Source organism: Thermobia domestica, chromosome 4 (assembly GCF_964235325.1).
Source record: "Thermobia domestica chromosome 4, izTheDome1.hap1.1, whole genome shotgun sequence".
NCBI classification, from domain to species: domain Eukaryota; kingdom Metazoa; phylum Arthropoda; class Insecta; order Zygentoma; family Lepismatidae; genus Thermobia; species Thermobia domestica.
In genome coordinates, this window is record NC_137457.1 from 160,465,489 (window position 1) to 160,609,667 (window position 144,179).

The window sequence follows — 144,179 nt, forward strand, 5'->3', positions numbered from 1 at the left end:
CTGAGCTAACATGACTGCTTTTGGAAAGCTGCTTCTGAATATAACTGAGCTCATACGTAAATGCTTTTTTCAGTATGGAAATCACAATGACGATCGAGAGTGTGAATACATAGTTTCAAAATCTTGTATCATTAAGTATTTCAATCAATGTTCCTTTTTCTACATTTAAGACAACTCAACATGTCTTATTATATTTAACAGAAGGAAAAACATATCTCCACATTTTACCCGATTTCTAAAGTTGGCTTGGAGGTTCGAACCAGCATCTTTAGTTTACTGTTTTCCGAAGTTGGACTCCGAAAGTGTTCGTCTCAAAACAGCTTTCGTCATATCGCTTAATCTGTTTGGAATATTGTATAAGTTTTTACACGTATAAAGTCAGGATAGGAATTTATTCCTTAACAGTTTTTCGCATGAATTAATATTGCTTTAAAAAACTGTTATTATTATTATTATTACGGCGCACCATTTTTAGATTTCTTTCGCGAGTCGTTGACCAAGTCGTTCCTCACAATAGGCGTGTCGCGCACGTAATCAATCACACGTCAGGTACTAGTTTTTACCTATTTCTTCCTGCTGAGAGCTCAGAACATTGGTAACTATGGACAGACGTACAGCAGTAATTACTTTAGGGGAGTTGGAAGGCTATTCTGGAACTGCAGCTAGCAGGCGAGTAGGTGTCCCGGCCTCTACAGGAAGTTGATGGATTCGGAAATATGGTGCTACAGGTCATACTGGTAATTCACGATCTCCTGGTCGTCCTCGTGTGTCAACCGAAACTGAAGATGCCATATTAGTAAACGAAGCCCGTTTAGACCCACTAAGGACGTCTAGACAGCTAATGGAAGCTCCTCTCTTTCCTGGTAGTAAGAAAATAGCTGTGCGAACGCTACGTCATGCTGAGTTACATGGTCGTGTTGCTGCTGTGAAGAAAAACTCTCAGACCACAAAATATACCGTCTCACGTAAGCACAGGCGAATGTGTGTCGCAATTGGGAAAACGTAGTTTTCTCAGATGAATCCATATTCACAACATCAAATGAGGGATGCTGTTTTGTGTATCTTCCGAGAGGCACAAGATATGACCCTGGATATGTGACTGCTTGGAATCGCAGTAGCCATGTATCTATTTCGTGTTGGGGTTGGATTTCCAGTCGCGGAGCAGGATAGCTTCAGAGAATTGAAGGACACTTGGTCAGTGCTCAGTATTTAGACATTATGAGTAATGTCATAGTGCCATTTTTACGAGTATTTCAGCCTGATGCAGTAATTCAGTTTCAGCCAGACCAGTCGCCAATACATACCTCCCGTGTGGTTCAGAAATGGTTCGCGGGACAGCCTGAGATTGATTTAATTGACTGGTCACCTCGTGCAACAGATCTCAATTCCGTGGAAAATATGTGGGCAGAAGTGAAGCGTACTCTAAAGGACAGTTGGCCTGAGACAGATCCACCAAGAACTCGGGACGATATGTGGCATGTTGTTTCCGAAGCATGGCTGGAGTTAGGTGAAGGAGATAGATTTGTCACCCATTTAATAGATCCCATGCCCAGAAGAATCGAGCGTGTAATAAATTCAGAAGGGTCTTGCACACAATATTAATGTCCTCGCCTTAACTTTCGAAAACAGCCCTTTTCAGGGCTAACTAAACGCTTATGAAAATATTTCTAGAAGTAAAGCACTCCTTGTATCCGATTTCTGTGCAATTGTGCTAACAAAAAATGATAATTTGCTGCAGGCTTTCAACTTCAGACCTCATCATTGCCAAGCACGTACTCTATCAATGAGCTAACATGAATACATGAACCCAACCTGAAGAAATAAAACTAAATTGCTGGTATTCGATGACAATGATGCTCATATATTTGGTCTAGGAATTAATTCGTGCGGTTGGTACGCACACATTGAAGCTGTAGTACAAACACAAAATACATAAATACCTTAAGAAAAATATTGTCCATCGCTAGCCACCACTTTCGCCCATCTGTCAGGCAATGTACGGATTCCGTGGCGAAAGAAGTCCTCATCCTTGGAAGCGATCCAGTCAGAGACCCATGTTTCGATATCTTCTGAAGAAGTAAACCGCTGTCCAATCAAATCGTTGTTCATGCAATCGAACAAGTAGTAGTCCGAAGGAGCAACGTCTGGTGAATACGGCGGGTGGGGTAAAACTTCCCATCCGACATTTTCTAAATAGGTTTTGACCGGTTTTGCGACATGTGGGCGAGCGTTATCATGTTGAACAATAAGTTTATCATGTCTGTTCTCCCATTCTGGTCGTGTTCTTGCCAGAGCTTGCTTCAAACGCATTAATTGTCGTCGATAACATTCTCCATTCATAGTTTCACCCGGTTGCAGCAGCTCATAGTACACCACACCTTTCATATCCCATCATGTGCACAGCATAACCTTTGCACAGTGAATATCTCGTTTTGGTTGTGATGGACCTGGTTCACCTGGTTTCACCCAGGCCTTTTTTCGTTTAGGGTTCTCGTAATGGATCCACTTCTCATCACCCGTAATAATTTGGTGCAGAAACCCCTTTTTGCTCTGTCGTTGAAGCAGCAATTCGCAAATGGTTTTTCGTCTTTCAACGTCTCTGTCTTTCAATTCATGTGGAACCCAATGTGACATATTTTAAATCATTCCCATGGCTTTCAAGCGTTTGGAGACTGTTGCTTGATCAACGCCTAATGCTGCTGCAAGTTGTTTCTACGTTTGACACTAATCCTGCTCGAGCAATGCTGTCAATTCTTCGTCTTGAAATTTTTTTGGCTGTCCAGCGCGCTCTTGGTCTGCCAAGCCGAAATCACCACTTCTAAACCGTGCAAACTACTTCTGACACGTTCGCTCAGCTAGTGCATGGTCACCATACACTTCCACCAAAATACGATGACTTTCAGTCGCACTTTTCTGCATGTTAAAGTAATGCAGCAGGACACCCCGCAAAAACACTTTATCAGGCACAAATTGCGCCATGTTCACTTAACTACAAACTGGTGTTGTTGACGCTTTAATCCACTGCCCTATACTACGAACGATACGCGATGACAGGGGTTTGCAACACATGTGTGGATACACGGAACTGTGGGACGCTCCGTTCGTTGCGCCATCTCTTGTCCACCCGCACGAATTAATTCCTAGACCAAATACGTTGCAAATTTTATATACAACTTGGGATACTCCGCAACACACCCACACACATAAACAAAGCGAGAGAGAGAGAGAGAGAGAGAGAGAGAGAGAGAGAGAGAGATGAATATACAAAAGCATATTCAACGTATTAGAATGCGACTCTAAGTAACGATATTCCGTTCTAAAGATAATACGTGTTTCTTCTCGTGACGTTAAGCGAATCGGGAAAGTTATGTGTCTTGAAGCATCATCCGACTTTGGCCACTCTGTATATACACTTTCTATATCTGTAGGAATATACTATATTTCACGAATGTAAATAACATGCTGTAATGAGAGTACTGAGAAGTAACATCTGTATGACAAATAGCAGCAAATAAACTTAATAATTTAAATATAATAATTACTATGTTCTGTAACGATTATTTTATATACATAAAACATGTATTTTAATGTAATTATTTTATATATTTTTTCATGCATTGCGGAATATATAATTTCATAAAAACTGATTGACACAGATGGGAATCGATCTCCCAATCTTAAGATTTGAAATCCAACAGCTTACCAGGGAACTAAAACAAGGACTTCTGGAAACGTGCTTCTAGCGATGTATAACGGTTCTCAAGATAATCATGATATTCATATCCACTACAAACACAGTTTGTGTTCAACTTTGACTTTTATTTTAGTATTTAGGCGATAATTATACTCTATGTCTTAACTTTGATCATTCTTTTACATGTGGAAAGATTCGTTTACGTATCTAAATATTCCATTACGTATGGAGAGCTAAATGGCAAACAAACATGTGGTAACATAATACAAGGTTTCGAAATAATGTGTCATGAAGTATATCAATCAATGTTGCTTTTCTCTACACTTGGTAACAAGCCTTATTAAATTTAAACGAAGAAAATAATCTGCAAACATTTTCCCGATTGCAAAGGCTGGCTTCAAGGTTCGAACCTGGTTTACTTTTTTCCGAAGATACCCGTAGTTGGACTTAGATAACATTTGCTCAAAACACCAATAAATAATGCGCTGAGCCTTTTTGAGACAAGGTGTGCATATTTCTGCTCTGCATAGCTGTGATCTTCCCTCCACTTTCTCTATGTCTTAAGAAGAAAATATGTGCGGCCTACCGCCTAAAAATTGCATATTCAAACGCAAGTATTGTAATTAATGGAAAACGAAGGTGTGAACCCAAATTTAGCTGCAGCTTTAGTGCAGAGTGAACCTGGTGAGTTATTCTCTTGAATGGTGGATAAGATGAAAAAATATGATGGTTTGTCAGACGACTCTAGCCCTATATGCCACTCAGGTGTTAACAAGTATCTGTGATGTAGGAACCTGTTCATGATTACACAATTGGTTACCAACTGACAAAAATGAAATAGGAAACTTTCTAAGTGTAGTTGCATACGTGAGTAAGTGGAAATGCCATCCTTACCAGATTATTGGATCCAGGAAGACATACTTAGAAACAGTTTCAGGAATTCTATCATGTCGAAGAACAGATTCGAAATGTTTCTTTGTAAGATCCAATTTGCTGACAACAACAATGTGTGTCCTCCAGGTAACCAGGTTCGTAAAATTCAGGTCCTGATTGATTTGGTAATTGACAATTTTCAGAAAGCTTACACATTAGATGAAGCAGTTTGTGTGGATAAAAAAAACGCTAAATAATATGTTATATTTTCTATAAATTTCATATGAAAATGATTTTTCCAATATAAGTTTTATATGAAACTTACAGAAAAAGCAACATGTATTGTTGAGTATCAAATTTTGCCTATCAAAATCTATTCAATCAAAAACCATCATCGAACGGCAATATAATGTAACACATGTTATCACATACAGGTCCATGTATACACGTATTGCATCAATTTTATGTGAGCATTATGTAACACAATATTGCATCAAATATATCAATAAAATATCTAAAACAATATTTGTGTATTGAATAATGTATTTAAAATATAAATATCCCGTTCCGGAATTTATTGTCTAACTGAAAGCCAAAATAATAATTGGGGGAAAAGTTTAGTAGTGCATTTTTTCTACAATTCATGGTGTGTACTCAGAACTAAGTTTAAAGTTTGTGGAATAATTCAGTTCCACTCTTGAAATAAATTAAAAACCATTTTTCGTCGATCACCTGTGACTGACGCGACAGAAGGGAATTTTTTAGAACCGGACACACGTGTCCGATGCTGCAGTCAACGTGTTAGCAGTACTAAATATTGCTCTTCCATGCTGTATAACAGGTTACAAAGTCTTAATATATAGTGTAGTATGTTCTAGTAAAAGTGAATTATGAATCGTTCGAACTTTTCATCATATTGGCCAATGTTTGATAATCTTTTTATCTGAGTTTATAATCCGTATTCCATATCCGTATCCGGTGAACGCGCCATCTGAACAAATTTAGTTTGTTTGCGTCATTTATTTGGATACATAATCAAAGGTACGTTGACAATTTCGAAAGCTCAAAATAAATGTAATGTAATTTAGAGCAGAAAGAGTTGTGATGACTATACAATGAGTTACGCCTTAGGTGGATTTGTCACAGTAAATATTTAAACTATTTAAAAAAATACTCGATTTCGCTTCACTCCGATGAATCTCTCATTCGTAGGGATGAGCACGTGCGACTTTCGTCGAAACTCCGTCCTCACAGCGACGATCCGTGGTGGAACCAGATCCATTTTAAAATTTTTACTACAAGCAGCTGAGGCGCATTGAAACGCCAACGAACCACAAAATTACTCTCCAAAAACATGTTAAATTGCCTACATGTGTGATTTGTTTATAAATAGATGAGTCAAAAAGAAACCGGGCGGGATTCTCGTTCCCATCGAAAGGGGTTTGGTTAGGATGAAATCCAAGGACCAAGTTCCCCAATTCATTCAGGAACTTTCGTCGAGACAAAAACTGCCTCAACAGGCGGATGTAAACCACCAGCCTTTGCTGCTCATTTAAGACAACCGCTGTCGCGGAAGCCCAAGAAAACAGTTTCCATTCTCCGGACCCATGGTCACAAGAGGATATCAACAAGAAAGTCAAGCCTTGCGCGAGACCCCTTGCACATGGCCACAGCATCACTACCGAAGTAGCGAAAGGCCGTCGGGTCATCCGAAAAACTTCCACCTCCAGGATAAAGATACCGACTCTTATAGATGGGCAAAATAAATTTGACAAGAATTTTTACGTTATTGCTGGTGTTAATTCTACAGAATGCTTACTCGAAGAGTATCAACGTATAACTGACCTAAACTGTTTTTATTTGAAACCCAAATTTTACTGAAGGGTACTTAAGATACTATGAAAGATAAGAAATAATACTAATAGTTTTAATAATGCACTACATAACCCTATTTACTGGTAGTACCGTCACTTATGGCCCTACACCTGTCAAACTTAAATCTAGATTAATCCGCTTAAATCTTAATATATTTGTGTCTCCTGCATATGGTTTGCTTATCTAAAGCGATCTAATCATTTGAATCCAAATTTCATAAAGTTGTTAGTAGTGTGAATTGGTAATATTTTGGGCCAAAACTTCAGGTCAAACCATTTCGGACATATCTTTGAGCAGCAGAGAAGAATAGCTCAAAGCATTTATAGAAAATCATAAAACTTCCGCCCAAAATTCCAGGCCACACCATTTCAGATATATCTTTGGTCAGCAAATACCGTCGTTTGTACGGGGTTTAACTTTTCAATAGATATATCAGAAGTTTTCGTGTGCATCTGAGTGTTTTGCAGATTATTTCACCCCATCCACTGCCCTTGAACAATATCACACATTATTAAAACTTGATGGCATAATAACCATAAAGAAGTTATAACTAACTAAACTAAACTTATACCTATAGCGCTTCTAACTTATCATGCCCCCTATCGCTCAACATCTTTCTCAAGATTTGGGTCAAATTCGCCTCTGAAAAGTATTTTACAGTGCTAATAACATACTTTACAGTTTATGGTCTATATATGGTCTCTATGGTCAGTTTGTGGTATCTACGCATAGGCTGCCTTATATTAAATACGCCACTGGAAAATTATATAATACAATACAGTGAAACCTCTCTAAAGCGGACAGCCATGGGGAATCAAAAATTGTCCGCTATAGAGAGGTGTCCGCCTTACAGAGGTTTCAATATTTTCTTACGTAAAATAATAAACTAGATAATATGCAATTAGAAAAAAATATTTTTGCATGTACCACGTATTTATGAATATTACCAAAATGTTACTGTACCTGCATTATCTTGCGTCATCCAATTCCCTATGTTCGAGGCACAACATGGAAATAAGATGTTATAGTTCTCTGCACTTTACATTTATAGCTGCTTACTACGTTTTAGGTGTGTTGCTTTAATTTGTGAGTTAATTGCAGTCCAATATTGCGTTTTTTAAAAAGACAATATGCGTACCCGTGGTCAAAAATACCAAACTTTTCTTCTTGGTTAGAGATTCCAGCTTGACAGCAGAATGATGTGTCATCCCAAACAGTGGCCAACTGTCAACCACTTTTGTTTCTGAAACAGGCTGAGTGGGAGTGGAATGCAAGCAAAGGATATAAGGGTGTTGTGAAACAGAGACCCCTCCTCTGGGTTGCTGAACAGACAGTTTAAGGGCAAAATGTTATCACACTCTCATGTTCTTCCTTGGTGACATAGTATGAATTACTAAAACTCTATTTTTACTGTACTTTTCAACTTGTTTTTAGAAAAAGTGTCCGTAATAGGAGGTAAATAATACCTATAAAGCACAAGAAAGACTGTCCGTGTCCGTACTAGAGAGTGTCCGCCTTAGAGAGGTTTGCCAGTATGTTTTTCCCTATTACGGTGTTTGAGGATTACAAAATATGTCCATTATGGGAGGTGTCCGCTTTATAGAGGAGTCCGTTAGTAGAAGGTTCACTGTATTATGATTTTAGGGTAAGTACAGCTCCACAAATGGTAGAAACATGTGGACGACAACCATTATAATGCATCCCCCATCCCCATTCAAAAAAATATGAAAGTAACACCTATGTTAGATCTATATCTTCAGATATATTATCTGGTCTTATTTGCTATAAATTTGTAATTTGAATGCTTATATTATCATATTCTATCTCATATACTCTAAGTTTTTCAGTTTGCTCTAGTATTATTTTTTGAATTTATCTAATATTATCTCTAACTCGTTGTTTCTTAAGTTACAGTTATGCAATTTTCAATTCAATTTGTTCATTGTTATTTTGGTTCGTAAGATAAATTAAAGAAGAGCTAACTCTTGTATCTGTTGCTGTATTCATTTAACCCTAGAATGGCAAGCATGTTAACAGAAGCACTATTGGCAAGTATTTGTAAATATTACGACTATAATATAAAGTCAAATTTGGGTAAGATTATGAAACACTAAATATTTTATACATATTCTGAAAGTATATTCAGTACTCAATAAGATACCTTTGCTATAAAAGAATACATTATACTAATATTGCAATATGAAAAAGTATTCCATAATGATAAAGAGAAATACTAATGAAAATATATTTAAACTAAATATATGTTTAACATGACAAATTATGCGTAAGTCTTAGACATAAAATTGTGATATAACTTGGTACGCAAAGTCTACATTTGAAATTTAACGTTCTTCCGTGCATGTGACACACACCGTACCTCGACGCTCGGCGCAAAACGGCTGTCGGGATGGGTCACAATAGTTTGCAGTCGTAGGTCTTTTCTGATAAGGACAAATTTTGCATATTTTCCTTCTGTTTTCTTGCCAGGGAATGGCAGGCACCTCTTCTGGAAGGCGCAGAACGTTGTTATTATTGTCTTAATGGACTGTTGGATTGTTGCAAGTTCCACCTTCGCTCCAACCAGGAAGTTAGTAGCTGGCTGCAGAGCTCACGGAGAAATCTCTTTCTTGATACTGTTTTTCCTTTCTTTGTTCTCATTTCGAATAACCCAAGAATTTATACCAGCAAAGTTTCGCATGACAAAGAACACACGAAGCGGCCATCGCTTTGTCTTTCTTGAACATGATATTGTGCTGCACACCTGGTCGAGTACATCAACATCTCCTTTTTTCCTTTTTGGCCAAGTGCCTTCAAACTCATCGTCAAATATCAGTTCATCTGAGGACGGTTCGTAATCATCTGACCCAAAATAAGACAAAATATTATCATGTAATTCACTGCCACTTTCCCCGGATTTATCACTAAATGTTATTGGAGACTCATCGCCTAATACCTTGGCTATTTCAGATGAAAAAACGTCATTTCCTGCCTAAAAATATGGGATATTTAAACGTTTTCACTGCACAACCGCCAAAATAAAAAAAAAATAGTTAAGAAAAAGTAACACTACTGGCAAGCATTCGTAATTTTCACGACTACGCCCTCAGATCAGGGGTAAGAAACGGACTCCAGCGGAAGCCGCCAACACACTGACCTTGAGACAGCGCGGGGCGTGGATAGCCGAAACGTCATAGTTGCCAACGCAATAATTAATTAGTACCCGCCAAAAGTTCAACGCGCTTCGTAATATTTACGAATGTTTGCCATTCTACGGTTAAAGACGTTGCCTTATATTCGTTCTTATACATATGCATGCAGCTTAAAGCAAACACAACGAACATAAACGTTACACATTCATTTCTTACATATATAGATATACCATATATATTCAACGTTTCTTGTATATGCATATGATTCACATAAAGCCTAGCACCTTGCACCAGCAACAACATGTTTCTTTCTTTTTTAGCAGCTCTTGGACTTCAGCCAAATATATCTCATGTTTCTCTTCCTGCTCAGCTTGAGAAAGACTTACCCTCGGCACATTTTTCGACGAAATGTCTGTCTGTTTATTTTTGAATCGCGATCGTCAGTTAAGAAAGCTTCTGAAATGACAAGTTTAACTATGCAATTGTCAATTTCAACTGCAAAGAGAAATTGGTTATAGAAACGTTCGCCAGATAACAGCGAAACTCAATCATTTAGAGTAGAAAGAAAATATGTAGGGTTACTGTTGGTTTCAAGGTTGGAAATTCATAAGATTTTAATTATCGTTGTTCGATCTAATAGATAACCATTAATCTATGGTTTAAGAAAGTATATATATTACAACGGGGAAATTTATTTGAAGCTTATACTAGGGAAGCTTAATAAGTACAATTTTGAAAATTTTGAAGAATATATATTTGAACACCATTCCAGAGAATCTATATAGTTATGTATATAAGAGGGTACAATAATAAAATTTTTGATAATTTCTACAAACTCGAAAATCTAGTAAACACAGATATAACAAATTATATGTATTTCAACATCTTTTCACAGGATCTATCCAGTTATGTACATACGAGGGTACGTCAATAAGTAAATGCTTGATAAATTTTAAAAACTCGAAAAACTAGTAATCAAGGATATAACACAATAGATATAAATTTGAAAATCATTTAAGAGCAGCTATCTAACTATGTATAAAAGAGGGTATGTTAATAAATAAATTTTAGATAATTTCTAAAGACTCGAAAAACTAGTAATCACAGACATAACAAAGTGTATATATTTGAATAGCATTTAACAGCATCTACCTAGTGATGTATATAAGTGGGTAGAATAATAAGTACATTTTTGATAATTCTTTAGAACTCAAAAAACTAACCACAGACATAACAAAGTATAAATCACTTAACAGCATCTATCTAGTTATCTATATAAGAGGGTAGGACAATAAGAAAATATTTGATAATTTCTAAAAAAACTCGAAAATCTATTAAACACAGATGTAACAAAGTATATGTATTTGAACATCATTTCACATGATCTATCTAGTTATGTATATACGAGGGTACGTTATTAAAGTAAATTTGTGATAATAATGTGCTTATATATATAAAGATAGATAGCTAGTTATAGGATATATGGAAGTGATATATGCTTCAACAGTACACAATTTTAAAATGTTGAATAAAAATAAATGATTTATTAGAAAATGATGTTTCTAATAGTTTTCCTTCTATTATTCTTTTTTCTGAACACGAAATTGTTTCTGGGTAGTCTGTTATTTTACAGTTGTACACTTTAATTAACATTTTTCCTTTCTTATTGAAATAATCTTGAGAATAGATTGAGCTATAGAGTTTCACCTATTCATGAAAATGGTGCAAGGAGAAAACTGTCTTACACGTCTTTCTTGCACTCATTACACACCAACATTTTCGATGAGCATTTTCCGCATTCAAAATCTTTTACATGATGAGCAGCATGCAGATAACATGTTGGTACATTGTGGAGCGACCTGGCAGTGCTTTCTTTTTGTAGAAACCTTAGTTTGCTATGGAAGATATTGTTTATGCTGTAGATTCCCTTTTCTTTCATTTATGATTTCGTCAGCTAGATCCAAGAGTAACTTTCTTCTGCTTATTCGTCTTCCAGTGACTGCTTTTTAAACTATCCAAGAATTTATGCCTGTCAAGTCCAATATGTTATAAAGAACATGAACTAGCCATCGTCTACTACCAGCTCGAACAGAGTACTTGCGCGCGATTTGGTCCAGAACATCTAGACCTACTTTCGTGTGATTGTAAAAGACAACTGTTTCAGGCTTCTTTTTAACTGTTGTTGGTACTTCTGAACCAGGATGCAGAGTGCTCAAAATTAGCACGTTTTTAGTTTTTCTACAGAGGTAGTCTCTCATCGTGTGGCTATATAGGTTTTTATATATTTTTGTATCATATAGCTCTCGATTTGGTTCCACTTTCTTGACACAGGCTGGTAATTCCCTATGTTGTTTCCGTACTGTGCCAACAATGCTGATAACATATTTCTTCAACTTCTCATCTACCGATACAGAAGTAAAAAGTTGTCGCGTATAAGGTTCAAGCCTGTTTTCTTATATGGTTCCATCAGACGTAAAACTACATATTCGAGAAGAGGCTGATCTGTAGGCATATTTTCATCTTTTCCTATATAAAGAAACCCGTGAAGACAGTATTTGGTATTGACGTCAGCTAACAGCCTGTACTTTATTCCAAATTTTTCGGTTTCCTTTGCAACGTACTGGAAAAATCTGCATCTACACTTTGTGGGATATAGTTGTTTGTCAAATGTAACATTTTCCCCAGGGTTGAAACAATTCAACGAATTTTTCACAAATGTGTCCCATATTGAAGAAGCAAGGGCACATTTGTCAGTTTGTAGCTTGATTCTTCTCTCTGCACGTATATCGAATCGAATGTACTTCATGACTTCAAGAAATCTGTTCCTCGGCATACGTTAAAAATAGATGGAATTTAACATGGGTCAAAATGAACCATTGGGGGCATTTTAGGTATAACTATAAAATTTGCCTTAGTTTGTGTACCCACAATGCTCTGAATTTTAGCATTGCTGCAGCCCAATAGCGTTAACAAATTCATAAAATATTATTCACTTATTATTTCAAATGCATTTAGAGTAGAATATTAAAATATGGTGATGGGTCATATTGACCCGTCCTTCCCTTCTAGTGTTAGTAGGAAAATTTTTGATAAATTTTAAAAGCTTGAAAAACTAGTGATCACAGATATAACAAAGTATATATATTTGAAAAACATTTACATAATCTATCTAGTTATGTATAAGACAAGGTATTCTTGTTAATAGCTTTTTATAATTTTTAGAAACTCAAAAACTATTAATCACATAAATATATATATAAATATATTAAAATAAACATATTAATAATAAATATATTAATCACAGTAACACGATTTAACAGCATACATCCAGTTATGTATATATGAGGATAGGTTATTAAATAAATTATTGATAACATGTAAAAAATTGAAAAACTAGTAATCACAGACATAACAAAGTATAAATTTGAACAGTATTTTAAAAAATCTATCTAGTTACGTATATCTGAGGGTAGGATAATAAGTAAATTTTTGATAATTTCTAAAAAGTCAAATGTCTAGTAACAACAGACGTTACAAAGTAAATATATATTGTTATATGTTGTTTTCTTAGGCTGGCATTATATGTGTACACACTTTCTTTTGTGAAATTGTAATTGAGATCACTCCTTCACTCTCCACCCAGCATGACAAAGTTGGTTCTGAGTCCAACTCCCTTTAAACCTCAGTATTGAAACATCTTTGGCCTACTGGTTCGAAGATGATGAGAAAGTGTAATAATGTCTCAATAGTGGGGGGGAGACTCGTATTTCATTGGTAGAGCTTGTACTGGAAATCGAAACCCAGGTAACATATGAAGACTGTGAGCTGAATCTAGATAGGGAGGGATAGCTTGACTAAATTAAAGAGACCAATCCATTTTACATTTTATTTATATAAATAGAAAAAAAATGAGAATGCAGATGAATTTTACAAATCGGTTACTTTTAATTACAACTTGAAATTCTTACTACATCACGTTTAGGGGCACAACCCCTACATTACCCACTGGGTGCTAGAAGGTTTTTATGCTAAACCGCGATTTATTCAAAGTAGTGAAATTGAAACTTCGTACATCGCAACTTGCATTGGCCCAAAGGGAAAAGTGTTAATTCTCGAAGAGGGAATTTGGTCTCGATTTGAAAATAACTTCATATTTGTAACTAAACTTTCTCAAGGTGCTCATCCCGAGTTGAGAGGGGAACTTAGAAAAAATAATCACATACCTGATTTGACGACGAGCGGCCGTAACAAGGGGAGAGAAACTCTCGTAGACTGCAGGCTGAAGAATCACCCGAGCCGGCGAACAGGCCTCGCTTATATAGGCGCTTCGTCCCACGCATTTCTGTCAGTCTGACGTCGCTCGAAAGCTACGTCACGAGCCTCGACGAGCTTGGAGAAACTTCTTCACGCGCATGCTCAATAGTGGCTAAGACGTCTAGTTTTTCCTATGATTTTTCCCTATCACGCCGGGGTTGAAATTTCTATTTTACATTTACTTGTACATTTTTTTATTTCACGCACAGCTCCAAATACATAATGTTTTCATGTATTTATCGCTTGCGTGGTATTAACTACATTTGCATTCCCGGACCTGGCGCTGTAATCTGAGTAAATCAAAGCCAGGGTCATACCACTATTACATGCGTGTGGGTTGGTGTCAATGAGGCATCAGGTTGCTAATACAATCAGAGCCTCACCTGACTCCGTTCTCCCTTTCTCTCGTTTCCTTGCTGCACACTCAATTTGAAAAGCGCGGGCGTCTCGCACCATAATTTGAGTCCGGCTTAGGACTTCGAGGCATAACTGTGTAACAGTTATCCGCCGACCTCGGTAAAAAAATAAATAAAAAAAAAAACAAAAAATATGGAGAAATACTCCTTCATCTCGTTATAGTTTAAAGGTAAAATGTTTGCTAGGTCTACTAAAAAGAAGGAGAAAGCTTCCCCCTTCAGGCAGTAAGGAAGGTAATTTACTATCTCTAGGGTTGACCATTCGTATATGCTAGCCACTAATTCATATGCTTGCAGGAAAAGTTCCACACACTCCTGTCTATGGCCAGAGAAGAAGGGGATTTCAATATTTGGATAAATCTTAAAGGCTTGTGGTTTAGCACTAATAGTAGAATTTTGATTGTCTCCCTCTGGAGGAGGGTTACTAACTTTGCCTGTTACTACAGTCTCTGTAAATTTAGGTTTCTCAAAACTATATGGAATAGATGGCTCGGTAACCGGACTAGTTTTAATTTCTTGCTCAGGTTTTAAATTTATATGAGGCTTATTCTCAGGATTTAATTTCAAAAAGGACGAAAAATTTGATTTTTGCTTATCAGAGGTCTTATCTTCACTTGATGAATGTGAAACGGGCTCATCTTTCAGATCTACTGACCTGTCTAAAGAAGCCGAGGTGTTGAAATTTTCAGAAACGGACCTATAGTCGGTATCAGTTACGCTTCTATTTTCTAACTCGGAGGTTTGTTCTGAACTATATTCTGATGTATAGGATTTATCTTGTTCGCTCAGTACTGATTTTTCTGTCTTTTCCCCTTCGCTAAACTCTAATTTCTCCACTGGGGTCGTGGGTGTAACTATGCTACTAGGTGGAGAAACAAACACTATCTGTAAGGGATCTAACTTTTCCTCTTGTTGGTACTTTCTCATTTCCTTGGTCGCAGGTGATTCACCAGTTTCATTATAGGAACTAAATTTAGAACTAGCACTAACTGAAGGTTGTAAACCAATACTCTTAACACTATCAGTTTGTTTGTTAGATTCACTTTGGGTTGGGGAGGTTGAGGGATCGTCTCTATTTTCTACTTCATCTAAACAAATTACGGACGCACCAAATTCCGCGTAATCAAAGATTTTACCAATGTTTTCTTTTATTCTACTCTCACACCAGGAATCGTTGTCTTCTTCTTCTTTCTCAATTTGCTTCTGGTGGTCGGAGCAAACTGAGGGAAAAGCATCATCACTTTTCTTCTCTTCGTCTAACCTCCTCTCAACTGGAGCAGGGGCGACGAGGTCAGTTCTCTGGTCAGCATCCTCTGTGGCAGGGTTTTGGTTCGCTGCTCGGGGAGTAGAAACTGTGGGAGGATCCCAATGGTCATATCGGAGTTCTTCTTCGGAGTTCCACAAAGGTTTTGACTCATCCTCCAGGGATGACGCAGGAGGAGACTCCGGGTTGTCGTTTTGTATTTGCGCTATTTCTTCGTTTTGTAATTTCTGTAATTCGTATCCCAACCAATCGTCTTTCAAAGATTCACCATCATCTGAATCTGAACTACTAATATCTCCGTTTGACCACCTAACTTTACTAACTACACTGAGTATGTTATCTATACTGTCCAAATATTGCAGTTTCTCTTGGAGGGTAAGGCTATCTTCAAACATGACAGGGTTGGTTTGAGTCGTGGTTGTCCGAATAACCTTAAGTTCACGATCTGTGTCAATCCGGATCATTTTAGGAAACTTATATTCGGTCTGGACGCTAACATCTTTCTTTTGAAAAACGTCGGTCTGTATTTCCATATCAAAATTTCCAACTACATTTTCCTCAGGTAATAAATCTTCAAAGGGGGCTGAGGGGTCAGCTTGAAATAAAATACCTAATTTCTCTTCGTCGTCACCTTGGCGACGAACAACTGTGACCTGTATTTTCTTGTTTCGTAGCTGTTTAGTTAAAGGTCGAATTAAGTTTCCTACTGCTGGGGACAGTTCCGTTTGTATTGAATGTCTAATCTGGTCTATTAACGCTTCATCGTTAGGTTGTGTCAGAGAGAGCGTTTATTTTCATTATTCTCGTCAGGGCTCTCAATTTTCGTTTCCCTTGGTTCGGTTCCTATGTTTGCATAAATTGGCTCTTTATTCGTTGAAGTCTGGGGTTCGAGACCAATATTTTCATAAATTGGCTCTTTACTCATTGATATACGTGATTCAGTATTTAAGTTAGCATACATAGTTCTAGGACCGATCTCAGCATAAACTGTTTCATCACTACTAAAAGCATAAAAGGATTGAAAGGTCGGTCTTTGCATTTCTAACGGCGTTGTTGGATCTGACAGTTCGTATTTTATAGGAAAATATAGCGCCACTGGGCTATCTGGTTCTTTTGAGACACCAATATCTTTATTCCCTGAACTTAACACTAAGTAACCTAATCTATTTTCCTTATCATCTAACTTATTAATATCTAAGGGACTTTGGTTCGAGGGAACATCAGGTATTACACCTGCTGTTGTGTCTATCTCAATTGTTGCTTGAGGGAATTCCTGACCTGCAGTTATTAGCTCTGCAATTTCTAATTCATCTTTTAAATTTACTTCATTCACTAGAGCTTTTGGATCTACCCCCGGTGGGGTCTCGTCAGTATCGGAATTAACATATATCGTCCTAGGAGCTGGTGTTGGTTTCTCACTCGAACCAGCACTTTGTATTTCTGTATCATTTCTAGTTAGGATGGGACTAGACGCAGCAAGCGGCGTTAGATCGTAACCACTCGCCGAAGCGTCTGGAGTTTGCGGGCTAGCGGTCATTGGTTCAAGACGTCTGGGCTGACTCCACGTATCCAAGTATCTCGGTAATGGATTCTTTTTCCAACGGCCAAATTGTGGAGGAGAATGAACATGAACTTTTATTTTATTGCATTCAATACAATAATAATTATTCCACCGATCCAAAATATAACGGTGCTTGCCCGTGGGCGTCTTAGGACAATCGGATTGCCATAAATCTAATAGCTTTTCTTATATTTTCTGCGCGAAACTCATTTTTGATGAATAAATCTGTTTTTCAAGTCAGTGGCCTCTTAAACCAGGGCAGTGGGTAATCAACCTATCTCCTCTGATATAATAGGAATTTAATCACTGATAGCTACTTCCCTCGGAAATGCTACGTCAACTTTTTACGTATTAAAATACTTATTATTATTTCAATATCTCTATTTAGCTTCCTTTGAACCTGAATAATCTACTTCCCTTTCTCTATAAATTTTGCTTTACTTTTTAGAACGGGAAACGGAAACTGACTAGACAGCTGTTTATAACCGAAAATGTTTATTTGTTCACTTATGATGATTTTACTTTTTACTTCTATTCTTTGAATTAATTTTTTTTAAACTTCATCATTTTTTTAAAAAAACTATATTTTTTTTAATTTACTCAGGGGGATTTCGAACATCCAACCATTGGATCATGTACCTGCATTTTGATTTTTGGTGTTGCATTTGCATAAAGGAGAGTTTTAGGCAGTTATTCCCAGGCAACCGTCGGGCGTGCACCCCTAGTGCAGGGGGGCCCTGTTGAACCAAGAGAATAAGATACATGTGACACCCAAGCTTTGCATGGAAAAAGGATTTTAGACACTTATCGCCAGACAGACCGTCGAACTTTCATCCAGTAAAACGGGCGGTTCTGCTGTCTAGAGATAAACTGCCTGTGATCCTTTCCAAATAAGTGGTAAGGATATTAGCCACTTATCGCCGAACAAACTAGTCGAACTTTCATCCCGTAAAACGGGAGGTTCTGTTGCCCAGAGATAAAAGTGACTGTGATCCTACCAAAGCGAGCAGAAGCGTAAGCAGATTTAGGGTTTTGCAAGTACATGAGACAAAAGCTGAATTCTGCCTTAACACTCGCGTGCCGATTTTACATTTCCATGACTACACAGGAAACGTCGTGAGGTAAACTGAGTATTGCTCCGCGGAACCTAGCAACTATTCCGCTGACTTATAACAACTTAAAGTGAGAGAAGTTAAGAATAGAAATTTTTCGTCACTACTTCACTCCTTGTAAAACGCACTACTTAGCACAGAAAAATTATACCTGTATATCAGAGTCATAAGCTGAACACCGTCCAGGCCAAGTACCCCACTGACTTTACTGACTTTACATATTACTTACACCACTTGACTAGTCAAAAGAAAACCTTCGCGTACACTTTACACTTTTATCTATTGAAAACTCTTCGATAAAAAAAATCACTCGCCATTTGCCCTAAAACGCAACTGAGATTTTTGGTTCCCCTATACAGTGAGTGAGCACCAGAGATTTGTTTAGAGATTCAAGAACACACAGTTCGTTACCCGGCGCCTCCACCATAAAGCTGTTATACGTTGTTTTCTTAGGCTGGCATTATATGTGTGCACACTTTCTTTTGTGAAATTGTAATTGAGATCACTCTCCACCCAGCATGACAAAGTTGGTTCTGAGTCCAACTCCCTTTAAACCTCAGTATTGAAACATCTTTGGCCTACTGGTTCGAAGATGATGAGAAAGTGCACTAATGTCTCAATAGTGGGGGGGAGACTCGTATTTCATTGGTAGAGCTTGTACTGGAAATCGAAACCCAGGTAACATATGAAGACTGTGAGGTGAATCTAGATAGGGAGGGATAGCTTGACTAAATTAAAGAGACCAATCCATTTTACATTTTATTTATAAGAATAGAAAAAAAATAAAAATGAGAATACAGATGAATCTTACAAATCGGTTACTTGGAATTACAACTTAAAATTCTTACTACATCACGTTTAGGAGCACAACCCCTACATTACCCAATGGGTGCTAGAAGGTTTTTATGCTAAGCCGCGATTTATTGAAAATAGTGAAATTGAAATTTCGTACATCGCAACTTGCATTGGCCCAAAGGGAAAGCGTTAATTCTCGAAGAGGGAATTTGGTCTCGATTTGGAAATAACTTCATATTTGTAACTAAATATTCTCAAGGTGCTCATCCCGAGTTGAGGGGGAACTTAGAAAAAATAATCACATACCTGATTTGATGTCGAGCGGCGGTAACAAGGGGAGACACACTCTCGTAGACTGCAGGCTCAAGAATCACCCGAGCCGGCGAACAGGCCTCGCTTATGTAGGCGCTTCGTCCCACGCATTTCTGCAAGTCTGACGTCGCTCGAAAGCTACGTCACGAGCCTCGACGAGCTTGGAGAAACTTCTTCACGCGCATGCTCAATAGTGGCTAAGACGTCTAGTTTTTCCTATGATTTTTCCCTATCACGCCGGGGTTGAAATTTCTATTTTACATTTACTTGTACATTTTTTTTATTTCACGCATAGCTCCAAATACATAATGTTTTCATGTATTTATCGCTTGCGTGGTATTAACTACATTTGCATTCCCGGACCCGGCGCTGTGATCTGAGTAAATCAAAGCCAGGGTCATACCACTATTACATGCGTGTGGGTTGGTGTCAATGAGGCATCAGGTTGCTAATACAATCAGAGCCTCACCTGACTCCGTTCTCCCTTTCTCTCGTTTCCTTGCTGCACACTCAATTTGAAAAGCGCGGGCGTCTCGCCCTATAATTTGAGTCCGGCTTAGGACTTCGAGGCATAACTGTGTAACAGTTATCCGCCGACCTCGTTAAAAAAAATTTAAAAAAAAAATGTTGAAAGTTATCTTCCTGATATTTATATTCAAATACAGAAACGGTTGTCCAAGACAAGTAGCTGTTAGTTAAAGGGTTAATATAGAACGGGCCTGACGTAAGGCGCTAAGAAACTAGAAACAACTTTCTTGAGAAATTTGGAGATCATGAACGGATAAATTGCAAGAGGGCGAGATTGTAAGATTTCATGCATTTTGACTATACTACGTTTAAATGCTACAACAGTTCTTCTAACAAAATAGTAGATAAAAGAACCATGTTTTGTACGAAGCTTTATGATTTGGAATTTGCAGAATGAAACCTTACAGTCATGGTATCCTTCTAGCTTAAAATTTTCAAGAGGTTTCGTGTGAACTCACAATAGTAGAATTTTTCTTACCCAATTCCTAACCCTAGTATTAAGCATGCCTTTGAACCATTTACGAATACGACTTTTAGTATCATAAAGGAAATTAGGATTTTCTGAGTTTACTGATTCGCTAAGTACCATTATATTTACTGTACTGAGTACAATTATAGTCCTACGTGTTAAATGTGATTGTCTCAGGCTACTAATATGATTCAGCTAGGACTTAAAGAAAATCAACATTAAAGACACTCAAAAAAAAATAGCGTGAAGCGCTTTAAAGTTTGACTGAGATGAACGATAAAATTACAGTAGCAGTTTTCCTTGTTTATAGTATAACTAAAGGGAAACACATAATGATATAGAATAGTACACTCGATTGTGTTTGCCTTGATTCTTAAAATATTGCGGGGTTGTGCCTTACAGTTTGTGAACAAAATTCCTTATGTTGTTTCAATATACCATTTATAATTCATAAAGCATAGGCGATACTCTACTTTCCAGAATCAAGTGAATATTGAATATTTATGGCATATAAGAAAAATATAATTTGGAAAGTCTTTGAGTACAACATTACATATCCTGTTATAAATATTTCTTGTAATACAGAAGCGATTGCATACTAAATGCTTAAATCGCGTATGTAAAATAACTTGAATAATTAGCAAATAGCGATTAAAACACAATGCTTAATAAATGTTCAAGTGCGTCTATACACATGTTATATTAAACTTCATTCTAATGTTATCGAAGAATAAATCTCACATTATTAGCTATTGCTCTCTACATTGGTTGCAATAAGTGTAATATATTACAAACTTACTGTATAGCTCTGTTCTATACAAGTGATCACAGTATGTACATGTGTTTTTTTAAACTTCTACTCAGTCTGTTTGCTATGACGACCCCGATTTGGTTTCTCTCATCCTGTGTGGTATGCATTACGCTAGACACATTGACATTTACGTATACTGACAATATACAGACATTACAACCGATTAGCGCATTTTAGCGCACCTAAGGATTACATATAACAACTCTAGATTTCTTTTTCATGAATCCATGAGAGGTTCTGTCAGTAAAGGGGAGACTGAATAGTTGAAGGACTGACCCTATGGTTAGTGTGTTAGTTTATGCCCTAATGGCCTATGGTAATAACAGATACAAATTTTTAATAATTAGGGATGCAGTTACATTTACTATACTAGAGTACATGTTTTTGCAGGGGACTGTATAACGTTTCTTTTATAATTAGGGGGGATGTTTGAGGGGGGTCTATAGGTTAGTATTGTTAGTATTTTTCTTCTTATTATTATTAAAAGTAGTATTGGTATTGGCATTTGTATTTTATGTTTCTTTTTTTTAAATACAAAACGAAATCGTGAGGGATTTCTTTGTGGTTACAAAGGAAATTTACGAAGTAAAGTTACATCATGTTGGTGGTTCTTGTTGTTTTATAAGATAGATTTTAAACACAAAAGTGAACCACAACATAAGCTATGGTTGATATGTTTTTAAACACACCGGAAGTATGTTCCGTTCTTTCTTTTAATTCAACTAACCTTGACTGATAACAGCCATATTTTTCCGTTTGTGGTGAACTTTTCTGTTTTTAAATCTTAACCACATAGTGTAAGTGATTTAGCTATTCGGAGAATAATGCTACATAGAGACGACATACATGGTGACATGTATGTATCCTGTTGTTGGGCAACAGTCGAATGCAGATATGATTAAATTCAATGTGCAATGGATGATTTAATAAAATACTTCCTCGTTCTTTTTCGCTTCGATTTTTGCCAAAAGATAAATATACAGATTTTCCCAAAAATTACGGTCTTTAACATAGTGGAATGAGAATGTGGGAAGTCGATTACCATACTCACATATAGGCTTCTTCAATTGTCTGAAAACAAATCTTGTGCTTTTACTTGACCAAACAATAGGAATTTAATTTCTATATTCTGACAATAATTTTTCATGGCTTTTGGTACATTAGATCGTGATTATTACAATGAAATTGAGTTATTTCATATATTGAAAAAGTTTTAAAGTCTCTTAACGTTTGGTTGTTTGGTTGTTGATACAATCTTCTTATGATTTGTCACAATGCTGATTTGAAAAAGTTTTTATTACAATCTTCTTATGATTTGTTACAACGCTGATTTGAAAGAATTTTTATTCCTTTTACATTGAGTATTATCACTTGTCCAAATTTTCGTGTTTGTCCTGGTACGAGAAGAGTTTTTCACCTGTAAGCAATGAACTGATGTAGGTAAATAGGAGTCTGTTCGTAGATAAACGAGATTTCCTTGTCACTGCAGAAGTTTATAAATTTTGTGGAACAGAGAAAGTTCTGTATCTGGATGGAAGTTCAGATTTTAGATAACTGTTGTCCACTATCAAACAGTGATGGATCGATCAATAACAATAATCGATTTCCATATCGTCCCTCTGGATCAGCCCTGGATGAGGCCGACATGCTGTGATCTGGATCCTTGGGTACCTCCAGACACCAGGACTGTGGGGGGGGCTTACTCTAGACATCACACTGGGAAGGCAATGGATAGAGATCTGCAATCAAAGAGACTATTAGCTTACATTATCATTAATACGTTACATAATAACCTTGGCTTATGCAGAGTACTTGTTTATACAGGAATGGTCCACTGTATCTTTCTTGTAATTGTTCATTAGTATTTTTTTATAACGGGGCTGACCACACATCAGTTTTAGGAAAGGTATAGTGATCGATGGAACCTGCGAATGTTACCAATAATGAGCTATCTGACAGTGAGAATCGAATAAGAAAAAAAAGTTTTTCATTCAACTATCCTGAGTGTGCTGACCACACATCGTCAGAATCTAGGCATAGATACCTGTCTTAAATAATGTATGTGATTGTATTAATATCACTATGAGATATAGAATTAATTTTGTACCATGAACAAATCAGATCAGAGGTCTGGAAATGAGTGTATGAGCGCTGACCACACATTACTAATTAGGATGCCTCTTGTGTTTGAGCGGTGATGATGCGAAGATAAAGATAATATCATGGTAGAACAAGTTCTTCACAAGATGATTGATTTACCAACTTGGTTTGTTTCTTCGTGAGTGGAATAATAATGATGGAGGAAAGTGGATTATTAAAATATACCTTTCATTTACTGCAATGATTAATGGGTGACGAATCATCCGGTGAGTAAATCCAGGGTACTTTATAAGATGGGCAATACCTTGATTGTTATTAAAACTTCGGAATATACATTGCTTTATTGACATACATTTGTCGTATATTTTGTTTTCAGATGTAGTCATGTTGAGGAATAGAGTGTTAAAAGGAAGTTTGAATTTAGCCAGCGTGGCGGAAATGAGCTAATTATACAGCTTGGTATAATGATATGTGGCTTGTAAATTATCAGCTCAGCTGACGACTGTTCGGAGAGAGAGAGAGGAAAAAAAGGGGGTTTTTGCATCGCAACTGAGAGAACACATCTAGTGTACTGTCGCAGTTGCCGGCTTCAGACCAGGGACATCCTAGCATTGTCAGATAAGTATATTTGCATTCTTTTTTTAAAAAAAAATTAAAGGATAGGAGTGGTCAATTGTTTGGATTGCTATGCATGTGTACAAAAAGTGTGTTGAATACGGTATTTTATACCTTGAAATGTTACCATTAATTTACACTTATTTTTTAAATTGAAGATTAACAAAGATAAAACTTAACAAGTTGATGCAATGCTTTTAAATAACTCAGTTAAATAATCATAGAACTATTAAGCAGAGTTTAGATTCAACAAGATTTAATTAGCTTTCTTTATACCTTTGCAAGTATGCTAGTTAGGAGAATTAGTTCCAAAGTATCCTCAAAATTTATGTCAATTAATTGAACTAAAAATTTTAAATTATCGCAAACAGACTGATATAAAATTTGAAACATGTAATATAATTGAAAGTCATTTCTATTTTTACACTTTATTACACCTTGTGTACCAATAGTGTTCAAGATAAGACCTATCCCACAACAGGGCATAACAAGCATTTGGAGAAATTCTCAGTTAACGTTCATGTTTTCCACACTTGTAGGCTGATTCCCTTTTCTTTTATTTCTTCTTTTCTTTTCTTTTTCTTTTTATATATAGTGTCCCACTAGATCCTTGATGATATGTTGTCTCAATTGATACAGATTTCTTGAATCAATATCTTTAGGGTTCTTAGCTTTGTAACGTTAATTATTGACAAATGAGGCCCTCAGAGGTGGCAGTCTTATCTTGGGCACATTATGATTTGTTCATTATATTGCATCCTTTAGTAGGTAGCTTAGTAAGAATAACCAAGGAGAATGTCCAATTCCTTGTTTTGAAGTAAATTGATATTCAGGTGATTAAAAAAATATTAACTTTAACCTATAACAAAACATAAGAAAAGAAAATGAATAGTCAGTTATATCCAAGTAAATTGATAATCAGATGATTAAAAATTAATAACTTTTATCCAAAATATAAAAAAAGGAAAATGAATACTCACAAGTAAACCTTACGTTTGGGTGAATCGAGTTGCTGACTGAAACACATATGAGCAAGTAGTACTAAATGTGGGCAGTATTTCAGTGAAGTTGTAGGTGCGAAGCTCCAGGGGTTTAGGAGATACAGTTACCAGAACATCACATGGAAGTACAGAATAGTCTTCATACAGTTGGAGGTAAAAACCCTGTAAGACCTCTTGTAACGACAAAAGGTGAATAACAAATATATGGGTACATATTAGGACTAGGGGGAAGTCATATAGTAAGGGTATACCTGACGGCGGCCATATTGAAATCCGCCATTTTGAATTAAGAATAAGTTTTTAAAATAGGAATAGGGTCATGTGATACATGATTTAAGGTGCAAATTTAATCAGAAGAACAATGGTGACATTAATTTTGATTTACGCGCAATTGGTAAAAAGTTACAGGGGAATTAAATATTGTTGCAGCATATGTATTAGTCCTTTACCCTACTTTGTAAATTTTGTGTTAATGATAATAATTAAATAAAAAGCAGGTGGATAAATATTAGGCCTATGGTAAGAGTTGCCCTGATGGTGGCCATGTTCAAATCCGCCATTTTGAATCAGACAAAAGTTTTAAACAAAACGCGTAACAGTGACACCTTATTAATAGCAAATTTTACCATAAATCCAACGGTATAACCATTTTTGCTTTATCATTAACCAGCATTTGTTACGCCACCATTGTAATTCTTATTAACTTCTAGCCCGAAGTCATCTATTGCATTATCCTATTCCCATTTAATTTTGTGCTGGTTAATGATAAAGCAGAAATGGTTATACCGGTGGAATTATGGTAAAATTTGCTATTATAAGGTGTCACTGTTATACGTTTTGTTTAAAACTTTTGTCTGATTCAAAACGGCGGATATGAACATGGCCGCCATCAAGGCAACTCTTACCATAGACCTAATATGTATCCACCTGCTTTTTATTTAATTATTATCATTAACACAAAATTTACAAAGTGGGGTAAAGGACTAATACATATGCTGCAACCATATTTAATTCCCCTGTAACTTTTTACCAATTGCGCGTAAATCAAAATTAATGTCACCATTGTTCTTCTGATTAAATTTGCGCCTTAAATCATGTATCGCATGACCCTATTCCTATTTTAAAAACTTAACCTTAATTCAAAATGGCGGATTTTAAGATGGCCGCCGTCAGGTATACCCTTACTATATGACTTCCCCCTAGTCCTAATATGTACCCATATATTTGTTATTCACCTTTTGTCGTTACAAGTGGTCCTACAGGGCTTTTACCTCCAACTGTATGAAGACTATTCTGTACTTCCATATGATGTTCTGGTAGCTATATCTCCTAAACCCCTGGAGCTTCGCACCTACAACTTCACTGAAATACTGCCCACATTTAGTACTACTTGCTCATATGTGTCTCAGTCAGTAACTCGATTCACCCAAATGTAAGGTTTACTTGTCAGTTATTTCCAATGCGCAGGTCCTTTCACTTCTCTCACCTGTTAGGTTTCTGTAAGGAAAAGTCTGAAACGAAAAAATTCTCACACACAAAAATAGTATTATAGATTGGACCCGGGGACTTGAAGTTGTGTGTAGTGTCCCGACTACTTATTAGTCGAACTTTAACGAACTTGGTAGTTAAAACTTTACTGGATTTAAATAATAGTTACATTGTATCTGATTATTAGGTATAGTAACAAAGGAGTTTAAATAAGTTCTTAACTTTGTGGTTCATATTTTTCAGCTTGTTGGAGTATACGTATCATCTTTTGCTCGAAGAACACAAAGGAAGGAGAAGGGAAGACTTACGTCTCCAAAGACAATAAGGGGAGGACTCCTGTTACGGGGTAAGTACTATCTCCCTGAATTGTTAGTGTATTATTCTTGAAGCATACGTTTTCCAATTTCTTCACGTCAAGTTACCAATTCGTTCTACAAGTGAGTTTTAACATAGTTTAGTGCTGAACTCGAGTGCAACAAAATCACAGTTCGTATCCTGGGAGTATCCCATACCGATTTTTATTATTACGGAATTAAGTGAAAGCCACAATGAAAGAGAGTGACCAAAGTTACAGTGTAACAGTGATACAATTGCGTAAATGCCAATAATCACCGGAAATTGAGATCATTTTTACAACGATATTAATTTTGACAGGACTATTCCGGGTCTCGAACTCGGGACCCCTAGTGTAGGTAGGGAATGATATGTGGTAAACTAGATGTATATTGCAAGTATTTGATTCTAACCTACTTTCACATAACCAGTTCGAATATAACTTGAACTCGTGCGGAGCAATAATTTAGATATAGAATAAATGAAATGATCCATCGGGGGATCGAACCAGGAATCGTTAAGAACCAATTGCTCAACTGATACCACGGTGTCTCCCAATCGTGATAATCTGTCTGGTAACATTCATATTATTTGTTTTGTTGCAATTGTGTTCCCCTGTTTTTAATTGTTTCTATATTTTCTTTCATTGTAAATGTTTGTGTATGCTTGTGTTTGTGTAAATGTTTGTGTATGCTACGCGCCACATCCTGAGTTCTTGTTAGCAGCTGGATTCACTTTCGTCACCTGATAAGAGGTGATTTGCTTTAAGTTTTAACGCTGAATGAGAGGCGGGTTTTGAGGAAGTACCCGCGAACAATTTAAAGAAAATTTCATTAAGCCAAACGATATTTGATTATTTTTTTTTTAAGTTTTAAAGAGTACTACTTTTGTTTGACAATTTATTTCACTTTAAAAAAAATTATTTCACTTAAAGTTATAATTACCGTTACGTTAATATATTTATATCCTAAGTTCGTGTGCGCCATGCGCTGTTGTGAAGCAGTGTTTACCACCTATTAACCAGGGCCGCTTATGGAGGGGGCCATCAAATTATGAAATTCTCATGACTTGTAGTTTTAAATCTTGTGACGGGTATAATCATAAGTTTTATTCTGAATAGAATTAAGTTAGTTTATACCAGATTTGTTTAAAACAAGTTGTCAGAGCTAGAGTATCCTTAATATGTGTCACGTAAAGTATGAAGGATTATCTTACTCGAGTATTGATTTTCATTACGACCTGCTGTACAAGTAATGATTCTCCTTCAGTGTTTTACTATTATTAGTATTATTATTATTATTAATATTATTATTTTTGAATCGTGAACAATAATAGGCTTGATCGGTACAGCGCAATCAAGAGAGAAAAAAATTTGTCTGAAACGTGCAGTGCCTACCCAAGTTTTACTTGCTCGTAATTTAACTGCCAAAGGAGTGATGAATATCGCTACCAAAGTTGCTAGTCAAATGATCTGTAAAATCGGTGGAGCTCCTTGGCCGGAGAGATCCCTTTAGGGGGTCTGACGGTGGTTGGATTAGACGTGTACCATGTTACCTCATCTAAAGAGAGATCGTATGGTGCCCTTGTTGCTTCGTTAGATAAGACATGTAGTCGTTACGTCTCTGCCGTATCTCCTCACACCAATGGAGAAGAATTATCGAACCAAGTGCCGGTTAATTCATTGAAGGCCGTGCGCAAGTACCATGAAGTGAATAGATCACTACCTCAAGGATCAGATTAGATGCGTGCTTGATCATGAGGTTAAAATGTTGAAGCAAAGCCTGGCCCAGAGCCATAGTTGAGACGGCGATGTAAGAATACCGTCTATTATTGTGTCAAAAAAAAATAAAAATAAATGGGGAAAAACTCACCACCCGGAACTGTTGCAGATGATTGCATAACGCTACCAGTCAGGTATGATTTTTAGGTGGTATCCCAAAGTGTCAGACAGGGTACAGTAAGCCCAACGTCCTACAACATGGCGTGTGAGTGCTGTACAAATTGACGCTGTCATAAAACACAGCCCAACACAACCCAAGATAAAAAATGTATACAAGGATTTGTGAATCAAGCCAAAGTGTGAAGAGAAGGCAGAAAACAGAAGTACTCCAGTTTCCTTGGATGAGAGCAGAAACACTACTCAAATTTCATTTGAGGAAATCGGAAGCACTATTCGAGGTACTCTGGAGGAGAGCATCCTCACCCAGAGGTGGTACTCACAATAGCACAGTCGCAGTTTCCAACGGAAGAACAGTGATGGCCAAAAAGTGGTGATAAGTCTGCTTTGAGTTCGTAGTTTTTTTTTACAATGGTGAAAATCCACCATCAGGAACTGTTGCACATAATGAAGTGAGGGTTGATTTGCTTGCATGCCTACGTAACAAGACCTATAGCTAAACTTAAGACTTTGTTCATATATGGTTGATCCCGCATGGTGATAAGTCTGTTTTGTGCATTTAGTTTTTTTTATTGTATATGCGCATCGCTGTTTTTTTTACATTTTGTTTTCTTAGGGAGGCCTTGAACTACGCCCAATATCCTTACGAGATACATATAGCAACCTTAACGCTAAGTATACTATCATTAATGATTTTACTAGCAATAGATCGGCAACATATTTAATTATTTACCATCCTTGATAAACTCAACTAGAATGTCAGAAATGAGATCGAGAGGTCGTCATACTAAAGTTTGAGCTTGAGACAATGAACAAGAAATAGTGGTACAATATGATACTACCAATTAATTCGATAAATAACTGATCTCTCTTATAATATATAATTCTTCCTTTGTTTGCTCTTAAAATTGAAAACATTATACTAAAATGAGTAACACTGTTAATACTTGACCATAATTCAACATGAACTTAACAAAACTAAAGGTAATGTAATCTTACTACTAAAGGTAGCGAAGTATAGTACACAGGTAGCTATTTACATTCTTTAAAAAAATGATCGATACACATATAATTGTAAATGCATTATGTACAATATGCGCAGTATGCTAGTACATTGCCGTAGTTTGCCAATAGATTGGTCCTTGCTAAGAGATTGGCCATTTTTACAGCAGCATAAGGTCACTTGTGATCACCCAGAGGGGTCGCAGAAAAAATGCGATTCATATATATATGGATACGAAATCCACAGCAGCAGCAAGCATAACAAAGATGAAGGCGTATTTCTCCATATTTTTTGTTTTTGTTTTTATTTTATTTTTTTAATTTTTTTATTTTATTTATTTTTTAATTTAACCAATACTCTTCCCGCCCAAACTACGCGAAAAAAATAAAATAAAGATAGAGATAATTGCGAACGAAGCTCGAAAGCAAACAAACGGGGCAGGCACGTGTGGAGTACTCAAGGCAGAGGAGTGCAGAACCACTCCAAAAAGGGGAGAGGAAACATAAGCTCATGACAGGAGAGAGAGAGATGAGTTCCTCTGGCAAAGCGGAGAGCAGTTATATAAAAAAATAATGAGGCAGGAGGATAGAGGGAAAAAAACAGAAATGGGGGTGGGGAAAGGGCAGAAGGAGGCTGGCCATCCCCATCGGAGTACCAGTTGGGTACGACAACCCCACCACGGACAAGATTCCGGGATCATATCCTGCGTCCATGGTTTACAGTATCTTTGGGTCATGTATCCATTGACGTCCAAGGCGGTCGCAAGGTTGCCCTGACCCAAGGGGCTGCCTAGCAAAGGGGGCTGCAATGGCGCCCCGCCTCCAACCCGTTATCAAACAGTGGGGTCGTACCTAGCATCTCCACCATAAAACTGTTATATGTTGTTTTCTTAGGCTGGCATTATATGTGTGCACACTTTCTTTTGTGAAATTGTAATTGAGATCACTCCTTCACTCTCCACCCAACATGACAAAGTTGGTTCTGAGTCCAACTCCCTTTAAACCTCAGTATTGAAACATCTTTGGCCTACTGGTTCGAAGATGATAAGAAAGTGCACTAATGTCTCAATAGTGGGGGGGAGACTCGTCTTTCAGTGGTAGAGCTTGTACTGGAAATCGAAACCCAGGTAACATATGAAGATTGTGAGCTGAATCTAGATAGGGAGGGATAACTTGACTAAATTAAAGAGACCAATCCATTTTACATTTTATTTATAAGAATAGAAAAAAAATAAAAATGAGAATACACATGAATCTTACAAATCGGTTACTTGGAATTACAACTTAAAATTCTTACTACATCACGTTTAGGAGCACAACCCCTACATTACCCAATGGGTGCTAGAAGGTTTTTATGCTAAGCCGCGATTTATTGAAAATAGTGAAATTGAAACTTCGTACTTCGCAACTTGCATTGGCCCAAAGAAAAAAGTGTTAATTCTCGAAGAGGGAATTTGGTCTCGATTTGGAAATAGCTTCATATTTGTAACTAAATATTCTCAAGGTGCTCATCCCGAGTTGAGGGGGAACTTAGAAAAAATAATCACATACCTGATTTGATGTCGAGCGGCGGTAACAAGGGGAGACACACTCTCGTAGACTGCAGGCTGAAGAATCACCCGAGCCGGCGAACAGGCCTCGCTTATATAGGCGCTTCGTCCCACGCATTTCTGCCAGTCTGACGTCGCTCGAAAGCTACGTCACGAGCCTCGACGAGCTTGGAGAAACTTCTTCACGCGCATGCTCAATAGTGGCTAAGACGTCTAGTTTTTCCTATGATTTTTCCCTATCACGCCGGGGTTGAAATTTCTATTTTACATTTACTTGTACATTTTTTTATTTCACGCATAGCTCCAAATACATAATGTTTTCATGTATTTATCGCTTGCGTGGTATTAACTACATTTGCATTCCCGGACCCTGCGCTGTAATCTGAGTAAATCAAAGCTAGGGTCATACCACTATTACATGCGTGTGGGTTGGTGTCAATGAGGCATCAGGTTGCTAATACAATCAGAGCCTCACCTGACTCCCTTCTCCCTTTCTCTTGTTTCCTTGCTGCACACTCAATTTGAAAAGCGCGGGCGTCTCGCCCCATAATTTGAGTCCGGCTTAGGACTTCGAAGCATAACTGTGTAACAATATATATATATATATATATATATATATATATATATATATATATATATATATATATATGCACATTTACTAGCATCTATCTAGATATCTATATAAGAGGGTACGATATGTAAATTTTTGATAATTTTTAAAAACTCAAAAAAATATTAGTGACAGACATAAGGTATATGAATTTGAAAATCATTTAACAGTATCTATCTAGTTTTATATATATATATATATATATATATATATATATATATATAGTTATATATATATATATTAGAATGTAGGTTAATAAATAAATATTTGATATTATTAAAAACCCGAAATACTAGTGATCACAGACATAACAAAGTGCATATATATATATATATATATATATATATATATTTGAAAAACATTAAGCATAATCTATCTAGTTATGTATATAAGAAAGTAGGCTAATTAGTATTTTGTTTTAATTTTTAAAAACTCGAAATCTATTAATCATAGGCCTAACAAAGTTTATATATTTGAACATCATTTAACAGCAACTATCCAGTTATTTATGTAAGGGTTTAGGTTAATGGGCAAGTTTTTGATAATTCTTAAAAATTATAAAAATAATAATCACATACATAACTATATATATATTTGAACTTTTAAGACCATATAACCAGTTATGTATATAAGAGGGTAGGATAATAATTAAATTTTCGATAATTATTAAAAACTCGAAAAACTAGTAATGACAGCCATAACAGAGTGTATATATTTGAACATTTACTGCCATCTATCTACATATCTCTATAAGAGGGTATGATAATAAGTAGATTTTTTGATAATTTTCAAACACCCGTAAAACTATTAATCACAGACATAAGGTATATATTCGAAAATTATTTAACAGCAACTATCTAGTTATGTTTATAACAGGTAGGTTGATAATTAAATATTTTATATTTTTTTTTAGAAAAAACGAAAAACTATTGATCACAGAAATAACAAAATATATATGTTTGAACAACTTTTAGCATAGTATATGTAGTTATGTATATAAAAATGTTCGATAATTAGTATTTTTTTAAATAATTTTTAAAACCTCGAAAACTATTAACCACAGATATAACAAAGTATTCATATTTGAACATAATTTAACAGCATTTATCTACTTATATATACATGAGGGTAGATTAAAAATATTTTTTTGATAAATTTAACCCTTAAGTACTATGGAAGAAAATAATCACTTTACTATGGAGCAGTGTGTCAGACCGCAGTGCTGTTTCACATTTTCTGGAAAGTAGTTTTACTATATAGTTTTAAAAATGCTACCCTACAGATTTTAGTTGCTTAAATAAAAACAAAACAGTAATTGTATTATGCAGAAAATGTTTGACATTTTTAAAACAATGAGAAAGAAAACACAGCCAAAAGCTGCAACAATCCTTTCACTGGTATTCTAAAATTTTAATTGCTGGAATATTCAGTTTATTTTTCTGTTTTTATATAATAACAATAACACTAATCCAAAATATATTGTTGCTGTAGATGCACTGTGAATAAAAATACAGTAAAAATGGAAAAAAGAACATGGAATAGTAGCTTTTTCAAATCTACAGGGAAGTATTTTTTATATTTTTGTTTAGTGAAAAGATAATGAAAAAACTAAGTTTTCATGATTATATAATGGCGAAAGTGAAGAAAATGCGTTTTACCGGTAGAGAAAGCACTGTACTAACTTATCTGACTTCATGCACTTTCTTCGGGTACGCACTTGGACCTTCTTTGTTCGTTGCATTGAAAGCACATCTACACCCCACACCGCTGACATGAATATCTTTGCTTTCCGCTTCGGAAGCAGTTGACAGAAGGCCACGATTTCCTCTTCTCAAATTCCTCATTCGTGCGGGATGGTGGAAAGCTCACTTTCAATCTGCAGTATATTATTGACTGAAATATTGAGCCTTTGTGACAGATGTGCGATGAACAAACTACGTTTCATATGATGCTTAAGAAATCCTTTTGCCAACATTTTCATGAAATCGTCTTGTCATCACTGCGGACTTAGCATAGGCTTGATGCAAAACATACGCATTGACCCCGTACGCAACATCCAGCATACGCAGCATAAAGAAAGTTGTGAATGGCCATCGTCTTTTTCGACGGCTTGAGGTGTAATTTGCACATTTTTAGTATAGAGTATCCACTCCACTTTTAGTCATGTTATAAGACATGTTTATTTCAGGTGTTCCTGTCTCTGGCAAAGACTGCTAAACCTTAAAATACTCACGTAACTACTATAGTACGTCTGTAGGACCGCGCGATCCCTCCAGCGCCGCGCACTGGATATGAACTATAACAATATTCACAATATGTAACTATTTACTAGTCAGGAAGGTAGACGAGAAGTTCCACTTGTAGTGTTAGGGGTTTAGAAAATATAATAATAAAGAAGTCGCAGCGATTTGAGAGACGGGTCAATAGTACTTACGGGTTAATAATTCGAAAAGGTAGTATCCACATACATAACAAATATATATATTTAACATCATTGAACATCATCTCGAATTGACATTTAGACAAGAACTGTTACTCTGTAGAAACATCATGAGTATGCTGCTAAGGCGTGCTCTATAACTCTACCTTCTCTAATGAAAAGTAGTTATAGAGGACTCTTCAGCGGGATACTTATTATGTGGTAGCAGAGAAACAGTTTTCGTCTAAATGTCAATTCGTTTCTTATTTTGAACAGAGTATAATTATGTATATAACACTGTAGGTTAATAAGTAAATTTCTAATATGTTTTAAAGAACTTTAAACACACATATAATAAAGTATATATATATTTGAACGTAGTTTAAAACATTTATCTAGTTATGTACGGTATATAAAAGGGTGGGTTAGTATGTAAATTTTTGATATATTTTAAAATCTCGAAAAACCAGTAACCACAGACATAACAAAGTATATATATTTTAACAGCATTTAACAGTATCTATCCAATTATGTATATAAGAAATAGGTAATAAATAAATTTTTGATAAATTTTAAAAACTCGAGAAACGTAATCACAGGCATAATATAGTAAATATATTTGAACAGAGTTTATCACCTTATTTCTAGTTATCTATATAAGGGAGTAGGTTAAAAGACAAATTTTTGATAATTACTAAAACTTCCAAAAAACTATTAATCACAGCCATAACAACGTATATATATATGAACAGTACTTAACAACATCTATCTATTTTAGTATATAAGAAGGTAGGATAATTAGTATTTGTTTATAATTTCTGAAAACTCGAAAAACTAGTAATTACCGATTTAAGAAAGTACTGTCACCGTCCTACAGCTCATTTTTGCGATTTAAAAGAAATATTGAAAAAGGATAGGTTTATTTTGAACTTTATTAACCAACCCTCGTATAAACCCAAGTGTTCTAGAAACTCTTTGTCAACGCTTTGGAATGTTTGTTCATCTGTGTTAGTAGACTTCCGTTCGATTTCATCACCATGTATGGACATACGACGCAGAAACAACAACCCTCTTTGTGAACGCTTTCAGTCCCGAAAGAAACGGGAAAGTCGCAAAAAACACTTTACTTCTTGGTGGTGCTCAACGCTGATTTGATTATTTAAAATGGCCGCACTTCTTCGGCCAAGGAGTGTGAACTTGGTAGTATACGTCATCATCGGGGCGTTCGAGCACCTAGAACTTATACACAATAGTTGACTGGACAAAAGGGGCAGTTGCTCTGCACCTGGTAGACGAGACAATCGTCGACGTTCGTTCCAACGCACTTCGGAGAGCAGCAGTTAGGCTGCCTATACTCACTTTTACTAATAGTCAATGATGTGCACGTAAACGTTTTATAGTAAAACTCAAAGTGACAAAGTTTTTTATCCATATGTGGAAGTGATAGTTTGTTGTTCTTCACGTCGAAATTTTTATATAAGTGTACTCGTCTAATAATACGGCGACAACTTGGAATTCTCATCGAGGAAGTAGCAGTTAACATTTCAACGTTGGACTTCAACTTCAACAACTACGCATATATTTGAATACAGGTCAGAGGGGATGCAGCGTCAACAGGCAAGCCGAAGAAACACGTGAGTTATTTATCATATTAAGCCACCATATTATCCGCTATTCAAGCCACCACACCGTTGTATTACTGACATTGAGTTGTTAACAGTAGATGCATTTAAAACATACATGCTTGTAATATTTGTGCTTACATAGTAACATTACACTCGTTTTACCAAAAGGTTATTTTGTCATTTGTTGTAATATCATATGTGTAACTTAACCAATATTTTATTTACGTTGCTTGCATTTTCATCTACCATATTCCCAGTTATCGTAGGTGAAACTGTAAGCATGGGCAAGTGATCGTATACGTCATGGTGTAACTGGGAATCACAATTAAGAAAAGGGGATATATGAGAAATAAAAGTTGTTCCGAACCACGACGTAAAATGACGATTACACCCAAAATGGCGAAACCGTGACAGACCCTACTTTAATCTTCGGATAGAACTGCATTTAATTATTTCAGCGTTCATCTATTAAAATACGAAAATAGTAAACATTTGAATCACGTAGTTGCAAGCAGGCAACTGGGCATAGAATCATGCGTAGATTGTTTTAACTCGTGAAAAGAAAAGAGCAAGAGGAAAAAAATAATAAATAGGGTTTGAAAAAGAAAAGAAAACAGAAAGTAAATTTAATTACCACGGAAATATAATTAGTACAATTTGTTTTGTAAGAAATTAAAACATTTTTGTTTGTTCGCGAATTTTTCTTCCGCTAACTTTTCATAGTACGAAAGCACTGAACAGCTGATCATAGCCACACACACACACACACACACACTCATGCGCCTCCGTAAAATAATGAATGAATAACAGTGTGTTTGTTTATGTTGATTGTCTATCGAAACATTTTTACAAAATGAAAATTTGAAATAAAATAAAAACTTTGTGCAACTGAAATAATGAAATAGTTTGAGAAAAGTGTTTGTTTATATTGTTACTCACTTCAAGTGTTTGTTTTTGCATGTTTTGTATTGTGATTTGGTTTGTTTTAAGTTAAGTAAATATGGAAGCGAATATTTTAGAACAATTTCAGGCAATGTTAACAGAACAATTAGAGAAACAGTCTGAGAAATTAGAGCAAAGTTTAGAGAAACTAGAAAATAACAGTAAACGCTTAGAGCATAAAATTGATACTAATAACGAGCGAATAGAGGAATTGGCAAATGAGTGCGCGAACAATAAGTCAGAACTAGGAAATAAGTTTGATTGCAAATTCGACCAATTAAGTACCGGTATTACAACTACCAATAATTCCATTATCGAAGTACATTCTGGACTAATTGATGTGACCAATCAAGTTGAGGCAGGAACTGTTGAGTTTAAAAATAGTGTAGCAAAATGTAAGGAAAGTCTCGTTGAGTTTCATGAATGCATGCAGACGGCACGACTTGAACGCAAAAAAGTGCAAGGCGAAAGTGAAATCGTAAATACTCTTGAATTCGCGCAGTCCCCCATTGGTGAAGATAGATGCCTCATAAGTCAGAGAGTTAGTTATAGTCAGGAAAAGGAAATACGTAGTGTGGAAGTAGTAGTAAGCAAAAGCTTGTTATGTGTATCCGTAGACAATTGTGATTCTAGTATACTTAGCGTTATTGATTTACCGGCTAGGGATGCCGATGACTCACACACAACGAATGGTAGCGTTGGGAATACGCGTACCCACCCTCGCCAAGAAGCCAGGAAAGGCTTGCGAGTTGAATTGTTGTTTTTGTGTGAAGATGTAGTTACAGTGTTGTCGTTTTTACGTCGCAGGCAAGTGGTGTTGCGCGACTTAACAGATTCAAATTTGTCTTTGGTACCATACACGGCCAACGTGAATTGCATTTTTATACTGCAGATCCATTCCGACTTTACTAACTTCGAATACGGTAGTAAGAAACAGCTCCAGATTGATAATTTGAAGTGTAGGCCTATCCAGCGAATTGTGTTTTACGCGATAAGCGCGTTATTTGTGGATAACTTGTCAGAAACGTTTACGGTAACTGAGCCTAAAAGTAACATTCTCATTCAAGTGCATGCAGATAAAGGGAAATTGTCACCAGTGAAAAAGTTAAAATGTAATACCGAGGTCAAGAATAACAGTGAGATAGTCCACGATAACCAGTTGAATTTTGCTAATTTGGTAGTTTATCTGAATTCGGTCTCAATGCGCACCAATAATAAACATGCTGTAGAAAGGCGTAAATTAGATTCTAGTATGGTCACCTTTTATCAAGCTAGTACGTCATCATTGCAAAATTGTCGAAAACGAAGGTTCAAATGTAAATCTACTCGAAAACAGCTGATCGTTCGTGATTATGTTCAAGCTCGTCAACTTCAATGTAAAATGTACTCACAGCGCGCACAACTATGTAGTAGGTATGCAGCGAAGAGCAGGGCAAAAGTAAAACAAAAGCGTTCCCAAAAACGAAAGTTAGCACAAAGTAATCGTGGGAGAAAGAAATTTAAGCGTAGATCGAAGTTAGTGGCATATCAACAAACTCGTGAGAAAGCCAAGACGCGAAAAGGGTGTATGTCGACTCCGAAGAATGCTAAAAGGCGCAAGTGTAAATACGTACGAGTCTCGTGCAGCAAGTTACATGGTAAATACAATAGTAGTAAGTGTAAACTTAAAAGAAAAGTTGTGCATGATCCTAAATTTAAGCGCCGTAAACGAAAACGCGTTACTATGTGGAAGTTCAGTAGGTGCGCTGCAAAAAGGAGAAAAGTCCCGCGAATTATAAAAGGTAATTGGAAAAGTACTCGTAAGCGTATGAAATTGCAGGCGTACAAGTGTAATCGGCATCGGTGGAAAATGAAAGTTGTAGCGTAACCAAAGCTCGAACTTTGCCCGAATTTGGACTGAACTCCCGGAAGAGACGAAAAATTAAACACCGAATAAAACTTTAAGCTTTTATAGAGAATGAAAATAAAGACTATTACTCTTTTACTTCAATTATTCCCCACCGAATCTCGAAAGTTAAGAATTTGTTTTTCAGCTTCAAGTGTGTGCACATCGTCACCGACGCGCCCAGCCAGAGGAACCACCAGTATCCATTCATAATCAGGTACGTTCATTTAAATAGCATGTTTTATTCTTTCTTTACAGTTTTTGGAGATGAGAGATGAATGTGAAAAGCAGAGGAAGGACAGCATTGGAAATTTTAAATAGGTAATCAACTTAGATCGCGATTTCGGACTTTGAAAGTTTAAAATACCCCTCCACTTTTGGAAACTTTGATTATCCCGCTTTGGATACCGAATTTCTGTATTGAATTTTGTTAGGATGTTTATGTTTTGTATGTTTTATTTCTTTTCAGGTATCTCCAGTCTTGGGAACCAAATGTCATTAATAAAATTTTACTATTTTATTTTCTTTGAGTTTTTATTCATTTACCTTGTACGATTATATGAACATTTAGCTGTCCCCATACCATTAGGCATTTAGAGAAATGTTAGGCAATTAGAGATACTTAAAATTCAATTAGAGAAACACTAATGAATGTTACAATTAATTATGAAATTTGGATTTTGAAAAAAAAACAGTGTGTTCCTTGGTTAATGAATCTTTTCATCTGACTTTGTCATTAAGTATGTGTAAGAGTATATTGAATTTGTAATATAAGACTGGTTAGGCGTCGAAATATTGAAAATTAAAAAGTACTTAGCATAGTTTTGTAAGTCATTGAAAATAATGTTGAATTTAATAAATTTGCTTATGAATCCATTCACATATAATGTTCGTTGTGTAAAGTCAGTGGGTATTTGTTACGACACTAATGAAGTTTTGAACTTAATTCTATTCAATTACAAAAACTGTTCTACAAGTTAAGAAGAGGCAAAAGGTTGAAAAATATGATTCAACCCTTAGAGGCGTCACTACTTTCTTTCTAAATTACAGTGACGAAATCGGCGTAGCGTCCGATTGGGCCTCAGCTAGTGTGTGAATTTGGCCTTTAGACACACACACTTCTAAATTCCATTTCGGCTTGTGACATTCTAAATCTATTTATTTAAGAATAAGACATTTAATTTGACGCTTAAAATTTTACATTTTATTAGATATTCATTTTAAATTGACGAAAAAGAGATCATAAATTGCGTTTATTTGGGATTCTGGTAAATAACTTTTTCTCTTCTTTTTTCCTGTAGTACGATTTTCACGCAATGTTACGTATATTTGTAATAACATTACGTGAGAATTGTACTACCAATAACTACCGACACAATTTGGTATCGATATAGAAAGTGTTTGTTTTAATTAGGTAACAATTATTTATAATAAAATTGGCTCATAAAAAATGGGAAAGATGTATAATATCAATTGGTTGCAAAATATTATGGAAATCAGATAATCACAACTGTTATCAGCCTTGAATTCATTGATGTTGGTGAGTCTAAAAAAAAAGGCTTGATAAATATTGTTTAAATTTTGAAATAAGCGTATTTTGGAAATAGAAAATGTGAATAATAAAGCAAATCACGAATATGACATTTCAATTTTAAAAGATGTTTGTTAACTGCAACGATTAATTCAGGATGTGAAAATTTTCCAATTTTAGTTCTTTTAACTTCTCTTGTATGAAAAGAGTCTGTCGGTTCCTAAGTGAACATTGTATAATTTTCAATCCACTGATTATCATGGTCGGACTCGTAGTATTGACCTTATTGTCTTGTTTCGTTAAGGTCATTACAACTCTGTTATTTATTTTTCATTACTCATATGAAAGAAAAGATAAGCATGACATGTTTGTGCTGGATGCCGATTAGCGTTCCCTTACGCACTCATAATTCTGTCAATCTGCTGGAAAATTGTCATCTTGGATTATAGATAATCATAATCTCAAGTGTGTAAGCTAGTATTCTCGATTGTGACTTTAATCTCGGCTATGACTTACTCCCGGATGTGACTATTCCTAAATATGACTGTAATACCGATAATGATAAGTGCAATTTGCTAGTAAAGCCGCACAATTCTGTTGTATCGGCTAGCGCTCTTTTAGTGGATGCAATTGTAAACCTACTAATTTTTGTAGGTATGAGCGGGCCAAAAAATATTAATAATTAATAAATGGTTAATGATGTTGAGATGCAGGGCTGTAGTATCGAATTTCCCTTCCCCAGGGTATTCTTATTGTCCTTTTCATACGTTTATTTTCTTGAAACACCTTCTTTAGGTCTAGATACTGACAGTCCACGTGGGGTTGGAACAATTTACCCGGCTATGACATAGCTACGATGCGTAAAGCATCTAGCTGGGAGGGACAAAGGATTTCGTGCAGGAGCGATTTATCCAAATCGTCGGGGAGCTCGACGGCCCCGCACACTCCAGTTATGGGAAATAGTAAGTCGGTGCCTTTTGGTCTTCGGGACCAATTCATTAACCTATATTTTTGTTTAATTAACGACTTACAACCTGTGCTGTCAACCAATGACACTCAGGATGGCACTATGTAAGGCCTAACCGCCGTTTAACTTATGTATATATTAAAATGTTTTAAAGTTCACTAGTTAGGTTATGTAATGCAAATATATAGGTTGATATTTTAACTATTTTACATATTATGATAATCCGTAAAAATGTTAGCGTATAGGCAGGTCTTGTTTAGTTTTGAACTTTACTAGTTTATGAATAGATTTTGCATATTTAGTGAGAAACTGTAATCAGAATTTGAATTTCATTTGCATATTGTATTACTTTCATATATTACGTTCGTATATTCGAATCATTATTTTGGAAAATAAATATTTAGAAATGAAGAAGTAATGTTAATGTGGAAAACATATTTAAAAAAAAAAAAGTTTGCTTTTATAATTTTCACAAGTTTATCTATTGCTCAACGACTCACACAAAGGAGAGAATACCTAATTATGTTCCGTTTGTTTTAAATAATTCATACAGGTGAAAAACATTTCATTTAATTCACTTTATTAGAGTTTCATTCATTTCAATATGAGAAAAGTATTAGTTGAAACTTTCGCTACATGGTTCATTTGAATAAAACGATTGTGATTAACGAAGTATTTTGTTGTTTATCCGATTATTTTTGTGTTCGAAAGTTTAAAAGGAGAGAATATAGTTTCGAATCAGCACTTGTCAATAAACTCACACGGTTGTAATGGAAATTTAGATTGAATTTGAGGATTTTGAGAGTTGAAAATTTGAAAAAATAAATAAATAATGGAAAGAAATTGGTTCATTGTACAATTTAACAGTAATTGATAGATTCCATTGCTTATAGTAAGTTGAGGCAATCAGATAAAGCTATTTGGCACGTCGATATTGATAATAGTCATCGAGCGAACAAAATGATTGTGTGCAAAGTATTTTGAGCTGTACACGTTTGAGTTCAACTGAATGACAATTGAGCATTACAAATAAGTTAGGGCTATTTTGAGATGCCATAGGCTGTATAGAGCGGCATTCTTATATGAATTTATTGTTACTATGTACGTGTATTTTAACGTGATGTCAAAGGCCATTAAAGGGCGACTCACGTTTGGAGATGGATACTCCTTATTATTTCCCGAATACCTAACTAGTTCCTAGACGAGTAGGGAATGTCTTTTCCAAGTGTTTAATGTGTTTAGAGGTGGATTGTAAATCCCTCTTATTATGTGATATGCGTTTGTGATTAATGCCCGTAGAATTGAGTTGTAGTTTGCCTTTGCCAATACGATGTTTGTTGAAAATGAGATTCAGAAATGATTGTATCAGCCAAAAGTTGTATGTTCGCCAATGTTATACAAGTTCCGTGCACTAGTATTGACGCCCGCATACTTGCTGCAATTGATGAACAAGTAAAATAAAAGTTTACGTTTGCTGTGAGCAATGCTGATAAAAAAAAAAAGTAAGCTGGCATGTGATTCTAAATCTATTTGAAACAATTTGATGAATCTCTTGTTTGTTGTTTGAGCAATACGATTACTGAAACTTAATAGTATATTTGATTTAGATTCCTTTAGTATTTTGATGTTTAATAAGTTAAAATATAGTATTCCGAATAATTAGTATGTGAATTATGGTATACTTATTTTACAAATTTCTGTTTTGAAAACTCTTTTGGATTATTAATACTTTATATGTATGGATATATATTAGTTGATATAATCATTTGATGTTATATTAGATTTTTATGTTTGATAATCGAATGTTATGAAAATTTAAGAATAAAAAAATTTAAGTATCAATCTTGTTGTAAGAAGGTGCATATACACACATTACACTACACAAGCTACATATTAGGAATTTCAATATTACCGCTCGTTACGTTGTGAGGCTACACTTCCGAAATCGCTATACACATTCTACTATTGTTTAGTAGTTAAGTATTTTCTATATTAATGTTCATTTGTACATTTATTTGGTTTAACATGTTTAAGTATATCGTGTGTTTTGCAAAAGATAATTGAAAAGTGAATTAAAATATTTTTTATTATGGTGAGAAACCAGTATTTGAAAAATAAATAAATAAATAAATAAATAAAAGAGACTATAAACTGAAAAAATGAACAATCTATTAATGGTGGCATAAAGGCGGCTTTGTTTAAACAAAAGGTGGCTTCATATAAGTAAAAGGTGGCTTTAAAGAACGTAATAGGTGGCTTTAACAAAGGTGGCTTGTTGTCATACAGGGTGAATAACCACACAGTTACTTAGTGAAGTGCAATATATAGTGCAGTCCCAATACGTCGAATTTTCATAGTGAATCCCTAACCATCTTCGATTCACATACAGTGTTCCCCAATATAGTGATTTTCTAATAACACTTCAGTACACTAGTGGAGTGAATTATATACAGTGTAGTCACGATATACTGAATCTTCATGGTGAACTCTCAGTGACGGTTGATTTATATACAGGGCGTTCCCAAAATACAATGATCATTAAGTGACATTCCAGTATGGACTATTAACCCCTCAACGGCCAGGGTTCTCTTCACAAATTGAAGCAATTTGCTCGGACACTGCTCGGGCCCCAATAGGATGTCACCGTCCTACAGCTCATTTTTGCGATTTAAAAGAAATATTGAAAAAGGATAGATTTATTTTGAACTTTATTAACCAACCCTCGTATAAACCCAAGTGTTCTAGAAACTCTTTGTCAACGCTTTGGAATGTTTGTTCATCTGTGTTAGTAGACTTCCGTTCGATTTCATCACCATGTATGGACATACGACGCAGAAACAACAACCCTCTTTGTGAACGCTTTCAGTCCCGAAAGAAACGGGAAAGTCGCAAAAAACACTTTACTTCTTGGTGGTGCTCAACGCTGATTTGATTATTTAAAATGGCCGCACTTCTTCGGCCAAGGAGTGTGAACTTGGTAGTATACGTCATCATCGGGGCGTTCGAGCACCTAGAACTTATACACAATAGTTGACTGGACAAAAGGGGCAGTTGCTCTGCACCTGGTAGACGAGACAATCGTCGACGTTCGTTCCAACGCACTTCGGAGAGCAGCAGTTAGGCTGCCTATACTCACTTTTACTAATAGTCAATGATGTGCACGTAAACGTTTTATAGTAAAACTCAAAGTGACAAAGATTTTTTACCCATATGTGGAAGTGATAGTTTGTTGTTCTTCACGTCGAAATTTTTATATAAGTGTACTCGTCTAATAATACGGCGATAACTTGGAATTCTCATCGAGGAAGTAGCAGTTAACATTTCAACGTTGGACTTCAACTTCAACAACTACGCATATATTTGAATACAGGTCAGAGGGGATGCAGCGTCAACAGGCTAGCCGAAGAAACACGTGAGTTATTTATCATATTAAGCCACCATATTATCCGCTATTCAAGCCACCACACCGTTGTATTACTGACATTGAGTTGTTAACAGTAGATGCATTTGAAACATACATGCTTGTAATATTTGTGCTTACATAGTAACATTACACTCGTTTTACCAAAAGGTTATTTTGTCATTTGTTGTAATATCATATGTGTAACTTAACCAATATTTTATTTACGTTGCTTGCATTTTCATCTACCATATTCCTAGTTATCGTAGGTGAAACTGTAAGCATGGGCAAGTGATCGTATACGTCATGGTGTAACTGGGAATCACAATTAAGAAAAGGGGATATATGAGAAATAAAAGTTGTTCCGAACCACGACGTAAATCACGATTACAGTACATATATGCTAACATCCTTTAACAGCGTCTATCTAATTATGCATATAACGGTGTACATTAATAATTAATTTTTTGATAATTATTAACGCTCGATTAACCTGTAATCACAGACATAATAAAGAATAAATATTTGAAAAGCATTTAAAATCATCTACCTTGTTATGTATATAAAAGGATAGGTTAATCAGTAAATTTTTGGTAATTTTTAAAAAATCGAAAAGATAGTAATCATAGATAAAACAAAGTATATACATGTGAGCAACATTTAAAAACATCTATCTAGTTAGACATATCAAAGTAAATACATTTCATATGTATAAGAGGAGAGGTTAGCAAGAATTTTTTTGAATATTTTTCAAAAGTCGAAAAAATAGTAATCACAGACATTACAAGTTTATAAATTAAACAGCAATAAACAGTATCTATTTGGTTACGTGTATAAGAAGGTAGGTTAATAACTAAAACTTTGATAATTCTTAAAAATTCGAAAGCTAGTAATCACACATATAAGAAAATATACATATTTGAACAGCATTTAAGAGCATCTATCCAGTTATGTATTAAGAAATTATTTAAAAAATATGATTGAGATTGATTGCCATAGGCAGGTAGTATAGAGCAAGTGGCTATACATTAAATGCATGATATGAAGAAAACTTATTTATTTTAAGTGCATATAGATTTTAACCATCACCAAGGCGTCTATGAAATCAATAATAGTATCATGATTATGATGGGGTTCACATTATCGCTTTCATGTTAATACTCTCTTGTGTGAATTTCACTATTGTTACCAACAGAGGTCTTGTGAGCATACTTACAATATTGTGGTGTCAATTGCAAACAGAATCTGCACAGCACTTTCCGAAGTCACTTATCTCCGCCTCGAGTAAGCACGAGTAGTCACTTAGAGGCGTATAGTTGATAGATATTTGAAGGATTTAACTAAATTGTGTAAGGTTTATATTGTAGTTTCCTTGCACTTTCATTTTTACTATTCGCTGAACTGAAGGTTGAAACTAGGATTGTTTATAAAATGATTTTCGATTTCACTTTCCTAAAACCTTCCGCGTTTACAAACAAAACATGTCACATCTATTTTAAAATGGTTTCAATCTCCTATATTTTCTTTCATACTTGGAGCTGATCTGTTTACTATATACTTTTAGTTTTTTTTTAAATCTTAAAATGGGGGATGTCTTAATCCTCGGCTCACAAAAATGTCAGTCATCTCTTCTTATGAACCAGTGACTTTAGAAACTCAAAATAAAGCACTAATTTGTCTTGTCACATGGGAAAACACTGATATACGAAGAAAGTCCATGTAAAAGTTCAGAAGGCTGCAAGCTGGAATGCCGTGGAGTAGCGCTGGTTGCATAATAAACTGGAGCACTGGAAGCAGGACTGGCTGCATCTCTTTGGATTCTCTAGGAACTGGAAGTTCTGGAAGCATGGCAGGCTGCATCTCTTTGGATTCTCCAGGAACTGAAAGAGTTGGAGGCAGGGCTAGCTGCATCTCTTTGGATTCTTCAGGAAATGGAAGGCGCTGGAAGCATGGATGCATTAATTTCTCCGGATTCTCCAGGAACTGGAAATCGCTGTCCAGGGCGAGTGAAGCAAGGGTCCAGGAAGTATGACGTAAATGAAAGGAACGAAAAGAAATGTAAAAGTACGCTTGTGCATGAGTAACTGTGTCAGATTCTAGGCAAGGCTGTTCCTTATTTTCATATCGCATTATAGGAGGAGGAAAGAAAAAGAACATGGAGAGAGAAGTAAAAAAAAGAAATAATGATACATGTTTGATACCATGTATGCACCACAAAATTGCTGTTCAGAAAGTTCACGGGTAAAAAAAATGTAATCGATAGCAGAGAGAAAATAGTGCAATTTGTTTGTAACAGGCAATAATTACTGCAAGTAAAATTAAAGGAGAAAGCCATGATTGAAATTAATCGGGAGTCGAAGGCAGGATCTCGTAGAACGAGGGACAACACAGTTAAATGCAAGGAGGAAAAAGGGATGGAAGTAGGAGTGGGGAAGTAAATCACCTGTGCGGAAGTATATTCTCGGAGATTAAACCGTAACTGTGCACGAGTAGAAGGAAGGTTCAAGGGTGGAAGTTTAGTGTTTGAGTGAGTTGTGTGTGAACGAGATGTTATTATAAGAGTCCAGAAGAAAAAAACTGGTAAGTATTACCAAGAAATTCTTTTTTGTTGTTGTTGGTGGTGGTGGTGTGGAAATAAAGTAAACACCTAAATTTAAAGATAAACAGTATGGTTACACTGAATTAGTGAGAAATTTTGAGGTATTGAAGGCAAAGGGGTCGTAGGAGAGAAACGGACATAGTGCTGGAGTTATTATTTCATTGGGGTGGGTCACGACGTAACCGTATACTTGAATCAGAATTTAGTCACTTTGTATTAAGATGCTATGGCAAAGATGAAAATGGTAAAGAGTGGGTATGTCTTTTCTTATGTAAACGATGTCTATTGAGCGTGAGTTGTATGAAGTATTCAACAGATTTCGCTCATGTATCCTTAGAGCGCTCAAGTGTTTGAACAGAACCAGATGTTCAAGATTAAGATACAGGAAGGAAATAAGTGAATGCGGATGAGAGGATGTTTTCGTGCATCTGTAAGAGCGGGTAGGTTGAGAAAATTCTGTGTCGCTATTATTAAGTGGAGTTTACGTACGTGAAGGAGGAAAGAGAGGGGTAAGTTACGGGAGGTTGAGGTGGTATGTCGGGAAGTGAACCAGTGCCTCAATATGAAATCAGGATTCGGTAGGTGAGATGTGAGCGCATTGTACGGGCAGAAATTATTGCACGGGAGAAAGAGTGTTTGTGAAGTGTGGTGCCTACCTAACAGATGATTTTAAAATAAAGTTTCTTTAGAAATATGAATGCATGGCAGAACGAGAGACAAAGTCGTTAGTTTTGCCAGCTTAAAACCTTAATTAGACGATTTCAAAAAAAGCTTAAATTTCATTTCGAACTCCGAATGAGGAGTTGTTGGTGGTACGTAATGCTTCAAATGAGTTTTTCTTATAAGTTATGTTCTATGTCAACTAGGACTTCGTTTGGAGAAACGGTTGAAATGAGCCTATAAGGTCCTTTATAAATTCTGGACAGTGGTTTTCAAGTAGCAGGATGGGAGGATATGTCCAAAATCATAACTTCAGAGTCCGGTAGAAACTCTGTGGTTGGTTTGCTTGATTTGACTTATTTCTTGAAGTCAAGAAATGCTTGATGCTTCCTCTATTCAATTAAATCACGCATTTCTTTTAGTGACTAAAGGCGGTTCATTAAATCTAGATGTTTTTTCTGAACATGCAGCAAGTTATCAATTGTTAGGCGAGGAGGTACTCCATATAACAACTCATGAGATGAGACACCTAAAGATGTTAATGGAGTCTTGTTCAGTGCGGAAGTGGCGTGATGCAAATATTTTGGCCAGAGTTTTTGGTTAGATTGACAGAGAAATTTAAGACTGGTCTGCAATGTACCCAGACGTTTTCAACTTTGCCCAAAGTGAAATGCTGATATGGTAGTCCATACTTAACTGTAATGTTTAGTGATTTGAGAAAGCTCAGGGATAAAGTGGAAGTGTGGCTTGACGGACGGTCATTTTAAATACAGGAAGAAACGCCAAAGGGAATAATTATATGGTTAGTCATGAAGGAGATAACATTTTCAGTATTTGGGGTAGTACTGGGTTATGTAATGGTAAAGCATGTGCAATGTTCAGTTGCGCATAGAAACATTCGTATTTCTCTGGGTAACTAGCTATGAATTTTCCTGCTAAGTCCAAGCTATCAACCGAAAATAGGGGACTTCGGGAAAACGTTGTATGTTGGGGTTTTGGGGCAAATAATTGCGTTCGAAAATTGCACACTGTTTAAAAGATTTGAGTTCACTCGCTACCCAAGATTTCAAGCGTGGAACGTATTACTTATAACGTATCATCCAGTAAAGTTTGTTAAAGCCTACATGAGTAAGTTCGCCATGATATTTCTGAAATAGAGCAGGTTTTATAGCGTCCGGAATACATACAAGCAAAACGAGTTTGCGAGGCACGATACATTTTTCTGTATAAGATGTTGTTCTTAAGAACGTACAGTTTTGTGAGACGTTGAAAGGCCGGATCTGATTCATTTTTAGTGTTTAAAGTCGTAATAATTTAGCCAAAAAACGGTCTTTAAGCTGGAGATTTGGTAGGTCAGTGTTGTCACCTATTGTAGTTAAAACAGCGGGAGGAGTGTCCTCCAAGGATAGGTGGGTCTGGCCAGTATCGGTCGTATTGGTAAAGAGGACGGCATCGGGAGTGTCATCTTGTTCTAAGGCAATAGCGTCTGGTGAGACGTCCAGAGGAAAATGGCTAAGTAGATCAGCGACTGCGTTAGACTGACTTTTCACGTGTTTGATTGTAGAAGTGAAAGTGTTGATATAAGTGATGCACCGGAGAACTTTTGAGTTAGGGACAACAGTTTTCCTAATAGCGAGGAGGGAAATGTTGTCAGTGATCAAAGTAAAATGTTTTCCTAGAAGGTACTTTTCTAATTTCTTAAGCGAAGAGAAAATTGCATATAATTCCTGACGAAAAATCGGGAGTCGGTTGAGAGTTTTTGGACGTCTGAAAGACAGATAACAGACGGGCTGAATGACATTAGAGCTAAGGTCTTGTTGTAACAATACGGCGCCAACGCCTAGGGCTGAGGAATCCCAAACTTAAATACATTCTGTGTTCTTTGTTGAGTACAAAGCAAGAACTGGTGGGGAAGTGAGGAGGTGCTTCGTCTGGTCAAAGGCTTGGTCCTGTTCATGTGTCCATATCAATTTGCGATTTCCATTGGATAGAGATTCATAAAGAGGGGCTAATATGACGGAAATATGATGGAAGAACTTCCTAAAGCAATTAGCCGAAGCTAACCTACTCTTTAACCCTTTTATGGTGGTTGGTTTTGGTGCATTGGCTAGGGCAGCGGTTTTCTCGGGATTAGGTTTGACTGTATGATTTTCCACATCATGACCTATGATTGACAGGGATTGATTGACAGGGATTTTCTACTGTATGACCTAAGCATTTAATCCGTCTAGCGCCAAATACTGATTTGTTGATATTGAAGAGCAAGGAATGTTTTGCAGCTGTATGAGAAAATGCGCGTAAAACTGTCATCATGTGGTCAAAAGAATCAGCATGGATATACATGTCATGTACGAACGAAGTGATGTTATTGGTATATAATTCCCGAAAGATAGTTTCAGTACCTGTTGTAAGAAAATAGATGAATTTTTGTAACCCTGTGGTATAGATGTGAGTTGCATATGATTGAAAGGCAAAGAGAGGCCCTTTAAAGTAAAGGCTGTTGCAGGTCGATCATCGGGTTGAAGGGAAAATTGATAAAAAGAGGAATGAAGATCAAAACTCGTAAAAAAGAGTGGTATCACTAAGCGAGTCTATCACGTCCTGTATGTCCTCTAATGGAGATGCTAAAGGCCGGCGTTTACTATTTAGAACCCGCAAATCAAATACGGCCCGAAGAGATGCCGACTTTGGTTTTAAAACAAAGAGGATGTTTTTTAGGGAGAGACCGATTTTTTAAATATCCCTTGGTACAAAAGTTGTATAACTAATTCTCTCGCTTTGGGTCTTAACTTGTGCTGAATGACAAAACAGTTGCACTAAAATGGAGTTTTGTCTTCTAAATCTAATGTTGCTACGAAAGAATCTATCTTGTTGAAATGGTCACTTGCCCACTGAAATAAAAAGGCGTATTCGGAAAGTAATTCCCGCATTTGAGTTTGTTGTCCCTCATTCATATCTGGAGACAGCTGATATTTATTATTATCTATGTGGTGACCAAATTCTTTAAGACGTTTTTCTTTGTTGCGTGCCGCATCTTCGTCTGTGTGAAAATATATTTGCGTAACAGTCAGGATATTGTGGTCATTGTCTTGTTGGGAAAGGAGAGAACCTATAACTACCGGATTATGTGCCTGAATCGTTTGCTTTTTGATTGTTAGATTAGCTAACGGTAGAAAAAGGTTTTGCGTGGAAACTACAGTATGTGCCCTATAACATTTACTTAAATTCCGAGAAATCGGTGTATGTAGAAGAAACTGTGCATCAGGGAAGTAACCATTAGTAGCAAGTTATACGAGTCTAACAGAATGAGGGGGAATAACAGTAGTGCGCCGCGCAAAAATATAACGTGAGGTTTGGAGTGTTTTTGAAAGAAATGCGAGATGTTAATACTAACTGCGTTTTTATTTTTACAGTATGTGGCATTTTTTCAAAATGTTTCAAGGACAAAGAACGTTGTGAATAATCCAAAACGGATTGCTGATCTTGCGTAAGTACCTCGTGTATAGGGCGAATTGCCCTTAAACTGCAATGGAAGGGTATGGTAACCTAGGGTGGGCATTGTGGGAGAGAAAGGGGAAGGTGGGGTGGAAGATTGGGTGGTGTACGCGCGGTTAGGTGAGTTCGCTAGTTTTGGCCGTTTTTTATTTTTTAGAATTATTTTGTGTGGTTCCTGGGACAGAAGGAGAGAACGGAGGTGGATGGTACTGGAGAAAAGGATGATAAAAGGGGTAGTGAGGAATAGGCCTTGGGGTAGATTGGGTGGAAAAACATTCTGTGATGGTGGTTGATGATTATGACTGGAGCGCCACTGTTTCTTAGGGTTCTTTCGGTTAGTACTGTTTGTAGATGGAATGTTTGCAGGATTATGTGAAGGAGAGCAAGAGGAAGTATTGTGGCAGCAATGATGTTGCTGTGGGTTACAGTTAGTAGAGGATGTTGTACTGAGGTTGGTGGAATGGGAATGTGGGAGGAAAGTAGAGTGCAGAGTGCGGGGTGCACATGAAGTGAGGGCAGGAGCAGTGGAATGAAAATGAGGGGAAGGAGGGGTCTGGGAAATGCAATGTTGATAGGAGGTTGTGAGAGATTTGGTGGGATGGGAATGTAGGAGGAAGGAAGAAGGTGATGGAGCCTGGTTCCGGGAACAGGTCGGGATGGATTGAGGGAAGAGAAACGATTATGAAGACTTGGGGAACGAGAACGGGAAGATACAAAATGGACAGATACAGGTTGGCAATTAGAAAGTGTATTGACGTGGAGACGGAGTTGAGATACTTGATCGGATAAGTCAGAAACAGCCTGTACTGTAGGATCAGTGGCGGGAGTGTAGAGTGTTTTTGTCTCAGCGTCCCGTTTGTTAATAAGGTGATTGGTTCGTTCAAGCAAGCTTACTTCATCTGGGAGGGTGGGATAATCTGAAATTGTGCGCGTTCCAAACCAACGAATATATTCTGGCAACATATTAGAAACATATTGTAACAAAAATTTCTGAAATCAAGTTTGGTATAAAACTAACCTGCCAAGTGCTTTTTGAAAAGACATAGTAAGATGGAGGTTCGCTGGGGAGCTGAACGCGTGAACGGTATTGGCGAATCCGGAAACGGTGTACCTGATCTTGACCAAACTGGCGTAAGAATTTGGACTGGATATTTGTCCAAGGTTGGGCTGAAGGTTTCTGGGTGCAAAACAAGAAATGAGCGGGTCCAGCTAAGAATTTTTCAAAAATATACACACATTTCGAGTATGGCCAATTATTAACTAAGGCGATCTTGAGAAAATTCTTTAAAAATAAAAAAGAGGGTGGGTGCGTACTTGGATCATATATGTCGGGAATGATAGAAACTGTACCAGAAGTAGTGTTGGTATTGTTGTCTGAAGTGGAATTGATTTTGAGAGTATCAACAAAGATGCTTGTCTACGAGTTGTAGACATATCATAACAGAAAATATAAGTATTATGAAATATGCAAATAAAAGTCTTGCCTCACGAGTATATGAAATGTACACAAGAAATGTTAACAACGAGAGTTTGAATTCCTCAGGGGGAGCCATAAGAAATTATTAAAAAAATATTATTCAGATTGATTGCAATGGGCAGGTAGTATAGAGCTAGTGACTAGACATTAAAGGCATGATATAAAGAAATAAATAATTTATTGGGATTATGCATAACAAACTGAATATAAATTTTAACCAGTGTAAACCATATAGTTATTGGTCACTTAAGCATTTTTTTTATTTTGCAATTATGTCAAAGTTTAACTATTTGGCATAAAAGAAAATAATATACCTTTCTGGAAACTGTGTTTAATTCTTAATGCAATAGGCTATAAACGCACTAGGAAGGTGCATTAATGGTGTACAAAAACTAAAATTAAATGAACATTTTCGAAAAGTTACAGTTATTGGACACTCTTTAAAGTAATTGGTCACTATCAAGATAGTTATTGGTCACGTGCCAATTGGGACCTAAAATTAATTACTCCTTCTATATTCATAAAATACGTTTACTATAAGACTACTATGAAGTACAACTATAAGGACAATTGTTAGTACGATGTTCTGAAGCAAAAATAATATTCGTAACTAGAACCTTTTCTATTTGACTTTATGTGTAACTACAATGTGTAGAAATATAATAAAATCATATAGTTCACTGATATTTAGAAAAGGCAGCCGACTTGTAGGCCTATCCTACATGCAATTATTCTTGTTTGAATTTGAAACAATGTTTACAAGATATTCCAAATCGGTAGAAGCTTCATCAGTCAATTGATGGGAACGACTTGTGTCGTCTGGATGGAAACAATTCTGACAAAGAAACCCGTCGTCATCACTTGGACCCGGAATGTGAATTGAGTGAGCTTTCGGAATGCAAGTTACGTGGAACAAATTTCGAAACTGATCACACTTAATCACTTCTTTATCGTGTACACTACGTTTGCATATAAAGCAATTTTCTTCAACTTTACTCTTGCCACTACTTTGAAACATACCTTTCTTAACCTTTTTCTGTAGTATTTAATCAGTTTACACTTTCCTTTCGCTTCGTTGCGTTTTCTTTTCTTTTCATCTTTATCTTCTTTCTTCTTTTTAGACAACCGCTTATTTTCAAGTATTTTCTGATATTGTTTTGATGTTATAGCGTAAGAAAACCGTTCTGTGTTTATTTGCCTTTTCTTTTGGGAGTTTCTGGTCATAGAAGGAAACTACCTAAACCAGAAGTTGATGTAGGCCTGTTAACAGAACCCGATGGAGCAGGAGACTGTCTTCGTTCACCACTTACTGTTATCATATCTTCATCCAAGTCGTGTGGGCTATTACAATTGCAAGTTTCATCCTGCCTAGGGCTCGTTTCATTCAAATCAGTTTCTGCTTCTTTCTGTACACATGTGGAAGGATGATGAGCTTCCATGTTTTGATCTGTTTTGTTGAAATAAAGCCACAAACGAAACAAAGCAAACAATTCGGATCCATAATCACCTTGGTAACCATCTTTGTCCATTCTTTCAAATTCATTCATTCTGTCTTCTCCAACGATATCTGAGAACGATGAATAAGATAACGTGGGCTTATCTTCATCTTTCCAGCTTTGTGGTTGCGCGAGCATTTTTTCGGTCGATTTACTAAGACATTTGGAGTAGTCTATAGCGTCTGGGTCGAAGGGATAAAGGCCACACTCTAAAGCCATTCTTTAAGTTCTCTGGTTTTAGCGAAGAATCGATTACATCTTGTAAGACAGATGCAAATGACACTTTTGGTGAGTGCTTTATGGGGATGATTAGTTTTCCAGTTCCGTACTGACTTACGCCACGCTATCTTGATGGGCCGAAACACTCTTACATCAGCTGGTTGCAAAATTCTGGTGGCGTTCGGCTACAGTGCTATGACCTCTATATATAGTTGGTTGCATAATACGATCAGTTGATAAGTTAGGTGAGCCTTGTGCCCACCCAGGAAAAGAATTACTGGAAATGTTACTTTTTGTTGGACGAGAAATGAATGGAGAACATTGCCTATATATTCATAGAACACTTGTGTTGTCATCCACCCGTTGTCACTTCGTCCTACACCCCAAGTAGATGGAACTGATGTAGTAATCTTTTCAGGAATTCTTTTGTAAGGATAAACAACTAGAGGAGGACAGGAAGATCCATCAGCAGCAAACGTGTGAAGAACAGTGATTAGTTCTTTTGGCGAGCCTTGTTCTACATTGTATACATTTTTAGCACCTTTCTCAGCAAGGACTTTACCTGCTTTTGGACATATTTGGAAACTTCTTTCATCACCATTTAAAACTCTTGAGGGATCTTTCAGGACATCTTCTAAATTTTTCTCATGGAAATATTCGGAAATGTCTTTGAACCACTCTCTTATAATATCTTCACTTACACATGAACTTGGTAGTGTGACTCCCTCGCTCGCTTGTTCTGTTATTTCTGTGTGGGGTTTTAGGAAACTCTGCAACGAAATTTATAGATCACGAGAAAAGTATTCTTAATAATAAAACTCTTAATACTCTTACTACTAAACAGTTATGCGTTTTCTACAATTACAGTGATCGTATGGCATATTTTAAGATGACCTAGACCCAAAAGTAAGCCTCCCGAAAGTGTATTATTCCTTCAAAACTTTTCTGTAAGCGGCATAATATGTGTAACATTAATATACTTTCAGTATGTTGTCGAGTACAGTTGCCAATATGTTATTTATATATTTTTTTGCATCATAAATAGGTTCTTGTAACAATAGCACAACCTAACAGGAAGTCACTTGCTGTTTTAGTGTTCTGCTTAAAGTAAAGGGTTCTCCCATGCTATGAGAAAAATAATGCAATTAAAGTTTTAATATATTAAAGCGTTATTTCAGGAAGATAAGAACACGGAGTTTTAACAAGTGATCCCACACTGATAAATAAGACACCTTAACCATTATGCAAGTGACTCACCTGGTTGAATGAAATATAGCGAGTACGAATCAGCACAGGCACATTTTTTCTGACTGGCCTACGAAAATGGATTCTGCACTTTTTGTCATATATTCGCTGCAGTAGTAAATATATATATTACAGAGAAATACTGAGCTCATAAAAACTGATTGATATGATATTTTCAATTTTATTTGCACATTAGCCTATTCCTTTAGCCTTGAGATTTAAGTATCTTAGCCCCTCTGAATAAATAACCATGAATGTTACTGTTTAACTCAATACAAGTGTCCTTACCTTCATACATCTACTGGCAGGGCGATTGTTTGTAAAGGAATTAGGTCTTGGGTTCTTTTCCAAATAAAGCTGGACACTGTCTTGAATATCTTCCTTCTTCCTCGGAAAGCCTTTCCGAGCCAGCTCCTGTATCCACCTATGAAAGATAGATAGCAAAGATAGACGTTACAGAACTATTCGCAAATTTCATTTCCGCATCATGGCTGATAAATTATATAAGCCTATATTTGAATTTAGTAAGGGCAGTCTATATTATAAATGGAACAAATAACGTTAGATGAATTTAGGTTCTTGTGTTTTACGTTATATGAAGTTAGGTTAGGCTTTTTGCGTTTTAGAATTTGTTATCTTTGATGCTAAAAATGTTATGTAGTATCCTACTAACATTTTACTCTTAGAGGTCCTACTTGAAAGAAATATTAAAATTTGGTCATGGGAGTAACTATATTTTCAGTCCCAAATACGAGTACCAGCATGATAAGGCGTTTTCAAAATCGTTATTACCTTTCAGTAATCTTCTTGTTTTATCTCTCTTACCCAAAAAGATTTAACGGTTGGACATAAAATAATTTACTTAATTTCAACTATTTAATTAGCCAAACCTTTTAAAATAATTAGATACGCCGAGCAATTTTTGTAAAATATTGCACGATCATTACACAAACATTCTATACCTGAGGCTGCATAAAAATAAAAACAGTTAGTATAGACTTACTTACTTCACTAATATAGCTTGTTCTTCAGAAGTAAGCACCGGCGATGGGACAAAAGATTATTCGTTGCCAGGGTTTGTCTATTTAAATTGTAATGTAGCGCGTGGCACATCATAATTCTTTGCTGCAATTCTGATCGAACTGAATCCATCCATAACATCTCTAATTGCATTACTTAATGCTTGTGGTGAATATGATGGTCGTTTTGGCATTGTGTAATCTGCGAAATAAAATAAAACTATCGGTTAGTTGGCTCAAATACAATATGTTATTCAAAAAAGGGAGGGCGATAGTTATTAGCCATGCAGAAGGAAGTTATTAGCCACCCCGGCTATTAACTGTAACCGAACATCGTAGGAACGTAAAATTTTTACAGATGAAAAGTTTAAATATAACGACTTTGTTAGAATTCAATACATAGAAAATGTTGTTATTGACCAGGGTGGCTAATTACGGTCAAAGAAAAAAATTTAATGGGTGAGTAATTAGCCACCCCATTGTTGACGTTGTGGCAATCAAAGTGTCAGCTATTTTTAAATAATTTTCTCAAGTTATATGTTTACAATCTCAAAAATGCCAAACTAATACATTATTAGGCTCAATGCATAAGCTAGGATCTTAAGAAACTAGAAATATTTCCTTAAAAATCTATAAGAATTACCTGTCGAAAACAAGACGTCTACATGCAAGCAGCCATATATTCTCACGTGACCAACTCAGTTCACCAACACAAACCCAACACACAAGAAAAGGATTGCTCTCTCCTTTGCTATAATGGTGATGCAGAAAAAACAGGTGTGCTTGATACACGATTTAGTTCGTGAAATGGCCAATAACTGTCACCCGGCCAATAACTGTATGGTTTACTCCATCACCAACGCGCCTATGAAATTAATAAAATTATCATGATTCTGATGAGGTTCACATTATCGCTTTCATGTTAATACTCTCTTGTGTGAATTTCACTAGGATTACCAACAGAGCTCTTGTGAGAGTACTTACAATATTATGGTGTCATTTGCTAACAGAATCTGCACAGCACTTTCCGAAGTCACTTATCTCCGCCTCGAGTAAGCACGAGTAGTCACTAAGAGGCGTATAGTTGATAGATATTTGAAGGATTTAACTAAATTGTGTAAGGTTTATATTCTAGTTTCCTTGCACTTTCATTTCCACTATTCGTGGAACTGAAAGTTGAAACTAGGATTGTTTATGAAATGATTTTCGATTTCACTTTCCTAAAACCTTCCGCGTTTACAAACAAAACATGTTGTCACTTCTATTTTAAAATGATATCACTCTCCTATATTGTCTTTGAAATTCGGAGTTGGATGTGGTTAATATATACTTTTAGTTTTTTTTTAATCTCAAAATGAGGAAAGTGTTAGTATATAAGGAGGTAGGTTAATACCTAATTTTTTATAACCTTTAAAAAATCGAAAAACTAGAAGTCACAGACATAACAAAGTATATACATTTGAATAATTACTAGCATCTACCCAGATATGTATAGAAGGATAATAAGTAAATCTTTGATATTTTTTTGAAAAACAACAAAAAATATTGATCAGACATAAGGTGTATATATTTGAAAATCATTTAAGAGCATATATCTAGTTATGTATATAAGAGGGAATGTTAATAAATAAATAACACCCAAAAAGAAAATACAGACATAACAATGTAAATATATTTGAACTTCATTTAACAGCAACTATGTAATTATGTATACAAGTGTTAAGGTTAGTAAGTAAATTTTTGTTATATTTAAAACATTAAAAACTAGTGATCACAGACATAAAAATATATATTTGAACAGCCTTTAAAAGCTTCTATCGGGTGATGTATATAAGAGGGTAAGTTAATAATTAAATTTTTGATAAATTTCAAAACCTCGAAAAACTACTAATCTTAGATAGATATATAAAGTATATATATTTGAAAATTATTTTGTAGCGTCTACCTCGTTATGTACATACATTGTAGGTTAATAAGCAATTTTTTGATAAATTTCCAAAACCTCTAAAAACTGGTAATCACAGACATAACGAAGAATAAATATTTGAATAGAATTTTACAGCATCTATCTAGTTAAGTATATAAGGAAGTAGGCTAATTAGATTTTTTTGTTATTTTTAAATACTCGAAAAACTAGTAATCACAAATATAATAAAGTATAAATATTTGAACAGCATTTAAAATCATCTATCCAGTTATGTATATAAGAGAGTAGATTAATCAGTAAATATTTGATAGCTTTTATAAAATCGAAAAAGTAATCACTGATAAAACAAATTATATATATTTGAACAGCATTTAACAGGTAGGTTAATTGAGGGTAGGTTAATAAGAATTTTTTTTAATAAATTTTAATAACCCGTAAAACTAGTAATCACAGATAGACAAGTGCATATATTTGAACAGGATTTAACAACATCTATCTAGTTGTGTATATATAAGGGGTACGTTAGCAATATTTTTTTTATTATTTTATACAGTCCAATAACTAGTAATCGTAGTCATGAAGAATATACATTTCAACAGTACTTAACAGCATCTATCTCGGTATGTATATAAAAAAGAAGGTTAATAAGAAAATTTTTGATAAATTTTAAAATATTGAAAGGCTATTGATCACAGACATAACAAAGTATATACATTTAACATAATTTAACAGCATCTATGTAATTATGTATGTACGCGTTTTGGTAATAAAGGTAGGCTATAAAAAGGTAGGCTTAGTTTATAAAATGGTAGGCTAATTAGTATTTTTTTAAATTTTTATAAACTCGAAAACTAGTAAACAGACATAATATATATATATATATATATATATATATATATATATATATATATATATTAACATCATATAACAGCATATTTTTAGTTATATATATAAGAGAGTAGTTAATAAGTAAATATTTGATAATGTTTAATAACTCGAAAAATTATTATTCACAAATGTAATAATTTATTTACATTTGAACATTATTTAACAGCATCTATCTAGTTATATGTATAAGAGCGTAGGTTATCAAGTAAAGTTTTGAATATTTTTAAAAAGTAGTAAAAATAGTAATCACAGATAAAGTATATACATTCGACCAGCATTTTACAGTATCTATCTAGTTTTGTATAAAAGATGGTAGGATAATCAGTAAAACTTTTACAATTTTTACACAGACATAATATACTATATATATTTGAACAAAATTAAGCAGGATCTATCTAATTATGTTTATAACAGGGTAGGTTAACAAGTAAATTTTTGATAATTTTTAAAAACTCAAAAAAACTAGTAATCACAGACATAATATACTATATATATTTGAACAGCATTAACAGCATCTATCTAGGTGTGTATATAGAAGGCTGGGTTAGAAAGTAATTTTTTATATATTTTAAAGACCTGAAAAACTGTTAAGCAAAGACAAAACAAAGTATATATATTCGAACAACATTTAAGATTGTCTATCCAATTATATATATAAGAAGATACGCTAACAAAATTTTTTTGATTATTTTTTAAAAGTCGAATAAATAATAATCACAGCCAAAAGTATATACATTTGAACATCAGTTAACAACATCTATCTAATTATATCTATCTATCTATCTATCTATATCTATATCTATCTATCTATCTATCTATCTATATATATATATATATATATATATATATATATTGTTAGCCTGGTCTACTCTTGTACGAAATGAATGTGGGGATAGTAGCAAGAATGAGAAGACCAAACTAAACTAAGAGAAATATCTGGAATTTCTCTCCTCAACATGCCAGTAAAAGTTAGGCAAATGTGTAACATGAGATTTAAGACTAATTTAGTTGTGATCAATGGAAGTGTTATTTAACTCAGAGAAAGACATATTGTTTGATTTGTAACAGTTTATTGGACAATGAATTTGGTGTTCTGAGATTGACTTGATTAAATATCTGAAAGATTATGAGGAAAGAAATTAGGGAAATCTGGCCTTAAGAATGTCATACCAGGGTGACTACTGGTCCTATGTTGTCAGGTAATCCCATCTGCAGTTCAGCTCCAAACTTTATAAATCGTCCATGGAAAAAAAAGCTTATCACTCGATATTGTACGCGAATAAAATTTATAAACAATATTTCCGAAACTTAGATTAAAGTAACTATCTCGGCTTGTCGCAAATAGATCTCTTAATAACTTCTCATTATCTGAGGTCTTATTAACTCGATTCTTGTTGACTGATTCTTATTCACTGCTTCTTATTAACTCTACTCTCTTTTAACTAACTCCCCTCTCTTTCCAAGGAAACGGTTTTATATAATCAAGAAATGAGGTTGCAGATATTGAAGATATTCATGACAACAACAGGTTCCAGATAGCACGTGGAATTCTTGAGAAACTCAATTGGGACAGGACATTCTGCTGACCAGAAATCTCTAGAATCTCCAGACACAATCTCTCGGATGATTTAAATTTTGTCAATCTAAGAATTTTTTAAAAACAAAAAGATACATAATTCTTACAATAACATAAACATTCTGTTCTCAATTTTGAAAATGAAAACGCTGATCCAATTGTAATTGTCTGACAAACGTAATAACTACATTATATAAATTCTCTCGTTAACATAATGTAACTATTTTGCTTTATTTGCTTTTTAGTAATGAAATAATAAAGCGTCAGCGAACTAAATGATTTTCATGACATAATGTTATTCCTAATATTTGTGTGACATGATTTAATGAATAAAATGATGATGTGAATAAACTTAAATCTCAATGACATAAAATATTGTAACTTTACTAAAATTGACATCTAAAACCATAATATCTGATAATATTCCATAAATATCCTAAAGTATAATATGACATCTCCTTACATCCTATAACATCCCTCGGCGAGTAAAACTTCGACACATTCGTGCTGTCGAAAATGAAAATAAAATTATAATTTACATGAAAAATAAAAATATAAATATATATACATTCTTAATATGATATTAATAAAAGAGATAAAATAAAGGTTAATCTTGATATGAGAATATTGCTATTAAATTGCACTGGCAATATTCAAAATGTTAAAATAATAATATAAAATTTTGCAGATTAACTACTGTCCATTTATATATATATATATATATATATATATATATATATATATATATAAATCGCAATATATATATATATATATATATATATATATATATATATATTGCGATTTTTTTTTGCAATATTAGAGTTTGTAGTTTTTATTTAGTTCACTAGGGTGCATAACTATAAAATGTATATAATGAATTGTCCCAGCATGAGCTGCCATCTGTCGACAGAAAAACAAAACATCAGAAAGACACTGTAGTGAATCACAGATAGCGAGGGTTACACCTACTAGCAATGAATGAAAGCTTATGATTTGTGTCTTATCGGCGTGATGAGATGTGATTCGCTTCTACAATTAATAAGAAACCTTTGCACTTACGCTAACCAGCGTGTCATGAAACTCGATGTGCTGAAACAGTTGTTTCCACATAAGTGTTTGCATCTTCAATAGAGATGATTAAAAGAACAAAAATAAATGTTTCTTCTTGTTGTTAACTTCACTGCATTTTGCACTTAAACACAAAGAACACAAATCTCCACTGTTTGATGTCTGTAAAACTTTCCACTGAAAACACTATTTTTAATAAAATATTTATCATTACTTCTCACTATTTTAATTAGGTGTAATTATTTGTGGTGTAGAAACACATAATAGGGATTGCAAACTGTAATGTGTTGAGTTGGAATTAGTTACGATTTTCCAGGAGAAACTTGGGATATCACAGTCTTTTTCTGCAATGGTTGCGAGTGGAAATCCGTGTTGAACGTCTTCCAAAATTTTTAGAAATTTTCCTGGTGAGTGTCTCTGTGTGGATTGGTGATAAAATTTCACAGAATTGGAGACTTCACTGATGATAAAATGCATTCATATCGTGATAAAATTTTATCGTCTTTGATCATTTAAGTTCACTGGGTGCATCCTCTGTTGATGGAGGTGATATTCTTCTTGTTCGTGGTGTGGCCAGAAATTTTGGAAGGGTTGTTGTAGGGATTAGGGATTCAGATAAAATAAATCTCAGAAAAAGAAAAGTTGTGTTAAAATAGATATTGTTTATTATGTGAGAGCATGACCGTGATGAGCCTTGGCCTTGTGTATAAGAATGTAGGTCAGTGTTTGAGTTGTGCAAAAATGCGTTTGAAAAGGAAACACCTAGATCTTATATCTTTAAACGTGCACCATGCTCTGAGGCGTGCATGTAAAAGGGTTTTGCCTATTATATTGAGGCTTATTAATTTCTACAAAAAGGTGAGTACTATATATATGTTCCTACTATACTAAGAATAATCTTACAACTATATGAAAGTGCTTATATCTATGATTAAATAATATGAATAATAAAATTATAACTAACAAAATATATACAATATCGATATTGAGTTGTCTTATCCAATGGCTGATATAAATGAGACATTTTCAGCTCATGTATGAATACTAAAAGATTTTAATTCTATAATCGAGGATATGTTTCTCAAAGTTGATAGTTAGTTATTTAAAATCCAGTATGCATTTGCAGTATGCAATCAAGATCAACGTCATGATCGTGAACGTAAATGTGTCAAATTCTTGAAAATTAGCGTACATCCTTAGTGTTTGCAGGCCTTTAAACTACAGAGAACTTAGCTCTAGTCTAAAATTGTGTTAAGTCAAAAATATATAATGACTTCTTATGTCTATTCGGGAGGAAAAAAATATTGTCTTAGCCTTAGAATATTTATTTTTTTTATTTATTATAAAACTTATGGACAACTAAGTCTGATCTTTGAAAAGACTTCTAAAATCCACTTCTATTTTTCTTTAACCTAAGTTTTGTACGATATCCAAAGTCTACACTTTGTGTTGACTATAAATCGTAACCTTATTTAAAACATCTCTTAGGGAAATTCTTGAGTAGCGCTTTGCGCTGCCTATTTTACCCTATAGAATATCAACTACTATGACATATTTCCTTGTCATTTCTACTTTTAGTACGTCAATCGCGGTACTATAATAATTATTATTATTTGTTTTTTCATTAAATTACTATAAAAATCCGTTAATCTATATATATATTTGTCAAAATATGTAAAAAAAATAAAAATGTCTAAATCTAGATATTATTTCGTCTAGTGTCTTTATTTCTATATATCGTTGTTCATTCGCCTATATATTCTTAATATTTAGAGTAATAATAGCAAGTTTTAATTTTCGAAAAATTTTGAAATATTCGTCAGACATAACTGGTCATTGACGTTATAACGAAGAGCTTGTTATGCATTTCTTTTTTTCTTTTTTTTTTTTTTTTGCATTCCCAAGACGTTTTTCTAAGTAAGTAGGATTTTACATTTAAAAAAATCACTGCTTTACAAACGAACAACCGAGGGTATTTTCCCTACTTTTCCTTTAGCTGCATTTGGCTACTTTTTCTTGTGTTGTCGCCGAAGACTAATGTGATTATAATAAAAAAAAATTCTCAATGAAGCTAGGTCCTGTGCCATTTTTACTTATTGAGAAGTTGATTTCCTGCCTGCCTAGGGACTTAATCTTAGGAAAATTTGTTCTAAATTTAATTGTTAAATAAACCAATGTTTCTAAATTTTAACTAAATCGACAATTAACTTATAATAATCAACTAATTTCCGGAATTTTGCGATACGATTTTCAAAAGAAAATGGGTCGGTTTTTTAATCCGTCCCAGATGGTGCTTTGGTTGAGAACGAGCGGCCCTACTAGCTCGCTAAATCGACTCGCAAAACTACGGTCATAAACTCTAAAAAAAAACTTATTGTTAGGCACATATTTATATATTATTTAGATATTAAATTATTAATCCATTATTTCGACTCCTATTATTTATATTTGAGACACTATCTATTCTTAATTATTAGTCGTGATTTATTTCCATTTAAATCGCATATGTCATGCCCTGAAGACATGCTATGTTGATGTTATTGTACGTTATTCTTAGTAACCTACATATCATATTTTCTCAATGATGTAATCTTTCGTGTTATTTTTATTTACATGCCGTAAAGACATGAGCTGTCATTTTCTTTTTTTTACATAACAAAACTCGGTTTGTTTAATATGCTTCTTTATCATTACTATTCTTTCTATATATGTATATTCAAAATATTAGTGTAAAACTATATTACTAAGCCTAAATATTAAATATCGTACCTTAATTTAAATAAATATCTTCCCTTAACCTACAATAACTATTGTAACTATAATAATATATTTACATACTATATGCTAGATCTGTTTAATTGAAAAGCCATGCATTACGCTGTATGAACAGCTCGCCAAACGCAGCTAAATCCAAATGTGTTTGGTCGCTAGATATAACTATTTTTGCTTGTTTGTCAAATCGAGCAAAAGTATGTACTAAACTAGCTATTTCAATAGCTGGAGAGCATTTGAAATTATTTCTAAATTTCTCTAACCACGTGTCTACTTTTAGTTGGTTTACAACAGCCCTAAAAATAGCACATATGGTGTAGTTTGGTTCTGTCGATTTGAGTGCAAAAAATGTTGCATTACGCAATGTCAAAGAGGTTTCAACTACTCCTGAAATTGTAGACAAAAAATGTCTTCTAAAACCCAATTCGATCAATTCCTCTAAATCGAAATTCCTTCTAGAGAATTGAATCAAAAACCACATCTTATATCTTAGTGACAAAATATTGTCTCTGAAAACTCCTTCTTCCTTGTTGCTAAAAGTTGGAGAATACTCTTTAAAATTACGTAATACCCCTAAATCCAGGTAGTAATATTTCGATGACGAAAACATCGTGGCTGGTTTTCCGTCATCTTTTACCACCGGGTAATGAATTCTGTGATTGTTTCTTAAAGATAACATTTTTCCTTTAGCAAACGTAGTACTGAACACTAAATATTTCTAAATGGGTGGCGGGCGGGTTTAATATGTTGACTAAAACGTTACTCAAGAAATTCTTATTGCTACTTTTACCTTATTAACTACACATATAATAATTATTGTCACCAAATGGAAAAATTAGTCACATTTTTATTCTTCTTTATCTTTATCGGTGTTTCAAACACTTCGCGAGGATGGGTGGGTGGGTTTAGCAACTATCGAGTAATTACTTAAAGTAATATGGTAACTCTTACTATCTTCGACCATGTCGATTAGCTACATGTAAATATTTTAAAATTTGGAATCTTAATAAACGCGTAAGCCTCTGAATATTTTTCTACCATATTATACTCTCTGCCTTAATGAGTTAGTGTAAATGTTTAGAAGTATGGGACTTTTAGCATATCCAGCATGCCGGTTGGTTAATTTAAATAGTGGGATCCTTCAGCATCATCCACCATGCCTAGTCGACTAATATACAAAATGATTAGGAATTTAGGATCGTTTAGCATCTACAACTATGTTAAGGTCTGTATTGCACTGAGATTGTTACAAAAAGGCATTAGCCTCACAGCATCTCCATCATGTTAGCCTGGTCTACTCTTGTACGAAATGAATGTGGGGATAGTAGCAAGATTGAGAAGACCAAACTAAACTAAGAGAAATATCTGGAATTTCTCTCTCTCAACATGCCCCTAAAAGTTAGGCAAATGTGTAACATGAGATTTAAGACTAATTTAGTTGTGATCAATGGAAGTGTTATTTAACTCAGAGAAAGACATATTGTTCGATTTGTAACAGTTTATTGGACAATGAATTTGGTGTTCTGAGATTGACTTGATTAAATATCTGAAAGATTATGAGGAAAGAAATTAGGGAAATCTGGCCTTAAGAATATCATACCTGGGTGACTACTGGTCCTATGTTGTCAGGTAATCCCATCTGCAGTTCAGCTCCAAACTTTATAAATCGTCCATGGAAAAAAAAGCTTATCACTCGATATTGTACGCGAATAAAATTTATAAACAATCCTTCCGAAACTTAGATTAAAGTAACTATCTCGGCTTGTCGCAAATAGATCTCTTAATAACTTCTCATTATCTGAGGTCTTATTAACTCGATTCTTGTTGACTGATTCTTATTTACTGCTTCTTATTAACTCTACTCTCTTTTAACTAACTCCCCTCTCTTTCCAAGGAAACGGTTTTATATAATCAAGAAATGAGGTTGCAGATATTGAAGATATTCATGACAACAACAGGTTCCAGATAGCACGTGGAATTCTTGAGAAACTCAATTGGGACAGGACATTCTGCTGACCAGAAATCTCTAGAATCTCCAGACACAATCTCTCGGATGATTTAAATTTTGTCAATCTAAGATTTTTTTAAAAACAAAAAGATACATAATTCTTACAATAACATAAACATTCTGTTCTCAATTTTGAAAGTGAAAACGCTGATCCAATTGTAATTGTCTGACAAACGTAATAACTACATTATATAAATTCTCTCGTTAACATAATGTAACTATTTTGCTTTATTTGCTTTTTAGTAATGAAATAATAAAGCGTCAGCGAACTAAATGATTTTCATGACATAATGTTATTCCTAATATTTGTGTGACATGATTTAATGAATAAAATGATGATGTGAATAAACTTAAATCTCAACGACATAAAATATTGTAACTTTACTAAAATTGAAATCTAAAACCATAATATCTGATAATATTCCATAAATATCCTAAAGTATAATATGACATCTCCTTACATCCTATAACAATATATATATAGTATACATATAACAAAGTATGTTAAGAAGTAACTTTTTGATAAATTTTAAGAACTTGAAAAATTAGTACTCACAGACACAAAGTATACATATTTGATCAGCATTTAACAGCATTTATCTATCCTATGTGTATAAGAGACTATATTAATTAAATTAATGAAAAATTTCTAAAAACTCAAAAAACTAGTAATCACAAATATAACAAAGTATATATATTCTAACAGCATTTAACAGTATCTATGTAGTTATGTATATAAGAAACAGATTAATATGTAAATTTTTGACAAATTTTATAAATATAGAAAACTAATAATCACAGAAATAACAAAGTATATACATTTGAACTCCATTAAACAGAATCTGTCTTGTTATTGTATGTAAGAGTGTAAGTTAATAAGTAAATTTTTGATAATTTTTAAACACTCGAAAAACTGTTAAACACAGACATAAGATATATATATTTGAAAATCTTTTAACACCACCTATCTACTTATGTATATAAGAGGGTAGGTTAATTAATAAGTATTTGATATTTCTAAAAACACGAAAAACAAGTTCTGACATAACAATGCATATATATTTGAACAGCATTTAACAGTATAAACCTAGTTATGTATATAAGAAGGTAGGACAATAAGTAAATTTGTGATAATTTTTAAAAACGCGAAAAACTAGTAATCACAGACAATAATGTATGTATATTTAAACATCATATTAGAGCGTGTATTTAGTTATGTACATAGGGAAGAAGGTTAGTAAGTAAATTTTGTTAATTATTAAAATCTCGAAAAACAGGTTATCACAGTCATAACAAAGAATATATATTTCAACATTTACTAGCATCGATCTAGTTATGTATCTAAGAGGGTGGGACAATATGAAAGTTTTTGATAATTTTTAAACACTCGAAAAACTGTTAATCAATTACATAAGGTATATATATGTTTGAAAATAATTTAAAAGCATCAATCTAGTTACGTATAAGCGAGGCTGGACTAATAAAAAATATTTGATATATTTTGAAAACTTGAAAATGAAGTAAAGACATACCAAAAAATATATTTGAACAGTATTGAACATCATCTGTCTAGTTACGTATGTAATAGGGTTGGTTAATAAATAAATATTTGATATTTTTAAAATACGAAAAATTGGTTATCACAGACATAACAAAGTATATATATTTGATCAACATTTTTCAGCATCTATCTAGCCATGTATATAAAAGATAGGGTAATTAGGAATTTTTTGTAATTTTAAAAAAAACTCGAAAATGTTAAGCCCAAACAAACCAAACTATATATATTTTAGCATTATTTAACATCTATCCAGTTCTGTATATAAAAGGGTAGGTTAATGGGTAAATTTTGAATATTTTTTATAACTCGAAAAACTAGTAATCACAGACATTACAAAGTATATATATTTAACATTTACTAGTATCTTCCTAATTATGTATATAAGAGGGTACTATAGTAAGTAATTTTGATATTTTTAAAAAAATAGAAAAACCATTGATCTCGGACATAAAGTATATATATTTGAAGATCGTTTAACAGCATCTTTCTAATTATTTATATAAGGGAAAACGTTAATAAGTAAATTTTTGATAATTTTTAAAGACTTTAAAAACTAGTATCACAGACATAACAATAAATATATATTTGAATAACCTTTAAAAGCATCTATCTAGTAATGTATATAAGAACGTTACTTAATAATAAAGTTTTATAATTGTAAAAAAACTCGAAAAACTAGTAATCACAGACATAACAAAGAATATATATGCAAACAGCATTAAACAGCGTGTATCTTGTTATGTGTGTATTTAATAAGTACATTTATTAAGTATATTTAATAAGTGGGTAGGTTAATAATTATTTTTCTATATTTTTAAAATCCCGAAGGACTAGTAACCATAGACATAAGAAAGTATACAAATTTGAACAACATTTAGCATAGTCTATCTTGTTATGTGTATAAGAAGTTAGGCTAATTAGTATTTTTTTTATAGTTTTGAAAATCTTGAAATCTCTTCATCATTGACATAACAAAGTGTATACATTTGAACATCGTTTAACAGCCAGATATGTATCCAGTTATGTATAGAAGAGGGTAGGTTAATAGATACATTTTTCATTATTCTTATAAATTCCAAAAATTATTAATCACTGACATAACAAAATATATATTTGGACATTTACTAGCATCTATCTACTTATTTATATAAGATGGTATGATAATAAATATATTATTCATAATTTTAAAAACGCGAAAATATATTAATCACTGACATAAAGAATATATATTTGAAAATCATTTAACAGCATGTATGTAGTTAAATATATAAGAAAGCAGGTTAACAATTTAATATTTGAGATTTTTTAAAAACCCGAAAAACTAGTGATCACAGACATAAAAAGCATATATATTTGAACAACATCTAGCATAATCTATCTAGTTATGTAGATAAGAAGGTAGGCTAATTAGTACCTTTTATAATTTTTAAAAATTCAAAAACTATTAATCACAGACATAACAAAGTACGTATATTTGAACATCATTTAACAGCATCTATATATTTATATATAACAGTATGTTGATAAGTAATTTATTGATAAATTTAAAACTTGTATAAGCAGTAATCACATACATAACAAGTTAGATATATTTGAACATAATTTAACCGCATCTATCTAATAATGTATATAACAGGGTAGAGTCATAGGTACACTTTTGATAATTTTTAAAAACTTGAAAAACTAGCAATCACAGACATAATAGTTGAATCTACAGGTGATCTTTTTCGAAGAGGACTTCGTTGACTAGATTTTCGATATCAATGTTTTGCCTTTTTTGCTTTCATAGCTAAAAATGCCAAAGGGCTCAAGTTCTGCACAACTGTGCAATGCTTATATGTTTTAGTGGTTTAATTTATTGAACTTTCGCTTAGATCTTGCTCTCGTCACAGGAAAAGTTAGTTACAATTATAAAAGAAAAATGAAATGAAATATTTAAGTTTTACCTCTTACGTTTATACCCGTTACACTAATCGAGACATTGATGCTGAGAAATGAATGAAATCGTGGAATGAAGAAGTTGGAGGAAACGAGAGAAATACGAAAAACTCATGCCCACGGTCGTGGTCCGTAATAAAGATAATCCGGCGTGAGCAGGGAATGAACGAAGGACCCCATGCACCATAGGTAAAGTTATAAGAGAATAGTCGGCTAAAAAAATACTGGAACACGATTATCAATGATAGCTATACAAAATTAGATCTTTAATTATTTCATTCTATGTTAAATTTTCATTTAAACTTGTTCTGCAATTCTGATCGAAAACTTAAAGTTGTTGCTGCAAGGACGTCGTAATTCTTTTCGGTAGACTTCGCAGTCTATAGCTTCTTCACAACTTCTCTTTCATCTAAGGCAAAAGTAGTTGCATTTTAGACATTTAAGAAACGGTGCGACATTAAATAAAAACCTCCAAAGTGGATTTACGATACTTCATTGGGCCTTTTTCGCTCTAGGGCCCCCTAACACACTTCCGTTAGTGCATGATATAGTTTCGCCCGTTTAGGAATATATTGTAGGTCAGGGCGATTTTTTTGCTGTGTGAATTAAGTTGTATTTGCTAGTACCTTCTTTTAAAGCAGACGGAAAATCATATACTCATACATAAATCACGTATTTCAAAGCTCTAATGGAAAACGAAACGAATAATGGTATACATATTACGTTTTTGAAAAGAAAAAGAGTAAAACATTGATTTCACAAACGTATAATACTATCATTTGCATTCAAATGTATAACTTATAAAAAGTGTTGCCTTGATAGATGAGGGGTTAGTGAACGAGTTTTTTGTTGGTGGTCATATGTTCAGATCTCGTCCGTTCTTGTTGAGTTTTTCTTTTAGCTGCTCCGAGTTTGTGCATTCCAGATCTTCAACCTTGAATTAAATCTAATACCGGTTAGTGATTTAAAAGTAGCTGACGTTATTTACAATTACGAAAAGTTATTACATGATTTTTATAAGCTAACAGTATCAACTTTGATATCAACTCTTCCATAATTCAGTTAATTCATTTCTTGACGTGCTTTTTTACAAGTTTCTTGAATCGTGATGAAAAATTGATTTACCAGTTAATTTCGACTGCTTCGAAAGCAAGTGCAAAGTATTAGAATTAAATTTGTCATATCTGTAATTTCGTGTGGAGAAGAAACAAACTTGTGAACCAAGGGCTTAAAGACAACTCAATTTTGCCGAAGATTATTCACTTATATCATCATAAAAGAAATACGAAAGACGTTCTGAAACGAAGAAATATAACATACAACTTTGCAAGAAACCTAACGTAACAAGACTGAAAGCAAGTCTTTTAAGGCGTAGTGATTGTGGTTGAGAGGCCAAGGTGATCCGCTAGTAATCTGGATGTTCGTGGTTCGAATGAGCGTCGGGGATTATTCCTAATTAGGATTTTTGATGGCGATTGATCGACGATGACACACCTTTTATTATATTCAGCATACACAAGTGAACTATAATGGACAAATTGGTGGTATGAGAAGGTGAGAGTGTCCCGAGAAAACCCACGAGCACGATGTTGTCCGTCTTAAGCTTACTTGCCTTGGGATCGGACCTGGCACCCCACCCATCAGATAGTTCAGTAAGGTGGGTCTCATATTTGATTCCCGTTGGGAGAGCTTTTGAAATAATAAATGTTCTCGATGGATCTGTGTTCGTGTCCCTCTCGTTCAAGGTTACGAGAAATAAATGTAAAACGAGAAAAACCGAATATAACAGACATAAGTTACGGAGATACTTTTGATCTTTTTAAAATTTAAACTTGAATTCTCTGGACTGTAATATTTTATCATGACCGAAATCAGTGCTTCATCGTTAATAAACGTTTGCAACTTGTTACATATACGAGTGTTTCTTGACTCTTACTTAGAAGAACAGTCTTAGGTTAGTGGCTTTAACAGTCGTTTCGTGAGTCAGGGTTCCGCGGTTCGAGTCCCTCCGACGAAATTCAGAAATATTTTAAAATTTACAAAGTCGATATTACTGATATATAATAACATTAAACGTAGTCAATTTCTCTCGTTCTTACAAGTTAGAGTCAAAACGACTTCCTTCACAAGGGGAAACTAACATGACGTCACAGTCTACACTCTCGATTCCTACTGTCTGAAAACTTTGCGTGTTTCGCAAACAATTCTTGAATACAAAACGGTCATTCTTAAGGTCTACTATGAGTCATAAAATTAAATGAATAGGCTTTGTGGAATTGTTTCTAAGTTCTTCCACTCTTAATAAAACTAATAACAATATTTCCCTTATAAACTATTCTTTTTCAACTAAAATTTATATATATATATATATATATATATATATATAGTTAAAATATCAATATCACGCAAACATAATACATTGTATTTTACCCAAAGATAGGGCGTTACTTTGTATCGTGATGAGGACAAATCCTACTTATTTTCTGTTAAGGCAATTGAAGGTTCGATTTTCATATTGTCAGTTAGCTGACACCTTCTTTCCCCTTTTGGTTCCAAAATTATCACTTATAAGGCAACTCATCCTTCCAGACGGTCCAAAAAATTCTTTTGTTTTCTTCTTAACTTCAGTATGCTTATTTTCATTGGAATAGGACGTAATATTTATGTCTCAAATATTAAGTAATAATAATAATAATGATATGGAAGACAAATTCTGTATGAGGACATATTATATTAAAATCTGTAAAATCGCCCCTAACGTTAGGCAAAAGTTATAAAATAGTCGGGATTAAAAACTATTGTCAGGACCATCAGGACATAGCCTCTGCATACGTCACTACAACTAGCTAAATATTAAACGTAAAGTTTCAAGGTCAATTTCATGTAGAAATTAGGGATACTGAACTCACAAGAGCCATACGAAAATTTGCTTTTAAGTACTGGTTATGCCGGCCAAGCTACAGAAGAAATCGATGATGAGAATAAAATAAATACTGAAATAAAGAAACTGGGAGGGGCAAGCGGAATCCAGAAAAAACTAAACACATGGTGTTTATTCAGCACACTGCCCAGTAGGCGGAAGCTGGAGGAACAGGGCGAACCATTAAATTAACAAAACTTCACTAATAATAATAATAATAATAATGGTATTAAAAGTTTTAAAGTTGCCCTATAATTTAGAGAAACTTACTTAAATGTAGGGATTTCAGAGAATGGGTTCCGTACCTTCAAGATACACCTCTGCAACTACCCACATTTTAAACAAAAGCTTTCCACTAATGTTCCATGTAGAAAGTGTTCTAATGTATGTTTTAAGAAAAATAACTTCAATAAAAATAATTGAATTTCACTCAACAGTAAGGCGGGATACGGACAAAATCTCGCGGCCGAAACATCGCCGCCCAAAATCTCGCCGGCCAAAACCTCGCGGGACAAAATCTCGCCGGGCCAAAACCTCGCGTGGCCAAAACCTCGCCGCCCAAAACCTCGCGGGCCAAAATCTCGCCAGGCCAAAGCCTCGCGTTGCCAAAACCTCGCCGCCCAAAATCTCGCCGGGCCAAAACCTCCCCACCCAAAACTCGCGTGGCCAAAACCTCGCCGCGAATGAAACTTTTCTTTATAATTTACCCAATGAGTTTCTTAATATGCAATTCCACATTACAAATAATAATAATAATAAGAAGAAGAAGAAGAAGAAGATACAAAAAACATCGTGTGCGTGGGCTTTCTCGGGTTATTCCAGTTTCCTCTCACTCTCTTTATTCAATCATTTCCTTCATCCTGGTCATCTACGTCTCCTTTAACCTACAGGACATAATCAAGGGACGTCGTAAAAACTCATATATTATTTCATACCTTCATTAATATTATTATATTTTTGTTGAAATTTTAAGTTTTTGGATGCTCCAAAGTTCACGAAACTAACCCAGTTAGTTGTCATTACTTTCCTTATGCAGACTGTCTTTCCCTATAACCAGTTTAAAAACATCCTGTCGCCCTATCTTCACATTGAAATCCTCTAATACAGAAATAGAATTTTCATATGGTATCGCGGGACTTGGTTTAATACCCGTGATACTTTTTCTGAAACAGCGTCTTTTATACCGTCATCCTTATCATCTGTTGGAACATTTACATTTTGGTCAGGCGAGGTTTTGGGTATGGCGATATTTTGGGGTGCGAGGTTTTGGCAAGGCGAGGTTTTGTCTCGCGAGGTTTTGGCCAGGCGAGGTTTTGGCCCCACGAGATTTTGGCCCGCGACGATTTGGGCGGCGAGGTTTTGGCCAGGCGGGGTTTTGACCCGGCGAGATTTGGTCCCGCGAGGTTTTGGACGGCGAGGTTTTGGCCAGGCGAAGTTTCGCCCGGCGAGATTTTGGGCCGCGAGGTTTTGGGAGGCGAGGTTTTGGCCAGGCGAGGTTCTGGTCCGCGAAGTTGTCGCCGCGAGGTTCTGGCCGCGAGGTTTTGTAACCAAACCCTGTAAGGCATATAATAAAATAGGCTATGCAGAGGTAATTATAAAATGTTTACTTAAAAAGTATCTACACAGACCATAATTCAATAAGCTGTAAAATACAAAGTAACATAAAGCCTATAAGATTCAATTTACAGAGCAATTATTACTTAAAGAACGGACATCTACAATTTCGAGAATCGTTACAAGATGAGAAATGTTTACGATACTTTTCGTCTCGTATTGATTCTCATTTCCAAAGCGACATGATAATGTGAGTTACCCTTGTCCTGCCTCGAATGTAAAATGCTAATTCTCATGTTAGTTTGTTTGTTTTAGAAACAAGATGAGAAAGTTCTCTTCTCGTGGGCAACATTAAACATAAGCGAAGTATTCTCGCCAAGTGTCACGTTTCCGTTTGTAACGGTATGACCGGAGCGATAATTAGCTCGTAGCTTTTAATCTTCTACGAGATAATAATAATTATTATTATTCATATTATTATTCCTGTAGATTTGATAGTTCAAGTATTAAAACATCCGCGTATTCAAATATCTGAATATAATAAAACGAGTGTCATCGTCGATCAATCGCCATCAAAAATCCTAAATTAGGAAAAATGCCCGACGCGGATTCGAGACACGAACCTCCAGATTACTAGTGGAGAGCCTTGACCACTCAACCACGATCACTACGCCGCAAATGATTCGTCTTTAGTTTTGTTAGGTTTCTTTAGGTTTCTTTGACTCCGCTTGCAAAGTTCTATGTTATATTTCTTCGTTTCAGAACGTCTTTCGTATTTTTTTATGATGATAAAAGTGAATAATCTTCGCAAAGTTTATATTAATAACTTGAGTTGTTCTTAAACCTTTGGTTCTCAAGTTTGTTTCCTCTCCACACGAAATTACAGATATGACAAATTTAACTCTCATGCTTTGCACTTGCTTTCGAAGCATCGCCATTAACTGGTAAAGCATTTTTTCCGTCACCATTCATGAAACTTGTAACAAAAAACGTCAAGAAATAAGTCAAATGAATCATCTAATAGTTGATATCAACGTTGAGTACTGTAAGCTAAAGAATAGAATGTAATAACTTTTCGTATTTGAAGATAATGTCAGCTACTTTTAATTCACTAACTGGTATTAGATTAGGTTCAAGGTTGAAGATCTGGAATGCACATACTCAGAGGAGCTAAAAGAAAAACTCAACAAGAATGGACGAGATTCGAAGGTATGACCACTAACAGAAAACTCGTTCACTAACCGCTCATCTATCAAGCCAACACCTTTAATAAATTATACATTTGCATGCAAATGATACCATTATACGTTTGAGAAATCAATGTTTTGCTCGTTTTCTCTTCAAAAACGTAACATGTATACGACGATTCGTTTCGTTTTCCACTAGAGCTTTGAAAGACATGATTTGTATTTGAGTATTGGATCTTTCGTCTCCTTTAAAATAATTTCTAGTCCATACAACTCGATTCACACAACATATTATGTGCTGGATGTCCTCAAGGATCGATCTTAGGACCATTGTTGTGGGATTTGGAATTCCAGCCGTGTTTAGAAAGACTAAACCAATTAGAGGAAATGAACGAGTAATTGCTTTTGCTGATGATTTAGCTGTAATAATCTCAGCAAACTCTAGAATAGAATTGGAAAAAAAATCAGCACGAATTATAAACGAATTACTTAACTGGGTGGAAAGTCTAAACTAAAAATCTCTGAGAGGAAAACGAAATACATGATTTTTGGAAGTAAATGATTAAGAGACTCAATAATTTAAATAGGTAACAGTAAGATCGAGAGGGTATCAGTATTTAAAGATTTAGGGATTATGATAGACGATAAACTGAATTTTGGAGAGCATATTAATTATGTTACTCAAAAGGGTCGTAAAGTAACTAATAAACTCATTTCATTGTATCAAACAAATTATACGCTACCAAGAAAATTAATTAGGAGGTAATCCTAGGCGCCTCGATGAACTATGTTTAAAGCGTATGGGCACATCGATTATTAGAGAACAACTCCTTAAAAGCAAAAATAAATCGCCCACAAAGAAACATTTTAATTCAGCTCGGTGGCACGTTCAGCACGACACCGCACAGCGCACTGCGCAGTAATCCAGAGAGCGGCAACGTATTGGTATAAAAAAGGAAATTTAAATAAGACGAAATAACTTTTAGGGACCAAAACAAAAAAAACTGGATGAAGTAGAAAGATAAATTCAACAAAAATGGATACAGGACTGGTTAGTAGATAAAACATCAAGAAGATTATTCACGTTTATTCCAGACGTTGGGACGCGACTCAAATGGAATTACTTCAATCCGAACAAAGGACTAATTCATTTCCTAAAAGGACATGGTTCCTACCCTACCCATCTTTATAGAATCAACAAGAAAGAACATGATAGCTGTGAATGTGGAGAACGAGGGACAACTGAACACAGTGTTCTGTGGTGCCCGTTCCTGGAGGAGCCCTTGCAAATTCGTAACCAAATTAGACAGAAAGATATTAAAGCTATCTTGGAAGATGAAGAGGATTACAGAATCCTGGCACATGTAGCAGAGGAATACTCAGAACTATGCAGAAAAGCATTTTACAGATAAAACACAAACTAAATAGACATATAATATGGAAAATAGAATGAATGAGGATTCCTCCCTCTTGGACCGAAGGAAACTTCTGGAAGCGTTGGATCTCCGCGCCCCCAGGAAGGAGGTTGATTGATGGTGTCTGAGTGCCTGGAGCATTCTCAGTCTTTTGACTGGTAAGGAACTCCGGATGCTCTAGGAGCGTGTGTGTGATGTGATGGTGATGGAATGAGTGTTAAATCTGAAGCCGTGAGAATAAATATACACTAATATGTAACAGAAACAATAATATAAAATAATACCCCAAAGTGTGACATGAAGACTCGGAAATAGAGCACCATCTCGAAGCCTCTCCGCGTTTCGGTTACGATAGCGTGCGATTTTCCGTGTGTACATGGCGGCGGGACACAACTGACGAGGGCCTGCACTAAGTGCCCCGAGTGGTTCCTGGGCCTCATGTCGATATTCACGGTCCCATTCTGACGTGCAGGATGAACTGAGATCAATGAATGAAACAGTTACATTAACAAATACACCCAAAATCATAATTTAAAAAAATCATAGAACCAACTTTGTCGGTGTGACACTTAAGTCCATTATAGGAAAGTGGTGTGTTTAGGGAGTGATGTGTGTGCAGTGTTTAATGAAGTAATGTGCATATAGTGATTATTAACCACACAGGGGAAACCATGACACAGGAGAGGAACACACACACAGGTGAAAATCATTTAGGTGAGAAACCAAGATTAGGAAGAGAACAGCAGTAAGCAGACACCGAAATTATCTGACTGGAGATCAGAGCATAACAGGAAAGTTTTTTCGTGTTATTTTAATGAACTCTAAAATCAATAAGACGAAACTAGAAATTGTAGGTTTTGGAAACATTAAAGAATTATCAATATAATATACATGACGATTTAGACAGTAGCTAGATAGCAATCGAATTTTGTTAATTAATATGATAATGAAATTAGGTAGGAATTAAATTCTTGTTAGTTAGCAATATTGTTTAGATAGCTCAAGTCCTTTTTGTTTTTTCTTTTCGTTTTTCTTTTTGTTTTTGAAAATTTGTTTTGTTTTGTTTATTGTTCAAATTTGTTTGATGTTGAGTGTTGTGGTCTCGTCCTTCCCACCCTTTCCCTTTTCCCTTTCTTCCCTCCAATTATCGCAAATAAAGGATGATGAAAAAGGCTAAAGAAAAATAAAATGCGATGATGATATCCCGTTTCGGTTAAAGTCTTCAGCTGCCGAAACTGAAGAGGCGGATCTCAGCATTAAATAAAAAAAAGTTTCTTTAATGTCTAAAATGCAACTTTTTTAACCTTAGACGAAAGAGAAGTTGTGAAGGAGCTATAGGCTGTGAAGTCTACTGAAAAGAATTATCACATCCTTGCAGCAACAACTAAGTTTTCGAACAGTAATGAACAACAAAATTGATTGAAAGTTTAACTTAGAATGAAATAACTCTAAGATCTAATCTTATATAACTCTCATTTATAGTAGTGTTCCGTATTTGATTAAACGCCCATTCTTTTATAACTTTACCTATAGTACATTGGATCATTAGTTCCTTCCCCGCTCCTGCCGAATGAACTTTATTACGGACAAACAGTGTTTGCATGTTTTTTCCGGTTTCTCCCGTTTCCTCCCACTTCTTCATTGCACTATTTCATTCATTTTTCAGCATCAATGTCTCCATTAGCGTAATCGGTATAAACGTGGGACGTAAGACTTAAATGTTTCATTTCATTTTCTTTTATAACTGTATCTCTCTTTTCCTGTGACGAGAGTAACATCTAAGCGAGCATTCAGTGAATTAAACCACTAAAATCTATATTCATGGCACAATTGTGCAGATGAAGTTGAGCCCTTTGGCAATTTTTAGCATGGAAAGCAAAAAAAAAAAGGCAATATATTGATACCGAAAATGTAGCTAACAATTTCCGCTCCGAAAAACAACACCTGTACAGTTATTTTTGAAATGGTAATTTATAATGATACTTACGTTGGTTCAAATTGCTGCATAGTTAAGGGGGCGAGACACTGAAACCAGCCCTACCAAGAGGTGAAGATGACATGTAAGTAACTTCAAATACCAACGATATTATTGTCGATTTCATGTGCAAAGATGAATAGTGACACTGTGAATGCTGCGTAAGTCCAAATTAAGACTTGGTTGGCATGCAGTTGACAATGGGAAAGTGACCGGCAAAAGTAATCAAAAATATCCTATATTTGTGTCGAATCTTAGTTTCCGGGCCCACTGACATGAAAGGTGATATTTCAGATGTGGATATGTCCAAGGTTGGCCCTATTGGCATTAGCTCATATCACACTCGGAATTATCGGATATATATCTACTGAGGAAACATTATTAACTCCTCACTCTCTAAAATTTTCACTACTTTGCAGGGGCGTAGACAAGTATTTTTGAGGGCATGTTTAATAAATTCTTATCATCATCTCTAAAATTAGATATAGTTTACTGAAAAGTAGTGATTTCGTGGAGCAGGATCCATGGATTCCCAAGGCCTGCATTATGTGTACCGTATGTCCATGCTCCTCTGAATTGTTATAAGCTCCTATTCAAATGTAAGACGTAAAATGTAAACAAAAAACGTATGACATAGAATATAATATATATAGAAAATATGTTATTATAAATAAATAATACAGTAGAAAATAATTATAAAACATTACATTGAAGGACAATTTTTTTTCAAACAATTAATACTTCAATATAAACCATACTTTTAAAACAACTTTCCATTTATGAAAGGCTACAAACGAGTGAGGAGTGCCATCTGGTAGCCACTATTCATCTCTTCGAACCAGAAAACTCTGAATTTGACAGCAATATTTTTCGTATTCTATTACCTTTTACTTGTGATCCCTTTTCCTACCTTGAATGGTGTTAGTGTCTTAGTTTCTACAGTAGATTGTTGAGATGGTAATTTATACGTATAGTAAATTCGTTTGAAATTCCTCCAATAGTCAATGTTGCTCTGTACGCTTTTTTCTAAGTCAAACTTTCTAAATATATATATATATATTACAGTAAGAACTGAATTTTGTATTAACGATTGACTGTCGTCGTTGTGCAAACATTCATGATGATATGCCGTAGGGAAATGAGTTACATCAAGTTTGAAACTTCGCAAGTTAAAGAGACGCATTTATCATATTTGAAAAGAAAATTCGAATTAAAGTAGTTGTGACTACATTACTTCAAAATTGAACTTGTGGAATCCATAGTATGAGCGTAGCTCAAAGAAAATAATCATTTAGAGTGGTCTTGATTCAAACTTTGGACCATACACGTAGGAGAAACATACATTAATCATTCAACTAACAGACAATGACGCACAGGTTTGGCACTACTTTATCAGATGGTTCTATCAAATGTTAGCTAATCAACACAATAGTAACAAATTTTACTGCCCTGAAAGTGTTCTGAACAAGGAAACGTTCATTATGCACATTGTAACTAAGTTACAAGAGGTTTATATCCTATCAGAACGGCGCATCCACCAAGTCAATTTTTGGAATATCCCAAGTTACTTTTCAACGTAGCTAAAGGGAACGTATATGAATAAGTACAGAGTCCTCCGTAGCAAAATACAAAAAGTCATGGTTCAATAACTACAAAGTTCGTGGTTCGAAACCCGTCTCAGAAGCTGCATATTTTTTTAAATTTTTAATTCCTCAGTTCTCAAGATCTTTCTCTCCATTCGTAATCATCTGATGCTCTAAAAAGTGTTCTCCACCTTAATTCGACAAATGCCTAATGTGATAGTCGCAGTTCGAAACCTTCCCTTCTTCTGTTTCACAAAATCACAATTTTTGTCATAATACGAATGCTGTCCGATCATTTTCCCAGCTCTAAATCTGTGTATATAAAACATTCCTCTCTGTCTCTATATTTCAATCTCTCTATCTGTCTTTCTCACTGTCGCCCACGAACTCATATGGTTTGATATCAAACCTTCGACTCTTGAAACCAAATGTAAGTTCTCTACCAATGTGCTATCGTAACTCTATAGGTTTGTTGCTAAAAGCAGGGTCGTTTTAGATTTTATCCGGGGGAGGTGGAGTCTCCGCCGACAAAAAACACTTTTTTTATTAGTGTATTACTATACGTTTGATCAAACAATATGTATTTATGAAGCTCAAGAGAGGGAAACTACACCCTGCTGTCCTACCCAAATAACTCTCTTGGAATATTTGCTTGCAATTAATGAAAAGAAATGAAATGAATCATTAAATAGCACATATTTCTGTCAGTAGATATTCTCGAGCTCTGTGCGTGAATTACAGACTTTAGGAAAGTTACTGCCGTTATTGACAATTTCTATAGATTTCTTATGGAGCATCTTACTAGCTTGCAGTCTTTAAAGAAGGAAAAAGTATGAAGGTATTAATGAAGCTATGGGAAGATTGTGCGCTTTCTTTTAAATTTAGGCTGTTAAAAGATATTTCAGAACAAACTAATGAAAAAGACTGTTTGAGTTATAACATTGTAAACATTCCTGTTCTTTTTCGTCTGAATGGAGAGAGTGTACTACGTCACACACACTGCTTTACATAAGGAGAGGTGGAGGAGACGAGGGGATAGAGTTGGATCGTACTAGAAGCAACTAATCGATTGAGACATGTATTTCTGCATGCATACGAAAACGGTAAAAGAGTTTGTTATTAATTTGGACTTAGAATTTATGTACCAATTTCTATGCCGCGAATTGTACAAGTATACGGAATCCTCTTGCTCACTACAGAAATCAATGCGGAGCATACGTTATCCGTATGCTACATAAGCACTTCCCTTAGATGTTTCATGATGCCGTTGCAGGGTGTCTGATATCTAACAGTCTTATTATAATGCATACATATACCTGTCAATTCATGCAAAGTGATCGAGTTAAAAGAAAATTGCAGTTCGACGTTTTCAAAAAAAAATCTAATTTCTTCATGAACTTTTAACCTATCAATTAATTATTATTTTACTTCAAAAAACAATTATTTATTATTTTCAACATCCCATGGCGACACAGCGGCAACCGACATTTTGCGTTTTTCTTTTTCGATTTTATGCATTTACATTGTTTTGAATATCTCAGCATGTACTCGTCGTACCAATTTGAAAATTGCTGGACGTCTCCAATTCCTGATCAGCTAAAACTTTGATCTCTTAGCATTTTTGCCTCAAAACCACTTGAAGGGGGTCAAATCAGGGCTTACATTACCAACATTTTTGGACATTGAAGACATGCTTGGGAACATTAAAGAACTGACGTAGAGATCTGAATTTGCCTGTGCGTGTAATAGGAGTCATAAGTTAATACACAAAAATTTACAGACCTGTAGCTGCTCCCAAAGGCCTAGAAAAAATCGTAAAGTTGGGAAACTATGAAAATTCGACATATATTTCTCTGTCCAATATTTCCAATGGGGCTGTAATGGAAAACTCTGAAATTTTGGGAATAGTTAGTCCTTTAGTATACCATAATACACAACAAAACGCGTTTTGTGTATTTAAGCAGAAAGGGTCAAAGTATTAAGGAATGACGTCATAGTCTAGGAGGCGCTTGATTCATAAATTCAACTGGGAATTTGTTGTTGTGAAGTAAAATAAAGTAGGAATGATGGTTAGTCCAGTCAAGGCTCTCAAGATCATTTCTTTCCTCTAGTTGTAACACTGTCTTATCACATCTACAGCAGAACTGGTGAAAAATGCCGCTATAAGCAGAAGGTGAGGAAAGTCAAAATGCATATTTGACTACAACAACAACAAAAAAGAAAGTAGTACTCCTTGCCTTTGCTGCTTGCTACCTCAATGATATTTATTCTTGTTTCAACTCATGGAGGATACTAATTTCCTATCGTTTAATGTTCATTTCGAGGTCAGTGAACACTTACGCGCTGTAAACAATGCCTGTGAGGGCAGGGGAGAGGGATTTATAAAAATCACTGAAAATGACCGATATCTATGAGCGCTTTAGTAAAAACGGAACATATTACTATTTTTTCCTTAATTTAACCCAGCGAAATTGGGGTGCGTCTTAGATTCGAGGACGTCTTAAATCCGAGAAACTATCGAGAAATTCTAAATTAAATATATTATTAACGTGTTATTAAAACTACTTTGCTAACCATAAGTATTCAATGATCTTAAAAAAGTTCGTTACTGAATTCTCTATGTCTATGTGTCTATCCGTCTGTCTGTTATTTGATATTTTTTTAAAAATTTTGAACCCTACATTCAATAGAGCATCAAAAACTATTGGTGAAAGTGATTACATTTTTCGCGCCACACTTACCGTTACCGAAATATCGAAGAAAAATGGCCGAATTTCAGATATTTAAGGGGCCATATCTCGGGAACCGTAAGTCATGGACAGATTATATTGGCGTTGATCAATATCTAAAATAATGGTAAATATCTTGGCACCAAACAGAAACTAGCGTCCACTGTCCAACTGGCCACTGGTTTGGCCAATGGCCAGTTAGCTACTGGCCACCAATTAATATCCATATCAAAATGTTTACTATACTCTAAGATATTGATTAACACTAAGATTATCTCTCCATGACTTACCGTTCTCGTGACATTCGACGAAATTGCCAATATCTAGATATTTAAGAAGCCATAGCTCGGGATCCGTAAGTTGTAGAGAGATTATGTTGATGTTGATCAATATCTAAAAGGATGGTAAATATCTTCCAATCAAATAGTAACCGGTAGCCACTGTTCAACTGGCCACTAGTTTGGTCAGTGACCAGTTGGATAGTGGTCATCAACTAATGTAAATGTTTAGCATTCTATTAGGGATTGATTAACATGAATATCATCTCTCTATGACTTACCGTTCCGATATTGGCCACAAGATAGTTCCGATTTCAGAAGATTTAATGAGCTAAATCTTGGGAACCGTAAGTCACACATATGTCATATTAGGGTTGATCAATATCTAAGACGATGTTGAACATTTTGGTACCAAATAGTAATATCTGGCAACCGATTAACCGTCTAGTGCCCAATTGGCCACCATTCCCCAAAATTTCGAAATTTTAGAAATTTTAGCATCCATGTCTCGAGAACTGTAAGTCATAGAGAAATGATATTTTGCTAATTTTTGCGAAAAAAGTGCGGAAAAAGAGATTTACTTTTGATCAAGGTACAATCACAGTTATCCTTCCCGCTTCATCTCTCCATTTTTAGCGATTTGTTGCTGTTGGATAACATTGTTTTTTTAGTTTTTATGAATGATTTTTCTCCTCCCTCTAGCATAAAATGTCAATGACCCACATGGGGGCACGGTGGATCAGTGAAAGAGCGCTTACCTCTGGTTCGCGAGATTCATTGTTCCTAGCTCCGTCAAGAAAGTTGGTTGTAAACAATATCGTGTCCGTGATATTTCTACAGATACTCCCGTTTTCTTCCTCAATTTCATTCCACCAATTCTTCAATCAGTGTACACTTCCTTTAACCGTCCTCCCCCTTAGCCTAAAGGGCATAATTGTGTTACTATACATGTGGGCTACTTGGATCCAATTTTGCAGTAAATTCGTTCTTTCGGTCTGTATTCATCCAAGAAAACCTGAAAGTTAATGTCATAACTAATGTCCGGATTTATATATTTTATAATTAAATATTTTCCTTCATATTAGTCAAATCATTAAATGTATGTGATTCACAACTGTAGGATGCTTCAACTCAAGTTTAATATTACATATGTTTACATATTCTGACGAATATTACATATTTCTACAATTTCTACATTCTTTACATAAAACTGTCTTAAAATTTTGCGTTTACTGAAATTTTAATTTAAAATAATAAAAAAATAAACTCTCCAAGTAGGGTATGTATGTAGGTTCTAGGTCACTTTTTCCCTCCAACCCCTAACTGCCAAAAAATTACAAATCCACCACTGACCATCGAACTTTAACAAAGAAGAATAGTCCAAAGTGAGATTGAATATGCTTTTATGACATTTAAAATCATAAAAAAACTTACATCTAAAATTACACTACACTACACTACACTACACTACACTGCACTGCACTACACTACACTACACTACACTACACTATACATAATTACACTTTTACTCTATCCCATAATGACCCCAAGCTAATGTATTTACACCATCTCGCATAATATATCTTTTATCGTCCGAGGAATCTAGTGCCAGCTTATGAACGGTTATGCTATATATATCGTGCTTATAACTTCTAATGAGGTTTATGTCTTTATACGTTTTAACATTTTTAAATAAGCTTTCTTTATAATCATTAAACTGCAACTCCTTTGATACTACAGCTTTAGTTACTCCTTTAGGTTTTTCTCTTCTTTAGTTTCTACTTTATAAGCATACATCTTTGATCGCAATCCAATAAACTAAGTCATTATCTTACCTTTATTCTCATCTTTCATCTTACCTATTACTTTTTTGTTTATTAGTGGTAGTCCATATATATTATTTTCCCCGTATTCACTCGTATCAAACTGGTCAACTATTTCTGCTATATCGTTATAAAAGTCATCAGTTTCAATCTCTTATATAAAGCTATCAGTATCCATTTAACATAAATCTATATTGTTTCCATATTTCGGCTTCATCGTGTTATAGTGAAAATCATACGTTAATAGCTTCGATAGTTCTAACACACTCATACCAAAATATATTGGTTTATTAAATGTCAATTGCTCTTTTTTCATATGTATAGCACATACATTCTCCGTAAATATTGTTCTGTAATCAAAATTAGGTTTTGCAATTAATTTTTCTACTCTTTCAGGATCACATTCTAATTGTATGGGCTGCCTCTTTCTAATTTTTTCCATTGTTTTTCCAAATACCGAGTTATTCATGAGCTTATAAAAATCTTCTTCAAACTTGTTTTTAGCTCGCGTTCTCATATTTGTATTTAAATCAATGTATTTCTTTAGCCAGTCTGATTGTTTGAATTCTAATATTCTATGCACTTTCTTTAATCTCGTTCCAACTGACATATATAGTTTTAAGTTCCTATAGTGAATTACATATCTCTCCTTATTAAAAGTGTCGTTAGTAGTTTTGATTGTTTAGATTCTGGTTGACACATGTTTTCTGGAGCTAATGGTAAATCAGAATGTTTGTTGTGTAAATACTTTGGATATTCTAAATCTACTTCTAATATGTATCCAGTTTCTGAATCATCTGGAATGTTCATTATATCTATGTAAGGTTTAATCCATTTAGAGTCTTTATAAGGCATGTATTGACTAATTGCCCATCCATATAAGTTGTTTGCGTCTAAATATGCTAGGTATGTTGAACACTCATCCTTATTATAATCTTGCATATATTTGTTGTTAGCTTTTACACATCTTTTACTACATTGTGAGATTCCTCCTCGTATACCCTTTTCTAACATTAGTATTTTATCACAATCAGTTAACATTTCTAAGTTAATTTTAGTCATCTTTAACATTGCATCCCACGATAGGCCCGGTGCTGTGAAATACCAAGCAGGACCTTATCCATATGCCTTTAAACACACATCTCTAAAGTTTTCAAATATATCTGTTAATTGGAGGACATATGTTTTGTTATGATGTTCAGTTAAGTCCCTCACTAACTTCAGATCGAATTCTTTACAAACTCGTACATGAAGCTTATGACGTTCAGGACTCATCTTTTCTCCTGTTAATCTGTTTGTAAATTTGTCTATAGATAGTGGAACAGATTCTTCTAATTTTTCAAATGAATCAACATAATCAAATGGATAATCACCTTTAGTATTAACTAGATCAAGTTTATCGATCGGGAAAAACTTTAATGTTTCTCGAAATTGTTCTGGTTTTAAATTACTAGTTAACTCTGCTAAACTCTTTGGCATAAATCTAAATGAATCAACAAATCTTAAATTTATTCCATCTTTTTCTGGTTCTGCTTTTACATATTTTTCATATGTTATATATCTTTCTTCATTGTTTGCAATCAGTTTAATTTTCTGTGTATCATAAGCTAACTCCTTAATAAACAAATGCGTATCATAGCCAGTTAAGTTGTGAAGAAATACAGGAACAAAGTTAGGATTTTTATAGTTTAAATTACAATAACTGTGAGCTGCACCTCTAAACTTTCCAGTTAAATGATCATGATCTCTTACTTTTGCTTTATTTTTATTTATCTTATACAAACACTTCTTTTAAGTCATGCTTTCATTCTTCTATTTTTTCACTCATATCATCTTTATCCTTGTAGAACTATATTTTCTTTAATATATTTATTTTTTTCTCAACAGCTGGTGGTAAGTCATTCAAGTTTTTCTCAAATAAATGACAAGTATCCGAACTGTTATAAGCTTCTATTTCCTGCTTACTAAGCGGGGTCATATCAGCTACCCTGTTATATATTTCCTTAATTTCTATTGCTTCCTTTTGTAACAGTTCAATGAATACTTTTGCAGCATCTGGACCTATATAACTAACAGCGGCTTTATAGTCCCCATTTGAATATTTAACATACTAACAAAAACTCATTGGTTCATGCTTTTGATATTTTACTGCTTTACTACAATTATGCTCTATTTTTAACTTACATAAGATGCATTCAAGGTCGGCAATTATCACAAATGGAACTCTTAATGATCGATTATAGTTTTGAAACTTTATTTGAGTGTCGTATGGTTTTGGAAGTTCTATTCTAACAGCCTCATGCTCTTTACAATATAGCTCATGGTTTTGCAACTGCTTCTCATTTCGAAAGTGCCTCGTTAAACATCTGTCGCAGAAGTATAGTTTTTCCTCATGTTTTGTCACTTGACTTCTTATTAATCGTGATAGGTCTTTTATCCAACAAAAGTGATTGTTTTTTCATCTTTTACATATAATAAATTGATATGAGTTTCCTGCTTATTTTTTGTGATTTGAAGTGGATATACATTATAGTTCTTGTCATAGCTGTAAACATTGATGAAGATATTACTTCTTGTTTCAAATTTTGGAATATCTTTTAATTGTACAGGAAATTCAATATTATCACAATACTTCTTTTGCAACTCATTAACAGGCTGTTTATAATGTGAAGGTCTCTCAGGATGTATTTCAACAGATTTTAAGCAACTTGCAATAGAATACAAGTAACATTTATTGTCTTTATTTTTAACATTAATCACCGCCTTCTTATCTTTAATTGGTTTAGGAAGTTCAATATAGGAAGAAGCTCTTAATGGTACATATTTGTTTAATCTGATTTGTAAGTATTTAATTTGGTGTAATGTCCATCCTGATCCTCTACCTTCAAACTCTTCCATTTCGCTACGAAGTGTTTGTTTTGCATAATGTATATATTCACTTAAGTCAGTTGATTCTAATATTCTCTCTTTTGATGTTTTAAAATTTCGCTCTTGTATTTCTTTATCTTTAATATAGTCACAAATGAAAACGAGATTTACTTTAACAGAGTGAAATTTTAATTCCTCTTTGATTTTGTTAATAGCAACTCTTCCACTTGTATATAAAATTTTTTGGGTCTTTATATCCTCCTGTGTTTTCAACTTTAATGGTTTGTAAACGCTTCTTTAATGCTGTTTCTTCTAATTCTACATTTATAGGTATACGTGTTGGTTTCGGTTCTTCAATTACTTCTTGTTTAAATGGGAATATATATCGCTAATCTGTCTTCTGCTTTGTTCATCATCATATTGTTTAAGAAGGTCCATCAGTTCTGCTTTTCTTAATCGGGAATATCTTCTGATCCCCTCTCTTTACATTGTCGCCTTAACTCCACTACAGTAAATTTATTATAATTATTCATCCTATTTATTATATAGAAAATAATCACTCTTCAATCTTCATCTTCATGAAAATTTTGAATTCATTTTTGTTAACTAATACAACAGCTAATATTTATGTGACCTGGGAAATCTCGATGTCTATTAGCATATTGTATTAGAACACGGCTTTCATGGGAATAACCCATCAAAGTCACATATACACATAACTAACTAATTAACTCTTTAGCCTATGAAACCCGGAGGTCTACATATACATATATATATATTAAATCATTTTTGTAAACTTACTCATCATCATCATCATAATCATCACTACCATATTAATATTCATCATCACTACTCAAATCAGATGTTTTTTGTTGCATTATTAATAATTCTTTTTCCTTTAACAGTATTTGCTTCTCTAGTAGTGCTGCTAAATGTTTAAGATCATGATGAATTAGTCTAAGTCTATCATGTAATAAATCAAAATATTTCTCCATATTTATTATATAGAAAGCCAACAAAAATGAGATAAATTTAAAAAATCTAAGAATAAAAACGAACATGACTAGTGCTAAGGAAATATTATCTTACAAACCTATATTTGATTGTGTATGTAAACATTTAGATATTGGCGGTTATAATGATGAAGACAAAATAAATTTTAGCATCTCCATAGGTATGTTAGATCATTTGTTCAAGAAAGCCACTAAAGAAAAAAACTCATTTCTCATACAAAACATTCTCTATGCAAGCGTTATGAATTTGTCTGATGAGATATTAGATTCAATGACTGATGAACAATGGTTATCTATAGGTTATGATGATTATGAGGGGGAATATAACTATGATCACATTACAGAAGATTTCATACGCAAATATCAGGAGAAAGTTAATTTGAGCGAAATATGTTTATGGAAAAAGTTATCAGAAGAGTTTATAAGAGAATTTGCAGATAGAGTTGATTGGGAGATTATTTCAGGAAGCCAAGACTTATCAGAAGACTTTATAAGAGAATTTTCAGATAGAGTTGATTGGAAAGAAGTATCGTATAATCAAAACCTATCTGAAGAATTTATTAATGAGTTTATAGATAAAGTTGATTTTGATGCTATATCTTATGGAAACAAACTCTCTGAAGCCTTTATACGAGAACATACAGATAAAGTTTCTTGGAGGTGCTTATCTGGAACTCAACAATTATCAGAAAACCTTATAAGAGATTACGCTGACAAAGTAGATTGGGAAGCAATTTCAATATTTCAAAATTTAACAGAAGGATTTATTGAAGAGTTCAAAGACAGAGTTCATTGGCATAACATCTCAATTTATCAACACCTCTCTGTAGAGTTTATATATTCATTTAGACATTACGTAGATTGGAGAGTTATAATAAAAAAATATCATAATAATCCCGATTTAGGTAGTATATTGAATTTAGCATTCGATGTTATAACAGATGGTTTGTTTAATGTTTAACTAATTAACTTTTATGACTATTATATCATAAAAGTTGTAATAAGAATGAATAGAGACCGGACTCGTTGATGAAAATTGTATGAGGTTGTATGTTTGAAAGGGGTCCAGTGCTGGTGGACCCCAGTTGTAACTTTAATTATCTAATATTAACCTATCATACAAGCAATCAATTTATTTAACCAAATCTTCTAATTATAAGGACGTCCGAAACTCATTATCCTTAACTTTACGAATCTCTTATACTTAAAAAAATCAATAACAAACTCATCATCTTCTCCATCAACATTCTTTAGATCTACATGGCAACCATGTGAAATTATACAATCATACTTTTCTTTTACTTTATTTAGAAGGTTGATTGAGTATGAGTCTTTGGTTTTAGATAATACAGTCATATGGGGGTATTTTTCTTGAAGGAATTGTAATCTTGTCTTTATACTACACTCTTGAATTCTTCCAATCCAATATCTGTAACTCTCATAGATCTTTACTTGCTCTCTTTTGTCTGTATCATAGTTTTCTAATATCTTTTGTATTTGAGTAGGAGATTCTTTTTAATGATAATAATTTTATGTACTTTTTGTGGATCTTCTGTATGTTCTGCTGCTATTGTTTTAAGATGTCGATTTTCTTTTTCTAGCTTCTCATTGTTTAAACGTAATTGATTCATTTGTGGTTCTATCTCTTGCACTCTTGCTTCTAATCGTTTGCTCTTATCCTTATATTGTTTAAAGTCTTTAGAGAAGTAGTCTTCAATAATATCGTAACACCTATCATAGAAATCATCAGACAACCAAGTTGCAATATCTAAAAAAATCTTTTTGTAAACATATGTACCTGATATTTCATTATTGGCTTCTGTACCACCACGTCTAATCTCATATAATGGCTGATGATGGACACCGGTTTTCGGAATCCATGCTTTTTCTCATAATATTCAACTCGTCTCTTAGATCGTTTATTTTCTAACCAATGATCAAACCTCTTTCCTTCATCTTGACACAGTTTAGTAGCATTGAAGTAACCAGTCTTCTTATCAATAATTAGTTTAAAGTCGCCAAACAAACCGTACCAATAATCATCTTTAATTTGCCCGTAATATATATCGTTTAAACTAAGAGAATTATCCATAGTACTCATATTTATTATATAGAAAATGTTTATTTAATCATTTTTGAAATCGTGGATAAGGGGGAGTTTTACACCACCTTACAGAACGTTCATCTTCAAACAGTTTTTTTTTAAAACGAGTAACGGTTCTCAGCCTTTTATGGAATAATAGCCATAAAAGACAACATTTATATTTACACTACAACATTACTCTTATCTACCCAACTATTATGTGAATCATCAAAACCTAACCATTTAACATACTTTATCACCTTTACTTCTTAACACCTTTTCCACCAAGTATTCATCTTTATGTTTCGTCTTTAATAGTTCTGGTTCGTAAAATGTAAATTGTACATCCTCTTCTTCTAAATCTTTAATTCTATAGGTAGGCGGATTAGATGGGATAACTTCGCTAATAACAAATACTTCTGTTGACCAATTAGGTGTATATCCTTTCTCAAATAACCCTTTTGACTTACTTATACGAACATAATTTGTATTTGGGCTTAACACGCTTATATTCTTTTTGATACACTTTCTCCAATATTGTTCGCTCATTCTTCTTATAAACTTCTATAGGTTTTAAACCAATTGTTCTATGAATTTGATGATTATACTCACTAACCAATGTTGGTAATATCTCTATCCATTTACAATTTCCTTGTGTTGTGAACCTTTTCCACATGTTTTGTTTAAGTGTTCTATTGAATCTCTCAACAACAGAAGCTTTCTTACCACTAAAGGTTGAGTAATGATTAATCTTTTTTTCATCCATTAACTTCTTAAACTCTTTATTGTAAAACTCTTTACCTTGATCAGTTTGTAAGTTACTAGGTTTTCTCGTTCTTAATATGGATTCGAATGCTTCTGTAACATTCTTCCCACTCTTATCTTTAACAAGAACAGCAAACGCATATTTTGAAAACACATCTATAATCGTTAGCAGATACTTATAACCTTTATTTAATTTGAAAACACCTTTTAATACTCCACTATCCACTTCTACAAGATCAGCTTGCTAAAGATCATCGATACCTTTTATAACCACACTTAATCTGTCAAAGTTTTTTCTAGATGGTTTGTGAATTTCTTCTATAATGTCTTCTCTAACACCTTTACAATCATATAGTCAATCATTCTTTTAACGAATTGAGTTTTAGTAACACCACATACAGAACAAATACCTTTCTTTAGATATCTTCAATTCTTTGTTTGTTCAATTCTAATAGTATCTTTCCTCGTATATGTCGATTTCTTACACTTAACACAATACATCCTGTTTATTATATAGAAAATCAATAACTATCGCTGTTTAATATTAGGATCGTTATTAGGATCGTAATATTAGGTTTAATAATAGAATCGCTATCAACATTTTCATCATCATCATCACTATTTTCATCTTCTCTTTCTACATGCATAATAAGCAATAATAATTTACCATGTTTCAGATCAGAATCTTTAGATGGTCTAACTGCTAATTGATCATTTATATTAAAGTATAATGGAAAAGTTTCAATTAGAGAACCATTTAATATATATCTGTAAAATACGTATTATAAGATGATTCTATATACATTATCCTACCATTATAAAGAAATTTGTATGCGGTAGATAGATTATGTATTAAAAGGAATTGATTTTCAACATTTTCTGATAACAATCGACCTGGAAGCTCTATAACATAACTCCGTTTGATGAAGTTAAGCTCTTCTTTTAACATGGCAATATCTTTTCTCACAACTGTATTATCTAACTCTGATATCATTTTAACATTACCAAAGATATCCATATTTATTGTATAGCAAATGTTTTTATGAAAGCTCTCTTACTATGTACATTACAACAAACAATAATTGTCCTTCCTCTATACCAGAATTTTTATTTGGTTTAATCGTAATTATATCGTTCTTCTTATAGTCAAAAGGTATCTCTTTAATCAAAGTATCACCCAAATATATATCTAGAAAGTATTTATCCAAACTTAATTCCATGTGCATTGTTTTCCCATTATAGAGAAATTTGTAACCATTAGAGAGATTAAATATTCTAAAGATTGGGTCTTTAACATTCTTAGTTCTCTTGAGCTTCTTCATGGCTAAGCGGTTAGCGTACGCGCCTTTGGCGTGGGAGACCCGGGTTCGATTCCCGGCGGGAGCTCATGTGGTTCGGATTCCACGTTAATCAGTAGGTCCACGTCTCATATAGCCTCGCTCCTGAATGGGACGTTAAACCCAAAATCAACTCAACTCAATTCTTAGTTCTCAATCGATATAGTAGAGGTACAGTTTCTTTTTGCATAATCAATTTAGTAGTATCCATCCTAACCTTTTCAAAATCTTCTTTCTTGATGTGTGTGTCTTGTAATGTTTATAATGCATCTTCAAATCGTTTTCTATCGTTCTCTAATTGGGCTTCTATTGACCTAAGTTGACTTACGCTAACAACATCATTTAAATTCTCCAACAATTTTATTTTTTCTTCACTAATATTAACATCACCTTTTCTATCTTTAACATTACCAAATATATCCATACTCATTTATTATAGAGAAAATGTCCATCCTAATTTTTCAAAACATTTCTTTAACATCTCTATTTGCTTAGATGAGTGTTTAAAATCAATATCAACATGTACATCATGCTTTTTCAACAGATGGTACAATACACATTTTAAGTTAATAAACAATACTCTTTTCGGATACAGTTCTTTAAAGGTCTCGTGTAAGTTTTCGAACTCATTTATAAGTGTTTCCTCCATATGACGTAAGTTTAATGTTTTTTGATCGGTAAGGTGATAGTGTATTAAATAGACATCATCATAATATTTTGTGTATTTGTTTTTCTCTAGAACATCTTTTGTTGATATTAAATCTCTTGGTATATCTCTAAATTCATCATTGAACACCTTGAACATCTCTTCAGGAATAATTTTATTCTGTAAAGCTTGTAAACGAGATAACTGCAACTTAAATCTTTTTGTAGTATCATACCATGGTTTTCTTACACAATCAGCTTTCATTTCTTCCTTAGTACTGTAAACACAACCACTCTCTACAGAACAATCATCACAAATGTACCTACTCATACCTTTTGTTAAAGATTTACTAGCACAATTACTGCATTCTAATGGTCTAGAACTATAATTTGACAACAACTCCTTTAAGGTAATTATTGGACGTAACTTTTTCAACTCTTCCGTATACAAAAATTTAGGTATTAACATTTTCCATAAATCAATAACATTATGTACGTTGTTTTTATCTTTTACGTCTATCTCACTAACTTGTTCAAAATACTGATAAAAATTAAATCTAACTAGTGCATCGAGTTCATCCTGATGCTTCTCAAAATAATCTAAAAATCTATTATGTATAGCTTCCATATTTATCTTAAACAAAAGTTTTATGGATACAAACCATAAAAGCACTTAATCATTTTTAATCATATACATAACATCAGTAAAAGAATACCCTTGATTTAAAAGATTTAAAACCTTAACACAAAGATGACCACAGATAACTGAATTAAAGTCTTGTATTCGTTCGTCATTGTAAAATAAGTTTTCAATACCAAGATATTGTACTGGCTGTTTAGGAGGAACACCAAAATAAGAATCGAACACGTACTTTATGTTGTTATCTTTCCAATAGCATATCCAATGAGTACCAATGTTTTCTGATTTATCGAAATTAACTACACCCCACTCATTTACATAGGGTTTTTGTTGAAGTTCATCACTCATAAATACACCTCTAAATCGTTTTATCTTTAATTCTTTAACCAACCTCTCTATATCGAAGTTGGTCAATGGTTTTAGTTTTTTGACTTCTTTGGTTTACCTGCTCACTGCTTTCCTTCCATAGCCATATTGTGTCTTTTTTGTTCTCCAAGTTCTTGTTTATTCTTCTTAGCATCCAGTACAGTTTTAGTAATCGCTGCTGCACCACCTGCTAATGAGCCAACTGCTCCTAAAGCTGCTAAAATGGCTGGAATTGTAAAAATAAAACCACCCATATGCTCTTTCTTAATCTTTTTCATTTGTGCAGTAACTAAAGTTAAATCCATTCCTTTACCTTCTTTAATTTTCTTAGATTTATCACTAAGTTGTTTCTTTGTTAATACGTGATCAATATTTAAATCCTTTAGTTCGCTGTAAGGAACGCTAAACATACAACCTTTAATAGAACACATCTTCCTATTTATTTAAGAGAAAATCTTAGTTTGAAAAGTACAGTTGTTGTATCTCTACCAAAATCAATTAAGGAATCATTCTCATCTGTTATCGTTATCTGTTAAATTGTCAACCTTGTCTTTGGATATAGGGAAAAGTAATGGATAAGTAGGCTCATAAATAATACTATGTTTAAACTCAGCAACTGTTTTAAATGACGCTATAATTCCTGTTTCTCTACGTGTGTATTCTGTATCTGTAACAAACATACCATCTACTATATTACAGTGAACATTAATTGTATCGAATGGGTGAAACTTTGGTGTTTTATCTCCAACATGTTCTATGTTTTTGGTCAAGTTTTTCTCACTAAAACCTAATACAGTGTTAATGGTGTCTAAGGTTATATCGCAATGCTTGCTAAATATTTTAACTCTATTTTTCTCTCTGCCCTCAGTAAATTTAAAATTTTTAAAAGCATCACCAGTGTATGGAAGATTTGATTTAATGTATTCCTCTAATTCTTTTAAATTATATTGACTACGTTGAACTATGAGTTGTTTTGTAAGATTAAGATGAAGGTTACTACAAAATGTTAATTTATTCTTTTTTTCTGTAATGTTTGGGGTTAGATATGTACTGTAAAATCCAACTAGTTCTATACTTAAATAGTTGCTACTGTTGTCTAATTCGTAATGGAGTTTCTTCTTTAAAACAGAAGTATCACTCGTTAACTTAAATACCTTTGCCATTTATTATATATTAAATGAATGAGTTTGATTTACCTAGAGATATTCGCAGAGAGAAAGTAATCAAGTTAATAGAAGATATTCAAAAGTTATAATACAGTTTAAAGAAGAAAAAAACTACGAATTGTTAAATATGCATACTACACTTTAATTACGTTGTCGGTTATACTTTCTGCAACAACTGGATTTATTAATATTTTTATACCTGTAACAATTTACTCAATATTAACAACGTCTCTTGCAACTGGAAGTGCTACAATAACAGGTTTGTCTTCTAAGTTAAACATAAGCAAAAGAAAAGATTAATACAAAGCCATTGTCACTTGTATTAACTCATTTAAAGAACAGTTAGAGATGATAATAACATTAAATGGTGAAATGGATAACGAATATATAAAAGATACGTTGCTTAAGATCAGAGAACAACTTAAAGATATAAGATCATAAAAGAGACGATTTTCTCTATAATAAATGAGTAAGAAAACTATTAATTGTGATATAAAAGAGATGATAAAAGAAACAACAGCTAAAAAAGAAATGGAGAAATTATACCTGATGATATTCGATGTCTTATAGTGGGTCCATCTGGATGTGGTCAGACGTTTTTGCTATTTAATTTTTTATTACAACCAGGTAAACAATAATTACTTCTATATATATTCTAAAAGCATGAATCAGCCAAAGTATGAGCAGCTAAAAGATCGATTTGAAAAGACAGAACTAAAGTTTAAGAAGCAAATAGCAACGTTCTTAAGCGGTGATGATTCTATTGTACCTATTGATGAACGTGAAAAATACTCTGTCGTTGTGTTTGATGATTACATTTTAGAGAATCAAGATACTGTTAGAAATTACTTTGCAAGAGGTAGGCATAGACATTTAGACGGTTTCTATCTTGCGCAAACATATTCGAAAGTACCTAAACAGCTTATAAGAGATAACGTTAACTTCCTATGCATATTCAAACAAGATGATACTAATCTTAAACATGTGTATAATGAGTTTGTTTCAGGAGATATGTCTTATGATAAATTTAAAGAGATATGTTCAAAATGTTGGCAAGAAGATTATGGTTTTATAGTAATTGATATGACAAGGAAGGTAAACAATGGTAAGTATAGGAACAAGATAAAACATTTTATAAACGTTTGATGTTTTTTCACGTTTGTTCGTTTTAACGTTTGACGCTTATTGACGTTTATTGACGTTTCTTCACGTTTATTGACGTTTATTGACGTTTGTTCGTTTTCTATATAATAAACGGATGAGAAAGAAATTAGGAGTTCTTGATAAAGGGCTTCAAATCTTGGAAGAAAGAAAGAGCATGTATATATGATAAATTTAAGACACAAGAACAACCTGTAATTGATGCTTTTCAAAACTTGGGAAGTAATATCAAAGAAGTAGCAGACCAAAATAAAAATCTAATAACTGAACTTGTTCCAGTTGTACATAAGACGGCTTCAATAGATCCTAGTCTACTAGAAACACCTAAAAAGATAACTTATGATAGTTCTCCAAGTAGTAGTGATACACCTATAACGGGAGAAATAAAACAAATGAGAAAACAAATTAAAGACAGAGTGGAAGGAGTAGAGCCTTTAACAACAGCGCAATCATTTGGTAAGATTGCAACGAAATATTATAGTAAAAGAAATGATAGTATATTTGGAATAAGAACTGTAGAAGAAAGATGGAAAAATAATAAATAAGGTAGAAAATTTTGAAGTTAAAGTGAATGGTGATGATTTGATAATTAATGGTAAAACTTATAAAGGAAGAGAAGGTCTGTGGGAATTGTTAACGATGAATACTAATAAAACCTTTGAAGGTTATGATGATGAACAGTACAAGGAAATAATAATAGAATCAGATGCTGCCTTCCAAAAATATAATCGAGATAAAAAAGTAGCTTCTAGTATAGGTTCTAAGTACATTAATATTATCAAGCCTATTTGGGATAATTATATTAAACCATCTTTACCTCCAACTCCTAAAAAGAACACGACCCCTAAAAGGACTGGTGAAGGAATTAAACAATATACAGAGATACCTAAAGAGTATGTATGGATGGATGATGTGAGAAAGCTTATAGATAGGTTAATAGTTATAGATGGGGAGGAAAAGGTTGGTAATAATAACTTTTATAACGAGAAAGTAGGTATAGTGAGTAGGATTAATAATAAGCTTTCACAAATTATTCCTAATGATCCAAAAGGTATAGGTTATTTGATTAAGACCTTAAATACATTACCACCACGATTCTGGAATGATGAGAATCTTGGAAAAGGATTAGTAAATGATTTGATTAATAAACTTCCAGTTGAATTCAATATTCCAGGTTTTAGATTTTGCGGGCCTGGGACTGAGCTTCAAGAAAGCTTAGAGAGAGGAGATGAAAGTATTAACCCATTAGATGAGGCTTGTAAAGAACACGATATATACTACAGAGACAATGAAGATACAGAGTCAAGACATATTGCAGATAAGGAACTAGAAACTAAAGCATGGAAAAGAGCATTTAGTAGTGATGCGTCAATTGGTGAACGATTCGCTGCTTTTGGGGTTGGTACTGCTATGAATGGTAACGTTAAGTTAGGATGGGGGTTATAAGTTTTTAAATGTTATTATGTATGATTCTTTTATGGATATATCCCATAAAAGCGTTGTTTCAAGATTTTCTTTATAATAAATGGATAGTGTTGAGAGTTACGAGTTACAAAGTTTTAAAGCTAACACAAGAACATTTAATAATTTGAATGAAGCTAACAAAGATATTGAGTTTGACTTTGATGTGAGGGATGGCTTCATACATCCACACAAAGCAGATTGTCATATGACATTTTAAGTTGTTGGTGCATCAGTTGGAGGAACATTTGGTGCAAATGATACTATAAAACTTGTAGATAACTTCTTACCATTCTTCTTTTCTCAAATTGATGTTAGAAAGCATGGAGTTGTTATAGATAAGATTGAACTACCAGGAATAACATCTACAGCTATCGGAACATTAAAGATTTTCAAACCAGAAGTTGAATATCTAAAACAAGCAGGATTTGAAACAGATGATAAACTTCGTCTAAGAAAGGACTTTAGCGTTTTGTACCCATAAAGATTAATTCCAGGCTTTTTAAGTGATTATATAGAGGTTATGTGGAAATGCGTATTGAGAATAACATTAGATTAGCTAACTACAATAACGATGTCTTGTACAAATGGACTGGATCAGGAGCAGGTGCAGCAGCTCCTCATGATGGAAAATAACAATAAAAAGTATGGAGATAAGAATGCCTATTGTTGAATACGAATCTAATTATGAAAACAAGATAAAGTTGAATATTCTTAAAGCACCTAAAATCATGTTTTCATTCCATACTTATCAATGTGTTCAGAAGACTGTTGCAGGTTCTTTCTTGAATACTTACGTTACTACTCAATTTAATTCTAGACAATTTGATATGCCTGATGTCGTAGTTGTAATGTTCCAAACTGATAGAAGTGGCAAACAAACAGCAGATGCAAGTAAGTTTGATCATTGTAAGGTAAAGAGTATCTATCTTAAGAATGGAAGGATTGAAGTATTTCCAAAAGAATGAAGAAACTTAGATATTGCTAACAGGGAATTTTTTAAGATGTATTAAGATTATACTGCATTTAAGAGAATAACATGTGGCAATACCGAAATGTACTATGACCCTAAAGAGTTTATAGATAACAGACCAATGTATGTGACTAATTGTAGTAAGATGAAGAATATATCGGCAAATGAGAGAACAAACATAAAGATTGTAGTAGACTTTGCAGAAGCTGTGGCTGCTGATACTATATGTTATGCGACTTTAATTTGACAAAAGAAGTTTACATATGATCCCAAGAATGAGAAAGTAGTAGAAGAGTTTTAGATAGTTAAATATATGTTTGTATTGTTTTATGGAAGTTTTTCCATAAAACGAAATTGATAAAAAAAATGATGAAGATTGTATGTGGTTGTGGATTAACGCGAGGCATTGATTCAATGCCCCTAACTTCTGAAAAAATTTTCTTATCAGAGTACAGGCCCGGTCCGTTGATGAAGGTTGCGTGAGGGTGCACGGTCGATAATAATGTGTCAGTATTTTTGGACACTCATAGTTTCCAGGTCTTCAAATCTACTCTGTAACTTTGGTCTTACGTTATCTACGTGTTTTTCAATGGCCTTTGCAGTCTTCGAATGATTAAATATTTTTTGTGAAGATAAAAATTGAAGAGTGTTCATTGATTTTCTTTATAATAAATATGATGTCGAGTCATATTAAGCTTTTAAATAAACTTGGAGGTCTTGAACAAAAACAAGTTGTTGGATTAAGAGAATTAGAATTAAATACTGAATATAAGATTGTGAAAATGGAAAATATTAAAACTAAGTTTGGAAAGAGCATTTTAGTTGAATGTGAAGAGTTTAAGGTATTTCTTCCACCTAGATTTACAAAACGCTTAACAGATAAAATGATTGATGAGATCGTTAAAGATGGAATAAAAATCAAATACACTGGTTTAAAAGATAATTATCCAACTGTTGAGTTCTGTATGTGAATTTCAAATGATGATCGGTTTTGTGAATCCAAAGAAGAATAAAAATGATCAAAAATATGTCGTCAGAAGTAAAAAATGGAGTGAATAGAATGGATCCTCAAAAAAATTTATACTTACTAATAATTTCAATGTAATTGTGAAAAATGTGCAGACCGAAGTTCAAGTTGTTTTTGATATTAACGGCTGTTTATTCAGCTTGAATTATGATCGGTGGACAGAGTTTAAGAAGTCATTGTTTCCTATTAAGAACGAGGTTAGCAGAAGATTCCATTCTCAATATCCGAAGTTGTAATTTTAGTTTTGAATATATTATATAAATGCAACTTGTAATTTTAAGTATGTTTTAAGTGTATAAGTGTTTTTATAGTATCAAGACTATAAAAACTAAGACCTTTGGATATACAGAACATAATGTCATTTAAATTTTAAAGATACATGTATAAATAAGAGATTTATTTGATTTTTTTTGTAATTATATCCTTAGAGTTATGCAACCTACAAAACATTCGATAGATATTAAATTTATTTGCCTACTGATTGTCGTTTGAATTTCGAAAATCGGTTGATATTTTATGAAGCTATAGTAAATTCGAAATTCCGGAATTTTTTACGAGTTTATTTTTGAGTTTTCGGGAAAATGTTATTCTTTAAAAAAGTATAACATTTTCCCGAAAACTCAAAAATAAACCCGTAAAAAATTCCCGAATTTCGAAAAATACTACCATAATCACAATAAAATTCTATTCTTTAAAAAAGTCTTAGAATTTTATTGTGATTATGGTAGTATTTTTTTGTTTTTTCGATTTGATGAAAATTAGTGAGATATTGAAAAAGGGAAATATATCCTGAGGGTTATGCAACCATTTATGCATTTTATAAAATTGGGTATGTTAGTATTGCTTTGTCGTTTGATTTTTTGAAATCGGTTAATTAGGGACCGAGCTATTGAATTTTAACGTTATTTGGGGGTAAGACTGCCAGTGTTGCCAACTCACTTTTAACAATTATCATATTTATTAGTAATGGGGTGAATTCATCCCTATATGTTTTAAAGCGATATCTTGAAAAATTAAAATCCTCGAACGTTCCGAAAAAATATTGAGTTGGATACACTGACTTTTTCTTTTTTGTCTTGCAACTTAGGATTTAGTTCTGATATTCTGGTATCGCTGAGTGTTGATGGGAAGGATAGAGAGAAAGAGACTCGAGGGAAATTTCGTCACGGATTCAATGACGTCATGTATGATGTATTCTCCTTCGAGAAGACTACGTCACATAGAACGCCCTCTTACAGTTGCTAGCTAAAAGTTCTGTTAATGGAAGAGAGGCTAATGTGTATATATGTATGTTGATGGGATGAGAAGGAAAGAGAATTGGATTGGAAGGTCGTGTGCTGGTACTGGAATCGTTCAAAATGAATCAGTGACAGATCACCTGTTCCGGAGTTGTATGTATTCCTTCTCTTTTGAGTTTTTAAAGCTAATTATTAACGGATTTTCATGATTCAAGTGTCAAATGAAAGCTTATAAACTGGAGATTAAGATGCAGTAAATTTGTGTGGGATTCCATTGTAATATTTTAGATGTAGGAGTTTTTGATGTTAAATATCATAAAACAGATGTATAATTAGCTTTACTTCCAATTTGAATAAGACATCATCCTTACCCTCCATTTTAAAAATGCATTTATATAATAAATCCACTCCTTATTATTAATATGATTGATAAAGATATGATGGTTCTTAAAACTGAAATGGCAGTCTAAATTCTTATAGGGTAATGCATTATTCCACAGCTCATGTATTTTATTAACATGATATTAGGCTCTTTCATCAAGTTGAGCTTTTCCATTCTTATAGTCGATCTAAAATTCTAAAAACATTAGTTTGATATCATTCAATTCGTTTTGTAAGTCCCTAAATTCATTTTCAGATAATTGTTCAGGATTTACAACATGATAAGCAAACGCGTTCAGTTTTTCTGTTTCATCATTTTGTTTGCTTATTTTATTCCGGCATGCTTTACACTCATCTCGTCTTGTATTTCCATTTCGAGCAAATTCTTGATATTGTTTTAATTCTCCACAAATTACACACTTTTTCATGATTTATTAAATATACAATATTCAAAATACTTAGTTCATTTTGTTTGATTTTTAAATGTCATACATACCTATATGCAGTGCAATTACCCAATCTACTTTGGGCTATTCTTCTTTGTTAAAGTTCGATGGTCAGTGCTGGATTTGTAATATTTTGGCAGTTAGGGGTTGGAGGGAAAAAGTGTCCTAGAACCTACATACATACCCTACTTCTCCAACTGTGCAAGGCTTGCATGTAGATTCCATTTTGTCATGTCTATCTTTTCGTTTCTTTACCAAAAGATAAATCTCTCTTTTACATTTCTCAAACCATGTTTTGCAGATTTCTAACCCTTAACAAAAGAAATATAAGAAGAAACAAGTAAAAATTCCCCCTCCCGGGTACATTAGCAGCGCCCTTTATTTTCAACTCTGGAAGAAAACAGATCAGGTGCCTCAGAGGCGACTGGCCAGGAAATTCCGAAAATGAAGTCGTTTTGATTGTTATCGGAGGCCGGACGAGAAAAAAGATGAAAGCAAATCCTCGAGTTCAACTTAAAGTTGTATGCTAGTTTGCTGCCTGGAATTTACTGCAAGAGTTCGTACCAAGAACCTGTCGACAATGGCAATATCATAGAATGCAACCTAACCTTTCAAAGAACTTCGCTTCTTTAACTGATTGACAGGAGGACAGTACATTAGTATTGACAACTTCAGCTGGTAAACGCACGTGTTCTGTATTGACTGTCGAAATTAGAAATGGCTCCTGTTGCCCCCACATTATCCGCGAAATTGCTGTCGTGGATAACTAACGAAAATAGTAGAAAAAGGCGGCTTCTGCGCCACTGACCGTCTACCCACTTTTTCAGTCCCGCCTGAAGCAGGCAACGAATATCCCAGTGACGCCTGACACACTATGCCGGACGACACAGGGACGATACGAGAAATCGAGCACCATTAACCATTCACCCACGGTCTTTTACGACCTCCATTTTAGGGGAGTATTCATTCCCTTTTATGAGCACTTTTATGAGGTGTATTCGTTCCCTTTTATGACCATCTTTAGGGGTGAACTCGTTCTCTTTTAAGAGCATATTTTTCAACGCTTTAGCATAAGACTATGTAACATAGCAGAGCTAATACAAGAGTATGGCTTATTTTCCAATCCCTAGTTTAACATAGCAGAGAATACATAATATTCATTCTCTTTTATGATCACTTTTTCAACCCCTATTTGAACATACCAGATAACACATTAGACTACGTAACATAGCAGAGCTAATACAAGAGTATGGCTTATTTTCCAACCCCTATTTCACCATAGCAGAGAATACATGGAGACTACGAACACATAGCAGAGCATAATAAGACTACGTAACATAGCAGGGGTGTACTCGTTCCCTTTTATGAACATGTTTTCCACCCCAAATTGATCATAGCATAGAAGACTACGTTTCAACTCTTATTTTAACATTGCAGTTGGCCTATTTTTCCATCCCTATTTGTACTCGTTCCCTTTTTCAACCCTAAACTACTCCAACCCTTATTTTAGCACATAAGAGCAGAAATTACATAAGACTATGTAACATAGCCGGGGTGTACTCATTCCAACCCCTATTTTAACATAACAGACATAGCAGACAAGGAGCAAAGATTACAATCAAACACCCACGGTCTACAGATAGTCATTTAAGAGGGTGTATTCATTCTCCTTGATGACCATTTTTCCACCCCTAATTGAAATTACATAGCAGAGCAGATAATACATAAGACTACGTAACATAGCAGGGATGTATTCGTTTCCTTTTATGAGCACTTTTAGGGGTGTATTGGTTCTCTTTTATGATTACTTTTTCAACCTTATTTGAACATTTTAACATAGCAGAAACTTATAAACACATTCTCCAGCCCTATTTTAACATAGCACTGATTTCGTTCCCAATCCCTAATTTAACATAGCAGAAATGACACAAGTATATCCTCAAACTACTGACCATCGTGAACAAAGGTCAAACTCAAAAACGAAACAACATATCGAGGTGTTGTTTCCACATTTAGCAAATGGTCATCAAGTAGTACATGTTTCCGAACTACCGACCATCGGGGTCAAAGGTCAAACTCGGAAACAGAGCCACATATTGAGGCGGTGTTTCCACATTTAGTAATTGGTCACCAACTACTGCAAGTTCCAAAAATAATAACCATCGAGGTCAAAGGTCAAAATAATTAAAACCTAATAACTCGGAAACGGACCCACATATTGAGATGGTGTTTCCACATTTAATAATTGCTCATCAACTAGTACAAGTTCAAAAATAATGACCATCGAAGTCAAAGGTCAAACTCGGAAACGAAGCAACGTATTGAGGCGCTGTTTCCAGATCTAGTAATGGGTCACCAACTACTACAAGTTCAAAAAATAATGACCATCAAGATCAAAGGTCAAAATACTTAAAATTTAATAACTCGGAAACGGAGCCACAAATTGAGATGGTGTTTCCACATTTAGTAATTGGTCATCAACTAGTACAAGTCCAATAAATAATGACCACCGAGGTCAAACTCTTAAACGGAGCAACGTATTGAGGTGTTGTTTCCAAATGAAGTAATAGGTCATTAACTAGTACATGTAAAAAAAAGTACTGAACATCGAGGACAAATGTCAAATATATAAACCCTAATAACTCTTAAACGGAGCAACTTATTGAGGTGCTGTTTCCAAATCTAGTAATAGGTCATCAACTACTATAAGTTTCAAAAATAATGGTCATCGAGGTAAAAGGTCAATTTCGTAAACGAAGCCACATATTGAGACGACGTTTCCTCATTTAGTAAATTTGTGTGATCTATCCAATTTTGCACCAAGCAGGAAAAAAGTAAATAAGGAATAAATTTGAGTAGCTTATTTACTTTTGTATTAATGAGAAATAAATCAAAGAAACACAATTTTAACTAGCGCAGAATTTCTGTACCTTTTTCGGCTATTCAAATAAACGCAAACATTAATTTGGATGGAGTATTTATTTTTCGACCAACAAGAAAGGAAACAAAGATAAGCTATATTAACTAGCTGAGAATTTTATATCATCTTGTACTATTTAAACAAACGAAGGGATAAATATAAGTGATCTATTCCATTTTGTGCCAAGGAGAAATGCCCTTTTAACTAGCTCACCATTTATAAAAAAGGAAACAAGGTCCATTTTAACTATTTAAATAAACGAAGGAATATATTTAATGGTCTATTCAATTTTATACCAATGAGAAATGTCATTTTTATCTAGATCAGAATTTCTAGTGCATGTCGCATTATTTAAACAAACCTAAGGCCCAAATTTGAGAAAGCGAACATGGACCACTTTAACTAACTCAGAATTTTATATCATTTTGAAATACTCAAATTTGGATGGAGTAATTAGCTAGTTCAATATTTCTGTACAATTTTGTACTACCCAAATAAACGAAATTTTATTTTTGTACCAATCAGAAGAAAATCAAAGAAGGGTCATTTTAACTAGCCAAGCAGAAGAAGGTAAAGAATTAACACTTTGTACTACTCAAGAAACAAAGGTATAAATTTGTAGTGACCAGAAAAGGAGAAGAAGGATCAGCATTCTATACTTTTTGTGCCATTTATTGGGGTGTCCTATTTCCTTTTGTAGCAACGAGAACCATTTTCAACAGCCTTAAAATTTTATACCTTTTTGTAATATTTGTATTAAACAAAAAAGGAAGGAAATACCATTTTTGTGCTAACCAGAGAAAGCGAAGAAATGCCTTTTTATCTAGCTCAGAATTTCTTGACCATGTTGTACTATTTAAAGAAGCGAAGGGATAACTTCAATTTTTCACCAACGAGAAATACCATTTTATCTAGCTCAGAATGGCTATACCTTTTTGTACTATTGAAACAAACAAAGGAATAAATATGTACTAACCAGAATAGCGAAAATGGACTAAGAATTTATGTATAACCTTTGTACTGCTCAAATAAACGAACGAATAAATTTGGGTGTTCTGCTTTTGTACCATTTTGAAATTTTTAATAAACAAAGGAATATACTTGTACTAACCAGAAAAAGCAAAAAAAGAACTTTTGTACCACCCCAATTAACGAAAGAATAAATTTAGGTGTTCTACGTTTTATATCCACGAGAAAAAATTTAACATCCATTTTATTTAAATAAGCAAAAGAAAAAATTAGTAGTAACCTGAAAAAGCGAAAAAGACCATTTTAAGTAACTCATAAGTTCTATACCATTTTGTACTATGTACGAAGGGATAACTTTTGAATGAGCATTTTAACTAACTCAGAATTTTATTACATTTTATAATACTCAAATAAACGAAGAAATAAATTTGGATGGAGTATTTAGTTTTGTACCAAGGAGAAAAAGGATGAATTAGTATTTTGTGCTAATCAAAGAAACAAAGGAATCCAGAAAAGGCGAAGAAGGATCATTTTAATTTTTATGCTATTCAAATAATCGAAGGAATAAATTTGAGTGGTGTTTTTTATTTTTGTACCAATCAGAAGAAAAACAAAGAAGATTCAATATCTTATACTTTTTGTGCCATTTAAGAAATTTGGAGTACCAACGAGAAAAAAGCAAGATATGCCATTTTTAACTGGCTTAGAAGTTTATACCTTTTGTAACATTTATACCAAAGAGAAAAAGCTACACAAATAAACAAAGGAATAAAAGACGAAGAAAGACCATTTCAAATAGCTCAGCATGTTATACGTTTTCGTACTACTCAAACAAACGAAGCAATAAATTTGATTGACTTATTTACTTTTGTACCAACGAGAAATGACATTTTAACTAACTAAGAATTTTATACCTTTTGTATTATGCAATTAAAAGAAGGAATAAATTTATACCAACCAGAAAAAAGTGAAGAAGAACTATTTTAACTAGCTTAATATTTCTGTACCACTTTGTACTCCTCAAATAAAGGAAATAATAAATTTGAGTGACCTATTCAACTTGGTACCAACGAGAAATGCCTTTTCAACTAACTCAGTATTTTATACCTTTTTGTGCTATTTAAATAAACGAAGAAAGTGAAGGAGGACCATTTCTAAATGGCTTATAATTTATGTCATTTTGTAGTACTCAAATAAACGAAGGAATAAATTTGCGTTACCTATTCAGTTTTGTTGCAAGCAGAAGAAAAACATACAAGTTCCATTTTAATTAGCTCTGCATTCCTAATGAAGTTACACTAAAAAGTAATGTTAATAGCCGTTTCCCTTCCACACTAGTAAGGTGCTCAATGGACTGTACCTTAGGACCCTCACTACACTAACAATACAAATGTTAAGTAACGCATTCGTAACATTGCTAAAATATCTGTTGCAACTAAAAAAATAATTCAGCACTTTTTATAGATGGTGGGCAACATGGAACTTTGAAAACTTTTCTCTTCCTTGATGAGTTGATTTTTACTTTGATATGATCTCTTCTGCCTTTTCCTCTATCAGCGTGGTGACCCAAAATGGCCGAGCATGCTGTTCCTTTTTTCCCCTTAGTACGTCTTAATTCCCTTAATAACGCTAATTACTATGGAGTCTGCTCTACAGAATTAAGTTAGAATTCAATGTATGACGCTAATCTTCTCTGTAACCAATGGGAGCTCTTACTTCCCAATATGTAGTTAATGAGCGGAAAACTTTGGACTTCAGTGTCGACGTTAGTATTTAGTCAACCGATACTAAATGTGAGACTTAATTCGGTAAACGTACGTCTATTAACCATATGAGCCTTACCTAGTGACGGGAGAGGCAATGCTATTTTCAAGTGGCTCTTTCTCTGGTGACACAAAATATACATAATCTAGCATCATAAATAAATAGACCACTCAAACTTATTCTTTTGTTTATTTGAAACCCAACAAAAAAGGTATAAAATGCTGAGCTGGAGCACATGTCCCAAAAGTGTTGACCATCGAGGTCAAAGGTCAGAACTCGGAAACAGAGCCTTATTTAGTAATTGGTCACCAACAACTACAAGTTACAAAAATACTGACCACCGAGGTCAAAGGTCAAAAACTCGAAAACGGATCGACGTATTTAGTTGGTGTTTCCATATTTAGTAATTGGTCATCAACTACTACATATATCAAAAATACTGAGCATTGAGGTCAAAGGAGTTTCAGTACGAGGCAGAGGATGAAACTATTAAAGATCCACAAACAAGATATAGGTTAGATTTGTATTACGAAATTCTAGACATAGGCCTAATTGTTTTAATTTTAAGAGAAAGGTTTCAGCAACTTAAACATCACAGCAAGTATTTCGATTTTCTTTCGTAATTAATCTTAAAGATATGCTACCTGGATTTGTCTGAACTTGCCAAAACTAAAATGGCCACCCAAATTTATTCCTTCGTTTATTTGAGTAGTACAAAAAGTACATAAAAACTGAGTTAGTTGAAATGGCATTTCTCGTTGATACAAAATTGAATAGGTCACTCAAATTTATTCTTTTGTTTATTTGAGGAGTACAAAATGGTACAGAAATATTGAGGAAGTTAAAATAGTTCTTCTTCACTTTTTTCTGGTTGGTATAAATTTATTCCTTCCTTTAATTGCATAATACAAAAGGTATAAAATTCTCAGTTAGTTAAAATGTCATTTGTCTTTGGTACAAAAGTAAGTAAGTCACTCAAATTTATTGTTTGAGTAGTATGAAAACGTATAACATGCTGAGCTATTTAAAATGGTCTTTCTTCGCTTTTTATTCCTTTGTTTATTTGTGTAGTTTTTTGTGTTTCGTACAAATGTTAAAAAAGTATAAAAATTTAAGCCAGTTAAAAATTGTATATTTTGCTTTTTTCTCGTTGATACTCCAAATTTCTTAAATGGCACAGAAAGTATAAGATATTGAACCTTCTTTGATTTTCTTCTGATTGGTACAAAAAATAAAATAGACCACTCAAATTTATTCGTTCGATTATTTCAATAGCATAAAAAGATAAAATGATCCTTCTTTGTCTTTTCTGGATTCCTTTGTTTGTTTGTTTTTTCTTCTTGGTACAATACTAAATACTCCATCCAAATTTATTTCTTCGTTTATTTGAGTATTATAAATGTTATAAGTTTCTGAGTTAGTTAAAATGCTCATTCAAAAGTTATCCCTTCGTACATAGTACAAAATGGTATAGAACTTCTGAGTCACTTAAAATGGTCCTTTTTCGTTTTTTCAGGTTACTACAAATTTATTCTTTTGTTTATTTAAATAATATGGGTGTTAATTTTTTCTCGTGGATATAAAACGTAGAACACCTAAATTTATCCTTTCGTTAATTGGGGTGGTACAAAAATTCTTTTTTTGATTTTTCTGGTTAGTACAAGTATATTCCTTTGTTTATTAAAAATTTCAAAATGGTATAAAAGTAGAACACCCAAATTTATTCATTCGTTTATTTGAACAGTACAAAGGTTATACATAATTTCTGAGTCCATTTTCGCCTTTCTGGTTAGTACAAATTTATTCCTTTGTTTGACTAAATAGTACAAAAAGGTATAGACATCCTGAGCTAGTTCAAATGGTATTTCCCATTGGTGAAAAATTGAAATTATCAATTCGCTTCTTTAAATAGTCAACAAATGGTCAACATGGTCAACAAATTCTGAGCTAGTTAAAAAGGCATTTCTTCGCTTTTTTGGTTAGCAGAAAAATGGTATTTCCTTCCTTTTTTGTTTATTACAAATATTACAAAAAGGTATAAAATTCTAAGCCTATTAACAATGGTTCTCGTTGGTACAAAAGGAAATAGAACACCCCAATAAATGGTACAATAAGTATAGAATGCTGATCCTCCTTCTCCTTTTCTGTTTACTACAAATTTATACCTTTGTTTCTTGTGTAGTACAAAGTGTTAATTATTTCCTTTTTTCTGCTTGGCTAGTTAAAATGACCTTTCTTTGATTTTCTTCTGATTGGTACAAAAATAAAATTTCGTTTATTTGGGCAGTACAAAATTGTACAGAAATATTGAACTAGCTAAATACTCCATCAAATTTGAGTATTACAAAATGATATAAAATTATGAGTTACTTAAAATGGTCTATGTTCGCTTTCTCAAATTTAGCCCTTCGTTTTGTTTAAATAATACAACATGCAACTAAAAATTCTGAGCTACATAAAAATGACATATATCATTGGTATAAAATTGAATAGACCACTAAAATATTTTCCTTCGTTTATTCAAATAGTTAAAATGCACCTTGTCCGCTTTTTTATAAATGGTGAGCTAGTTAATAGGGCATTTCTCTTTGGTACAAAATGGAATAGATCACTTAAGTTTTTCCCTTCGTTTGTTTAAATAATACAAGATGATATAAAATTCTCAGCTAGTTAATATGGCATATCTTTGCTTTCTTCCTTGTTGGTCGAAAAATAAATACTTCATCCAAATTAATGTTTGCGAAAAATTCTCAGCTAGTTGCTTTCTTTCTTGTTAGTCGAAAAATAAATACTCCATCCAAATTAATGTTTGCGTTTATTTGAATAGCCCTTAAGGTACAGAAATTCTGCGCTAGTTAAAATTGTGTTTCTTTGATTTCTTTCTCATTAATACAAAAGTAAATAAGCTACTCAAATTTATTCCTCCTTCAATTTTTTTCCTGCTTGGTGCAAAATTGAATAGATCACACAAATTTACTAAATGAGGAAACGTTATCTCAATATGTGGCTTCTTTTACGAGATTGATCTTTGACCTCGATGAACATTATTTTTGAAACTTGTAGTAGTTGATGACCTATTACTAGATTAGGAAACAGCACCTAAATACGTTGCTCCGTTTAAGAGTTATTCGGGTTTAAATATTTGACCCTTGACCTCGAAGATCAGTACTTTTTAACATGTTCTAGTTAATGACCTATTACTAGATTTGGAAACAGCAACTATAACGACTCTATAGAAAAGCGTCGTCAACCTGGTCCGTCTTGTAATATATAAGTTACGAAGCGATAATTACTTTTCTTTATGCAAAAATCAACTCAGATATTCAAAGATTATTAGTCTCACCTTTATTTTGCTTGATATGTCTTAAATATTCTTTTTAAGACCGTAAAATACATAAATTCACTTGACTAGGTCAACACATAACATGTATATAGTCACAACTATCCCATAATAATCTCTTACATATCTTAAAAACATTCTTCTTTTTTGTTAATTTAAAATGAACATTCTACTAAGTATATTACATATTTATGAGCACTTTTTGCCCACGGTACAGGTAAATATTATACAAACTAAAGTATTTCGTTATAGAAAATGTCGCCCGATAAAGGGACTGAATATAAAAGTCATGAGTAGGCTTGGCTTTTATATTCAAGAACCACTGGTCTGATTAGATTAATGTTCGTACATTACATATGTTCTTTATATTTTGATCACAACTCGTATATATCTTCATTACTTTTTGGTTAACCCTCATATATATATAAAATATTAGTTATTATCATTCACATAAATACATTTACAATAAATCTTTGATTTCATTAATATTTCTCTTTTATTACATTATTATTTATTCTTTATCATTAAAAACATCGTCGCTTAGAAATATAATTAACGAGGGTGAAACACAAATTATCAAGATTACTAGTTTCGATCATTATTACAAACGATGATGTGACAAATAATATTTGTTCTTTTCGGGCGCATTGTATAACAAATAAGTTAGATGTTGCAATTGTAATGTATACATAGTAGCACTAAGATGTCCAAAATAAAGAAGAATTTCACTCAAGGTAGTCATTGAATAATTGATTTTATAGAATGGATCTTATTCTTAACATAATCTTTGATAATTAAACACAAATCAATCTGATATAAAATAATTTTTGCCTTTAACTAATTATAAATTGAATTATGATTCTTCACATTAATAAGAAAGAATAAAAATTAAACATAACCTACGTTTGAATAATCAAATGGAAGTAAATAAATTTATTTTACAGAAACAAAAGACACCTTTTTGTTATTAAATAAACACATTTTTCATTATTATTGTTATTTTTCATTCTTATTTATTTGATCAAGAATGTTGGGTGCTACTAACTCTTTAACTAGATGCATTTCAAATATTTATAAACATCGTTTTCATTATTAATATTAACACAAACTTTAAAACGAAAATTCACAAGAATCTATAACCAACATGGGTTTAACCTAATTTCGTTAACGGTAATCATGTTACATTCGCACTGGCATATGAATCTAATAAAGTGCATTGTACCGCACAATCGTGGTTAGGTTCTACATTAGGTTGTACATGTCTTTCATCGTGATTTGAATTTGGATACGAAGTACCATCTCGTGAACAATGATTATGTCTATACATAGGATTGGTAGCATCTCTAGGATTTCGACATGTATTTCTATTATTTTTGTGTCTACTTCGGTTGATTAGGTTAGGCGGATTCCCTACATTACCTTGTCTATTTTGTTCATTTTGATTGCTAGAGTATACTCGTCTTAGGTTCGGTTCATTATTATTCACACTTCGGATATTCAAATTCCGAACAGGGACCAAATGATCTGAATTACTCTTATTTTTACCCATTCCTGATTGTGTTAGATTCATAGCATGGTATTGAGTTTCGTAGCATTGTACAAGCATTAATAAATGACTGAAACTCATACACTGTGTGGAAAATAAGATCTGCTGTAATTTAAATGGAAGCAAATTGCGAATCGATGCAATTATTCTTGATTCCGATTGCAAGGGATTAACAACCTTTAATTCATTATAGACATTTACAACAAACTCTACAATAGATTTGTGCAATCGAGGATTGAAATGTTGATTTCTAAGAGTGGCATCTCTGTTTGCCAGCAAAAAGTCATTTTCGTAATTCGCGATCAATGCCGCTTTAAATTCCTCATATGTACTAATGTGATCACGTATTGCCTTAAACCATAAGGAACAAGGTGGGAGTAATACATGGGGTATTAATTTCATGTATTGTGATCGGTCGATAGACATTATATTACATTCGTCTTGGAATTTCTCTAAGAAAGAACTAGCATTTTCATTGCACTTACCACTAAATTTACTCATGGCTTTGATTTCGCTCATCTTGACACTTAACTTTACCTTTCTTTTCTCACTCCTTGTTCTTGTGGTGTGATTGTTCAGGTCCGTAGCGTGCTGTGTCATGATACCATTTATATTTCGTTCATCAGTGATCTTCGGACAATTTTCCTCTAATATAATATCCTCCTCAGATTCCGGCGAAGGCGTATTTATATCCGGTGATTGGGGAAACTCGAAGCGATCACTGCCCAGATTATTGCGATAAATGTTATCTCTAGCCTGTAACGTTTTAATTTCTTCCTGCATAGTAGCCAACTGGATCTTTTGATGTTTAACGGAAGATTCTATTAACGTTAAATCCTTTTTTACAGCACAGATTTCATGATTTTGATGATCGTGCTTTTCTTGACACTCATCGGCTAACCTTTTTAACTTCTCTTCAAACTGCGAGGATATGTCGTTCATCACCTGGACGATTGTTTGTTTCGTATCGTCTGATTTCAGTTCTATCCGTTCTATTCGTTTACTTAATTCTTCATACTGCTTGCTAGCTTCGTTAAATTTCAGTTCTATCTTCTTTTCCATGGTCTGGTTAGCTTCATAGAACTTCAGTTCTATCTTCTGTTCCATGGTCTGGTTAGCTTCATAGAACTTCTGCTCCATGGTCTGGTTAGCTTCATAGAACTTCTGTTCCATGTTTGTGTTAGATTCATTGAGCTTCTGTTCCATGGTTTGTTTTATCTCAGTCGTCATTTGCATAATTTGTCGCTGCACAGCTAACAAAAGTCGATCCTCAGATGACAAACTTGGTGTTGCACTAATTTCACCTGGATTACTGGTATTAGATTCCTGTTGCACTATTTCACTATCCATTTTTCTTTTGATGACCTTACCGCTTCGTAATACGGTTAAGTTCGTATTCATAAATGGTAATATCCAAGTAAATTCAGCCCTACTTTCCTTCTTCGGGAACTGAATTTTCAAAATTCCCGGGTTTGGTAAACCAAAAATTTTATAACGACTCTATAGAAAAGCGTCGTCAACCTGGTCCGTCTTGTAATATATAAGTTACGAAGCGATAATTACTTTTCTTTATGCAAAAATCAACTCAGATATTCAATGATTATTAGTCTCACCTTTATTTTGCTTGATATGTCTTAAATATTCTTTTTAAGACCGTAAAATACATAAATTCACTTGACTAGGTCAACACATAACATGTATATAGTCACAACTATCCCATAATAATCTCTTACATATCTTAAAAACATTCTTCTTTTTTGTTAATTTAAAATGAACATTCTACTAAGTATATTACATATTTATGAGCACTTTTTGCCCACGGTACAGGTAAATATTATACAAACTAAAGTATTTCGTTATACACCTCAATACGTTGCATCGTTTCCGAGTTATTAGGTTTCAAGTATTTTCACTTTTGACCTTAATGGTCATTATTTTTTGAACTTGTAGTAGTCGATGACGTATTACTAGATCTGGAAACAGCACATCAATACGTTGCTTCCTCTCCGTGTTTGACGTTTGATCTCGATGGTCATTATTTTTGGAACTTGCAGTAGTTGATAACCAATTACTAAATGTGAAAACACCACCTCAATATGTGGCTCCGTTTCCGAGTTTGACTTTTGACCTCGATGGTCAGTAGTTCGGGGACATGTATTAGTTGATGACCAATAGCTATATGTTGAAACAACACCTCGATATGTTGTCTCGTTTATCAGTTTGACCTTTGTTCACGATGGTCAGTAGTTAGAGGACATACTTGTGTCATTTCTGCTATGTTAAATTAGGGATTGGGAACGAAATCAGTGCTATGTTAAAATAGGGCTGGAGAATGTGTTCATAAGTTTCTGCTATGTTAAAATGTTCAAATAAGGTTGAAAAAGTAATCATAAAAGAGAACCAATACACCCTTAAAAGTGCTCGTAAAAGGAAACGAATACATCGCTGCTATGTTACGTAGTCTTATGTATTATCTGCTCTGCCATGTAATTTCAATTAGGGGTGGAAAAATGGTCATCAAAGAGAATGAATACAACCAATCTGTAGACCGTGGGTGTTTGGTTGTAATCTTTGCTCATTGAGTGCAATTTCTGTTATGTTAAAATAGGGGTTGGAATGAGTACACACCTGCTATGTTACATAGTCTTATGCAATTTCTGCTCTTATGTTTTAAAATAAGGATTGGAGTAGTTTTGGGTTGAAAAAGAGAACGAGTATAAATAGGGAGGGAAAAATAGAGAAACTGCTATGTTAAAATAAGGTTTGAAACGTAGTCTTATGTAATCTATACTATGTTCAATTAGGGGTGGAAAACATGTTCATAAAAGGGAACGAGTACACCCCTGCTATGTTACGTAGTCTTATGCTTTGCTATGTTTTCGTAGTCCCCATGTATTCTCTGCTATGGTAAAATAGGGGTTGGAAAATAAGCCATACTCTTGTATTAGCTCTGCTATGTTACGTAGTCTTATGTATTATCTGCTATATTCAAATGGGGGTTGAAAAAGTGATCATAAAAGAGAATGAATATTATGTGTTCTCTGCTATGTTAAAATAAGGGTTGGAAAATAAGCCATAATCTTGTATTAGCTCATGTTGCATAGTATTATGTAATATCTGCTATGTTCAAATAGGGGTTGAAAAAGTGATCATAAACAGAACGAATATTATGCATTCTCTGCTATGTAAAAATAGGGGTTGGAAAATAAGCCATACTCTTGTATTAGCTCTGCTATGGTACGTAGTCTTATGTATTATAAGCTATGTTCAAATAGGGGTTGAAAAAGTGGTCATGAATGGGAATGAATATTATGTATTCTCTGCTATGTTAAAATAGGGATTGGAAAATAAGCCATAATCTTGTATTAGCTCTGCTATGTTGCATAGTATTATGTAATATCTGCTATGTTCAAATAGGGGTTGAAAAAGTGATCATAAAAAGAACGAATATTATGTATCCTCTGCTGTGTTAAAATAGGGGTTCGAAAATAAGCCGTACTCTTGTATTAGCTCTGCTATGTTACATAGTCTTTTGCTAATGGTTGAAAAACTTGCTCATAAAAGAGCTCGAGTTCACCCCTAAAAATGGTAATAAAAGGGAAAGAGTAAACCCCATAAAAGTGCTCATAAAAGGGAATGAATACACCCCTAAAATGGAGGTCGTAAAAGACCATGGGTGAATGGTTCATGGTGCTCGATTTCTCGTATCGTCCCTGTGTCGTCCGGCATAGTGTGTCATGCGGCACTGGGAAATTCGTTGTCTGCTTCAGGCGGGACTGAAAAAGTGGGTAGAGGGTCAGTGGCGCAGAAGCCGCCTTTTTCTACTAGTATCGGTGATGCTATTACTACGGACGGTAAAGTGGGGTTGTGCCAAGTGTGTTATAAAAAAAATGATGTTCAAAGAATTCTCAGTTAGAACAATATGTGCGAATTCACTCCGTACAAGAAATAAAAATTTGCGAACTGCAAAAAACAAGTACTCTTGACGCAAATGCATCAAGATACTTCAGTGAGTGAGTGTTTCAAAGATTTGTGCCAATCAATGATAGCAACCAACATTTTTTGGAACAAAGTTCAATTGCCAAAATTCCGTGCTTTTAAAGAGAAGTACTGCGGGCGTTTTATTTATGACGACTCCACTCTTCGAAAGAGTTATCTCCAAGTTAGTTACAAGAAAGCTATAAATTCTATTAGGGCAGAAATAGGTACTTCACATATTTGGATTCCTGTGGACTTAACAACAGACGTTTTAAGACGTTATGTAGCAAATTAAGTGATTGGAAAGTTACGTGGAGATGTTCCATCTAAATCCTATCTTATTGAGGGTAAATTGCTGGAACGCACGAATCATTCCACGATTGCTCGCTCTGTAAACGATTGTCTTAAAGTGGTGTTCTAGGAGTTCAGGAAGAAAAAGTCCTTGTTCTCTATACAGACAGTGCAGCGTAATGTTAAAAGCGGCTAGAGCATTTATAGTTTTTTACCCTTACTTAATTCATTTCACCTGTATGTCCACGCTCTTCCTGATAAAAATATTTATTATGGCGCCACAACGTGTTCATGTCTACATAGATCAACTGCCAGACGTGTCATTTCCTCTGGAGGCTGTGCTAACGAGATGAGGCACTTATATACAGGTAGTACATTTCTACAATGGACATTTTCAAAAAGTTAAACCTGTTAATCATTCATTTCCATCGAATTTGCAATTGTTCATTCATTTGGATCGGAGTTTGGTGTGTCAGTTGGCATTGCTCAGAAACTGTTTAATGACTCAAAAGTAGCATGTGATATCGCATACATAGACAGCAATTTTGGTTTGCTTCTTACAAGATTTAAAAAGCTAGAGACGGTATGGCGGCCTCTTCTGGAATCCATGGAAATCATAGAGGATGCAAAGAGACTGCTCCAAGGTGTGTGTGGAGATTTAGGAGAAAACGTTCGAGAGAACCTAAAAGCAATACTGGAAAGAAACCCGGGTTACGACCGCCTATTCGCAGTGTTTGAGATGCTCAGTGGTGAATCTAGAACCGGCCTGAAGATATTTCCTCCAACTACATCCCCATGTTGAAATGTCCTCCTGTTACCTCATGTGATGTGCAGAGATCATTCTCTGCATACAAGAATATTTTATACGATCGCTTACAAAACTTTACTCCTGATCATTAGGAAAACTACCTTGTAACCCATTGTGAAACAATACACAGTTGAATTGCAGCCACATCTTTTGTAAGTACTTTATTTCAAATTAGAAATGTTCATTAGTGGAAGTATTCTTCAATTTTAGTTCAGGTGGTATTGTTTAAAACATATAGGACTGCTTTTCCCTGCGTGAAATAAATATATAAAACAATACATTTTGTCTTATGTTACTTCTAGTATTTAAATTTGCATATTGTGTATAATTCATTCCAAGATTGGCCCGTGGTGACGGATGGGCATATCGTGTATATATATGTATATGTGTTTTTCTAATGTTAGAACTCAGTCCCATTATCACGTTAAATACACTTTATAACTTGTTCTCTCGAGTGCCTTTATATCTAAATGAAGACATAACATACTGTTTATTGCTTCAAAAATAGTCATGGACCTTACTATGCTTAGTAATATATTAATATTTTGCTTACCTATTTTAATAAAATAGTCCCGTAATCACACTTATTCACAGCTATAGATAACCAGCGAAACAAGATAAAACAAATAGACTCACACTATTACAAACGAAATACGATGTACTGAACACAACTTCACTCTGTTAAATTTCACTTACAATTATTCTTTTCTTCATATTACACACACTACTCAGGTGATTGCCTTCGACCAAACATGTCATAACAAGATCAGATACCTCTTCAATAATTGGGGTCTCATACTAGTCATCGAATACATATATCATCACGGTTTCAATGCAGACATCACATAACACCTTTCACATGAAGACTTGGGAAAGTCGTGTTTCATTTTGTTTATACAGGCATCTCTATAGGAATGTGTTTCAATACTAAATTTCGATGATGCAGTTCTTTATGCTATGGGAATACTTTTCAAAGCAATATCTCATCACGTGCAACACAAGCACCTGGGGGGTTGAGTATACAAAGTTTCATCCTTCGTTGTCAAAACTTTATGGGGTGCTATGAGAAGCTTCCGTTATTAAATCATGCTCAATCAATGGAATCCAACATGTTTTATAACAATCATGAACTAAGATATTCATCTTAGCAAACCAGCGCCCTGGGAACGTTTCCAGGGTGATATTTTTCCCACGAGGGGTCATAACCTACAGGCGTTTCGTGGGAATAAGACCAGGGCTAAATCCTCACGCTCTTCGCAGAAGAGTTGGGGGCTGCGGGGGTCCATATAGCTTCCCAATGTGATAAGAAGCTTCCGTTCTTAGCTCCACAGGAGGCACAGGGAGTGGGGGTTCAAAATAGCTACCCAACACTATGAGAAGCTTCCGTTCTTAGCTTCGCAGGAAGAGCGGAGGTTCAAAATAGCTATAACATAATATACGAGAAGACGAGTAAGAGGAAAAGGCATGTCTCATATTGTTTCCATAGCTCTCCGTAGGCGTCCAACAGTATACGTCCTTATTCTAGGTTAGCAACTTACTAGTTTAGGCCGTTTTACGACTCCCTGGGAACTTTCCCACGCCAGGCCTAAAGGACAACGGTCAAATCAATCCCAAGTACATTATTCACTACAGTGCTCACCTGCGGTTTTTGAAGAACAGTTACAACGTTTTTTTATTCTAATTTTTTCAACAAATTCAATAGATTAGTTGTTATCAATCTAATGCATAGAAGGCCAGCAAGGGGCACAAGCTTGCTTGTCTAAGGACAATATTTCGCTCATAAAAATTCCTATATCACATGCCTCACATTCCAGATTTTTCCATACTCAAGTCATTATAAGTTACCTTTATGCAGACTTTCACGTCTCTATCTCATTCGGAGGTACCTAATCAATTTGATGAGAGAGTTAATTAACCGATCTCTTCCTTAGCTAAGGACATTTCGGAATTTTTCCTAACATTTAGGACTTTATCTATACTCAAGTCACTATAAAATAACTTTATGCAAACTTTCAATTCTCTATCTCTTGGAAAGAATCTTATCAATTTGATGAATGAGTGAGTGAGCCAAATTCTTGCTTGGCTAAACACAATTTTTCGCCCTTAAAAAATTACTAAACACATTCCTCACATAGAGGAATGTTCCCATACTCAAGTCATTACAAGGTACTTTTTGTAAAGATTCACGTATCTATCTCATTCGGAAGTACTTAATCAATTTGATGAGTGAGTGAATAAACAGTTTTCTTGTTTGTTAAGGACACTTTTTCCCAATAGAATATTTCCCATAACACATTCCTCATATTTCTGTCCTTCTCCATACTGATATCGTTATGAGGTACTTTTATGCAGAGTTTCACTTCACTATGTCATTGAGAAGTACCTAATCAATGTGATTAGTGAGTGGATATACATATTTCTTCCTCAGCTAAGGACACTTTTTGCTTATACAAAATTTCGCAAAACTCATTCCTCACATCAAGGAATTTTCCCATTCTCAAGTCACTATATTGTAACTTTATGTAGAGTTCCACGTCTCTTTCTTATTTGGGAGTACCTAATCAATGTGATAAATAAGTAAATGGATGTATTTCTTGCTTGGCTAAAGATACTTTTTCGCCCACAAAAAATTCTCACAACACATTCCTCACATTAACGAACTTTCTTCTTCTTTTACTTCTTTTTCTTTACTCTTTTGGGCTTTTCGTTTATTTTGGAATCTCACCACTTTGTTTTTTCCTATTGCTAAGTTATTTCTCTTTTATTCTTATAATTCCTTTTTATTCTTTTTTACATCAGCTACCGTTTTGGCAATAGCAGCAGCTTTGGTAGCAGAAGAACCAAGAGCATCTATTAAAGCTAAAATAGTTGGAATAATAATACAAAACCTCCATAATGAACATTTATTGATTTGTCTTCATGTGTTTGTTTATTTTCCTAACTTGTAATATACAAAGGGTTAAAGACATACATTGCACTTTACTTACTTTCGTTTCTTTCTGTTTGATTTGTTTTTTGTTAAAATGTGACCAATATTTAATTCCTTAAGATCGTCGTTAGGAATGGTAAAAGTAAAACTACTCAAAATCATACTTATATTTATTGTAAAAGTAAAACAAAATATTTCCATAAAAATTAAACAGAATACATAGAAACTAAACCTTAACACGCTACATACTTATAAACCTAAAAAATTTATTTTGTATTCATCGCTAATGCAGTACCCAAAGCTTGTAACCGTTCTGTTATCAAATTGGATTCCTTTGCGAAAGCTCTTTCCCTTGCTTTATTTTCTAATTCTTTGCGTGCAATATGTCTAGAAGCTGTATTTCTATTATCGCTATATCATGTTCTGTACAAGCTTCATCTAATGGGTTATTACCTTTATCTCATCTTAATTACCTTTCTTGTAGCTTAGTACCCGGACCACAATAACTACATCCAGGAATATGTAATTCAATTGGAAGTGTATTAATCAAATGGATCAGTAATCCTTTACCATATTTTTCACTGTTCCAAAACTTTTGTTTCAACGTATTCAATATCTTTATCAAGTAATCCACACCCATTGAATCATTAGAAATAAATTGTGAGAGTTTAGAATTAATACCAATCATAATACCTAATTTCTCATTTTAAGAATTATTATCCTCCTCTCCATCTATAAGAATCAATCGATCAAATAGCTTTCTCACATCATCCATCCATATGTATTATTTTGGTAATTCGTTATATATCTTGATTCCCACTCCTATTTTCTTTCCGTTTGGTGTTGAAGCTAAAGTTGGTTTTATAAATTTATCCGAAATAGGTTTGATATTTCTTTATATTTCTCGCTTCTATTTGGATCATTATTATGAAATGCAACATTAGAATCAATTACTATTTGTGTATATTTTAGGTCAACATCATTATAGTTTGTTGGATTATCTTTTCTCAGTAGTTTCCATAAACCTTCTGATACTGGGTAATGAAGATTTTTAATGACTAAATCATCACTATCTATTTTAACTTCTGTATGCCCTATCACATATATGGTTTTCCTATCTCTTTCATATGGTTGTATTCCAAAGCTTTTATCATCCCCAGTTGCATAATATATTGAGGCACTTTTACCAAAATGAGTATTTGCTATATACTCTACTCCTTGTACCTTCTACTTAATTTGCTATTTAATTTGTTTTATTTCTTCTGTTATACGTGTATCACTTTTACTCGTAGGACTATCATACATATGAGGTGTCACTAATAAGCTTGAATCTACTCTTGCACTTTTATGTACAACTGGAACTAACACTTGAGTTAGATTTTTATTTTCTTCTGCTACTTTTAATATATCTTATCCTAAACCTTTAATTACATTGGGAACAAGAAAATCTGGTTCTTTATATTTCTCATATTTCCTTCGATTAGACTGTAAAATATTCTTAAACCTTTTATCAAGTTCTTCTCTTAATTTTATATATTTGCTAGAATTATTCACATCCATTTATTATATAATGAAAAATATGGTATATACAATAAATATGGATATGTTTAGTAATATTAAAATAAGCCTCCAAATATTACTGAAGGGCAATTAAAACTATTAAAAAATTAAGTGATATAGATAAAGTTTTTACACCAAATAATACGACATGGGTTCATCTTAAAAACAAAAGACTTCTTAATGTAGATAATGCAGTCTATTGTTAAGATCTAGTAGCTTTAGAACAACTTGAACCAATAAAAGGTATAGATGATCTTTGGCAAGCTGATCTTGTACAAGTAGATAGTGCGGTATTAAAAGTTTGTTCCAAATTAAACAAAGCCTATAAATATTTGGTAACGATTACTGGTGTGTTTTCGTAATATGCATTTGCTGTTCCTGTTAAAGATAAGAGCAGTAAGAATGTTACAAAAGTGATTGTATCAGTATTAAAAATTAGAAAACCTAGTAAGTTACAAACTGATGAAGATAAATAATTTTATAACAAAGACTTTAGAGAGTTGATGAATGAATATAATATTAATCATTACTCAACTTGTAGTTGTAAAGGGCTTCCATCTTAGGACACTTCAACAGAACTCTCAAAGAAAACATGTGGAAGAAGTTTACTACACAAGGAAATTATAAATGGACAGGGATATTAAGTATATAGGAAAGAATATAAGCGTGATAAACCAAAATATTAAATTAATGATTACGTTCGCATAAGTAAATCTAAAGGTTTGTTTGATCAAGGATATACTCCTAACTGGTCAACAGATGTATTTGTTATTAAGAAGTTTTCCCCATGTGATCCACCAACATACAGAAAGCGAGGATGTACGAGGAAGGTTCTATGAGCAAGAATTACTAAGAACTAAATACAAAGATGAGTACCTAATAGAAAAAGTATTGCGTAAGAAATATAATAAAGTACATGCGAAATGGTTAGGGTTTGATGATTCCCATAATGGTTGGATATATAGAGATAATGTAGTAGTTTAAGTTTAGTATATTTTGTCATTTTATGATTATTACTCATAAAATATTATAGGGTAGCATATATTTAAAGTATCGGAAATCGAGTGTGGAAATTGTGAGTCAAAAGAGCTAATATCATATTTCCAGAGCTGGAATTCCAGCCGATGAAACTATTTGAAATGTAATAGGCGGACAGGTAAGGAAACAGGACGCTGCTCTGTTGTGTCAACATGGTGGTAAGAGAATAAAGAATCACAAGAGTTATTAGATACTATGGTAAAATATCCGATGGCAAGAATTTCGTCCACCGCTCTAATGGCCGAAATTTCGGCAACTTCAACACATTTAGTAAAAGTAATTGTTTCGGATCCCCTTCTAAAAGGATGATGGGAGAGCGGTGGCCGGGATGATAGGGACCCCTCTATATACATAATAAAAGCAATTCCTCTAATTATAGAGACAGATCTAGTTTATACATAATAAAAGGAGGAGCAAGCACAATTATAACAGGAAAAATAGTGCATGTGCTATTATAATTGGTTTCAGAATAAAGAATCACAGGAGTTGTTAAAGTATTATGAAAAGTATTTAGTTCCCTGTGATTTCAAGAGTGTTGCAAAAAAACAATCATCATGAAACTACTAAGTTGTCAAACTCAAATGTGTCTGCGGAGATAAACCAATAAAATGGTACTCTCGAGACATGGAGTCAGTCGTCCTAAATAAGTGTGATATGCTTAGCTCCGACGATCCTACAACTTCCTAAACTTCGTGGCGAATATCCCTTTTGGCTCTGTCCTCCGTGGTTTTGTATAGTCGAAAAGCGATGAGTCTGACGTTCAGCGAACTTGGATAGGTCAAGCTAGGATGAAGGGAACGCGGAAAGGTAAGAAGGAAACTAGTCGCTTTTATTGACACTTTTACGAACGAGAATTGAGAAATACATGCTTATGCAAGTTTTCTGGAAATGTACAACGGTAATAAAAAGTTTATATTGCGCTTAATTTTATATAGTTCATGATTCTGTAGAAAATAATCGTAAAAATAATAAAATAGAATTTAACAAATTAAATCAATAGTTCACATCTTATCACAGTCACATCACTGTTAGTACACAAATACTTCACAATTTAATCCCTCAATCAACCATATCAGCAAACTCTGTTATGAAATCTTGTGATAAATCGTTGCATGTTATAGTCATCCAGTTAACTAAATCTGCAAACTCTCTTATTAAATCTCAGATAAGTCATTATATGTTAAGTCTTCCGTAGTGATCTTATCCTTGAATTTACGTATTAAATTTGCTGTAGCATTTTCACTTAAACGCATATCTGTTAGTGTATGTTACGTTTCATCTCACAAGTACATAATATACTTCTGAATATTATTTTGTATATGGTGTTCGTTATCTTGCTTAACACCCTCTTTAAATAAATGATCTAACATACCAATAGCTACACAAAAATTAATCAAATCAGAATTAACTCTTCAATTGTCATCATCTAGATTATAATGTTCATCTCGGTTACAATAAATATCATCTACATCATGCTCCACATTCATTAAAAGATCATCATCTTCCTCATCTAAGTAATAACACATAAGATTTTATACAGGTGTTAGATATAATACTTCTTTAGCAACTGACGTATTCGATTACGATTTACTGTGCATAAATATGTGTAACTTCATTTTTGTAAACGTCTATAAAAATAAAAGTACTTTTCGAGACTTCCTCGAAAACCATGAAAACTACTTCTCAATTTAAAATGTAAGAAAAGGTGACCTGATATAAAAAGAAATATGCTTAAAATATAAATCACGACAACTCAGTGAAGAAAACTAGCCCTACAAATCTATGACAAATAAGCTGTTTCGGATAGTTCCATTGCATGAGGTGATCAAAATTGTATGGAGATGATGATTTGAGACAAGATTCACTCGACGTTTGAATGCTAAGAAGGTGAAATGGAATAAAATATGGAATTAAGAAAAGTTATCAGAATACTATATAAGAGAATTGAAAGATAGGGTGAATTCGAAGGAAATATCCTATAATCAAAAATTATCAGAAGACAGATTGTAAGAAGGGAGATGAGAGACTTTGAAAACAGAGTTGACTGGATGGAAATTTCATCTAGGCAGGAACAATCAGAAGACCTTATGAGAGAATTTAAGGACAGGGTACATTGGAGTTACAATTGCAAGTGAACAAAAATTATCACAAAAATTATAAGAGAATTTGAGTATAAGCTCCATGGTGATCTTTGTGTACAGTCGATGGTTTTTCAGAATATACCGGAAGGTTTCGGTGTGATAAATTTAAGACAATGATTGTTGGAACATCTTGGCAGTTAAATGTAAGTTGAGTGAACAGTTCATTAGAGATTTCAAAGATAGCTTTTCTTGGTCCATCATATTACGTGACCAAGTGTTATCTGAAGCATTTATTCTATAATTTTGTTATCAAGTCTTTTGGTGTGAGATTGTAAGATTTTAAATTTTAACTTATCAGCGGATTATATGAAGAGATAAAGGAAGCTGATGACATGAGTTGTTCTATTTGTGTTCGGAATTATATTTACAAAGTTAAAATGATATGCAATCATACCTTTTGTTAGAGATGTTTGAGAAAGTGGTTGTGGTTAAATGTTAACTGTCCATTATGTAGAAGAGATCTTAGAATGTATCCTGAAATTATTGATCATAGTGATATACTTTATGATAATATACAGTTTTATGATGCAGTTAAACTTTTACGGTAATGTGTACCGTCACAGAAATGGAAGAATAAGATGAGAGTGAAAGTGAAAATGAGTCATTACAGAATCAGAATGCAAATACAAATAGACGAATAAGAAGAAGACGACGACAGAGAAGAATAACCAGAAGAATATGGAAAACTGAGATTGTGAAAAATAAGTCTTATAAGAGGTGTAGTATTCAGTTAAACATTTTGATCTACTACGTAACTGAATAATATAAACACAAATAGCTGCAGCCTGTTAAAATTAAAGATCTAGATAAGTCTAAGTTCTATGAAATCACAGCTTAGTATTTTATCCAAACTAAAATGGTTCAAAGTACATTAAGATGATACTCTTAAAACTATATTATCGGATAGAAACAATCAAGACTCTGAACCAGTAGAGAGTGACTTGAAGATGGGAATATTTATTCAGTACGAAGGCTTAAAGAAATATAGTAATGGATCTACAAAATATATACTTATCTTCGAATCAAAACTAGAAACTAGAATAAGTATGTAGCGCATCAAACATTATTAGAGCCAGTTCAACTGAATAACATTTTATCGCTCATCAACTGAATAATATTTCTAGTGATAGTAACACTTATATGATAATATCATCTATGTAATGTGAATTCCCGTCACCACAGCATAGCGCGTCCTCAGGTAGCGCATAGAGAAAAGGCTTCTATATATAGGGGTTAGCTGCGAAAATACAGAATAAGCAGTTTCGGACAAATGACAAGGATGGATTTCAAATATTAAATTTCAGAATAATTTCCTTATTCTAAGAAACATGATGAGTTATAATAGGCGCACTGTCGCTCAGCTGAAGCAGTTCTGCAGAGAAAGGTGTACTAGAGGTTACTTCCAAATTCGGAAAACTCAACTTATTTAATTACCATACGAAGAAAGTGTTGCACTACTTCTATTGAAGAAGTAATTGAAAAATCAAGAGTGAAACCCGAATCGGTACGAATTAATATAAATCTCCACAATTTAGCATTTAAATCATGATTACAATAATGGATATTCAAAACAGATTATAAATATCATGATCCTCAAGAACAATATATTACTTCAAGATTAAAGACTTTAATAAAAAAAACTGAACCTAAGCTTAGAGAAACATGGTTCGTTGGAGGCTAATCTCTTGATAGATTGTCAATATAAGAAAGGGAAAGACATTCAAATTTTTACTTCAACACCAAAAGCAAAGTGATATTAAAATCAAACAATCTAAAAGAGTTCATGAGTGGTGCTAAAGAAATATTAAGAATAAGAAAGGATGAGTTCCAAACTAGAGGTTCTGGATGGGTTCTAATTAATATAAATTACATAGAGTTAGCTCTTAAGAAATATGCACCGTATATAGGATATCATACATAGAAATACCAAATGAAATTAAAGGAAACAGTCTGTTATTAATGTAAAGTACAAAAATGTATAATGTTTCTTGTATTCAATTGCTTCTGCATTGCATCCTGTTGATAGAACATCCATAACGACCATCAAAGTACAAGCATGTTGTTAAAGACTTAGAAAAAAAATTAAAAGGTATTGATTTTCCTGTAAAACTAAGACATATCTCAAAAATTAAAAGAAGACTCATTATATAATTTAATGTTTATGCATACAACGAAAGATATATGGCGTACGTTTTATATCTTACTAAAAACAAAAAAGACACCCATATGAAACTATTCTATGTAACTAAGACACTTTAATGTTTGATTAAAGACTTAAAAATATTACTTACTACTCAAATAACTAAATGGAGAGTTCGAAAATATTTATGTGATAGATACTTGTTACAATTTTACTCACAAGGTGCATTAGGTAAACATGAGAGTGATTGTTCTACTCAGGAAGCTGTTAAAATAGAAATGCCCCCAGAAGATATATACTTTGAATATCAGAATTACCAATACAGGATGAAGATGTCGTTTGTGATTTATGCTGATTTCGAGTGTTTTCTTCATAAGGTTGTGGGATGTGAAGAATGTTATGAAGAAGGCGAATAATATACGAAAAAAATATCAACAGCATAAGCCATCTGGGATATATTACTTTATTATAAGAAGTAACGGAAGTAAAATAAAACCTGTTGTGTACAGAGGTAAAGTTGCAGCTAAGAAGTTCATAAGAATGTTAAAGAAAGAATCCAAACCAATTTCAAACATATATAGAGAAAATAACGAGACACTTTTAACACGTAAGCAAATAGAAAACTTCGATAAATATAAATCGTGCTCTTACTGTAAAGTAGAATATACTTTAGAGAACCATACAACTATACATCACGATCATATAACACGAGAGTTTGTAGCTGCATTATGTAACAACTGTAATCTAAAAGTTAGAGTACCTAAGTTTGTACCAGTAATTATATATAATTTATAGATATGAATTCTTCTTGGTTGTAAATATTCAGCAAATAGAATTAATGCCTAAAAGGAGCAACGATATCATTCAGGGAAGGATTGGAACTATCAAATTAAAATTCATACATTCATTTAGATTTTTGCAATGTAGTTTACATAAATTATCATCAAACCTAACGAAAAAATAAATCGCAATCAAACAACACTTCTATCCTGATAAAGAACAATTCAAATTTGTAATTAGTAAAGGCGTATACCGGTATGATTATGTTACTGAATGGAATAGGGTTAGACAGAGAGAATTACCACCAAAGTTTCAACAAGCTTACCAACACAAGTATTATGACTATGCAAAGAAAGTATGGCATATATTTGGAATTAATAATCTCGGGGAACACCATGACCTATACCTAAAAACTAATGTATTGTTATTAGCAGATGAGTTTGAGAACTTTAGAGAAACATGTGTTAAAATTTATGGTCTTGATAAAGCTTGGTATATGACGGCACCAGGTTCAGCTTGGAACACAACATTAAAGATGACAGATATAAAACTACAGTTGCCAACATATTACAATATTGTCTTGACTATAAAGAAAGGTGTAAGATTTTGTATCTAAAATGTAATAAAAGATATGTAAAAGCAAACAATAAGAATATAGAAGATTACGATTAGACTCTTACATTATGTACGTTGATGCTAATAGTCTCTACGGCTGGGCTATGTATCTATATCTACAGTATAAACGATTTAGATGGTTAAACGAAGACGAGATAACACAAATAGATTTCACAAATATATCTGATAACTCCGATACAGGTCATATAATTAGAAGTATATCTTGAGTATCTAAAAGAAATACATGACTATCACAAAGATTATCCATTAGCTCCAGAAAACATATGTCCAACTGGATCAAAAAACTCAAAGCTATTAAAAACTCTGTATGATTAAGAAAAAAATGTGATCGTCTACGGGAACCTAAAATAATGTCTGTCACTCGGATTGAAACTTAAGATATGCATACGGTAATAGAGTTTGAACAAGAAGATTGGTTAAAGAGTTATATCCATTTCAACACAGAGATGAGAACTAAAGCAGCAAATGATTTTGAGAGAGACTTCTATGAGCTCACGAACAACTCAGCATTACAGAAGACAATACAAAATATTAAGAACAGATATAAACCTATAAAAAGAGAATTTGATTCAGCAGGAGTAGTAAAACTATTCGGTAAACCAAATTATAGAGATAGAATTATTTATACGGAGAATCTATGTGTCATAATAATAAATAGAACCAATTTGACTTTTGAATAAACCGATATATGTTGGAAAGAGTATCTTAGATCTGTCAAAATATTTAATGTACGACTACCATTATAATGTGATGAAGCCAAAGTACCAAGACAAAATAGAAGTATGTTTTTTACAAATACTGTTAGCTATATATACCATATTCAAACAGGAGATGTGTACAAGGATATGAGAAACTATATTGATTACTTCGAAATCAGTGATTAACCTAAAGATAACACATAAAAGATAACCGAGACCAATAAGAAAATACTTGGTGAGATGGAGGAAAAGGTTAAAGGTATCATTATAGAAGAGCTAGTAGGCTTAATATCTAAGATGTACTCAAAAAAAGCACCTCAAAGGGATCTCACACACAAAGCCTTTAAAGGGAAGTTAGATTTGGTAAACTGTTGTAAGAAAGCCAAAGGTGTAAAAAGAGTGTTGTATACAAAGAAAGTACATTTGACGAGTACAAAGTCTGTTTGTTCAATCAAAGGGACTACCAAACGGAGATGGGTTTGATTAGATGTTATAGGCACGATATATAATGAACACAATTAAATAAATTAGTTTTAAGTTCTGTAAATGATAAAAGATGTGATTTAAATGAAGGAATAAATACCCTACCATGGGTTCATTATAAAATTGAAGAGTTGTAGATATAAGTTAGGTATAAGTTAGTTGTAAGATATAAGTATACTTTATGAATTCTAATTATAAAGTTTGCGGTAAATAATATTGATCAGTATACACATGAATAGACCGACGTTGTTGAATGCAGTTCAAATGCTGTTTGTGATAGTTTTGGACTTTTTGAGAATTACATCAACAGTTTATATATCAACCAACCCTCGTGTCTAGAAATTTAGATACATCTCGTTAATGCTGTTCAAGTATATATACACTTTGTTATGATTGTGATGTATAGTTTACGAAGTTTTAAGAATTATATCAAAAAGTTACTTATTAACCTAATCTCGTATATACTTAGGAAGGTCACATTTATTGAGTACTTTCAAAAAATATATACATATATGGGAAAAATAATATGTATTAAGGCTTTTTTTAAAATTTGACTCCTAAAGTTGCAATCCAACAATATAAATATACAACTTTTATTTTCGAGTTAGACAATCATCAATACATGCCGTTAAGATATGCAACCTACAATAATTTTGCGGGTTATCCAAATATGAAGTTAGATTGCCAAAATATTCAATAAGAACTGATATAACTGATATACTGGGTTTCTTATCATGTTATGTTTTTGAATTTACCGGGTAATCGAGCAGATGTTTTTACCCTTTCGGCATTCGATGGTACAATTTGTACCATACGGGTGTTTCATTGTACGTTGCGATATAACTCTCCTAATTCAGCATTTTCGTCCGTTTATTTTTTGTTTTTCAAGTCCAGAGGCATTGTAGAAGATCTTACGTATGGTTTCACACCTTCCTGCGTCGAGATAGGAGGTGATGGGGATACTTGATAACATTTCTCCCGCCCTTAGTATTCAAGATAATCTTGGAATTTGGCCCTCACATTCAGTCTACCAAGTACTATTTATCAGATTTTTTGAGATATCTACGTTCACACAGGGCCGTTCCAGAAGGGCCCAAAGCGTGAAAATATTTCCCCCCAAAATTTTCCCTTTGACATCACTTTTACCACTCGTGGTATATGGTATGAACATGCAAGTGGTACCAATTGAAAGCCAGCTAGATTCTGCAGAGAATGAGGTATGAACCGTAATCCTAGGACAAACAGTGACGATTCAGTTGCTGCTTGACTGAAAGTCTAAAAATGACCCCAAAAACCCCGGATGACGAAAGGGCTAATCAAAGCTTTGGTTTACTCACAAGATTGTTCTGCCTGCGTTTTTTACTTGAACATTTTGCCGGTAGATTTTGTTATGTATGCTACTTGATCTAGATGTGTTGGTTCATATATAAGACCCAATTTCCTCTTGTTTCTCTTGAGCGTAGTGTTGACCGCTCGTATCAACTTCAAATAAATTCACCCATTAAAACTAATCCAAACGTATATTTTTTGTTATGATAAATATTCAGTTTTCGATTGAGATGGAAAAAACGTAAATTATATTGACATGAATATACCTACAATAGTCTAACTTACCTTTTCCGAATATTTTATCAAGGTTCTCTAGATATTTTCTAACTCCATGAAGCTATTGTTTTCTTCCATGTGTATGTGTGTGTTGCGTAAATGTGTGTTCGTGTTTCATTTGTATTTGTTGCGTTTCTGACTTAGACGTGTGATAGAAACCACACAGTGTGAAGCCGTGTTATAGGATTTAATACTATTCCACTTATAAGAAATGTATTTAGATAACTTTCTCCTATAAGGATCCCACCTTTTAGCGACAGCTAGCCTATCCTTCCACCTAGCAAATCAAGTTTAAAAATTTTTGAATTTACCGGATAATCGAGCAGTTGTTTTTACCTTTTCGGCATTCGATGGTACAATTTGTATCATACGGGTGTTTCATTGTACGTTGCGATATAACTCTCCTAATTCAGCTTTTTCGTCCGTTTATTTTTTGTTTTTCAAGTCCAGAGGCATTGTAGGAGATCTTACATTTGGTTTCACACCTTCCTGCTTCATGATAGGAGGTGATGAGGTCATAATTTTAAAATATATATTTTCTTTTATTAAGCCTATGTTCATTATTTCTGGCGGACTTATTTTTGCACGTAGAAGACTGAAATTTTGCAACAACATTCATTCCGCCAAGCAGTATTCAAAAGAATTTTTCTGATTTCTGTGTTAAAACAGTGGGATCCAGAGGGGCAAAAAGTAGAAAAGAGGGATATTTTTATCAAAAATCCCTTTCTTCGGAATTTTCGGCCTTAGATACATTATGAAGACATGTGAATGAATCCGCCTAAACCGCAGTTCTATTCTGAAGAGAATAATGTGCAAACCATGATCCTAGGTTTATTAGGGATGTCTCAAGGAATTTTTACAAAAATCCTTCTGTATAAGGGAATACGTTGCATTGTCGGTATATATATTTTGGGCGGGCTTACTTTTGCACCTAAAAGATTTTAATTGTGCATAAACATTCAGCCCAACTAGTAGTATTTATCAATTTTTCATATCTCTGCATTAAAACAGAGGGGGTACAGAGGGGCTAAAATTTGAAAAAAAGGGATATTTAGACCACAAAATCCTTTTTTCGTGATTTTCCGCCTTAGATACATGATGGAGACACGTGAGTCATGTCGTCTGAAAGGCAGTTCTGAGAAAAATGATGGGCAAAACGTGACTCTTGGGTAATTAGGGATATGTCAAGGAATTTTTTGAAAATATACTTCTGTATAAGGGAATATTGGATATTTTCGGTTTTTTTGCGGGCTTATTTTGGCAACTAGAAGATTAAAATTGTACACAAACATTCAGCCTATCGAGTAGTATTGAACAGATTTTTTTTCAGATTTCTGCGTTAAAACAGGAGGTCCAGAGGGGCTAAATTTGAAAAAAGAGATATTCGGGATATCCTTTTTCGGGATTTTCCCTCTGTAGATACATGATGGAGACATGTGAGTTCTACCGACTGAAAGGTAGTTCTATTCTGAAGAGAATGATTGGCGGATTTTAGTCGTAGTGTAAATAGAGATGTCTCAGAAAATTCTTACCTGAATCATGGTGTTTCGCGCTAATTTGGGGCATTGTGGGGTACTTGATAAAATTTCTCCCGCCCTTAGTATTCAGGATAATCTTGGAATTTGGCACACACATTCAGTCTACCAAGTACTATTTATCAGATTTTTTGAGATATCTACGTTCACAAAGGGCCGTTCCAGAGGGACCCAAAGCGTGAAAATATTTTCTCCAAAAATTTTCCCTTTGACATCACTTTTACCACTCGTGGAATATGGTATGAACATGCAAGTGGTACCAACTGAAAGCCAGCTAGATTCTGCAGAGAATGAGGTATGAACCGTAATCCTAGGATAAACAGTGACGATTCAGTTGCTGCTTGACTGAAAGTCTAAAAATTACCCCAAAAACCCCGGATGCCGAAAGGGCTAATCAAAGTTTTTGTTTACTCACAAGATTGTTCTGCCTGCGTTTTTTAATTGAACATTTCGCCGGTAGATTTTGTTATATATGCTACTTGATCTAGATGTGTTGGTTCATATATAAGACCCAATTTCCTCTTGTTTCCCTTGAGCGTAGTGTTGACCGCTCGTATCAACTTCAAATAAATTCACCCATTAAAACTAATCCAAACGTATATTTTTTTATGATAAATATTCAGTTTTCGATTGAGATGGGAAGAGGCTCGTAAGAACGTAAATTATATTGACATGAATATACTAACAATAGTCTAACTTACCTTTTCCGAATATTTTATCAAGGTTCTCTACATATTTTCTAACTGCATGAAGCTATTGTTATCTTCCATGTGTATGTGTGTGTTGCGTAAATGTGTGTTCGTGTTTCATTTGTATTTGTTGCGTTTCTGACTTAGACGTGTGATAGAAACCACACAGTGTGAAGCCGAGTTATAGGATTTAATACTATTCCACTTATAAGAAATGTATTTAGATAACCTTCTCCTATAAGGATCCCACCTTTTAGCGACAGCTAGCCCATCCTTCCACCTAGCAAATCAAGTTTAAAAATTTTTGAATTTACCGGATAATCGAGCAGTTGTTTTTACCCTTTCGGCATTCGATGGTACAATTTGTACCCTACGGGTGTTTCATTGTACGTTGCGATATAACTCTCCTAATTCAGCTTTTTCGTCCGTTTATTTTTTGTTTTTCAAGTCCAGAGGTATTGTAGAAGATCTTACGTATGGTTTCACACCTTCCTGCGTCGTGATAGGAGGTGATGAGGTCATAATTTTAAAATATATATTTTCTTTTATTAAGCCTATGTTCATTATTGTTTGGCGGACTTATTTTTGCACGTAGAAGACTGAAATTTTGCAACAACATTCAGTCCGCCAAGGAGTATTCAAAAGAATTTTTCTGACTTTTGTGTTAAAACAGTGGGATCCAGAGGGCCAAAAAGTAGAAAAGAGGGATATTTTTATCAAAAAATCCCTTTCTTCGGGATTTTCGGAATTAGATACATTATGAAGACATGTGAATGAATCCGCCTAAAACGCAGTTCTATTCTGAAGAGAATAATGTGCAAACCATGATCCTAGGTTTATTAGGGATGTCTCAAGGAATTTTTACAAAAATCCTTCTGTATAAGGGAATACGTTGCATTGTCGGTATATATATTTTGGGCGGGCTTACTTTTGCACATATAAGATTGAAATTGTGCATAAACATTCAGCCCACCTAGTAGTATTTATCAATTTTTTCATATCTCTGCATTAAAAGAGATGGGGTCCAGAGGGGCTAAAATTTGAAAAAAGGGATATTTAGACCACAAAATCCTTTTTTCGTGATTTTCCGCCTTAGATACATGATGGAGACACGTGAGTCATGTCGTCTGAAAGGCAGTTCTGAGAATTATGGGCAAAACGTGACTCTAGGGTAATTAGGGAGTGTGTCAAGGAATTTTTTGAAAATATACTTCTGTATAAGGGAATATTTGTTATTTTCGGTTTTTTGCGGGCTTATTTTGGCAACTAGAAGATTAAAATTGTACACAAACATTCAGACTATAGAGTTGTATTGAACAGATTTTTTTTTAGATTTCTGCGTTAAAACAGGAGGTCCAGAGGGGCTAAATTTGAAAAAAGAGATATTCGGGATATCCTTTTTCGGGATTTTCCCTCTGTATATACATGATGGAGACATGAGAGTGCTACCGGCTGAAAGGCAGTTCTATTCTGAAGAGAATGATTGGCGGATTTTAGTCGTAGGGTAAATAGAGATGTGTCAGAAAATTTTTTACCTGACATCATGGTGTTTCGCGCTAATTTGGGGCATTGTTGGGTACTTGATAAAATTTCTCCCGCCCTTAGTATTCAAGATAATCTTGGAATTTGGCACACACATTCAGTCTACCAAGTACTATTTATCAGATTTTTTGAGATATCTACGTTCACAAAGGGCCGTTCTAGAGGGGCCCAAAGCGTGAAAATATTATCCCCCAAAATTTTTCCTTTGACATCACTTTTACCACTCGTGGTATATGGTATGAACATGCAAGTGGTACCAATTGAAAGCCAGCTTGATTCTGCAGAGAATGAGGTATGAACCGTAATCCTAGGATAAAGAGTGGCGATTCAGTTGCTGCTTGACTGAAAGTCTAAAAATTACCCCAAAAACCTTGGATGCCGAAAGGGCTAATCAAAGTTTTTGTTTACTCACAAGATTGTTCTGCCTGCGTTTTTTAATTGTACATTTTGCCGGTAGATTTTGTTATATATGCTACTTGATCTAGATGTGTTGGTTCATATATAAGACAAAATTTCCTCTTGTTTCCCTTGAGCGTAGTGTTGACCGCTCGTATCAACTTCAAATAAATTCACCCATTAAAACTAATCCAAACGTATATTATTTGTTATGATAAATATTCAGTTTTCGATTGAGGTGGAAAGAGGCTCGTAAGAACGTAAATTATATTGACATGAATATACTAACAATAGTCTAACTTACCTTTTCAATATTTTATCACGGTTCTCTAGATATTTTCTAACTGCATGAAGCTATTGTTATCTTCTATGTGTATGTGTATGTTGCGTAAATGTGTGTTCGTGTTTCATTTGTATTTGTTGCGTTTCTGACTTAGACGTGTGATAGAAACCACACAGTGTGAAGCCGAGTTATAGGATTTAATACTATTCCACTTATAAGAAATGCATTTAGATAACCTTCTCCTATAAGGATCCCACCTTTTGGCGACAGCTTGCCCATCCTTCCAAATAGCAAATCATGCTTAAAAATAAAAACTTTCATTTAACCCTAGGATCTCAGTCTCCATTTGTGGAACGCTAGTTCGGAAATATATGATGGCAATATTCTCTGACCACGAGTCTCAGACGTGAGAACATACCAAGAATGTGGTACCAAGTTGTTATAACATTAGATGATCTTGTCTAGAGTTTTTGGTGGTATGCTAGTTGAAGCAAGCAGGAAGATTGAGATCATATCTTTTGGTTTTATTAGCCAAATTGAAAAGTAGAAGTAAATTAAAGAAGGATTACTTATAGTGAATTACATACTGTATGTGAAATCAACCCCAACTTAATTGACTGAATGCTATGGTATGACCTGCTATAAGGCAAAATTTGTACCCCGAAGCCAAATGCGCAAGTTGCTTAGAACAATCATCTGTTAATCTCGATGTTAGGAAAAGTGTAAGCAAAACTAAAAAAAAAAAAGATTTAAGCTATTTTAAGACATGATAATTTTGACTGTGTCCTAGAGGCTCGTTACAGTAGTTTATAGACCTAAGCTCTAAGGTCAAATTGGGAAATTGTATCAGTTGAAAGCTACTTAACCGCTTAACTGTCGAAGTTATTTTAGAGAAACGTCCCAAAAAGGTCATATTTTTTATTTCGTATTTTAAATCTATCATATATGCGTGCCAACACGATGTATTTTGTCATTCAGAACCAAATTTCTAAAGTTATAGCCCCTCAAAATACTACTTCTGGATTATCCCGAGTTTTTTCGGGCACAGTTGAAAATAAAATAATTGTAAGATTGAATGAATTTGCGTGCCGAAAAAGTATGTTTTATTTAAACAAAAACTTTATCTGCTAAGTCCTGAACAGAATCATGGCAAAATTTCTATCGTCTTATAAGTTGAGGCTATTTAAAACGTGAAAACATTTAATCGGGACTATCCCGAAATATTTCGGGCACTGAAAAATATAAAACAAACTAAGAGTAAAATAAAATGTACGCGGGATACCCTCGTACAAATATGAACTCACTCACACGAAATGTTTATTCTGAACGCTAAATGAAAAAAAAACTGAGAGTAATATAAAACACCGTGAGGAATGAAAAATAATCAAAAAGATTTGCTTTTTCTTTTTAAAATAGTCTCCACTTTAGTTCAGTGCTTTCCACTTTATCAATCACTTTGTTTGAAGGTCTGTCACTGTGTGATACACACGAAAGCATGGAACCACACAAAGTGCCACATCGCAATCTGGACATTAAAAGCGCGATTCACGGCGAATCTTTTTGCCTGTAGCATCACGAACTCGGCTGCATACTGCACACTGCCTTGTTGCATTGATCTTCCTTGCTGTTGGTGGGATATAGTCCGGGAAGTGCCGACCAGTCAATCTCAGTGGAGAAGGTATCACACCTGGCCGTCCTGTTCTTTGCTTCATGTCATTATCATGGAACTTTTTCCATGATTTTCTCAATTACGGCCAGGCGGTACATAAGTGGGTTTTTTATCACCTGACATAGTATATATGATGAATGAATTCCACAAAGCAAGGTCAAGGTGGTGGAAAAAGATCTTCTTGTAATACTTCTTCCATTTTTTCCTTGGCGTAGAACAGTCTGAAAAATGCTGGTCAACTCGATCTACACTGCCCATTGTATCATTCTACGCTATCACACATTCTGGCCTGTTCTTTTTCTCACCTCTTTTTTCTACTTCAGCCATTTGTATGCTGTGCACGGATGATAAAAGCGAAACATTTCGTTTATCTTTCCACACCATTGCAGTCACTTTTCCCCTCTGAAACTCTGTAATATCTCCTTTCTTCAACTTCTTATTCTTTAGTCCCGTGTGGACGTGTAAGTTTCACTGTTTCACGGGACAGAACAGGCATGATTGAGTTGTGACACAACAGGCATGCCCTTGGGACACTACAGGCATTAAAATGAGTACGGTGAGCCATTGAACGGAAAATGTAGCCCAGAAACTGGAATATTATCCGGGTCAATCTCAGTCCATTGGCGAGCAGCAGAAAAATCTGCAATTCTATGACCAGAATTATTAGAATCGCTGTCTGAAACAGTAATTCACTGTCACTCGTCCCACTTAAATCTATACTAACTGCACTGAAACTTCCTTCTTCGCTGCTCATTCTTGACATCGTTCACAACAATGCTGTCTGAATCACAAATTTTCTTCAAGGAAAGAAACACAACTTACGAACAGCCTCCTGGCCACGATAATACTGAGAAATAAAAACTGGAACACTGGAGGAGTAATACACTGCCACCTGAAGTAAAAGTCAATAAACCAGAACAAAAGACGGTTAATTTGGTTGTTAAGATTTGCTGCTTGCAACTTTTCTTCTCACAACGGAACATTTCGCTTAAATACAGATTGGAACGGAAAAATATAGTTGCAACGTAATAACTCGGGATAATCAAGATTTACATATTACCCTTGAACGTAATAATTCGGGTAAAACCGTTAAGCGGTTAATGCTATTGTAAAGTTCCATTTTTTTTTTAAATATTTTTGACCTAGAAATTACATTGAATACTTGATTAACTCTATTGAGTAATCTGAAAAACATGCAACTGTTATGATTTAAAAAGTAGAAAAAAGATCGATGGGTCTGCAAAATCTAACTAACTGGGAACGTCGGTGTTGTGTTGTCCGTGCTTTGGGCATAACATCTTCACTCCTGCTCACCTCTTAAAGAGTCAATGGGTCACTACGGGTTCGAATTCTCGACAAGGGGTTGGTCTATAAGGTGACTCACATTACCTGACTGAAGCGATGATCCGTTTGTGTTCTAGCGTGTTCAATCTATCTGTGCGAATTACAAAGTTATACCCGCAACAGATGAAATCGACACTGGATATTCGAAACAGAAAAATTTGAGATGACTACAAAATGCTTTTTTATTTCAAGACAACATTTTACTTATTCTAGTTTGTCACAAAGTTTACTTGCAAGTCAATGTGTTTATTCATTTCTTCTTCTTCTTCTTCTTCTTCTTCTTATTATTATTATTATTATTATTATTATTATTATTATTATTATTATTATTATTATTATTATTATTATTATTATTGCGTCTTTCTCTAATTTAGCCCTCGCCGATATGTCGATATACAGATATCGTCCATGTAGACATACATATTTATAAACATTCGATATTTCAAACATATCACATCAATTTATCAAGATTCTAAATTTTCGATATCGATCTTTCGGTGCGAAGTACAGCGGCCTTTAAGACGTGCAATAGATGAAGAAATAAAACTTAATTTTGCAATAATGTCTTCTAATCACAATTTTTTTATTACAACAAATTGCAATCTAAAGAAATCAACTAGCAAAATGCATGGGTGGATACATATACATGAATTGCCCCAGATGAATGTTTGGACGATAAGTGGGTGGTACGTAGGTGTTCCCAAGTTACTGTATATCTGATTGATTCATGAGGAATGGCGCAAATTTTGAGAAGTGGGATTCATTAGTTTCTCAAGAATGGTTCGATTGATTTTGTTCAAACTTCGGTGTAGGTATAGGTATATACAAGGGCTTTCACTAAAAAAAAATATCAGGTTCACCTCAAATTTTTCCCCTTGAAAAAATTCGATTCAATATTTTAATCCCCAGTTGAACTATGATGGTTTGCGAGTACATCTATTAAAAATTACATTTTAGATGCCGTTTTAACCCTACAATCACATATATTGTTTAAAATTATATCAGGGTTATGCAATGGTTAACATTTGCTGAAACAACAATACGGCAATTATAAGTTTGTAATTGCTAAGAGAACAGCTATTTTGAATATTTGCTACGTGAATGATTGAGAAATCTCACCTGAAAAGAGTCAAATTCGCTGAGGTCTCATTTTAGAAAAAATATTTCCCATACCTACAGTGTTCAATGAGAGTGATATAACCTCTGCTGGGAGTGGGAATAAAAAGCATCTGTGCAAAAGGAGTTGTACATGATTATTACTAAGCAATGCAATTCAGATATTCGGTAATTGGTTAAAACACACAAATTCGGCAGATAAGTTGCGAATAAGCACTGATGGATGAGAACATAAGTTATATTAGAGAAAATCAGTATAATATACAGTATGGGTGACAGTACTTTCCAGTATGGGCAATCTAGTACAGCCGAACATAATGTGCTTTTGACTTACTGTTCATGAGGCGGGTGGAATGAGGTACGCGGAATATTCACTTTCTCTTTATAGCTTAAAACTGTCCCTTACGACGAATTGAGGTTTCAATTTTCACAGATCAAAATGGATGGGTCAATTTTCGGTATGGCAGGCCGTATGACAACGGGGAAAGGTAGAGCCATAGTTGTTTTACCATGTTGATACCCATAAGGTTCGTAGTATCAGAAGATATTTGTTGCCTAATATTCAAATGAAGTTCATCGTGTTATAGTATTATCGCCAGCGAATGACAGTAACTACTCGCTACAAAATTGGTTTAGGAAGATGTGCTTTAGGTCGATGTACCATCGTTACTGGTACTCTTAGTAGTTTCTCTCCTTCTTGTTACTTACAAATTATTAATTTTATGGATGGTATCTCCCGGCATCGGATGATGCCAAATGAGCAGTGATCATTAACAGTTGCAGCTCTGGAGGATATGACCCTAATTTGAGAAGTCTCTAACCTCAGTATTGAACAATTGAAAGGTGAGATTGAAATAAAGATATTAGAACAAGCTTCTATTGGAGAAACCATAACAAGTTTGGTCATCACTGTTACACTGGTATGAAACGTGTATACAGATGATTAATATCAATTTACAGATTATCTGTAGTAGTACCAACAAATTCATGAATAACTGCTCCGTAATAATCCATAGTTAAATGTTTGGCCTAATGGTTCATATGATTGACATACCAAAATTTGCTCCGATTGCTATCTGCCACTTTGTGTAATATGTGCTGACCATACATCAGCTAAGAAAGGGTAAATTGTACTCACATACTAGTATTGGTTTTGGTGTAAGCAGACCGTGCATCGTTTTCACGCTTTCGCTGGGTAGATTTGACTGTTAATACGACTGTTTACTGAGCACAGACCATACTGATTGGTACAAATCGAATGAGTTTATTTTCTTTATAAAGAGCAAAGAAGAGAAAGTTAAGGTAACAACATTGTACTCATGTTATCTAAGCCGCAGCTTGCTTTGTCTTTCCTTGCGAGGAATGACAACTTGGAAGGAGAACGTAGCTATCTCCAGTTCTACTTCCTGAACTCTGATAAGAGAAGAAATCGATGTCTCATAAATTTAGAGCACGTTTACACATATGAGGAAGGCTGAGTTTCTTGTACTCCCGAGGATAAATTTGCGGTTTGTATTGGTTAGCCTATACATAAAAGTGAAGCACATTTCTTCAGGTTTATTAATTTTTTTAGTTCCTCGAACTGGAATGTTACTTATGGTTATTACTATTTGTTTCTGTAGATTGGAAAGCAAAAGTACTCGGTTTCCTTGGTTATACATATTCAAGGACTAGCTTTAGGTGAGGAGAAAAAGCAGTGTGTTATATAACGGAAGGTCGGTCAAACCTTAATTACATCAATTTGATTTTCACACGTTAATGCTATATTCGGTTGATATGTAACCGTTATCGAAGGGAATTGAGACTCCTTCGGTGCAGGAAGCGTAATGAAGGTGTAGTGGAGTGGCAGGATTCTTGGCAATTTTTTTTATAATTTTACTGTTGCTTTTGTTTAGCCTTTCATGCAGAACTACTGAAGAGGAGTTACATATCTATTTTAGATAAATACTTCTTCATATTAATTAATAGGGGTGTTGGGTGTGGCATTTTATATGGGGACTTGAAATGTAAGTCTGGGCGTTCGATATTTTCCTGATTGTTGTGTTACTTAAGTTTTCAGTACAGAACTTTCCTCTTTTTAAAAACAACAAATCTAGTTTTCCAACCACAAAAAATTTGATTTATGTTGCTCTATTCCTACTTTTCCTCTATATTATTTCGTAGCTTTATTCCAAATTTCCGTCCGTTTAATCTCTCCTAAAATAATCCTAGATCGAATAGTTCAACGACTGTTATAGGTGCCAAATTTGCAGCCTGCACTAGCAGCCTGTGTACCTCCAAGAGCAAAGACATGCAGTACCACTGCCGATCAACTTGCTATAACGCGGCGGTAATTTTTATCCATTGTTACTATTAACTTGTTACCAATTGTTACAGATGTGGATCCGACATTACTACTTACAGGAAAAGGGCCCAACGTGCAGTCGGACGAAATTTGCAGTCGGATACGGATACGTGCA